The 138,158-nt window shown below is 53.0% G+C and overlaps 6 protein-coding genes and 1 long non-coding RNA gene across 13 annotated transcripts; 3 read left to right on the plus strand and 4 right to left on the minus strand.

Moving 5' to 3' along the window:
- Positions 1-820: 820 nt before the first annotated feature.
- On the minus strand, positions 821-8,513 carry FKBP10 (FKBP prolyl isomerase 10). The gene is made up of 10 exons (XM_059998100.1): positions 8,229-8,513; positions 5,503-5,648; positions 4,986-5,175; positions 4,726-4,871; positions 4,080-4,269; positions 3,823-3,968; positions 3,032-3,224; positions 2,572-2,714; positions 2,180-2,343; positions 821-1,808 (listed from the first exon to the last, which is right to left on the minus strand). Exons 1-10 carry the CDS (start codon positions 8,474-8,476, stop codon positions 1,623-1,625), a joined length of 1,752 nt encoding a protein of 583 aa, XP_059854083.1. The 5' UTR covers positions 8,477-8,513; the 3' UTR covers positions 821-1,622.
- Positions 8,514-9,205: 692 nt separating this feature from the next.
- Positions 9,206-16,560, plus strand: P3H4 (prolyl 3-hydroxylase family member 4 (inactive)). Its single transcript, XM_059998527.1, has 9 exons — positions 9,206-10,110; positions 10,225-10,377; positions 10,495-10,666; positions 11,395-11,523; positions 12,411-12,556; positions 13,220-13,303; positions 14,773-14,917; positions 15,243-15,931; positions 16,376-16,560. The coding sequence occupies exons 1-8, from the start codon at positions 9,628-9,630 to the stop codon at positions 15,263-15,265; spliced, it is 1,335 nt and encodes a 444-aa protein (XP_059854510.1). The 5' UTR covers positions 9,206-9,627; the 3' UTR covers positions 15,266-15,931; positions 16,376-16,560.
- Positions 14,058-22,698, minus strand: LOC132415265 (uncharacterized). Its single transcript, XR_009517116.1, has 3 exons — positions 22,564-22,698; positions 18,087-18,185; positions 14,058-14,381 (listed from the first exon to the last, which is right to left on the minus strand). It is a non-coding gene; the product is annotated as an uncharacterized lncRNA (long non-coding RNA).
- A 4,082-nt stretch (positions 22,699-26,780) lies between these two features.
- On the plus strand, positions 26,781-53,213 carry JUP (junction plakoglobin). Of its 7 annotated transcripts, none has more exons than XM_059998575.1 (15): positions 26,781-26,923; positions 37,586-37,801; positions 40,865-41,121; positions 41,359-41,597; positions 42,702-42,903; positions 43,691-43,835; positions 43,940-44,043; positions 45,757-46,095; positions 47,728-47,883; positions 48,094-48,213; positions 50,700-50,850; positions 50,959-51,080; positions 51,628-51,667; positions 51,933-52,098; positions 52,427-53,213. In XM_059998575.1, exons 2-14 carry the CDS (start codon positions 37,594-37,596, stop codon positions 52,082-52,084), a joined length of 2,235 nt encoding a protein of 744 aa, XP_059854558.1. In that variant the 5' UTR covers positions 26,781-26,923; positions 37,586-37,593; the 3' UTR covers positions 52,085-52,098; positions 52,427-53,213. The 7 variants fall into 7 exon arrangements, with proteins under 7 accessions (XP_059854558.1, XP_059854560.1, XP_059854559.1 ...); XM_059998577.1 differs by having other exon boundaries at positions 26,804-26,923; positions 37,589-37,801; XM_059998576.1 differs by having other exon boundaries at positions 26,820-27,007.
- A 17,915-nt stretch (positions 53,214-71,128) lies between these two features.
- Positions 71,129-80,356, plus strand: HAP1 (huntingtin associated protein 1). Its single transcript, XM_059996478.1, has 12 exons — positions 71,129-71,600; positions 72,396-72,475; positions 72,866-72,982; positions 73,102-73,241; positions 73,599-73,701; positions 73,780-73,846; positions 75,182-75,312; positions 75,672-75,746; positions 76,069-76,203; positions 76,337-76,428; positions 76,745-76,783; positions 77,892-80,356. Exons 1-12 carry the CDS (start codon positions 71,129-71,131, stop codon positions 78,319-78,321), a joined length of 1,881 nt encoding a protein of 626 aa, XP_059852461.1. The 3' UTR covers positions 78,322-80,356.
- A 9,674-nt stretch (positions 80,357-90,030) lies between these two features.
- Positions 90,031-90,487, minus strand: GAST (gastrin). Its single transcript, XM_059998030.1, has 2 exons — positions 90,277-90,487; positions 90,031-90,134 (listed from the first exon to the last, which is right to left on the minus strand). The coding sequence occupies exons 1-2, from the start codon at positions 90,485-90,487 to the stop codon at positions 90,031-90,033; spliced, it is 315 nt and encodes a 104-aa protein (XP_059854013.1).
- A 17,990-nt stretch (positions 90,488-108,477) lies between these two features.
- Positions 108,478-111,106, minus strand: EIF1 (eukaryotic translation initiation factor 1). Its single transcript, XM_059998677.1, has 4 exons — positions 110,924-111,106; positions 110,052-110,215; positions 109,807-109,908; positions 108,478-109,355 (listed from the first exon to the last, which is right to left on the minus strand). Exons 1-4 carry the CDS (start codon positions 110,952-110,954, stop codon positions 109,311-109,313), a joined length of 342 nt encoding a protein of 113 aa, XP_059854660.1. The 5' UTR covers positions 110,955-111,106; the 3' UTR covers positions 108,478-109,310.
- Positions 111,107-138,158: the final 27,052 nt, after the last annotated feature.

Below are 138,158 nucleotides of genomic sequence, written 5' to 3' on the forward strand. Positions count from 1 at the left end.
CTTTCTGTGCTTTGGGACCAGGGAGTATCAGTCGCTGGCGACCGTGGGGAGCAGCTCCGTCTCTCGGGGGATCTTGGGCAAGAGCTCGGTGCTTGTGGGGGCAGTTTAGGGTGTGAATCCAGTCATTTTCTCTCCCAAGCATCCCCCCCACCCCACCCCCTTGGATGGCTTGGGTCACCTCTGTCGCACTGGCCAGAGTCCAGCCAGGCAGGTGAGGGCAGATGGCCTGATGAGTGGCTGAAGCAACTCCTTCCTCAGGACACCAGAGGTTTGAACTCCATTACCTTTCTCTCTGGCAGGAGGGAGAAGCACCAGGCAGGTGGTAACAGCTGGCGGCCAGGAGCAGGGAGAGGTGGGAACGTCGCCATATTAGAAACGGTCTGTGTGAAAGGGGAATCTGACCTGTGTGGTTTAATTTAACCCCTGAGCTTTGCATGTTGTGTTTGAGTTCAGGGAACTTGTTTTTCCATTCAGCTGGGACCCTTAGGAGATCAGGATCATGTCTCCAGGCCTCCCCTGCAGGCCCCTCTCTGTGGACACGTACCCCCCAGCCTCCCTCCATGGTGAGGGCCCCAGCTGGGCCTCAGGGAGGCAGGAGGCTGAGACCTAGGGACACAGGGTCTTGAGCTGAAGGGCCATGGAGATGGCCTGCCTTGCTCCCCTTCCTCCCAACACTTGGGTCTAAGCTTCCCGCCACCAATCAAGAAAGACTGCATCCCGAGGACTTTGGTTTCGGACGTGTTTTATTTGGCACAAAGGAGAAGGGGGTCTGACACCAGTTTAGCCTTTTGAGTGTGCAGAGTTCTGCCCACCCCCCCCCACCCCTCAATAATGAGCCCCTTTTCCACATTTATCTCAGCCCCGAACCAAGGATTTCATAGCCCTAAGATCCATCCAAGTAGGTTTCCTCATACCACCCCCCTTCATTTTTCTCTTGTTCTTTGGTCCCTAGAGAAGGCAGCCGCCTTTAGGGATAAAAGGAGACACAAAGCCCAGCCCTGAAGTGCAGCACCCCAGGGGCTCTTCAGCCACCACTGGTCGGCGGCGAGGGGGCGTGGGACAGGTGAAGGGAACCGGACAGGTAAGGTAGGGCTGCCCCCCCGGAACCGTCCCCTTCCCTAGGAACCAGCCAGAGCCAAGGGAGGAAAGCTGGGGGTTCATGTTCCTGGGGAGCTGCCAGGACAGAGGAATGGGGACCGTGGGCGGGGGCGGGGGTGTGCGGGTTGAGGATGGTGAGGAAAAGTACAGGTAAAGGGGAAGTTTGGGGAGAGAAGGAAATGATGAGCTTGGCCTTCCTCAGTGTCTGGTGACACAGAGGGGAGGTCTGAGCAAGGGGCCAGCAATGACCCCAGCCAACCCCCAAACTCCACCAATCCCCAGATTGGCTTTGTAATTCCAAAACTTTTAAGGAAGGGGTTTGGGGCTGGGAGAGAAAAACCAAATAGAGATCTGTGCTGTGGATTTTACTCTCGGGCAGTGGGAAAACCAGAGTTGTCCCCTCTGACCACTTTCTAGAAACTTCCAGACCTCATGCCAGCAGGGAGGGTGACTGTTGGGAAGTCGGCCCCACTGCCCGCTGTCCCCCTAGACGACCTTTGCAGTTGGGCCCAGGCCCCGGCCCTTCAGAGCTCCTCGTGGACCCGCTCCTGGTCTTCGTCCGACTTCAGCTTGAGCTCCTCAGCGGTGATGTTCCCATCCTGGTTGCGATCCTGGTTCTGGAACATGTCTCCTATGGTTTTCTCAGGGTCCTGGCCAGGCAGGAGGCGTCCCTTGCCCTCACTGACTTGAGCCTTGATGAAGGTGGAGAACTGCAGCGAGGAGAGCCAAGGGGAGGGGAGAGAGCGTCCTGCCTGAGCAGCTGTGCTCATCTTGGGACGGGTCCCCAGGTGGAGGCCTTCCAGCGAGGACTGAGGAGAGGAGCTGGTTGGTGCTGCGTCCTGAGGGGGGCGGGGGCGGAGGGCGTGCCCAGGGCCGGGCAGCCACGGGGCGATGGGCTGCATGTGCCAGAGGTGAAGGCGGGAGGAGGGGCTTAAGGCACACTGACCCGCAGAAGGGCAGCAAGACGGGTGCAGACAGGATGGTGGACACACATCGTGTTCTCGTTAGATGCCACCGTGCAAGGTGGCTCCTGCCAGGTGACAGCGTGGGCGGGATTACTAGGGGTGAACTCCTCACCCACCTCCTCCGGGGGCACCTCGCCATCCTTGTTGAGGTCCATGTCTTCAAACAGGTTGGCAGGAGGGTCTTCGTGCCACACAAACAGGTAGCCTGTGGGCAGCCCATCCTCCCGGGACATCAGCTCCACCTCAAACAGGAGCACAGCACTTCCAGGAACCCCCCGGGCTGGAGGGAGGGGAGGAGTAGAGAGAGGGAAGGGTCTGGGCCCGGCTTCACTGCCTGCCCAGTGCGCTCCCAGCCTACAGGCCTCAGCTCCTGCCTTGGCGGCTGGCGAGTGGGGCATGGAATGGGAAGCATTGGGAAGGCCTCACTCACTCCTGCCCGCAGCCATCCAGGCTCCAGGGGGCGGGGGCAGAGGGGAGGAGGAAAGCCATCAGGCCGGTCTCTGCTCACCTCCGCTCTCTCCATGGGCCAGGTGCGGAGGGACCACCAGCTGCCGCCTCTCTCCCACACACATGCCCTGCAGGCCTGTGTCCAGACCTTCGATCACCTTGTGGGCGCCCAGAGTCGCCTCCTGAGGGGCCCCGTAGTCGTGGCTGGGGGGAGAGCAGATTCCCAGGTCAGTGCTCATCCTGGTCCCTGGCAGGCCCAGGGCAGGGTGCGGGGACCCAGCAGTGCAGAGATAGGATCAATCCCCTTATCTCGTAACTGCCCTGCAGTGTGGCCGGGGGCTCATCTCTCCCTGCTCATTTCCCTCCACTGAGTGGAACTAGCAGCTCCCCTACTGCTTACTTCACCCTCCCTCTGCCTGTGGACTTAAGAATTTCAGCTTAGATGGGAACTTAGGGAGGAAGGGTCAGGGGTGCTGCTAGGCCCACCCGCCTGCCCAGCCCTGGCCCTGCCCCGGACCCACGAGGAGAAGAGCTTGGTGCCGTCCAGCAGAGAGCAGTTGTAGTGGTAGCGAACGAAGTCCCCAAGCCTGGCCGTCTCGTTACAGGCCTCCAGGGGCCGGGACAGTGTCTTGATTTCCACTGGATCTGCAGGGTTGTGGAAGTCGATGATGTGGACGTCGAAGATCAGCACAGCAGAGCCAGGGATCTTGTCTCCTGGGGCCAGAATGGGGGCGTGGATCAGCTGGAGTCTAGGAGGGGCTGCTCTAGGTCTCCATGGAGGCCCCAGACCTTCCCCATCCTGGGGTTTTAAACAAGGATGGGATGGGATGTTTGTCTACATAGTCAACTCTTGTAATGTACTCTGTGGTGGTGAGGAGGCAGGGGAGGGGAGGGGCACGCCAGCTGGAAAGCCTTTTCCATATGTATCTTGCAACCTCCCAATAACTCAGCCTGCTGATCGATGTGATTAGGTCCATTTTACAGGTGAGCAAACAAAGGCTTCCAGCAAAGCTGGGACTCAAATCCAGGTCTCTTTGCTTCCCAGGGCTATGGTGTTTCTGTTCTTCCATAACCACCCTCCCTCCCCAAGCTCAGGAGTCTGCTGCCTTTCTCCAGTGTGGAAGGGGAGAAGTGGGGGACTGCCCCCTGGAGAAAAGGATGGAGTCCTTGTGGCAGGAGTTGGGTGGGGGACCAGTTTTTTCGATGAGAGGGGCAGAGCAATGGCTGGAATCCGCCCCCTTTGCCCCTGCCCATCAGGGGGAAGGTCAGGAGGAACTGCGGTGTTGGCTTGGGGAACAGGGAGCATGCCTACCAGTCCCGTTCTCCCCGTAGGCAAGGTGGGGGGGGATGGTGATTCTCCGGCGCTCCCCCATGCACGAGCCCTGCAGCCCCCGGTCCATCCCTGGGATGACATAGCCCTGCCCCACATAGGTATTGTAGGTGCGGTTTCGGGAGTAGCTGCAATACATACAAGGCGGGGAGGCGGGCAAGAGAGTCACAGCGGCCCCGCCCTTCCTGCAGCACAGAGCCGCCCCCAGCCCCCACCGTCGTCCTCAGGACCCCCCGGACCTGGAGTCAAAGAGGGTACCGTCCATCAGGGAGCCGTTGTAGTGGTAACGCATGAAGTCCCCAGCCACGGCTCTCCGGACGCAGCCAGGTGGCAGCTCCAGTGTCTCCAGCTGAACCGCGTCCTTTGGGTTGTGGACGTCAATCAGTAGGACTTGGAAGACCAGGGAGGCCTGCGGGGGGATCACAGTCCCTGGGGAAGGGATAGGCTTGAACCATACACGTGGAGAGCAAAGCAGGGCTCTTCCACTCAGGAAGGCCTATGTGAGCACCGTGCAAAGGTGCTAACCCTGCTTTCCAGAGCCTTTGACGCCCATCAGCAGCCCCGGTTCTGCCCCTGTGAGGCCTGAGCTGAGCTCTCCCCAGGGCCACCACCAGCCCGTATGAGGCTTTGTGTGAATCGGAATAAAGCACCTTTTGTTTTTTGGCTGTGCTTCGAGGCTTCCGGAATCCCAGTTCCCCAACCAGGGATTGAACCCGGACCCCAGCAGTGATAGTGCCGAGTCCTAACCACCCAAGCACCCCTTCTTAGTGAGGTGACCACCAAGGGCTAGATTGCATCACTACTTGCCTCCCTGGCTGGGTGTCCTTGTGCAGTACTCAACCTGAACAACTATATGTGGCAGCCCAAGTCCCTGCTTGCCCTCACCATAGCCTTTCTCGCCATAGGCCAGGAATGGAGGGATGACGATCTTCCTTCTCTCTCCAGGACACATGCCCAGCAGCCCCTGGTCCATGCCCTTGATCAGCCAGCCAGAGCCCACGTAGGTGTCGTAAGTGCCACCTCTACTGTAACTGCAGAGGATGAGGTAGGGGTGAGGCTGCTGTTGGTGGGAGAGGCAGGAAGGCCCCCGACTCTCCGCTGCGTGCCACAGTCCCTGGCGCCCCAGGGCTCCTTCCAGCCCTTACCTGGTGTCGAAGGCAGTGCCATCCAGCAGCGTGCCGTTGTAGTGGTAGCGGACAAAGTCGCTGTCCTGGACCATGCGGGGGCAGTGGGGCGGGCGCAGCAAGGTGCTCACCTGCACAGTGTCCGCCTTGTTCCACACATCCAGCAGGACCACATCAAAGTAGAGGGTGGCATCCGGGGGAATAAGCCCCGCTGCGTTCGGTGCAGCCCCCAGAGTGGGGGGTGGAGTGGAGGTCTGAGCATCCTGCTTGGCCTCCCACTCCACCATCCTTAGTTCCCCTTCTCCCAGGTCAAGCTAGGATCCTACCCAGGGCCCTATTATTGCCCTTCCTCCCGCCCCAGGGGCAAGAGACGGAAAAGTCTAGTCCCAGACCTGCCGCGCTATTCATTCTGCGGCGCATGCGGCGTGACCTTGGAAAGCCGCTCTCCCTCTCTGAGCTTCAGTTTTCCGGCCCTGAGCCCTTGCTTCTGCCTCCTGGTCTCCTCCCCGCCCCATGCCTGGGCCCCGGCTCTCCTCACCCACGCCGATGCTGCCATAGCCGAGGTGCGGAGGCACGATGAGGCGTCGCCGCTCATTGACGCACATGCCCATGAGGCCTCGGTCCATGCCGGTGATGAGGCGTCCCACGCCCACCACGATGGCCACCAGGGCGTGGCGGTCATAGCTGGGGAGGGAGGGGACAGGTGGGATACAGTGGCCTCTGCCCATGGTCACATACATGCACAGGTGCACAAGTGCGCGCGCACACACACACACACACACACACACACACACACCCCATCCCCCTCCCTACACAAAGGTGCAGGTCCACAGGCTCCTCAACTCTTCAAGCCTCCCTCCTAGATGCGCGTGACTCCCGCCTTAATAGGATGGGCTGTTATGAAAGGAAGTCCTCCAGGAGGCCAGGGGCTTTTATCTACCCTGGGGTGGGGGGATGGTGCCAGCAGTCCCATCTGCTGCTGCTATCTGCTGACAGAAAAGGAGTGGGAAGTGCAGACCCAGGGCGGGGTGGGGGTGTGTGTGTGGGGGGAGACCAGTTATCCAGCACTTAAATGATAAGGCCGAAGAAATGCTTGGCATTTTGCATTCATTATCTTTTTAAAAATATTTATTTATTTGGCTGTGCCGCATCTTTAGCTGTGGCACTTGGGATCTTCGTTGCGGCATGCGGGATCTTTTAGTTGCGGCATGTGGGCTCTTAGTTGTGGCATGCGGAATCTAGTTCCCTGACCAGGGATCGAACCCGGGCCCCCTGAGCACGGAGCCTTAACCGTTGGACCACCAGGGAAGTCCCTGCATGCATTATCTTATTTAATTCTCTCCCTGTGAGGTGGGCATTATTATTATTATTATTATTTGCCGCACCATGCAGCTTGTGAGATCTTAGTTCCCCCACCAGGGATCAAAGCCGGGCCAAGCCGGGCCACAGCAGTGAAAGCGCCGAGTCCTAACCACTGGACCACCAGGGAATTCCCGAAACGGGCATTATTGATTTCATTTTTCTTACGAGAAAAATTGAGACTTGAGAGACCAAATGATTTGCCCAAGGTCACACAGCTAATGTTTGGTCTGTTGAACTCCAAAGCCCACGTTTGGGCCACTGCACCATCAATTCACAGAAGAAAGGAAGGGAAAAGCAGAGCTGGCTGGGGATAGGGATTGGTTTTCAATTTTGAAAAAGGCTACTCTAAAATCGCCATGGCTTTTACTTGATTTAGTTAGGTTTAAGTTTTAAGAAGTTAAGGAAAGATGGGAGATTATTATTTTGATGGAAGGTGTCATGGGTTGTGAAAGTTTTCCAAGCTCAGCACTGCTTGGATGCAACCTGGGTCCAAGAGTCCCTATCAGAATCCCCGATAGGGAGGCCATTCTCCAACTCCCAACCCCCCCTCCACTCCTGGGTGGCCACAGGCTCACAGCTGTACTCCTGTCTACTGCCTATGCCTCATTTTGCCCACCGAGCTGGTTGTACGGCCTGCTTCCTCCACAGTGCCGTTGTGAGAGCCCAAGCATGGCAAGAAGCTTCTACCAGTTAAACACTACCAAAGTTCTCCCCAGAGTCAAGGCTAATCAATGGGTACTGAACCCGCTTGCAGACCGTAAGGTACTGTGTGAAGTTCACGTTCATTCATCGTCTTGAGTCCTAACATCAGGCTTAGGAAGGAGGGATGCAGTTTTCCAGACTGTTTTTTAATCTCCTTGTTTTCAGATGAGGAAAGTAAAGCTTAAAGAGGCAAAACTCCTCGTCCATGATCGCAGCCTGGGTTTGAGTCCAGGGTCTTGGTCTCAGGAGTTCGTGTTCTTACCCAATAAACTGCTCGCCTCCAAAGCCACTAATCTCTATAGGCCGAGTTGTGCGTGCGACCTGGACCCAAGGTTTAACTGAGGCTGGCCTGGCGTACGGCCCTGCCCCCACCGAGAAAAATGGACTTGCCAGAGCAGACGGAAAGCCTGGACACAGACCAGAAACCCATCTCTCAAACCCCAAGGCTGGCAAGATGGGCGACAGCACTGACCTGGTCGAGCTAAGATGGAGGGAGATGAGGGTGCGGGATCACGGGGAGAGGGAGGCATGAAAACCCTCGGAGGAGCCCAGGGTGGCATGTGTGACCGTGTGACATGTAGGCAGACAGGGTCCTTACACCAAGCTATGCCCTGCACTCCCTGATCCATCCTGCTGTCTTAGAGTGCCCACCTGCTTTACCCCACTGGCTGCTAAACCCCCTCCCCCTCCCCCCAAAACTCTACTTACTTCTTCTTCTCTAAACACAAAGGCACTGAAACCTGTGGCTGGAACCAGAAAGGGAGTCAGGGTGGATGGAAAGGTAGAGGGTGCTGTGCTGAGACCACCGGAGGATTCACATGCAGCAGGGACCATGCCCTTCCCCCCAACTCTGTGGACCAGAAAACCCCCTCTATGTCTTTAAATAGAGCACTGGTAAGTAAATAGGGCAGTTCACCGTGATTCTCAAGCACTCTGAGAGACAGAGAGAGTTTGTGTGAAAGAAACAGGGGTCTTCTGAGAGGCGAAGGTTTGAAATTGAGGGCAGGGATGTCTGGGGAGATGGACGTCTAGGAGTCCCCCCACCCAGGGTGCTGTGTTTGAGGTTAGGGGATCACGGTGTGAGTGGGGAGCATGCAGACACAGCTTAAAAGCAGCAACGGGGGAACCCCAGGACTGAGAGAGCTTGGTCCCGGGCTCCGGGAAGGGAAATGGTGAGTCTGGGGGCACCCAAGCCGTTACCTCGAGTCAAACTTCTTGCCGTCCTCGAAAGTACCGTTGTAGTGGTAGCGCACAAAGTCCCCCATCTGCACTTCCCGGGGACAGGCCCTGGGGATGTGGTACCTCTCGATAACCACATCTTCAAGGGGGCTCCCGGCCGGGCTGGCGCGGCCCAGCCCCCTCCCCACGGCCTGCAGCAGTAGCAGCAGCAGCGACTGCAGCAGGGGGAGCCGGAGGACGGTGTGGCTGGGGCGCCCCGCACGGAACATGGTGCCTGGAGCTGGGACGGCCGGCAGTGAGGGCGAGCGAGAGAGCCGCCGCCGCCGCCAGACTCCTTCGCCCCCCTCCTCCCAGAGCTGGCTCCCCCTCTTCCTGTCCTCCATCCTCACCCCCGCCCTGGCTGGTCCACGTGGAATGGGGGCTGGGGAGGCTGAGCTGGCGGGGTGGGAGTGGGGGGAAGGGGTGTGGAATTGGAGGAGGAGGGCCAGGCTGATAGCTTTAGAGTACGAGGAAAGCACCACAAAGCCCTCCAGATTTCCCCCCACCCGTACCCTGGGGCTGAGAGACCTGGGAGGGGTAGGGAAGTTCCGGAAAGTTGGGAAAGTCGGAGCCGACTTAAAAAAAAAAGTTCAGTCTTTTTTCTGGAGCCCCCCGGGTCCTAAAGCCGGACTGAAGCATCCCTTGTTTCTTTGGCTGGCAACCCCAAATCTAGGTCTCTCCAGGTGGCTGGTGAGGCTCCGGAATCGGAGGGGTATCTCAGTGCTCCCTCCCACCCCTTCTGCCCCAGGGACGGCCTCTCCAGGGACGGGCTGCTTTGTCCTGCAAAAGCTGGACTGCCAGAGGACTTTCTGACGTGGGGATGGAGATCGAGTGGGAGGTGGTGAGAGTGGAGGACGTGCAGGGTAAAACCGGGGGTGTGCCTCCCCGTCGCGGGCTGGAGGGACACTTGGAGGAACGTCTTCGGGGCTGGGAGTGGGGAGTGAGCAGAAGGACCGCTCTGATGGAAGAGCAGATTCCAGGGCTTGGGTAAAGTAGAGTGAGGTGGCACTTCCCTCAGTTTCTCTATATTAAGGTCTGGGGGTGGAGGGACTGTCTTTGTGTGGGAGGGGCTTTCTGGGCTCCGCATCCCTGCGGGAATTGTTCCTCCACCCTCTCACCATCTGCCAAGGGGAGGACCCCCAAGGGCAGGAGATCGGAGACGCAGGATAGTGTTGGCTTTCTTAAAAGAGTGGAGACACAGCCCTCGGGCCCTCGGGGGATCTGACTCAAGCCACGACCCCGCCTCGCTGCCCCCGGTACCAGGCGCTAAGACCCAGCGGGCGCGCCGGCCAGTCCCGGGCCCCTGAGCCCGCCAGCCTGCCCGGCAGCTGGGCCGGGACGCCAGCTCGCGGAGGGAAGAGACAGCGGCGCGGAGGGGGCTATGGGTCGGGCGGCGTGGGGGCTGCTGTGGCTGCTGCTGGGCAGCGCCGGGGCGCAGTACGAGAAGTACAGCTTCCGGGGCTTCCCGCCCGAGGACCTGATGCCCCTGGCCGCGGCCTACGGGCACGCGCTGGAGCAGTACGAGGGCGAGAGCTGGCGCGAGAGCGCTCGCTACCTCGAGGCCGCGCTGCGGCTGCACCGGCTGCTGCGGGACAGCGAGGCCTTCTGCCACGCCAACTGCAGCGGCCCCGCGCCGCCCGCCGCCGCGCCCCCCGGGCCTGCGACCTCCGGCCCCGACGGCGGCCGCGGCGACGAGTGGGCCCGCGAGCTGCGGCTCTTCGGCCACGTCCTGGAGCGCGCCGCCTGCTTGCGGCGCTGCAAGCGTTCGCTGCCCGCCTTCCAGGTGCCCTACCCGCCGCGCCAGCTGCTGCGCGACTTCCAGAGCCGCCTGCCCTACCAGTACCTGCACTACGCGCAGTTCAAGGTGTGCGTCCAGCCGGCGGCGCCTCCTAGTCGGGTCGGGGGGAGCGCGGCTCCTCGCGTGTGCTTGGGGCTGCGGGCTCTGGCCCTGCTGACCGGCCCTGTCCCCACGCCGCAGGCGAACCGGCTGGAGAAAGCGGTGGCCGCGGCCTACACCTTCCTTCAGAGGAACCCGAAGCACGAGCTCACCGCCAAGTATCTCAACTACTATCGCGGGCTGCTGGACGCCGCCGACGAGCCCCTCACGGACTTGGAGGCCCAGCCCTATGAGGTGGGGTGCCAGGGTAGGGCCAGCCCTGACGCAATTCCCTGAGTCCCCCATAGGGCCCGTGGGGGAGGGGAGGTGTGGGGGTCCCCTTGACCCCTGTGCCGCGTCCCCTCCCCCTAGGCCGTGTTCCTCCGGGCTGTGAAGCTCTACAACAGCGGAGATTTCCGTAGCAGCACCGAGGACATGGAGCGGGCCCTGGCCGAGTACATGGCCGTCTTTGCCCGGTGTCTGGCTGGCTGCGAGGGGGCCCACGAGCAGGTGGACTTCAAGGACTTCTATCCAGCCATAGCAGGTATCCACCCCGGTGGGCATCCCTTTCATCGCAGGGCCCTGCTCCCCAGAACTTCTAGGCACCTTAACACAAATGTTCCTTTCATACACATTTATCGAGCGCCTACTAAGTGCCTGGGAGGCGGACAGGCATAAGGCGTTATCCCTACCCTCAGACCCTTCAGTCGGCATTGGCTGAGAGGGACCAACAACACCTGCCACTGGGTGCAGAGGGCTGCAGTAGGGAGTGTCCAAGGTGCTGGGCATCGGTGCAGAGAGGAGGTGACATCCCAAAAGGGTCTGGGGAGGTTGGGTTCATGGGCCTTCCAGGCAGAGGGCAACGCAGGTGCAAGGTTGCTGAGGTGGGAAACGACCCAGCAGGTGTGTGCAGAAAGCAGTTTGTGGCCAGAAATCACACCTAGTCTGGGGATCCCTAAGGGCAGAGTCCCTCAGCAGGGGCAGAAGGGACTGTCCTGAGCTTCTCTCTTTGGGCTTCAGTCCCACCTGCAGGCCTCACCTGCCAACCTCCCAGTGTGCCCTGGCTTCCTCTGGCTTTGGGGCGGTGGGTGAGCTGTGGGGGTGATAAGTCAGCCCAGGCCACTGTAGGCTTCCGCCGCATCCCTTGTCCCTCGACTGTCTCGTGGGATCAGCAGGCAGAGCTGGGACTGGAAGCCATTGGCCGTCCTCCCCATCAGCGGGATGGAGCGCTTCAGTACACCAGCTCCTCACCGCTGCCACCCCCACCCCCAGATCTCTTTGCAGAATCCCTGCAGTGCAAGGTGGACTGTGAGGCCAACTTGACCCCCAACGTGGGCGGCTTCTTCGTGGAGAAGTTCGTGGCCACCATGTATCACTACCTGCAGTTTGCCTACTACAAGTGTGAGCCTCCTGGGGGGCTTGGGGTGGGGGAGAGCACTGCGCTGGGAATGAAGCCGAGCCAGAATTGAGGACCCTTGGTGACGGGAGGGAAGGCTGGCGGTGGTGAGGCAGGTGAGAAGCTTGTGGCGGGGAACAGAGAGCAGCCTCAGGGGAGAATGCCAGGGCCTCTTGGGTAAATGACTAGATAGTCAACAACTGCACAGCACTTGATAGTTTACAAAGCCCTGCCACATCTGTTTATCTCACTTGATCCTCTCACAAGCAACCGGTAGCTGGCGTTACTGGACCCATTTTTCAGATGAGGAAGCCGAGGCTCACAGAGGGTCAGGGGCCATTAGTTAACATGGCTAATAAAAAGTAGCACCAGCACTTAAGGCCGTCCTCACTTACGGGGGATTCTGGCATCAGCCGGGGCTAAGATGGTCAATCTCCAGGGTTTCTGCAATGCAGAGATGCCAAGATTCAGACGGGCTGGAGCTGGAGAGGAGGAGCTGAAGACCAAGGGCCAGGAGACCCTTTGTGTTCTAGTTGGCAAACAGGTCGAGGGCTGGGCCACCGGCTTCTGATTCCCCAGTGCCATCATTCTCCAGCTGTGTGAGCTCAAGCAGTTTACCTGACCTCTCTGTGCCTCAGATTTCTTATCTGTAAAATGGGGATGACAGTAACAGTGAGGTTTAAATGAGTTACATGGGGCATAAGGTAAGTGCCCAATACATTCTAGCTTGTATTATTACTGGGTGGGATGAGGCGCCCAACAGGTATTCTGGGAGGCAGCTGGGGAGCCAGGGGCACTGGACTAGATTGGGAGATAGGGGTGGGTTAGTTGAGGGTTATCCCTGAAGGTGGGGAAGTGCCAGGGCCACTACTCACTCCTGTCCTGCCTGCAGTGAACGACGTGCGCCAGGCCGCCCGCAGTGCCGCCAGCTACATGCTCTTTGACCCCGAAGACAATGTCATGCAGCAAAACCTGGTGTATTATCGCTTCCACAGGGCCCGCTGGGGCCTGGAGGAGGAGGACTTCCAGCCCAGGGAGGTGGGCATCGCCGAGGCATTCTCAGGATATACGATTTGATTAAAAAAACAAAAACAAAAAACAAAAAAACATGGCTTCTTCCAAAGGCAGGGTGAGAAATAAAAAGAAAGAATTTGGGTTGTAGTTGGAGTCCTAGGTTCAAACCCACCAGCTGTGTGGTCCTGGGAACACTACTGGCCTTTTCTGAATCTGTTGCCTCACCTGCAAAATGGGGGTGGAACAGCCTACGTCTCCAGCACAGTGCCTGGCATGTGGGAGGTAAAAAATATCTGTCCCTGCCTGCTCCCTTCCCCACTCTCACCATGCTCACTGCTGGCCTTTGCCCTCCTTCCCCAGGGACCCCATAACCTGGACCAACTGAGGAACCCCTTGGAATTCTAGGGCAAGACTGGCAAATATGGGGCACGTGGTGCCACTCCCCGCTTCCTTGTCAGTGGCAGACTTTGCGAATCGATTTAGGCACTCTTTCTCACTGAGCCCTCAGAATCCTTCTTAACCCGGCGCTTCAAGCAGCTGTGATTTTTCGACCAGCATGTGAACTGATACCTGTTCCCTGCTCCTCGAGCTGTGAAAGGGCCAGAGGGCCCAGATCCTAGGAGCTCTGGCCCCTCCACCATCTGGCAGCAGGGCCTGGCTCACCTCACTTTTCTTCCCTCCTCCCAGGAGGCCATGCTCTACCACAACCAGACAGCTGAGCTTCGGGAGCTGCTGGAGTTTGCGCACATGTACCTGCAGTCAGATGACGAGGTAAGTGGCCCCTTGCCCTCCTGGCTTGGGTGGTGACGGACACCCCTTGATCCTCTTCCTGGGGCCGCTGTGCCGAATCTCAGCCTCAGCTCGTGGCAGTCAGCCATTGTGAAGCAGAGGGATTTCACCTGTCCCTTGTTTACACCTGCCCTCCCCTCCCCACTCCGTGTCCTCACACCCCCGTTCTCTACATGTCTGAATCTCGCTTCTCCTGGGCCCAGCTCTGGTGGCGCCTCTTCCAGAAGCCCTTGCTGTACGTCCTGGCTCTGTCTTCTGGGCTTGCAGTGCCTACTCTGACCGTCTGTGCCTCCCTGGACCGGAGTTACTTACAGCCCTGTCTGTCTCACCCCGCCCTTTTCTCCAGTCAGTCTCCTAGAGGACTGGGCTCCAGGACAGGGACCAGGTTATTCCCAGCTCTCCCATAGCACCTGGCACAGAGCTGGCCCTCAGAAACTGGGCTTGAATGAACCAGTGAGTGAATGAATGAACACAGGATGCCAGGAAGGAAGGACCACGGTGTGTTATTACGTTGATTCTAAATGAGGGTTTGAGAGCCTGAATTCTCTGAGGTGTGGCCGCCCAGTGCTTATTTATCTATCCCCTCCATTGTTCATGCACCCATGCCCCCCCTCATCAAACAGGGGGCCAGGTCTGCACAGTGAGCCCCCAGGCTTTGGTGCTTACCAGACTTGGCTCCACCATTTCCCAGTTGGATAGCCTCCAGGCAAGTGTTAGGTAACCCTCTAACTTCCAGTTCTTCATCCATGGAATGGAGAGAATAATGGCCATCTTATACTGCTGTGGTGGGAATTCAATGAGATCTAGGATGTGAATCACTTAGTGTAGAGCTGGCGCATAGTAGGTTCTCAGGGGGTGGTAGCCATTTTGATCACTGTTATTTGTCGCTTGCTGTTTGCCAGACACCGTGCTTGGGGCTGTGGTAAATTGATGAAAGGCACAGTCCCTCGCCCAATCAGATCACCGTTCAGTGCAGTGGGAGAAGTCAGCACGGGGTGCTGGACGAGGCCTCCAGACCCAGCCAGGGTCATCAGCAAGGGCCGCATCCTGGAGCTGATGCCTGGTGTTGGAGGGATAAACAAAAGCTATCTAAGCACAGGGGAGTAAAGGTGTTCCTGGCCGGGAAGCAGCATGAGCAGACAGTATTCGTGGACTAGCAGTGTTGCCTGGGTATTTACGCTTAAAAGGTGGGCTGTGGAGAGGAAGAAGGTTACACCAACCCTGAAGCTCTGCTGGTGGAGCCCCATGCATCAGTTCATTGAGGGGGCAGTTTGGGAAGAGGACTTAGGGAGAAACCCTCTAGTTATTCCTGTGTGAGGTCTTGAGTGTGACTGGGAAGGAGGGGTTTGGGACCAAGATGGGATGGGAGGGCCCCTTGGCCAGGAAGGGAGCCGATCCGGGTTTGTGCCTGCTATGACCTGGTTTATCCTCCCATCCTGGCGCTGCTCTAGATGGAGCTGAAGGAGACAGAACCGCCCGTGGAGCCTGAGGAGCCCCCGTCTGATGCCGAGTTTGAAGGGGAGGGCGACTACGAGGAAAGCATCTATGCCGACTGGTGGCAGGAGCCAGATGCCAAGGGCGACGAGGCTGAGGCCGGTCAGCGACTTGTGTCCCGGTGGAGGGGCGGGGATGCAGCCTGGGCTAGACGTTAGGGACAGGAGGATCCAAGCACTGGCCTGCAGAGGCTGTGGGGTAGCTGTGCTGGGTGCTGGCACCCCTCTTCTGGGGGCTTCCGGCCTGTTAGCAGCCCCTGTCCCACCTGGTAGAGGGGTGGGGGTGACATCCTTCCTGGAGGAGGGACCAGCTGAGACCTGTTCCTGGGGACCCTCACTCCTGCCTGCACCACCTCCCCGAGGACAGCACCCAGAAACCTGTTGGGGATGGGAAGCTAACCCCAATGCTCTCTCCTTTCATTTTTCAGAGCCGGAGCCTGAACTAGCATAAGAAGAGGGCCCCCGGCACCCCTCAAGAGCTTTGGGAATCCCGGGCCCAGTGGTACCACCCCCACCAGCCTGGGCAGCAACAACAACTATTTATTAAACATGTAAATGGACATAGCTGACCAGGCCCCATCCTGTCCCAACTGTGAGCACTGCTCCCCAGACCCCTCTTGCCTCCTCTCTGGGTCTCTGGACCACCGTATGATGGTGCTGCAGCGGCTGCCGGCCTGTCCTCCTCCCAGTGTCCTCCCCACCCGGTGGGGCAGTCTCCTGGAGGAGAAGATGCTAGCTCTTCCTAGTCGGGGTCTCAAGCTGAATTGCAGACACAGCAGAGGGGCAGCTGGCATCCCGAAGAGCACTGGACCAGGAGTCCAGCGGTTCCTGGCACATTGGCCGTCAGTGCTCAATAAACATTTCTTGTTGAATGAATCACAGCATTGGGGCCCAGACTCCCCTGGGCAAGTCCTTCCCTCCTTCCCTCTGCACCCATCTCCCCTCATCAGTAAATGTGGAGACAGGTGAGGGGCCACAGTTTGGCCTCTGTGGATGGACCCTGGGTGTTTGCAACCACGAGGAGCATCAGCCTGCCATTGCAATCTGCCACTAGGGGGCGTGAGGATGCAGTTCTGCCTGAGTCCTGGCAAGATGGTGGTTTCAGATTTCTAAGGTGGTATGTCCTGTATTTTCCTAGTTCAGCATCGCTTCCCGCAGGGAATGTGGGGGGGGGGGGCAAGGACACTTACTTCCGGTTTTTGCTTTCCAAGCGTTTACTGAGAGCAAGCATGCCCTGCGCTGCCCTCTCTGCCCACTCTCCCATTCATTCCACGGCAGGGAACAGACCCTCTTAGTGGCCAGAGGAACCCTAGGGATACGGCTTGATAACATGAGACTTTGTGGTGGCAGTGGGACTGCCAGACCATCTTGCCCAATCTTGCATTGGCTCTGGGGGGGCAGAGAATTTGGAGGTGGTTACCACCCACCCTGTGATTTCCCCCCCACTTCATGATCCCGAGCAGGGAAGTAGGGGCAAAAGGGGTCTCTCTGCGGAGGGACACCGGGCTAGGGCCAGCCAGGTGACAGTTCTGGCCCACTGCCCACATTTCTGTTCTCCCAGCGGTAGGGTGGTGGAGGACCTTTCTCCTCTTACTGGAAGGTGGAGCGGAAGCTGGTAAGCCCAGTTCTCACCGTCCACACCCCTGCCCAGATGTGCCAGCTGACGTGGCCTGAGCCCTGCCCATCACTGTGTCCAGGAGGACTCCCTGCCTCACCCCATGCCCTTCTCCTGGGCCTTTGGCGAAGATGAAGAAAGGAAGGACAGAGGCGGAGTGTGGAGCACGGTTGGGGTCAAAGCTGGGGGCGCCGGTGACCTCACTGCTCCCTCCCTCCCGTAGGTGGGTCTGCAGTGGCAGCGTCTCCAAAGAGCTCCCAGGTACCAGGGCGGCCCTGCCCCACCCCACCCCTCTCAAGCTGCTGTGTTGTCAGCTTCCACCGAGGCCCCGCCCCCTGTTTCTGGGAGGGGCTGCCCTCCGGGGCTGGCCCTCCGGAGGGTGGGGAGTGGGGACGCGCTCCAGCATGCCTGCGTGAGTAGGAGCTCTGGAATCTGGACCGCTGGGTTTGAGTCTGAAAGCGCCTGTGTGCGGGAGCGAGAAGGCCTGTGTGCTTGTGTGTTGGTGTGGATGTGAGCGAGTGCCTGCGTGCACGTGTCTGAGAATGTCCGTGGCAGCGTCGTGGGCGACAGTGCGGGTTTGCGCATGCGTCCCTGAGGGTGCGCGCATTCGTGACCCTAACCCTAGAATATGTGATTGTACTCAACGCTTATGTATTGGGCACCTACGAGCCGGGTACGTCGCAGGTGCTGGGCATACAATAGTGGGCAAAGCAAGCCAAGCACCCCCTGCCTTCCTGGAGCTTGCATTCCAGCGGGGAGACAGGCAATAAACAATAAATGTTACAATGAATGAGTTATCTGGCTATGTTAACATAAGTGCGTTGGAAAAATAGAGCAGGGTGAGAGGATCGGGAGAACAGGGCGGGAATGGGGGTACGGTTTAAGAAGTGTGTTAGGGCTTCCCTGGTGGCGCAGTGGTTGAGAGTCCGCCTGCCGATGCAAGGGACACGGGTTCGTGCCCCAGTCCGGGAAGATCCCACATGCCGCGGAGCGGCTGGGCCCCCGGGGCCTGTGCTCCGCAACGGGAGAGGCCACAATAGTGAGAGGCCCGCGTACCAAAAAAATTTTTAAGAAGTGTGTTGATGTGTATGTCCAAGTGTGCATCTGAGGGTGAGGGTGTGTGTGTGTATGTGTGCGCGTGCGGGCGTGTGTCCTGGGAACAGAAGGCCGCCCCTCTCTAGGTACTCACCCCGGCGTTACCTCCCCTTCCAGTGGGCCTTACTCAGCTTCTCCATCCCTGGCAGCCACCAGCCACCAGCCACTCCCACCTCTCTCTGATGTCAGTGTCTCCCCATTGCCCGGCCAGCTCCCCAGACCGGTGAGATCGAGTTCTAGCAAGTCCCAGCGAGTCCCAGCGTGGGCCCTCTGGGGCCCTCCAGCCCATTCTCCCAAGCCCACCCAGCCCAGACGCCTTCACCTCCTCCACGTCTCTGTCTCACTCGGTCCTCTCCTTACCCCGCTCCCAACTACCCACCCAGCATCTCAGCAGCCCTAGCATCTGTAGCAAAATGGCTAGAAGGTTAGAGACAGCCAAAAGGGCACTGGGGATGATGACCTCACACAATAGAGCCAGACTCAGATGTCTCAGAGGTGTCCTGGATCCAGAAAGGCCCCGTCCCAAGCAAAGCATCGCTGCTACAATGTATTGAATACCTACTGTGTGCCGGGCACTTGGCAGGTTCTTTACAGCCTTCAAAACAGTCTTCCGGTTCCTGGACTTCCCTGGCGGTCCAGTGGTTAACACTCCTTGCTTCCACTGCAGGGGGCAAGGGTTCGATCCCTGGTCCGGGAACTAAGGTCCCGCATGCCACGCGGCCAAAACAAACAAAAAACAGTCTTGCAACATAGATATCAATTCCCTTCTGCCACAGGTGAGGCTGAGGAATGAGAGCAACCTGTCCAAGGTTCCTCAAGGTGGGGGGTGCCTGAGCTGGGTTTGAAACATTTCTCCCTAAATCCATGATACTCAGAGAAGGGAGAGAGCGGAGAACACCGTGGTCTCCTCTCTCTGGTCCCCGGAGCTGGCTTTGTCCCTTTAGGCTGTCAGCTGGGGCTGAGGAGAGGAAGGTGAGGACCAGATGTGGAGACAAAGCCCACATATTGCCACAGCTCACCGAGGGAGGCAGAGAGTTCCAGAAGGGAGAGAGGGAAGGAGGAAGGGTAGAGAGGAAGGGAGGAAAGCAGGAAGGGGAGGAAGGGCAGGCAGTCAAGCCTCACTCTCAGGCCTGATTCCATAGCCCAGTCCCACTTCCCGCTGTTGGCTCCCTGGGATTGGACCAGATGTTAGAGGGCCTGGGGACAGACTCGCTGGGGTCATTTAGACCAGCCTTGTCTTGAATCCTGAGAGGTGATGGCCAATGGAGGCAGGGGAGGGAGGGTCCTATGGGATTCCCCCAAATTCTTGTAAATTCCAGAGGAAGAAATTCCCTGCTTAGGTTTGAGAACTAGTTCTTGAAGTCTCACCCTAGTGTTCTCCTCCTCAGGGAGAGTACGGTCCCCCTGACCCGCTCCTGTGTCAGAAAGCTGTGTCCAGTTGGCACTGGGGCCAACCTCATAAGCTTACTGGGGGAGTCCTGGCAGCCGCAGGGCCCAAGCCCTCTGCAGCTTCCCCACTCAGGGGCCTTCATCCAGCCCTCCTCTTGCAGCTTCTCTCCAAGGATGGCTCCAGCAGATGGCCCCAAATTCATGGATGGGGAAACTGAGGCCCAGAGAGACTAGATTGGGCTCCCAGGGCTGCATGATAAAACTCCAAGATGACTTGGGGATTATATGGGAGTATGCTGAGTGCTGGGGCTGCCCACTGGAGCCAGCCCCAGCCCACACTGGGGACACATCACCCCATAATCACCACCTGCCTGGGTGCCAGCTGGCGCCGGGGTGCCTGAATAGCATCTCTTCTGACCCCCAAAAAGCCCTTGCGGTGGGAGCACCTTTCATGCCCATAACTCAGGTGGAGAAACTGAGGTAAAAGGAGGACATGGCTGCTTGTTTACCCCCCTCCCCCGCCCCATATACTTGATCCTCTGAATCTGTGGAAGAACGCACTAAGGTATGTCCCTTGGTAAAGAAGAGGCCAAAAAAAAAAAAAAAAAGAAGAGGCCAAGAGAACTTGACATTTTCTATTTGGGGTCATCTTTTCAGCTTTCCTTTAACGAGAAGAGTGCTGTGTTATGTTCCTGGAGCAAAGTGAGTGGTGGCCATTTGAGATTCTTTTCTTTTGAGCATTTCGCTAAATCCTGGTGGCTTTCCTGGAGGAGGAGGCTAGAAAGGAGTGAGGTTCAGACAGTCTAACTGGGGAGTCTGGCCTCTTTCCCTGGCCCTGGGTGGGTGTGGGAAGCAGGGGGTCTTTCTGGAGGTTTCACAGCCATGAAGGAGATAACATAAATTTTTTGTTATCTCCAAGTGAGGTTATGCACGCAGTTACAGAGACACAGGAATGAAGTCAGAAAATGCTTGTCATGTAACTTTAGCCTTTAGCATAATTATTTTGATAACCGTTTTTTTTTTGGTAATACCTTGATATCCTCAAAAATGGAAATGTCCCTGGCCTTGGAGCTCCTCCCCGGCCCCCAGCACATACTTCGGATGGAGCTGGCTTCACAGCCGGGTCCAGGCTTCACCCGCCCCCACTCTCCCTGCCCCTCCCCCTCACTACTTCCAGGTTCTCTGCTGGGGCCATAAATTATCCGTGAGCTGTAAGTTGGCTGCTTCTTCAACTGCAGGCTGAAGTGCTGATGAAATATTCAAGGATCTCAACTCTCAAATTCCCTGGTGGCCGCAGGATGGGACTAGGGAAGCTGGGATTAATGTACAAGGCTAGGGGCCTCCAAACCTTGGCCCTAGTTCCCACCGAGGTGGAGTCCAGGTCAGGGAGACCGGGAAGGCCAGTGCGCGGGAGGAGGTGGGGGAAGGGTCTCTTTGCATAATCGATGGCAGTGGGTCTGTGTAGGGCCCTCGCCGGCTTAGAGGGTTTAGAGGAAGTGAGGGAAGGCACTTATTTAGTCCCTGAGGAGGGCCTGCCGGCCCCTGGCTGCCCCACCCCTCCCCCAGCCTTGGCTCTCTAATCCGGAGGTTTGCCTGAAGTCACACCTCCAGATGACTTCTCCCAAGGCTGGTTCTCATCTGCCCCCCTCCCCCCAACTGCCAGGAGTTTGCTTGTGTGACCTTGGGGAAGTTCCTCTCCTAGCTCCAAATTCAGTGTCCCCAAATATACAAGGAAGGGGCCTCTTATTAATGAGTACTCCTCCCTCTTCCCAAGGATTCTCAACAGGTGGGAGAGAAACTCCTGCCGTGTGTGCGTGTGCGCGCGCGCGCTGACACGCACGCACGCACGCATGCGGGCCGGGGAGGGGTGGCCTCTCGGTGGGAAGGGTGCCTGTCGGGGCAGGCGTCGCCCCTGGCTTGTTGGGGGAGGGAGGGGCAGGCAGGCAGGCTGGCAAGGCGGGTGGGGCCCCAGCTGTGTCAGCCTGTGAGTGGAGTCGCCCAGGCCAGGAACTGGAAGCGGGGTGACTCAAGCGGCAAGGCCTCGTCCCTTCCCTTCCCCCAACCCACTCAGGACGGGGAGAGACCCAGGGAGACCCAGCTCCAGAATAGAATCCTGATGCTTGGGGCCCTGCCTTTTGGGCTCCTGAAATCGTACTTTGGGACGGTTGAGGTGGGTGAGGGGGGAGGAGGGGGCCGCTCGGAGGTGGACATTCTCTGGACAGGTCCTGACCCTCCTCCAGCCTTTCCGTCCACCACCACTGGCCCCTGGTATCTCGCCCTGGCCCGTGCTATTTCTGGCCCATCCTATCTCTGTTTTCTTGTCTCCCTGTTTTCCCTTTGACATTCCATCCCCGCCCACACACCTCGCCTCGCTGGGAAGTGTGGCTGGAGCTACCTCTGCTATTGAGAGCCCTCCCCAGGCCGGCTGGGCACACACCCACCGGGCCAGGCCGTGGGCAGCCTCTGGCCTCGAGGTTCCTCCCCTTGGACAAACGGGAGCAAAAATGGCAGGAGCACACCCACGCTCACCTCTGGGGCCTTGCACCGTCCTGCCCTGTTCCCACTCCTGGCGATGCTTGGGCCCACTCCAGCCAGAGCATTTGGGAGACCCTTCTGTAGCCAGTGTCCTCTCCCCAGGCCTGAAGGGGTCACCCTGAGCAAGTCCCCTCACCCAAACGCCAGGGGCAGTGGACAGGGGCAGCAGTGCAAACAGAGTTGCACAGACATAGATCTACCTACATAAGTTACAAGTCAAGCTAACTGTTCAAAGGTACACCTTATTACTAACAAGGACCTACCGTATAGCACAGGGAACTCTACTAATTTTGTGATAACCTAGATGAGAAAAGAATCTGAAGAAGAATGAATATATGTATATGTATAACTGAATCACATTACTATACGCCTGAACCTAACACAACATTGTGAATCGACTATAATCCAAAAAAAAGAAAAAATGGATACGTGAAAATGCTTAGAGAAAATGCTGGAAATATACACAACAAAGTATGAACAGCGATTATTTAACTATGATGGGAATATAGCTGATTCTTTTTCATTTTCTATACTTAACATGTTTTGTAATAAGGAAGAGAAGAATAAATGCTCTTTTGTTCAAAAAAAAAAAAAAATACACCTTGCCAAGTATACCTCCACCGTGACCTGAAAGCCAGGCTGCAATTCAGACTTCTGACTCCTTCTCAGAACATGGAAGCCTGCAGAAAACTTCTCCCTGACCCCCAGCCCCGGGCCATCTCCCCTCCCCTTCGCAGCCCTGGCTTCCCCCACACCACAAACGGCCTCCAGCATGTGGGTGCAGGGAACGCAGCTTGCATGTCCCCGCTGTGTGCATCCCTTTCCCGTAACTGCCCCTTGTAGCCCCTTGGCCTACTGTGCTCACACCATGCACGGTGCTGCTATCTGAACAGGAGAAAGAGCCTGAGTAAGAGACCCACAGGCCCTAGAAGCAGGGTCAGAGCTGGGCACGTGCCCGTAGTGTGATCTCCAAGGGCCAAGGCATCAATCTGTGTACGTTCATCCCCTTGGCTCTGTGTGGAGGGACGCGACCGCAGAAGGACCAGAGCAGGGGCCTAGGTGCACGGATGGCTCTGCCCCTTTGCCTGGGACTTTGCCACTCGGGAATGACTTACACTTATCCGTGCTCCTTTCCCGCTGCTGTAACGCCAGGGGAGAGCTGCTGGGTGGTGGCAAGGGACCGTCATCAGCCTGAAGTTTAGCATCCCGTCTGTTTACCTGGTCTTCCTTTATGGAGGCGGCCATCCCTGAGGCCAGGCAGAAGAGGAGGGAAGAAGGCCGTGTGTATTTGAGTGTACTGGGGAGAGAGTGCTGACTCAGCTGGGGTTTGTGTGTATGAATCTGTGCCTGTGAGTGTATATCCCTGAGGTGTGAGCATGGAAGGGTGTGTGTGCGTGTGTAACGTGTGCAGATCTAAATGTCTACTTGCTTCTGTCTGGGGAAGGGGCCTCCACAGAGAAAGGACTGATTGTGAACAGATAACAGAGACTCATGCCCCTCCTTATATGGCCCAGAGGCCTCGTGGAGGTTGAGAAGAAGGGAGAGGAGCTGAGGAGGGTGGCCGGGCTGCCTCGGTCGCCTTTCTCCAGGGAAACGCCTCCCATCCTCCACCGGCTCCCCTCATCAGACGGGCCCCTCTTTGCCAGTAACTCCTGTCTCTGGGGGGACTTGGGAGGGGCCACTTGATGCCCTTTCCTCCTCTCCTCTGAGGCCCCACAAATCTGCAAGGTTGAATTAACTATATGTGTTCTTGGTGGCCCAAAGACTCCGCTTCCACTGAGCTCTGGGCAAGAGAAATTAGTTTAAACTGCAGGGATATGAATCAGGGCTAGACACCAGAAGGAATTTACCAGTGTTAGAATAAGGAGACAAGGGTATTCATATAAGGGAGGCTGGAGAATCTCCTTTCCTGGAGGTTTGTCAAACAGAGAAGTCCCTGCCTTTAAAGGCTTGGAGGCAGGGGACTGGGTAAGATGGTCTTGTGGCCTTTCCTTCAAGTTCAAGCTACAGAGGAGACTGTGGCCACAGGGACTCTCATCCCTATCCCTAGGCACCTCCTTGCCCCATGAGACCAAATCCCCTATACAGACAGCTGATTCTAGTAAACCTCATTTTCTGATTCTTTTCTGTATCCTACAGATGAATCCTCAGTGCCTAGGAGGCAACAGTAGGTGCTTAATAAACGTGCAGAAACTCCCTTGATGTGGGAGATGCAGCTCTTAGTCCAGTCTTTCCTGCTGCTGTGGTGATGCCTCCACCCAGTCTCAGGCTGAGTTTTGGGGCCAGCTTGTTGCAGCATGTTCTAGGCTGACATGCAGGGAGAATTCTGGGGACACACGCACAAACACACAGGCTTTATTCTGAAGCCTTATTTCTGTCTCTCCACCCCACCCAGGCTTCTCCACCCCTTTGCAGTCAAACAACCTACTGAAGTCAGGAGAAAGGAAGGGGTTAAGCCAGGCTTAGGTCTGGACGTGTGTGTGTCTGTGTGTCGCCTTGTGTGGGTGCGTGAAGTGGGCAGGGGAAGATGGGAGGTGGGAGAGGAATGAAGAGAAACGCTGGAGGGGGCAGCAGCCTAGGATTGGGAGCTCTTTTCCTCCCAAGCTGGGGGCTGGCTGCTGCATGGCGCGGCAGGGTGGCAAGCAGGTGGATGGGGCACAGGGAAGGTAGGGAGAAAGAAGTTGGGGAGTAGGGGAAACAAAGTGCAGGGCAGTGGCCAGGGCATGTGGATGGTAACTGGCTGGGGATGTTGATGTCTCCCTGGCCCCTTCCAGGAAGACTTGGATGGCGCAAGCCTCAGAAGTGAGACTGTTTTGCCATCATTCCTTTCTCTGGTGGAGAAAGTGGTCAAGGATGGACATGCCTCCATCCAGCCCCATCCTGAGGGCTAGCTTTGGGGATGTAAAGGTTTTTTGAGCGGGGTACCCTTTCCTGAACAATCACCCCTCCAACACCGACACACATGGAGTGGCTAAGATGACCTGTTTACACTTGGTCCTCTGGAAGCCCTTTGAGGGTTGGGGTCATTTTGATTTTCCCTGTCACCAGGGTCTAACCCAGTGTCTAGTATACAGTTGGTGCTCAATACTTGTGTGTTTTTTTAAAAAATAAATTTATTTATTTATTTTTGGCTGTGTTGGGTCTTCGTTGCTGCTCACGGGCTTTCTCTAGTTGCGGCGAGCGGGGTCTACGCTTCATTGTGGTGCGCAGGCTACTCATTTCGGTGGCTTCTTTTGTTGTGGAGCACGGGCTCTAGGAGTGAGGGCTTCAGTAGTTGCAGCACGCAGGCTCAGCAGCTGTGGCTCATGGGCTCTAGAGCGCAGGCTCAGTAGTTGTGGTTCATGGGCTTAGTTGCTCCGCAGCATGTGGGTTCCTCCAGACCAGGGCTCGAACCTGTGTCCCCTGCATTGGCAGGCGGATTCTTAACCACTGCGCCACCAGGGAAGCCCAATACTTGTGTTAATAAATGAATGTCTGTAAGACCCTTGGCACACTGTACAGCAGGCTTTCACTTCATCAACCACAGAAAGACCCTTGTCTTCTCAACCCGCTTACTGGGAAGTTCTTTTTTTTTTTTTTTTTTTTTGCGGTACGCGGGCGTCTCACTGTTGTGGCCTCTCCCGCTGCGGAGCACAGGCTCCGGACGCGCAGGCTCAGCGGCCATGGCTCACGGGCCCAGCCGCTCTGCGGCATGTGGGATTTTCCCGGACCGGGGCAGGAACCCTTGTCCCCTGCATCGGCAGGCGGACTCTCAACCACTGCGCCACCAGGGAAGCCCTCTTTTTTTAAAAAAATTTATTTATTTTACTTATTTATTTTTGGCTGTGTTGGGTCTTCGTTGCCGCACGTGGGCTTTCTCTAGTTGTGGCGAGTGGGAGCTACTCTTCGTTGTGGTGCGCGGGCTTCTCATTGCGGTGGCTTCCCTTGTTGCGGAGCATGGACTCTAGGCATGTGGGCTTCATTTGTGGCTCGCGGGCTCTAGAGCGCAGGCTCAGTAGTTGTGGTGCACGGGCTTAGTTGCTCCGTGGCACGTGGGATCCTCCAGACCAGGGCTCGAACCCGTGTCCCCTGCATTGGCAGGCGGATTCTTAACCACTGCGCCACCAGAGAAGCCCTGGGAAGTTCTTTCTGATAACTAACCCAGACTTCCACTACTGAGGGGCCTGCTGCCCCATTTCTTTTATGCCAGTGTTGATGTCCTTTAGATCTGCTGCCTGACTTTTTCCAAACCCACCAATACTTTCTCTTTGACACACATCGTGGCTCTTCTGCCTCTCCCCAGAATATTCATTTTTGCCTTTTCCCCAGCCCCTCCCCACTGCTTTGACATTTTATGTCTATGCTATTATTCCACCAGGAGAGCATGTGGTTTGGTGGACCTTGAAGTTAGAAAAGGGGTCTAGTTTAGGATGTGCCATTTTCTAGTTTTGTCATCTCTCTGAAGCAGTTTCCTCATCTTTGAAATGAGGACCATTTTGTTGCCCTAACAATTTTTCAGAATTGTCATGAGAATTTTTTTTTAAAAACCCATCATTAAAAAAAAAAAAAAACCCATCATTAATTTAACTTTAAGTTTTAGCAGTTGTCCAAGTGACTTCACAAAACTTCCTTCACCCCCATGAGAGAGATGTAGCTCATAAACCCATTTTACAGGTGTGGAGAAACAGGGTGAAAGACAAGTAATTTGCCTAAGATCACACAGCTACTAAGTAGCAGAACCCGAATCCAGGACTTCTAATTGTAAAGCTCATGAGCACTCCATCTTTTGGGAAAAAAAATCCCAGCCCAGAAAAAAAAGCCTATGAAATGCTATACTAATACGTTATTACCACTTTGAGGCAAGGGTGAATAAGCCCAAAGAAGCATCATGCCTGACGCTGAGTTGGCTGGCCAGTGAAGTCATCTGTCCTTTCCCATGGCCCCTCCGGACTCACCTGTTGGACAGGTAGGGGTAAGGGGAGAGTAATCTTTCTTACCTGCTCGGGGGTAGGGTGGGACAAGACACACCCCATCCCTTCCATTGGTTCTTTCCTTAGTCTTACTGACAGTTCCTTGCCCAATCAGGAGGAAGTAACCCTCAATCTGCCAATAGGTGAGGAGTTAGGATGGAACCTCAAGTTGGAAAACGTCTCTAGGGCCGAGTGGCAGTCCCTGGGGCCAATGGCCAGCGGATAAACAGAGGCGGCGGTGAAAGGGGACTGGGCGCGAGGCTCCGCCTCTCCATAGGACAGTCAGGCCAGGCAGCCAGTAAGCCCACATCAGCGGGTGGGCGTCTCCCTCAGGGGCGGAGCTTCGAAGGGGCGAGAGGCGTGGCTTGGCTGTCAGGTCCTTTCGCCTTTTGTTCGGTTACTGAGTTGCTGCCTTGGCCAGAGTCCGGAGCAGCCACCGCCCGAGTGCGCTAAGCTCAGTTCGCAGCCCGCGCCGGCTCCCATCCCGGCCCGACCCCTACCCAGCCCGGCCAGGCTCCAAACGCAGGTGCGGACGATCGGGGCAGGTATCGCTGAGGCGAGGGAAGCGGGGCGAGCAGACGAGAGGCCGATCCCCGCCGTCCCCGGGCAGGTGAGGGCGGGAGCCAGGGAGAGCCACCCTGCACGGGCGGCAGGGGGCGCGCTGGGGTCCTGGGCGCGGTGACTAAGTGGGCGCGAGGTTCGCGCGGAGCGCGACTGGGGGCTCCGAGAGCCGGTGTCTGAGAAAGGTGGGGAGGGATCAGGGCAGGTGCCTCCGGGTCGCGCCTCCCCCGGGACCCGCGGAGCTCGCTGGGCGCCGCGTCCCTGACTCTGGCCCTGCTTCTTGCGGGGGAGACTTTAACCTGCTCGGCCTGCGTCCCAGCGCTCACTCTGTAATCAGGAATTTACTGTTTGCGAAACTTGCTGCCGCTGGTCTCTTTGGGGCCACCGTCACCCCACCCCACGCGTTATCCTCGCTTTCCCTCCCTCTCTACTCCCCCAGGCCTGGGTGGGGCCCTATTGTCTACGCCCGGCTTGCCCAACTGTGAGGGCTGAGCGCACATTTTCCTAGAGACGCGGGCCCCACCTGCCGAGCAGGTGAGCACACGGAGTCCGGAGGCCCTGCCCTCCAGCTCTGCGAGCCTGGTCGGGACTGTACCTGCGGCGCCTCTCTCCGCTCTGTTCGGGTGGGTGCCGGGCTCTGGCTCCGCCAGCGGAGGCGGGATGGGATGGCAGGGGGATTGGTGCTGGGCCCGGCTCCGCGCCCAGCCGGTGTCTGGCACCCGAGGCTCCAGATAGGGGTCTGGGCGGAGGGGTCGTGCACGGGTGGAGAATTCACCGGCCCAGTTTCCAGTAGCTGCGGCTTCCAGAGTGTTGATATGGGAACAGGACTACCCTTCCTTTCTATCCTCTTCTTGGCGGAAAAATCACGCCGAACAAACTTTCCAGGAAGGAGTATTCACGGCGGCTTTCTCTGGGGGTTTTCCTGCCTCCTTGCCCGGGGCTTCCCGCAGGCTTTAGGGGTCCTTCTCGGAGCAAAGCCCCCTCCCCCAGCCGGCCAGGCTGAACCTGGGCAGTGCCTGCGCTGTGACCCCGTCCTCCCAGCCCCCACCTCCATCCTGTTTGCTGGGCCCCTTGGGGCCTGAGGGGGGGCCGGGGTGGGGGGCCGGGCCAAAGGGGAAGCAGCTTCTTCCTTGTCTTCCTGTCTCCGGGGACCACCACACCCCCTCGCAGGAGGTCTGCCCTACAGGCTCTCCCGAGCTCTGCCCCCCTCCCCAGGAATGGGGGTGGGGCCGGGCCGGGCCAAACTGACTGAGGGTGGGGGGAGCGATTGTTCTGGTGTTTTTTTCCCCTCTATCCCATCCCCCACGTTATTTAGCTGGCTGGGGATTGAGTCCGAAGAGCGCGGAGCAATGGGGCTGGATTTCCATTTGATTTCTGGGTTTTGAAGGTGCATTCCTTCTGGAGGCTTTTGAAGTCCTTTTCCCACCCACCCCCTTTCCGGAGAGACTTCGATGGGGAAGGTGGGACTGGAGGAAGGCTTCAGTGGGGAAGGTTTCAGGCAGAGCTGCGTTAGCTGCTGCCCTCCCTACTCCCCCCCAGCAATTTCCTGAGAGTCCCTTCCCTGGCCTCCTTGGGGAACAGAAAGGGGGGATGTAACAGCCAGGTTCTCCATTCCTGAGATGAAGGGAAGACTGGGGGAATCAGGGTTGCTTGCCCTGACTCACTTGGGAAGACCCTTACCACCCTACAACTCCACCGTGGGGGGTAGATGGGAGAGTGAGGGCGGAGGTCAGACCCACCCCATGGAGTGCCCTGGGTCAGGGGGAACCTGGGTCAGGGGGAGTCCCATACCTCTTCTGCTCCAGTGGGTGTCACAAGGGCAAGGAGTTTGGGCAAAATAACCTGTTTTCCCTCTTCTCTGTGCCAAAGTGGAGGAGGGGAAGGCATTGTTAATTACACTGGTTAAATGATTAGGTTAGCTAATCTGTTTCCTGGCTTCGATGAAAAGATAATACTGAGGAAGTATTGTTAGGAGGTGCAAACTGGCTACTTACTGGACTGGAGGGAGAGGGGAAAAAAAGGTAGGATCCAAGTGGTCATTTCTTGCTAGATCAAGCCTCAGGTTGGGTGACATGAGCCCTCTCCATGCCTCCACCCGGTCCCACCCCACCCCAGTTACAACCCCATTTCCTCTGGAATCTCTATTTGGGCTGCCAGAGATGAGGCTTTGTGAGTGCATTGCATGGGAAGGAAGGGGTACTGACTGGGCAGGTACAGGTGACGGGGGTCTCTCCCTGGCCTGGGAGGGCTTGTGGAAAAGAGCCACCTTAGAATGAGATGGGGCAGTTGACTTCTCTACAGAAGGGCTATTATTTGGACAGATGTTATAGTGGGGCAGTTCTGAGCATAGGGATTTAGGCTTGGACTGAGCTAGGTTTGATTCCCAGCTCTGTCGCTCGTTACCTGCGTGGCCTTGTCAAGTCACTTCACCTCTCTGAGCTTCAGTGACCTCCTGGGCAAAATGGAAATAATAGTACCAACTACCGAATAAGTACTTGATAAATGGTCACTTAAAAGGTAAGGGGCTACTTATAGATTCCAAGCACTGTCATTAACTGTTCTCACTTAATCTTTATGACCATCCCTCTAGGCAAGTATCATTACCCCATTCTACAGGTGAGAAAGGGGAGTTAAGTAACTTGCCCAAGGTTGCACAGTGAGACCCAAGCAGGGCCAAGGCTGGCATTTGGGTCCTTTGGTGCCAAGCCCAGGGCCCATCTTGCTGTATCACCCCACCATGGCTCTGGGAAGAATTTTTCTGCCATCCCTTTTTTGAGAGTCTCTGCTTAGGAGTTTGGGGAGAAGAGAATTCCAAAGGCTCCAGGGTGGTGTGTGTGGTTGGTGAAGGCGGGGGCAGGTTTGCCAGGTAGGGGTGACTCACGTCCCAGCCTCCTGCCCTCTGAAACCCCTGACCCTCCCGTGGGTTGGTTTTTGGTTCCTGGTGGAGGGGGCTGTCTCCCCAAGGCCAGGGGCTGTGGCGGATATGTGGAGGAGGTTTCGGCAGGGAGAGGAGGGCAGGGGTCAAAGCTGCTGCCGCCTCCTGGCTTGAGCTGGGCCGAGCCATGGACTGTTCTGGACTTCTCCCTGTATAGGAAGTGGGAGTTGTATGCTTTGCTGGGGGCTGGAGCTGGGCCAGGATAAAGGGGGGCCTGTCCCCTGGGGAGTGGAGAGAAACGAGAGTCAGATTTAGGACCGGACCAGTGTCCTGCTGGACTCTACCAGTCAGCACTGCCAGGCTGGTCTAGGGCGGGGAGCTGGCTGTCCTCTGGAGCTGGGAGCCCTGGGGGCTGGGAGTAGGTTTTCTGCTGCTGAGGAGGCCTTTCTGGTGATTGGGGTGGGGTCAGCAGGGCCTGGGTCCTGGAGGGAGGGGCTGGTGTCACTGTCCTCAGACCTGCTGGCACGTCTGCCTACTGGGCACCTGACACCGGAACGGGCCTGGGAAATGGGGCCTCTATCTGTGTCAGTACAGCCTGGGTACTGAGCCTATCGACACGGGGCTTCCAGATCCCTTGAGGTCAGGAGGGGACCCTAGGCATGGGGAGTTACTGATCCTGGAGAAGAGAAGGCTGAGGGGACTTGATGTGACAAAGAAAGAAAGAGAATGAACTTAGTCCCGGGTGATTGCTGTGAAAAGGGTGACAGGCTTGCAGTTTTCCAACAGCCCTGAGGACACAAGAGCGATTGGGACTCTTATGGAAGGAATGGAGGCTAGACAGGAGGAAGGACTTCCTGCCTGTTAGAGATGAGATCTTGAGTTGATGAGTAAGAGGGAGATCCTGGTGGAGGCTCAGGGTTGACTCTTCTCGGAAGAGGAGGAAGCAGGGTCCCATCCGTGTGAGCTGGGGGAGAGCCAGGCTGCCCCAGGAGAGAGGGCAGGTAGGAATCACTACCCTTTGGGGCGAGTCTGAGGTCTGTTGGGGTCCCTGGGGAAACTCTTAGTCTTGTGTCTTTTGGGAGGAGAGACCTGGCCATGTGAGAGGCAGGTGGCCATGAGCCGCTGGCCCAGTGACCCCTATGAAGAGAAGCAGCAGTGTGACTGGGGCAGGTCATCAGGGTTTGTGTCTCTGCAAGCGACACCTTGAGGCCTGCCTCCTGGGACGTGGTTGAATCTGGGGGAGGTCTGGGGGGCGTGGACTGTCCTGATTTCCAGCAGCTTCCTTGGCTAGGCTGAAGAGAAAGCTCACCGACCACTCCCCCTTTGCTCAGCCTCCTGGCCCCTCAGGCTTTGGGGGCCTTCAGGGCAGGAAGCTCAGCTTTCTAAGACCTGCAGAGTGTGGGTTACAGGTCGACTGTCTTTCCTCCCTGTGGGGACAGAGGATTCTTGTCTCTGGTGAGTGGCAGGGACAGGGGAGAATTGGGACGGGGCTGGGCAATCAATACACTGCTTATTTTGGGGTGAGCGGAGGTTGCACTCACTACACAACTCCCGCTCCCACTTGATTGAAAAAGTAATATCTGATCATTTTATAAAACAGTTGGAAAGTTTAGGAAAGTTTCCAAGAGAAGAAAAAAAGTCACCCGTAATCCTGTTGAGGCATCTAACCATGAACATTTCCTTCCCTTCTCTTTTCTTAGCATCCTCCTATTATCTCAGCCTCGCTCTCGGATGATCTTATGCTCTGTAGACAATAACAAATTTTAACCAAATCTTTATTCGAACCCTAGTTTTCTCCAGCAAATGCTGAACAGGGAAGTAAGAGTTGGGTCTTCCCTGCTTTTCCAGGAGAGGGCCAGGCAGCGATCCTTGCAGAATGAAACCCTGGGGAATCACACCCTGAGGAGTGGACATGAGCTGGGGACGGGCTCCCCAAGCCCCCCGGGTGGCGGTGGTCAGGTGGGGACAGCAGGCACTTGGGTATTGAGATACGTCACCGACCCAAGTGAGTCCTTAGCTGTTGTTTCCTGAGGCTGGTAAAGTGTTTTTCCATTCCCAGGAGTCCCGGTTTAGGGTCATCTGCCGGTTTGGGATTTTTGCCCACCCAGGGTCCCCAGCAGGGAATGGCGCTCCAGCTGGAGCCCTCTCCAGGGGGGCCCAGAGGTTCCCAGGGTCCAGCCACCTGGCTAGGCATTTCCCTCTCCTCCAAGTCCCCTTCATTTTCCCACCCTGGTTTGTTTGCTTTGGGCAGGAGCCCAGAAGGAAGAAAATAAACAGCAGCTGGGTCGGCCTGACCTGAACCTCCACCCGCAGCCAGTGCTGGGCCACAGCTCAGGCTGTCCTCCAGCCTGGAAGTGAGGGGTTTCCTCCGGAAGCTCAGGATGGGCTTCTGTATCTTCTCCCGTCCCCAGGACCCTGGCCACACATGGTACCCGCTTCAGTCCCTGCCCGTTTGGAATGACCAGTCTGATGGCGGAGACCACAGTCTCTGCCAGGGAACATCTAGTGTGCGGGTGGTGGACATTTCTCCTGGAGCCACCCGTCTGAGGGGAGAGGCCTAGATGGGAAGCCCCAGCCTGATGGGGGAGACAGGGCTCTCAAGGGATGCAGTCCTGTCTGTCTCTGTACTTTTGTAGAGTCTGTTTCCGTCTGTGCTTGGGACCGCTCGCCAGATCTCTTCTGGAGCCAGAGACAGAGTGGGGAAGGGTGGTGGCTGGCGACACTGTGGAGCCCAGCCTCTCCCCTGGGGCTGCTATGTGGGGAATGTCCAGGCCTGACTGGCCTGCAGGCCCCCAGCTGCAGAAGGCGGCACGTGTGACCGGGGAGAGGGGCAGCGCCATGTCTCCACCTGGCCTCCCCTCCCAGGACCTGGACATAACTCATCCTCCCTGGCCACACCTCCCCCGACCCCAGGGGCTCTGGCCCAGGGCCGGGAGGCAGCTCCCCTCCTAGCCTTCATCTGAGGGGTCAGGGAAAGGAAGCCTGGGTCTTGCCCTGAGTACTGGGTCCCACAAAGCAGGCTGGCTACCGGCTACCTTGCCAGGCCCATCTCTGCTGTCTTCCTCCTCTGCCATGTCTGTGCTTCCCTAGTAGAAGGACGCTTGCCTGGGCCTTTCCTACCAACAGAGGCCTTGCACAGTCATGTGCAAGGCTTCGGGAAGTTGCGTGATTTGCCCAAGGGCATGCGGCCAGTGAGCGCGGGGGGGGGGGGGGGGGGGGGGGCTGGATGGAGCCTTCCCCTGACCCCCATGCCCTCCCGCCCTGCCCATGGCCCCCTTCGTCTGTCATTTTCTGAGCCCGTGATCCGTGTCTGCACAGGGTGCTGGCCTCTGGCCCAAGGAACTTCTGGGGGGCCCTGACTGCTCTGATGCAGTGTTTCTGAGCCGGGTCCCAGCTCACCTCTCAGGCAGCCCATTTCCTGTCCTGATCTCCCCGTGTCTTATTGACACTTGGCGTCCTGCAGCCCGGCCCAGCCCGTCACTGCGGCAGGTACTGGCAGGGCGAAGAAGCCTGATGCAGCTCTGGTGGGGGTTCTTTTTATTTCTCTTTAATTTTTTTTTGGCCGTGACGCATGGCATGCAGGACCTTCGTTCCCCGACCAGGGATCGAACCCGTGCCCCCTGCAGTGGAAGCACGGAGTCCTAACCACTGGACTGCCTGGGAATTCCTGGGAGTTCTTTTTAATGTCAGAGCTGGGCCACACTCTGCCAGGACAGTCTTCGATTTAGGGTGCTTGCTGCCAGCCCCCTGGGTCGGCCACGCGGAGGAGGAAGCAGGAGCGACAGGCAGGGCAGGCCCCAAAGCAGTCCCCTTGCTTGCAGACTCCTGGCCAGTGTGGACCAGTGGGGGAAGGGTCCTTCGCACACCCTCTTCAGGGCCCCTGTCTTCTCTCTTCCTGTCCCTTGCCAGGTCCCCCACCCCACCCAGTGATCTCTGAGCTGGCTTCTTCCTCCTGCAATAGAGACTGCTTGCTAAACAAAGTGCGCCCATTCAACTCAGGGCCCCGCCCTGTGTCTGGCTCTGCCCGGCTCCCGCCAGGGTGCAGGGGCAGGGCCCGCGTCTGTCTCGCCTCCTTCCACCCTGGCTCTGTCCAGGGGCATTGTGGCGGGTGTCACTCCAGGTCCAGGGCGGAGAGGGACAAGACCAAACCGGGTGCGGCCTCCTCCACCCTGGGAGCTGCAAAAACAGCACTTTTGTTTCTTGTGAAAGAATTCCCCTGGGGCTTCCCTGGTGGCGCAGTGGTTAAGAATCTGCCTGCTAGTGCAGGGGACACAGGTTCGAGCCCTGGTCCGGGAAGATCCCACACGCCACGGAGCAACTAAGCCTATGTGCCACAACTACTGAAGCCTGTGTGCCTAGAGCCCGTGCTCTGCAACAAAGAGTAGCCCCTGCTGGCCGCAACTAGAGAAAGCCCGTGTGCGTCAACGAAGACCCAACACAGCCAAAAATAAATAAATAAATATATTAAAAAAGAAAAAAAGAATTCCCCTGGTTCTCCTGGGGAGTAGGTGGGGAGAAAGGTGGGGCTGCTTGACAGCCCTGCCTGAGGTCTGACTTATATCTTTCCTGTGGCGGGAGTGGCTTCCCACCAGCATCCTTTCTTCAAGAAGAGTTCTGGTGCATGTCCTTTCTGGACTGCTTTCCACCTCTGACCCTGCCCACCCTCAGCCTTTTCTGGTCTGTCATGGGAATTCTGACTCTTTATTCCTAGAATCTTAGATATCAACTTTCCTCTGAGATCACCTGGGCTACCCTTTCTGAAGATGAAGCACAGAGAGGGAAAGCTGTTGCCCAAGGACACACAGCAAGTTTGCAGCAGAGGTGGGACTAGAACCTGGGACTCCTGATTGCCAAGCAGCAGGTGCTCGGCTCCACCTGTGCCCCTCCTGCCCCCTGCCCCTCACTCTCTTCTGCAGCAGGGTGTCTGGCATTCTCTCCTTGGTGGGCTGGAGGCTGGTTGGCAGTGAGGCAGATCTGGATTTGAGCAGAGCGCCACTGTTTTTCAGCCTGGAGCTTGTTTCCTCACCTAGAAACTGGGAATAATAAAATGCCGGCCAGGGTTGCTTCTAGGGAAGCATGAGATTCATTTGCTAGTTAAGGCTTTCCCCCCACCCCCGCCTCCCCTCCGCCATGGATCCTGTGGCCTCTGAGGGCTCTGTCTCGCCCTGGGCAGCTGTCCAGCCCTCAACTTCTTTTGGCTCCAGGCCTGGGCTGGCGGGGGTTGGTGAGGGGCCTGCTGAGGAAATGCCCCTCCTATGGCCAGCCTTGACCTCGGTGGTCCCTTTGGATATGGGGCTGGTGAGGGGATTGTCCCTGAGGTTCCGGCCAAGGCCTGTATCCCTCTTACTTGGCTCAGAAGCATCAGGGTAGGCGGCGGTCTCTACTGGGGAGCAGCTTTTTCTGGCTCGGGTTGCGTGTTTTTACTGATAGGGCTGGAGATGTCCAGTTTGTCCTAAGCGAATCTGACTGAGGCTCGGCGTCCAGATGTCGGCTCAGCCCTCTGCCCGGCAAAGTGGCCTTTTACAGGGTTAATGCAACTGTATTTACTGATGCAGTTTCATCTTCCTTCTCCAGTGCTTGGATGTCCAAGGCCTCCTGCCTGAATTTTCTCCCTGGGGCTTCTGCGACAGGCTTTCTCCTCCCAAACTCTCCTGTATTCTCTGTGTCCAGGGAAGGCAGGAGTGCCGGGCAGTGTGTGGTTAGGGTGGGGGCGGGGGGGAAGGGCTTCCCCTGAAATAGCCACACTTGGCCGGTGCCTGGAAAGCAGCTGGGCACGTCTGGAGGCACCGAGCCCGCTTCTGTTTATCAGCCTGAAACTCTTGAGTCACTCGGGGTGATGGGAGGAGAGGAAGGAGTCCGCGGGGAGCTGGTCTGGCTCCTGCCTCTGCCGGTTCCAGGTGTGCTCACAAGCAGACGGGGAGCTGGGGTCGCCATAAAAGGCAGGGTGACATGAAGGATCTTTGTCATCCTCCTGGAGGGTGGCACTGGGGCCATCCCAGAAGACATATCCTTGGTGATCTTTGTTCCTGGGGTGGGACCAGGCTCACCAGCCACTCCAGCCTCGTCCTTAACTGGTCTCCCAACACAATGGGACAGTGGGTTTGAGGTGCTGGGTACTGCTGCCCAGCCTCACGGGTGGACCAGCCTGGGGTCTACTTGCCATCTGAGGCCACACTGGGTGTGCACAGGCCACAGACTCGGGTGTCACTCACACCTGGGCCTGGGCCTGGCTCTGTCATTTCTCTGCTATGCCTCCTTACTGGGTGGAGCCTCAGTTTCCCCATCTGTAAATGCGGGAGCAGAGCATGTGCTTCGAAACCCACTTGTGAGGATGGTGACCTTTTAAAATTTATTTATTTTATTTGTTTTTTAAATTTTTGGCTATGTTGGGTCTTCGTTGCTGTGCGCAGGCTTTCTCTAGTTACGGTGAGGGGGGGCTACTCTTTGTTGTGGTGCGCGGGCTTCTCATTGCAGTGGCTTCTCTTGTTGCGGAGCACGGGCCCTAGGTGCGCGGGCTTCAGTAGTTGAGGCACGCGGGCTCAGTAGCTGTGGCTTGGGGGCTCTAGAGCGCAGGCTCAGTAGTTGTGGCGCATGGCCCTTGTTGCTCCGCGGCATGTGGGATCTTCCTGGACCAGGGCTCGAACCCGTGGTCCCTGCATGGGCAGGCGGATTCTTAACCACTGCGCCACCAGGGAAGCCTTCTTGAAGGACACCAGGAAGGCCCTCACTGGGGCACAGCCTCCCTTGCCCGTCCTCCCAGCTGCTGGACTCTGGAGGTCAGCACCGAGACGGGAGCTGGACAGACCAAGTGGGAGTCACCACCTCCCTGGTAGAGTCAGGCCCAGCTATTCATGAGCCTCAAGTGGCCCCAAGTCTCTGAATAGTAGTCTGCCCCACCCTGAGGGAGAAGCAATACTGATATCTGGCCATGGTCACCAACATTGAACACCTACTGTGTGCCAGGCACCAGGCTGGGTCCTTTACGAATCTGGTCCTCACAACAGCCTACGAGGGAGGTGGTGCTACCCCATTTTACAAATGAGGACTGAGGTTCAGCAGAGCAGTGAGTTGCCCAGTAGTATGTGGCTGAGATTTGAACTGGTTGGTGGGATTCAGAATTCTGGGAAAGGCTTCTAGAAGCTGGAGTGCTGGAGAGATGGGGTCCTTAGGGCCTGAGCCTCTGGGGTCACTCGTGATCCTGCCCCATCTGCAGGAAAGTGAGATCTTGGAGTCTGAGGCTTCCCAGAGAAACCTGTCTGGCTGCTTCCCTGCCCCACCCGGTTTCCTGCCCAGTGCCTGGGGTGTAGCTGCCTCACCTCTACAGTGCTTCCCAGGGGGCCCCAGTGGATGGGGGTGGGTCTGCGGGACCCTAGAAGCTGTTGAAGGTCCTGAATGCCTTCTCCTGTTCTGGGGGTTTGGGGCTGGGACAGCAAGGTGAGTGAGCTGAGGGCTGGGTTGGGGCATCTGGCCCTTTATACCCCTCCCGCCATTGGGTTCACCCCACCCTGGGCTGGAGGTCAGAGATGCAAGCCCAGGACTCACAGACAGGTGTCCCATCCTGGCAGTCCCCCCCTGGGCTTGGTCTCTCCTGTCTCCCACCCTCCTCCACAGCCTGCTGACGGCCTTGCAGCTGTGGTGCGGGTTAGGGGTGATGGGCAGGGCCTGGGGAGAGGCTGAAGGTGGGGACTGGGCCTGTTGATGGGATGCCTCACTGCGGCCAGCTAATTTCCTGCCCCTCCTTTGTGTCCCCAGCAGCCACCATGGACGTGATGAACCTGATCGAACAACCCATCAAGGTGACGGAGTGGCAACAGACGTACACCTACGACTCGGGCATCCACTCGGGGGTCAATACCTGCGTGCCCTCGGTCAGCAGCAAAGGCGTCACGGAGGATGACGAGGCCTGTGAGCGCCAGTACATGCTGAAGAAGACCACCACCTACACCCAGGCGGTGCCCCAGAGCCAAGGTCAGGATCCCTGGGGACTCTTCCATGGGAATATTCCAGCCGAAAGCCAGGCTGGGCACTGGAGGGAGGTCAGGGTCAGAGGAGGCAGACTTCAGGGGGCTCCCGGTCTGAGGAGGGAGGCACAGCTACGGTTGTTTGTTTTTTTTTTTTAAATATATAAATTTATTTATCTATTTATTTTTGGCTGCTTGGGTCTTCGTTGCTGTGCACGGGCTTTCTCTAGTTGTGGTACATGGGCTTCTCATTGTGGTGGCTTCTCTTGTTGCGGAGCACGGGCTCTAGGCATGCAGGCTTCAGTTGTTGTAGCACGTGGGCTCAGTAGTTGTGGCACACGGGCTTAGTTGCTCCGACGCATGTGGGATCTTCCCAGACTAAGGCTTGAACCCATGTTCCCTGCACTGGCTGGTGGATTCTCAACCACTGCGCCACCAGGGAAGCCCCACAGCTCCTGTTCTTAGACTTACCAGTCTGAGGGAGGAGGCACAGCGACTTCAGAGCGCCCCCATCTGGGAGGGAGGCAGATTCCTCTTCCATGAACCTCTGGTACGGAGCGGAAGCGTAGACCCTGCCCACCAGTCTGAAGGAAGAGGCACAGTCTTTGCCTTCCGTGAACTTACAGTGTGATGAGGAGGCATCACTGCTGCCTTCAGGGAATTCAGGGACTGTGGGGAAGACACAGTCCTCTTGCTCCAGGAGCCTCAAATATGCCGGGAAGGCAGAGCCTTCCCCACCAGCCCAGGGTGCCCTGCCTCTCTGGGGGAGAGGAGTATCCAGTCCTGTCTGTAGTCCACAGATACCTCCAGGGCCCTGAGTGTTGCAGCCCGGAGAGCTATGGGAGCTGGGGAGGGTGCTGGGTAGGCTTTGGCAGCCTGGGCCACGGCAGAGCTCAGCCTCTGCACCCTGGGGAGCTCCTCCCACACGGCAGGCAGAGGCCTCTCAGCCTGGCAGGGCCAGGCATTGTGTTGGTAGCTGAGGTACAGCATCCGGACGGGAAAGTCACGTGGATGGTCTCTCCTTCCCGACTGGTTGGAGGGTGGAACCTCTGCCTCCCTCTCTTCGGGGCTTTGGGACACTTGCCAGGGCAGGGCTGCCTGCCAGGGCAGGGCTGCCTGGGAAGCCGGGGCACCTGTTTGTGGGACTCCCAGACCCGCCAGGGGGTGGAGCCTGGACTCTGAGCTGAGAGCCCCCCTCTTGCTTGCTGAAACCCACAGTCTGGACTTTCCCTCTGATCTGCTGTATTCTACTGGGTGGCCCTCTGGGCCTCTATTTGCCTGCCCGTATAGTGGGAGAGTTGTCTCCTTTGGGGAGGATGAGGGTATAATTAGAACCGTGAAATTTCAGGGTTGAAAATAGACCGAGGTTGTCTCATCCTACCCCTACCTGGTGGTTAAGGGAGGGGCATAGAGTCGGGGTTGGATTCTGGAGTCAGGCTGTCTGAGTTCAGATCCCAGCTTGGGTTCTTATAACCTCTCTGTGTCTCAGTTTTCCCATCTATAAAGCGGAGATAATAATAGTCCTTACGTTCTAGGATTGTTGTAAGATTAGATGAGAAAAGTATAAGGAAAGCACTTAATTCACTGCTAAGCACATAATAAGTACAGGCACACCTCGTTTTATTGCACTTCACTTTATTACACTTCGCAGATACTGCGTTTTTTACAAATTGAAGTTTTGTGGTAACTCTGCATGGAGCAAGTCAGTCGGTGTCATTTCTGCAACAGCGTTTGCTCACTTCATGTCTCTGTGTCACATTTTAGTAATTCTTGCAATATTTCAAACATTTTCATGACTATTTTGTTTGTCATAGTGATGTATGATCAGTGATCTTTGATATTACTATGACTTGCTGAAGACGCAGATGACGGTTAGCATTTTTGGGCAGTATTTTAAAATTGAGATATGTACATTTTTTAGACATAATGCTATTGCACACTTAATACACTACATACAGTGTAAACATAACTTTTATATGCACTGGGAAACCAAAAAATTCATGACTCACTTTATTGCAATATTCACTTCATTGCAGTGGTCTGGAAATGAAACCGCAGTATCTCCAAGGTGTGCCTGTACTCAAAAGATGTTAGCTATTCCTTTTAATAATAATAATCTCTGAACTTTTTTTTAGCAATATGTGCCAGGCACATGCATCCTTTCTTTTTTTTAATTAATTAATTTATTTATTTTTGGCTGTGTTGGGTCTTCGTTTCTGTGCGAGGACTTCCTCTAGTTGCAGCGAGCGGGGGCCACTCTTCATCACGGTTCACGGACCTCTCACTGTTGCGGAGCACAAGCTCCAGACACGCAGGGTCAGTAGTTGTGGCCCACAGGCCCAGCCGCTCCGTGGCATGTGGGATCCTCCCGGACCGGGGCACGAACCCGTGTCCCCTGTATCGGCAGGCGGACTCTCAACCACTGTGCCACCAGGGAAGCACCTCGTCATCCTTTCTTTTAAGAGCAATTCACAACTTTTTTTTTAAAGATTTATTTATTATTTATTTTATTTGTTTTTAGCTGCGTCGGGTCTTAGCTGCGGCGCGTGGGCTCTCCATTGTGGTGCACAGCCTTCCCTCTAGTTGTGGCACGTGGATTTTCTGTTTTCTAGTTGTGGTGCGCAGGCTCCAGGACGTGTGGGCATTGTAGTGGCACGTGGGTTCCAGAGCGCGAGGGCTCTGTGGTTTGTGGCACGTGGGCTCTAGTTGTGGCACGTGAGCTTCGTTGCCCCGCGGCATGTGAGATCTTAGTTCCCTGACCAGGGATCAAACCCGCATCCCCTGCATTGTAAGGAGGATTCTTTACCACTGGACCACCAGGGAGGTCCCAATTCACAACTATTATCTCATTTAATTCTTGTAAGAATTCCCTGCGACGGACAGGACAGGTGGTGCCCCATTTTACAGATGATGTAACTGAGGCGATGATGCCCTCCTCAAGGTCACTGGTTAAAGGTAGAACTATGAGTGGTGGTCTGGGAGGCGGTCCAGAGGACGCAGATGGGATGCCTGCTCCCCAGTGTCCCCCTGCCCGCATCCTGCAGCTCAGTCCCTGCCTGTTGGCCCCCAGGTGACCTGGATTACCAGATGTCCACGACAGGCAGAGCCCAGCGGGTGCGGGAGGCCATATGTCCTGGTGTGACAAGAGAGGACAGCTGCCTGCTGGCCACCCAGGTGGAGGGACAGACCACCAACCTGCAGCGGCTGGCCGAGCCATCCCAGCTCCTGAAGTCGGCCATCGTGCATCTCATCAACTACCAGGACGACGCTGAGCTGGCCACCCGGGCCCTTCCTGAGCTCACCAAGCTGCTCAACGATGAGGACCCGGTCTGTGAGGGGTCTGGCCGGGGTGGAGGCGGGGCAGGGAAGGGAGAGGTCAGGTGTCTGCAGGAGAGGGCCCTACCTGGGGTGGAGGGAGGTCATTGACCCAAAGCCCCATCAGTGGGAAGAGTCTGACCCGGGTCTGTCTGAGCTTTGTGGAGGGGTCTCCTGGCCCTTCCTTCTCACAGTGGCAACCAGCCTGGCCCATCTGCTCAGATCCTCCTATCCTCCCCCTCCCCCCAGGTGGTGGTGACCAAGGCGGCCATGATCGTGAACCAGCTGTCCAAGAAGGAGGCATCTCGGCGGGCGCTGATGGGCTCGCCCCAGCTGGTAGCAGCCGTCGTGCGCGCCATGCAGAACACCAGCGACCTGGACACAGCCCGCTGTACCACCAGCATCCTTCACAACCTCTCCCACCACCGCGAGGGGCTGCTTGCCATCTTCAAGTCGGGTGGCATCCCTGCCCTGGTCCGCATGCTCAGGTACCGACCCCTACCCACCGCGGGAGCCTGGGGCTTCCCCTCCCTTGGACTCCCCAACCTGCCCACGTCCCTGGGCTTCCATACATTTACTGAGCACCTACTATGTGCCAGGTGCAGAATCACACCCAGTCTTGGTGCTCAGCTGCTCACAGCATAGCAGGGGAGACAGGCATGTAACTCGCAGGTTAGTTATCAGGATACAGTATAGATGAGAGCAAAGGTGTGTCCAAGATTGGTCAGCGGAGCTCCAAGAAGCTGTTCACTCTAATGGCAGGGGGTTGACGGATGAGTGGAGTTTGGCTGGTGTAGATGAAGGGAAGAGTATTACAGGCAGAGGGAACAGCATGTGCGAAGTCCTTTGCCACCTTTACCTTTCCCAGCCTTGCAGTGTTGATTGGCCTTTTTCCTTACATCATATTAGGCTGCGAGTTACCTAACGGTGGAGATACTGATCTTATTCCCCTGAGTCCCTTGCAGGGCCTCTCTAGTATGAGGCCTTCCACATGGCAGTTACTCAGTAGGGACAGGTGTCAAGGGGACCAACCGTACGTTTAGCACCCAGCCGGGAGCACAAAGCAGGAGGAGTCCTGGTCCCAGTGGAGAGAGGAGAGGTGCTGTGTGCTTTGTGCATAAAAATGGGGCTGGGGGGGGGGGGGGGCTTCCCTGGTGGCGCAGTGGTTGAGAGTCCGCCTGCCAATGCAGGGCACATGGGTTCGTGCCCCAGTCCGGGAAGACCCCACATGCCGCGGAGCGGCTGGGCCCGTGAGCCATGGCCGCTGAGCCTGCGCGTCCGGAGCCTGTGCTCCGCAGCGGGAGAGGCCACAACAGTGAGAGGCCCGCGTACCGCAAAAAAAAAAAAAAAAAAAAAAAAAAGGGGGCTGGGGGACTCCCCTGGCGGTCCAGTGGTTAAGACTCCGCGCTTCCACTGCAGGGGGCGTGGGTTTGATCCCTGGTCAGGGAACTAAGATCCTGCATGCCGCACGGTGTGGCCCAAAAAAAAAAAGTGGGGCTGGACTCAAGGGACACCATTGGGGTGTCAGTACTGAGAGGTGGCCCACATTCACCTGGGACCTGACTCACGTGACCCCCCTGCCCCTCTCCCAGCTCCCCCGTGGAGTCGGTCCTTTTCTACGCCATCACCACGCTGCACAACCTGCTGCTGTACCAGGAGGGCGCCAAGATGGCGGTGCGCCTGGCAGACGGGCTGCAGAAGATGGTGCCTCTGCTCAACAAGAACAACCCCAAGTTCCTGGCCATCACCACCGACTGCCTGCAGCTCCTGGCCTACGGCAACCAGGAGAGCAAGGTGGGCCGCACCCCACCCCCAACCAAGACCTGCAGCCCCCGTGGCATCACCCTCCGTCCAACGGCAGCTTCAGGACACTGCCTTCTTACCCTATTTAGGTTAAATATATATGTATATACAGATGTACATGTTTCACCATATTACTGGATATTTTGAGGACAAGGGAAAGAAAAAATTCATTATCCTCATACAACCATGTGCTTCTCCAGTGCTTTCCTGTGGGCATATTTGTACACAGTTGTACTTACAGCAATTTACGACTTTGCATCTGTTTTCTGCATGATATTAAATTTTTTTTTTTTGGCTAGACTGTCCGCAAAACCACCCTCTATAACAGCAAATAGCATTTCACTTAAGTGGAGGCCCCAGACTTTATTCTGAGGGAGGGCATCTAGGTTGCTCCCGATTTTCCACCTTGATGAACGAACGATGCTGTAATGAACATATTCAAGTACACAGCCTTTCCCAGAGAGTAGGAAAAGTTTTTCATCAGTGGGGCTGAGGATTTTTAATATCTCTAAGCTTTTACGCAGGGTTCCAGGTACTTTCCAAAAGGATTGCATTATTGCAATGCCATCAGTGGCAATGTACGTTAGTAATTTCACCTCATCCTTTCCAGCATTGTGTATTACCTTTTTTTGTAACTTTTTGGCTTATTTAATAGTCACAAAAGCTGTTCAGGTTTTAGATGAAGCACAGTAGTAACAGCTCTGTCACCCCCCTTCCTTCTTTGTTCCCTGTCCTAGTCCCTATCTGTCTCACACGCATTTCCCCCCTCCCTCCACAGCTCATCATCCTGGCCAATGGAGGGCCCCAGGCTCTCGTGCACATCATGCGGAACTACAGTTACGAGAAGCTGCTCTGGACCACCAGCCGTGTGCTCAAGGTGCTGTCCGTGTGTCCCAGCAATAAGCCCGCTATCGTGGAGGCTGGTGAGTACTGTGGCCGGGCAGGCGGGGGTAGGGGCTCTGACCAGTGACCAGGCTCAGTCAGCGGTGTTCCCCTGTGGCTGAGGTGCCCCTGTCTCCCACCCCAGGTGGGATGCAGGCCCTGGGCAAACACCTGACGAGCAACAGCCCCCGCCTCGTGCAGAACTGCCTCTGGACCCTGCGCAACCTCTCGGACGTGGCCACCAAGCAGGTGAGGGAGGTCGTGGAGCCTGGGTCTGCCTCTTCAGCCACCTCGTCCTTCCATCTTACCATGTCCAACCTCCTGTCTGGGAGTCTGACCTTAGGAGCTGGGGAAGGGCTGAGACCTCTGTATCTTGCTCCACCGTGGCTGGGGATGGAAGTGCCCTGTAACCCCTCATCCCTTTAGGCTCAAGGCTCTAATCCCTGTTAGGGATTCAGAAAGGGGACTAGATGAAGGAGGCTGATGTTTCTTGGCTGGGGTTCAGGTGGTGTCAGAGGAACAGTTCTGACCGAGACCCTGGGCGGGGGGGAGCAGTAGTGTGCAGGAGACGGCTTGGGGGTCGCCGGTGCCTAAAAACAGCTTAAGGAAAAATGCAGTTTCAGGACAAGTCTTCTGGTCCCTCTTCCAACCTGACTGTCACTGCTAAGAATTGCATCGATCGGCTGCTTGTTGAGCACCTGCCACGTGCTGGGCTCCACTAGGCACCGGGGACATTGGCTCCTTTACCCCTTTCAGTACTGGGAGGTAGAGTGTGGGGCCTAGATGAAGAAACAGAGGCTCAGGTGGTCCAGATACACAGTGGAATATTACTTAGCCATTAAAAAGAATGAAATAATGCCATTGGCAGCAACACAAATGGACCTGGAGATTATCATACCAAGTGAAGTAAGTCATTCAGAGAAAGACAAATATCACACGATGTCGCTTATATGCGGAAGCTAAAAAAAAAATGATACAAATGAACTTACTTATAAAACAGAAGCAGACTCACAGACATAAAGAACAAATTTATGGTTACCAGGGGGAAGGGACAAACTGGGAATTTGGTATTAACATGTACACACTGCTATATTTAAAATAGATAATCAACAGGGCCTACTGTATAGCACAGGGAACTCTACTCAGTATTCTGTAATAACCTAAATGGGAAAAGAATCTGAAAAAGAATAGATACATGTATATGTATAACTGACTTTGCTGTACACCTGAAACTAACACAACACTGTAAATCAACTATACTCCAATATAAAATAAAAAATTTAAAGAAAAAGAAAGTTTTCACAGAAAAATAGAAAAAAAAAAAAGAAACAGAGGCTCAGGGAGTTAAGGAACGGCCCTTGGTCACAGCTAGCAGACAGCAGAGCTGGGATTTGAACTCAGGACTGTCTGTCCCCAGATCCTGGGCTCTTCCTGTTCCATCACAGGGCCCACATGGCTCCCCTTGGGAGAATGAGGCTCCTGGGTTAGGGGTGTTTCCTGAAAGCAGATTTGGCCTGGGGACCACAGAATGGGCAGCAGCTAAGGCCCAGAGAGGGGAGAAGCGTGTAAAAGTGGGTCAGCTGGGCCATGGAAGCATGGACCTCCTCAACAATTTCTTTCTGGCCTAGGGGCCTCCCTCGGCCTGAGTAGAGCTCTGTTGGGTCTGAGGACAGGAGCGGGTGGAAGGAAAGAGCGTGGAGCTTACAGACAGGCCTGAGTTCAGATCCGGCTCACTAGCTGTGGGTCTGTGGGCAAGGCCCTCAACCTCTCTGGACCTCAGCTGCCCCGTGACTACCTTCTCACGGGTTTTGGCAGAATCACGGGGATGAACACACACAGGCAGGGCCCATCGAGTATGAGCTGAGTGGGCTGGAGACCTCCGTAGGCCATCTGTTCTCCCGGGTACACTTGGGAAGACCCTGTGTTTGGGAATCTCCCTCACTCTGCCTCCCCCGACCCCAGGAGGGCCTGGAGAGTGTGCTGAAGATTCTGGTGAACCAGCTGAGCGTGGACGACGTCAATGTCCTCACCTGTGCCACGGGTACTCTGTCCAACCTGACCTGCAACAACAGCAAGAACAAGACGCTGGTGACGCAGAACAGCGGCGTGGAGGCGCTCATCCACGCCATCCTGTGTGCCGGTGACAAGGATGACATCACAGAGCCCGCCATCTGTGCCCTGCGCCACCTCACCAGCCGCCACCCCGAGGCCGAGATGGCTCAGAACTCCGTGCGCCTCAACTACGGCATCCCGGCCATCGTCAAGCTGCTCAACCAGCCCAACCAGTGGCCGCTGGTCAAGGTACCGCCCCCTGCACGGTGGGGTCCAGCGAGGGGAGGAGCTCTGAAGACCAGATTAGGCGCTGTATGGGTTCAGGCAAAGCTGCGGTAACAAAGAAGCCTGAAATACAGTGGCTCCGATAAGACAAAAGTTTACTCCTCTCTCATGTTCCGGTTTAGACCTCCACAGTGGCTCTGCTCCTGAGACCCAGACTCCTTCTATCTCGTAGCTCAACCATCTCCTAGAATAGAGCTTCAAAGTTTAATATGCACAGGAACGCCCTGGGCAGTCTCATTCAACTGCAGGCTCTGATTCGGTGGGCCTGGGGTGGGCCTGAGAGTCTGCATTTCTAACAAGCCCCCAGGTGATATTGGTGGTCCATGGAGCACATTCCTCATGCCAGAGGGTCTGGTCATGAGGGTGGGCTGTCCTCACACGAACAGTTGGACTATATCATCCCCATAGGTGCCTTTTAGCCCTGGAGAAGTAGGGAGGGCTAGCAGCGACCAGAAAGCGGGACACATCACTTCAGCCCATACTCTGCAACTTGGTCATTTGGCCACATCTGGATGCAAGGATGTTAGCACTGTGTTATGTGTCCTGCTCAAACTCAGGAGGGTTGCGAAAAAGATAAAGGGTAGAGAGGATTCTGGGGACACTGGGTGTCTGCTACTGGGAGCCAGGGTGGAGCCCTCTTCTCGGGGGGCCGCCTGGGTAGAGGAGAGATGTGTATCTGTTCCCTGTCACAGGCAGGGGAGGTGAGGGTGAGCCAGGGCAGAGCTACCGGTGTGTGTGACATCTGGTGCCAGAGAGGAGGGAAGCCGCCGTAGACTGGGGTCTTGTCAAAGGGCGCAGCAGCCAGCTGGCAGGGGCTCCTGTTGCCTACATTTTCAACAATAGAACAGTCCAGATAAGAATGACTCTTAAGTGATTATATATATCGTATTTTAAAGAAAGGGCAGCACGCGGTCCCTCCCCTCCTCGGTCTTGGTCTGCAGCACAAGCTCGAGGTGGGTGGAGGGTTTGCACCCTGACCCAGCAGCTAAGTTGACAAGTGACCTTGGCAGGTCATCCACCCTGTCCTCATCTCCCCCGTGATTTTCATCCCTGCCCTCCTGGTTTCTTGTTTTGAGGATCAAATAAGATGATAAATTGCTCCCCAAGGAGCCCTGGGAGGCCAGAATGGCTCCTGGGAGTTGGAGGACCCTGGGGCAGAGACCTCTTCCCAGAGCCGCCTGCTGGGGGTTGATTACAGTGTGAGCGTCACCAAAGCAGGAGGCTTCGGGGTCACCCCTAGTGAGAACCCCCTCTCCCTGATAATCAGGGTTTGGGAACTATCAGAAAAGCAAGACTATGTTGTCTGTGAGTGGGAGGTAAGAGAGAGGGGACAGGGGGCAGTGTCAGGGCCTGGGGGCTGATGGAATATTCTGGAATGGGGTATCATTTTAGCAGGGGCTCTAAGAGTTAGACATGAGGACCCACAGATTGTATGGAATAAGGGGCATGGGCTGGGGGTGATCTCATTCTCTGGAGATCTTCCAGCATGTCTGTGGCTGGCCTGGGGGACAGAAGAGATGAGAGGGGAAGGAGGAGATGATGCTGGAGAAGTGATGCCCAGGAAATGCCCTTGGTGAGTGTCCCTTTTCTTGCCAGGCAACCATCGGCCTGATCAGGAATCTGGCCCTGTGCCCAGCCAACCATGCCCCACTGCAGGAGGCAGCGGTCATCCCCCGCCTCGTCCAGCTGCTGGTCAAGGCCCACCAGGATGCCCAGCGCCACATGGCTGCAGGCACACAGCAGCCCTACACGGTAAGTGAGCTGCAGGGGCCTGTGACCCTCCACCCGGGGAGTCAGAGTGTCCTCTGTATGAACGTGTGCGCACGCGAGTGTGTAAATAGGGAGGCGAGTTGCAGTTGATGCCAACTCCAAGGACCAGTGAGGTTTGCCAGCGTCCTGGGGGTGTGTGACCACTCCCAAGGGCTACCTGTGGCTATGCCCCAACGGCTCTCTCTTGTACAGGACGGCGTGAGGATGGAGGAGATCGTGGAAGGCTGCACCGGAGCCCTGCACATCCTCGCCCGGGATCCCATGAACCGCATGGAGATCTTCCGACTCAACACCATCCCCCTGTTTGTGCAGGTGAGTCTGGGGCAGGTGGGCAGGAGAGGTTCCCCCAACCCCTGCTTCTGCCCACTGCTGAAAGGGGAAGGTTGCCAGCCATGGGTTTGAGGGGGTCTGGGCCAGGCATCAAGAGGCCTTTGGAGGAGTTTGGAGAGAAGTGGTCGTACCAGGAGTGACCACTTAGCAAACGCCAGCAAATGAAAATAAAAACTATGTTTTAATGTCCGACAAAACCTAAAAGCATTGAAAAGTAAACAGCAAACTGAGAACATATTTGCAAGCATTACAACAGGCAAGAGTTTAATATCTTTCATATAAAAAGAGCTCGTTAATACTAGACCCCAGTGCTAGACCCCAGTAGTTATATAAGAAGAGGCACATGCAGTTCCCAGGTGGCTCATAAACAAACAATGCTCGGGACTTCCCTAGTGGTCCAATGGCTAAGACTCCGCACTCCAAATGCAGGGGACCCGGATTCAATCCCACACCTAAGAGTTCACATGCCACAACTAAAGACCCCGCGTACCGCAACTAAGACCCAGCGCACCAAATAAATAAAGAAATATTAAAAAAACCAAAAAACAAAAAGCAATGCTCAACCCCAGGAGTTTAAAGAAATGAAGATTACCCTGCAGTGAGAGCCCATTTTCCACGATCAAATTGGCAAAGAAAAAAATGAGTGCTTGGGCTTCCCTGGTGGCGCAGTGGTTGAGAGTCCGCCTGCCGATGCAGGGGACATGGGTTCGTGCCCCGGTCCGGGAAGATCCCACATGCCGCAGAGCGGCTGGGCCCGTGAGCCATGGCCACTGAGCCTGCGCGTCTGGAGCCTGTGCTCTGCAACGGGAGAGGCCGCAGCAGTGAGAGGCCCGCGTACCGCAAAAAAAAAAAAAAAAAAAAAAATGGAGTGCTTTGTGCTGATGAAGATGTGATCAAATGGGCAGTCTTAGACCCTGCTGGTGGGAAGATAAGGTGGTAGAACCTTTCCAGAAAGCAGTTTTGAAATATGTATAGACAGCCAAGTAGTACAGGTCTGGGACTCTGTCTTTATGAAATAGCATAATGTAATTGAAAACATGGCATAGGTGTATGCACAGAGCTGACAATTGCAGTGTTACTACTAATAATTGAAAATTAACCGACTGTCCAATGATAAGAGAATGGTTAAAAAAAGAATGGTCCATTATATCATGTGGTCATAGACAATGGTGTCGAAGAAGAACTTTTAGTTTTTGAAATTTCTTTCCTTTAATTATTAACGTTCAGAGTAAGGAATTGGTGCCGGTAGCTACCTCCACTTGGATTGATGAGGTTTTTTTACTTTTTGTTGTTGTTTTGCTTTGTAGCATTCTCTTTCTCTCTCTCTCTCTTTTTTTTAAAATTTAATTTAATTTTTTATACAGCAGGTTCTTTTTTAAAAAATTAATTTATGTATTATTTTTGGCTGAGTTGGGTCTTTGTTGCCGCGCGCGGGCTTTCTCTGGTTGCGACGAGCAGGGGCTGCTCTTCGTTGCGGTGCGCCTGCTTCTCATTGCAGTGGCTTTTCTTGTTGTGGAGCACGGGCTCTAGGTGCTTGGGCTTCAGTAGTTGTGGCTCACGGGCTCTAGAGCGCAGGCTCAGTAGTTTCGGCACACGGGCTTAGTTGCTCCGCGGCATGTAGGATCTTCCTGGCCTAGGACTCGAACCCGTGTCCCCTGCATTGACAGGAGGATTCTTAACTACTGGCACCGCCAGGGAAACCCCTATACAGCAGGTTCTTGTTAGTTATCTACTTTATACACATCAGTGTATACATGTCAATCCCAATCTCCCAGTTCATCCCACCACCACCACCCCCACTCCCCCTGCTTTCCCCCCTTGGTGTCCTTACTTTTGTTCTCTATATCTGTGTCTCTATTTCTGCCTTGCAAACTGATTCATCTGTACCATTTTTTGAGATTCCACAAATATTAATAGTTAATATACGATATTTGTTTTTCTCTTTCTGACTTACTTCACTCCGTATGACAGTCTCTAGGTCCATCCAAGTCTCTGTCTCTTTCTCTCTTGAGTAACAATACGTGCGCGTAGATTTTTTTTTTTTTTTTTTTTGGCTGCTCTGTGCTGCTTCTGATTTGTTCTCTGACCAGGGATTGAACTCACGCCCTCGGTAGTGAAAGTGCAGAGTCCTAACCACTGGACCGCCAGGGAATTCCCGTGAACTCATAGATTTTTAAAGAAAAGTTATTGAATAATGTGGGAAAATGCTTTATGCTACAATGTTTGATAAAAAAACAGGAATCAAATATATGTATATGACTATGATAAAAATCCAATGCAAAGAAGCTGTGTCTGGGTGGGGGATTGTGTCCAGCGTGCTTTTCCATTTCTTTTTACTTTTCTTACACTTTTCATGCTTTCTACTATGGACTTGGGTTAAATCCAAAAAACGGAGGCAGAGATGGTCAGGGCGGTGAGGTGCCTCATGCCCGCCTGCCTCACGCCCACCCCACGCCCCCTCTCCCCAGCTCCTGTACTCCTCAGTGGAGAACATCCAACGTGTGGCCACTGGGGTGCTGTGCGAGCTGGCCCAGGACAAGGAGGCGGCCGACGTCATTGATGCTGAGGGGGCCTCAGCCCCACTCATGGAGCTACTGCACTCCCACAATGAGGGCACCGGTGAGGGGCTGGGCTGGGGGCGAGGGGACGAGGGGGGAAGCTGGGCCTTGTTCCTCCGGCCTGGGTGGAGGCAGGCACCTGACGTGGCCCGTCCTTTTCTCTGCTCAGCCACCTACGCTGCTGCTGTCTTGTTCCGCATCTCCGAGGACAAGAACCCAGATTACCGAAAGCGTGTGTCTGTGGAGCTCACCAACTCCCTCTTCAAGCACGACCCTGCAGCCTGGGAGGCTGTGAGTATCCCGGGTTGGGCTGCAGTGTCTGGTTGTGCAAGTTGTGCACTGCACAAGGATTGCACTTAGGGAGGCCTCTACCATCCTGTCAACTTCATAGATTTTTATTTTATAATTGGATCATTTATGACAATCCCCAGCAGATGGAAGTAGTGGGTTGAACCATCTACTGTTTTTGACCTACAAAATGGCACTTTTATTTTGTCCAAACTAATCTGAAGTGTTGGGGCAGGGGTGCCTTTCTCTAACTTGCACAAAGGTGCCGTATAGGCTGGAGGCTGCCCTGATCCTGGGTGGGGCAGCTCCTGGCACCCATTCTCTAGTCCTCTCCCCTCTACTCCCCTCCCTGCTCTAGTTCTGAGGGTGCCTCCTAGCATGAATGGTGGGACCCTCCACCCTGGGGAGGTGCCTGAGGAGAGGAGTTCATCAGAGCTCTGTGTAACCCTATCTCATCCTCTGTTCCTTCAAGGGGTCTTTGCCCCCAGCCTGGAGCCTACATTTTCCACCCTTCCCCTCCCACAATGTTTCTCTTTCTCTCCATCCTCAGGCCCAGAGCATGATCCCCATTAATGAACCCTACGCAGATGGTAAGTGTGTGCAGAGCCCAGGGCAGAGGGGGTGCGTGTGTGGGTGTGAGCAAGGGGGCAACTTTGTGACCCCAGGGCCAAAGGACCAGTGACAGCCACTGTCGTGTCCACATGCACTTCTGTCCGGGTCCCTGATGTGAGAGTCTGGGGAAGGGGGCGGACCCACTGGGGGCGGGCAGAGGTAGAAAGTGTGTGGCTGAGGGCTGTCCAGACCCCCCCGCAGGGTAACCTGAGACCCTGGACGGAGCTCCCTTCTCCTCCCCAGACATGGATGCCACCTACCGCCCCATGTACTCGAGTGACGTGCCCCTGGACCCCCTGGAGATGCACATGGACATGGATGGGGACTATCCCATTGACACCTACAGCGACGGCCTCAGGCCCCCCTACCCCACTGCGGACCACATGCTGGCCTAGCTGCCTGGACCCTAGTATGGCGACCCCTCCCCGCCCTGCTTTGCGGCTCTCCCTTCCCGCTATGGGCTGCTGAGGCTCGGGCTTTCCCTTCCCTTCAGAACCTCCTTCTCATGGAGGCCCTCTCAGGTTTCCCCTGACACCGTGGCTCCTTTCTGGGGGGAACAAGTGTGGGGTCTCTCGGGGCTGAGCTCCCCCAGGGAAGGTGTGCCTCGCCTGCCTCATTCTGTTATCTTTGCTTGAGGCGAGGAGTCCTGCCCCTTCTACCATGGTGGCCGGGTTATGCACGAACTCCTACGGGCCACAGGGCTGGCCTGACCCCTCTGTGTCTGCCCCTCCCTCCAGGTGCGGTTCCCCATCTGAGAGGCTCTCCTCGCGGGCGTTGGGGCGAGATAGCCAAGTGCCTGAGCCTGGGCAGGAGGGCTGCAACTTCCTGCTGAACCCTGCGCCTTCAGAGGTCCTCTGTAGGGTCTTTCTCGGGATGGCGATCTGCTCTTGCTTTCCTGTTCTGGGCTGTGGGTCCAGGGCCCGACACCCCCTCCCACCCCCGAGGCCCTGGCACTAAAGCTTTAGACTTGAGGCCCCCACTCTGTCCCCCCTCCTCCTGGGCTTCCCGTCTCCATAGGGCCGTGGTTCCTTCTCCGGCTGGCTCCGATTTGGTCACTGAACTCCACCAACTGTACTGAGCCCCTGGGGTCTCCAGGCCCCAGGTTCAAGGCCCAAAGGCCCAGAATCCAAAGCTTATCTTGAAAAGTTCAGGGATCCTCTGACCAGGGGGATGGGGCGGAGATGCGGAGAGTGCCTCCCCTGCGCCAGGACATGGCCTGCTCCCTCCCCAGGATGCGCAGTTGGCTTTGGCCCCTCCCAGGGTTAGCAGCTCCCTTGCACCTGTCCCGCCCACACAACTGCCCTAGCTGACCCCCTGAAAAGTGCTCTTGGCTGACCCCTCTGGTGTGCGGTGAGGGGCTTTCTCTTCCCCTTCCTGTTTCAGACTCCCCCCACCACCTCCTGCACACGGGTGTGGGGGGCTGGGGAAGGTCCCAGTAGAAAATTTTATTATTATCGCTTTATGTTTTTGGTTATTGGTTTTTTTGTATAGACCAAAGCAAAGAAAATAAAACTAAGGCACAGATCTGGTGGAGGCTGTTTGGGGGAGAGGGGTGGGGGGGGCGGGGCTCCGTTAGCAGCCTGATGCCTCCTCGGCTGGATCCCGAGCGTCCAGGCTGCCTTGTGTGTGGAGAAGGCAAGGTGCGGGGGAGCGGGGAGAAAGGAGCCGTCCAGGAGCTGGAGTTGATTTAATTTAATACACACAACTTGGAACCTTGGGAGGCTAGGAGGGGTGAAGAGATGACTGGGGGTGAGTCCCCCCTTTGGGGCACACCAGGCCGTATTTATCTCTTCAGCGGTCAGCCTCCTTGCCGACCTCTCAACTTCCAGCCTGCTCTGCCCCCGTCCAGCCTTGATGAACATTGGCCCATCTCTCCAGGGCAGAACACTACCCCACCCCCACCCCACCCCCCGCCCCGCCGTGGCCTGTAGCTTGGAGTCCAGGCCCCTTATTGGTCGGTGTGTGGTGGGCCCGCCCCCGCCCCTGCACCCCTCCCCTCCGTCCCTTCAGCCAACGTCCTCCGCGCTGTTTCTTGCCTCCTGATCATCGTCCATGCTGTTCCCTCTGCTCTCATTTCACCCATCACGGTGCCACTGTCAGCTTATGTCACGGTCCCCCACCCACGTCCCCAAATTCTCCTTCCTGGGGAGGGCTGAGTATAACACACATGCCAAGCCTGGAACATGTGGCCCCTGTGGGCCTGCTCTCACCAGATCCGTTGCCTCATCTCTATACCTGCCTGGAGCTCGGGCCGTGGAGGGAGGTCATGGCCTTGTTCTTGGAGGAGCAGTGGCACAGGTCTGGTGTTGGGGGCAGGGCAGGGAGCCCAGTTAGGCGGCAGCTGAAAGGTGCAGGGGAGAGGTGATGAGATGCTGAGGAGAGCTCTGCTGAGAGGGGCCGTGGGATGGGAGGGGAGAACAGAATTTTCAGAGATCATGAGAAGGTCTTTTTTTTTTTTTGGCCAGTTCTCGTGGCTTGTGGGACCTTAGTTCCCTGACCAGGGATTGAACCCGGGCCCTTGGCAGTGAAAGTGCACAGTCTTAACCACTGCACTGCCAGGGAATTCCCACGAGAAGGTCTCTTAACAATGCACTTTCTGTACTCTGTGTTCAGGGCCTGCCTTAGTCTGCTCGGGTTGCTATAACAAAATACCATAGACTGGTGGCTTAAACCCCATTTACTTCTCACAGTTCTGGAGGCAGGAAGTCCAAGATCAAGGTGCCAGTAGATTCCATGTCTGGTGAGAGCCTACTTCTTGGCTTGCAGACAACACCTCCTTGCTGTGTGCTCACATGACCTTTCCTTGGTGCTGGCTTAGAGAGAGATTTCTCTCCCTCTTCTTATAAGGGCACGAATCCCATCATGAGAGTCCCACCCTTGTGACCTCATCTAAACCAAATTATCTCCCAAAGGCCCTATCTCCAAATACCATCACACTGGGGGCTAGAACTTCAACATATGAATTCAGAGGGACACAGACATTCAGCCCATAAGAGAGTCCAGATAGGAAACGATCAATTTGGGTAATTTGAGAATTCGCTAAAGGGACAGTTTTACAAAGGTGTGGGCAGGTATAGGAAGCAGGAAGGGAGAGGGTAGTACTCTGGACTAATTATGGGGGCCTCGCCTTCTCTACCCTCAGGCAGGAAGGGAAGGAGTGCTTCTTGGGGACAGAGCCCTGTGGATGAGGTTCCTGACAAGGGAAGGCTGTGACCTCACTCCCTACTGGTGCTCCCTGTTGGCCAAACCCAAGCAGAAACCAGAGAGCCCATCAATGTGGTCTATCCATGTTGTATCCTGCTGCCCAGAGCAGAGTGGGGAGTAGATCTGGGGAAGCCAGTGGAATATAACTCTCTCCCACCCACCATCTTTCCAAAAGAGAATTGGAGATGGCTTATAAGAAAGGATTGCTCTTTCAAGTCTCAAAACAGGCAATGAGGACAAGGGAAAGCAAGGGGCAGCAAAGCACCCATGTTAAGGGTTCATACTAGCCATGATTGAGCTTCCTCATTGACGCTGAGCTTCCTGGCAGCCTGGTCAAAAGGGGAAACAATGCAAGTTAAACTCAATGGAGTGAGTTGACTGCTGCTTCAGTTTTCACGCAGGAGCTGTCTGAGCCCCACAACCTTGAGAAAGTCAGTTCACTTCTCTGAACTTCAATATCCTCATCTGTAAAAAGGGGGTAATGCCTGCTCCGCCTACCGAGCATGAGGATGAAATGAGAAAGCACAGCGACTCCAGCAAGAAGAAGGAAAGGGCGAGAGGCTTTTTTCTAGAGAGACACCTAGGTGAGGGGGGCAGACCTGATTGATCCACATCCAAGGAATAGGACCCTGGCCCTGTCCGTCTAGAGGGTCTGGAGGAAGGTCTCTGCCACCCACATGATCAACATCTCTACCTTGGTATCAACAGTACCAATGCAGACAGACACCCACCTATGACAAGGGAGGGTCACTTGCTAGATGGCCGAACCAAGCCCCCACCCGCCCAGAAATGGCAATGGGCCGGAATGAGGGGCAGAATCCAACAAGGTGGGATTAATATCAAGTTATTAAAATACGTCTTTAAAGGACTTCCCTGGCGGTCTGGTTAAGCTTCCGCGCTTCCAGTGCAGGGGCCATGGGTTTGATCCCTGCTCGGGGAACTAAGATCCCACATGCTGCATGGCGTGACCAAAAAAAAAAAAAAAAAAAATCTTAAAAATAAGTTCTCATCTGTGGACCTAAAATGGCTCTTAAAATAACGTCTGTCAATTAAAAAAATAAGTTACTAAAAATAAGTTATTAAAGGGAGTCTTACACTAAACATTTAAAAAACATTTCTGCATGACCTCATCTCCAAAGCATATAAGTTGGCTTAAAAGGTACAATCGATAAGATAAAATAACTAGGTAGGAAATAATTTGATGGAATCCTAAATCCTATACTTTAAAAACATCTATGCACATATAGGAAATATGGGGAAATTCAGCTACACCCAGAACGTGTGGGAAAGATTAGTTGCCCCGCGGCATGTGGGATCTTTGTTCCCCAAGGAAAGAACTGTCTCTGGAGGAACGCAGTAGCACTGCGTTGGCTAGATTTGTGGATCATACATTCATTCATTCATTCATTCATTCATCAACTGCTTCCTAAGGGCCTGCTGTTTGCCAGGCTTTGTTCAAGGCACTGTGGGTAGAGACGCCCATGTTCTTGTCTTCCAGGGGGAAGGTGGATGGACAGTAAACCAAGACCAGCAGGACGGCATGGATGGGAGCATGTGCTTAGGAGTCTGGGTGGGTCCAGGAAGTCCGAGAGGGAGTGGGGGGCAACTGAGCCTCATTGTGAATAGGGAGGAGGTATTTGCTGGCCGTCACTGGGAGGCACCGGCATTCCTGGCAGTGGGAACAGCAAAGACATGGACATGGGGATCTGGGTGGGGAGTTCAAGAAATAACAGTGGGTTGGTGTGCCCGGCCCTTAAAGAGGAGGGGGGCGGTACAGTGAGAAACAGGCTGGAAAATGGGGCAAAAGTCAGAGGGCGGAAGGCCTTGTGCATCTGGCCAAAGCGTGTGAACTTGATCCTGGATAAGCTGGGGTGTGTGTGTGGGGAAACCACTGAGGTTTTAACCAGAAGGCAGCAGTGACCCCACGTGGAGGGTGAGGTTCTGTCTTGAGGTCATTCTTGGAGGGCCGGTCGTAGTAACAGTCAGTGATCATACCCATCATCACTCATTTACCTTTTTCTTAGTACCAGACCCTATGCTAAGTGATTTCCTCACAACTTTGAGGGTGAGGACTACTTCCTCTCATTTCACTTTTGAGGCTAACGACGTTCCAGTGACCTGCCTATAACTCTATAGTTTTAACTCATACTAACAACAGCAGTTATGAGCCCTCAGGTGCAAAGTACTTTACTGAATAATCTCAGTCCCCACATCCCTGTGAGGTGTATAAAATGAAGGTAAATTATACGAGGTGCAGCCCCCGAGGCTCAGAGAGGTTAGAAAACGTGCCGAAGGCAGAACAGCTGTGTGAGCACCTGGGCTGAGATCTGAATCCAGGACACCTGACTCTTTCTTTAATTTTGTTCTATTTCTTTCCCTTTTCTTAAATATATATTTATTTATTTTTTGGCTGCGTCGGGTCTTCGTTGCGTCATACAGGATCTTTCTTTGTGGTGCGCGGTTCTTCGCTGCGGTGCGGGGGTTCTCTCTAGTTGTGGTGCGCAGGCTTAGTTGCCCCGCGGCATGTGGGATCTTAGTTCCCCAAGGAAGGAACTGGCATCCCCTGCATTGCAAGATGGATCCTCAACCACTGGACCACCAGGGAAGTCCCCAGGACACCTGACTCTTAATCCCAAGGCGCTTTACCCACACCCCGTCCCCAAGGTTGGGACCCTGAGCCTAGGTCTGCGTTGATGCCATGGCCCCACTGGCAACCCCTCGCTGGTCTGGGGCGCCCCGATGAGATCAGGAGGGATGGGGTTCATGCCCGACCAAAGGATGCGGGGCCTGGAGAAGAGCACATTGGCAAAAGACCTGTCAGATGTGCCAGAGCACTGGGGGGTGCAGCCTCATTCTGGGGGTCCCCAGAGGGCCTAACTGGAACAAGAAGTGGGATTGCGTGTGGGAGTGGGATTACAAAGATCTTTGCTCTAAGCAGAAGTCTTGAGGAAGACTTTTCGAGAATGAGGGCTGTCTGGAAGTGCACAGACTACTTTACTGAGCTCCGCATTACTGGAGATATCCAGGCAGAGGCTGGAGGATGACCTGGTGGGGCGGTGATGGGAGGGGTTCTGCAGCAACTGACAAAGGTCTCCACGGAGGGGCGGGAGTGGCAATGGGGTTGCCTGATAAGGGGACCTCAGGGCATGTTCCTCCACCGGGAATCCTCACTCCTTGGTCAGAGGTGCTAAGCCCCCCTCCTCTGGGGCCAGAACACTGCCCTCTCTCTCCTCCCCACCCCAGCAGCACTGCCCCTCCCCTCTCCCTCCTTCCCTGCCCTCCAGCCCCACAAATTCCCCTGGAAGGGCACAGAGCCTGGACACAGACCCAAGGATCAGAGGGGGACAAGTCAAGGAGCAAAGGGCTCTTTGGTATCCTCCCTGGGGCTGGGGGGAGCTCAGAGAGGCCCGAGAGCAGCAGAACATCCTCCCAGGCTCGCCAGCGCTACCTGCCCGGCAGGCTAGACCCGGCTGAGGGCACTGCCCTCCTCACAGTGGGTGCTGTGGCTTCCCTCACCCCTCTCCCAGCTGTTCCCCACAGAGCCTCCCAGGGCAGGGCCAGCCCTGTGACCTGCCAGCTCCTTATCCCACTTAGGCCCACAGCTCTGGTCCCTGGAGGAAGTGAGTGGGGGCCAGGCTGAGGGGCTCTAAGTGAGAGTTCGGGGGAGGTGACTGAGCTGGGGGTCCTCCACGGAGGGTCTGTGGCTCCCATCCTCGAATCCCCTTGCTCCCAACAGGCGCTGCCTGGAAGCTTTCCCAGTGGGGCTCACCTCTGCTGGGGATTGGGGAGCACTGGTCTGGGAGTCCAGAGCCCTGGGCTCTCACCTTGCCTGGGCAAGTCAGCCCTCTCTGAAGCCTTTGGGGGTCACTCCCCCCCACCCCCGCAACAGACAGACTCACCCAGAGAATCCATCGTGTGTTCATTCAACAAATACAGAGTGCCTGCTCTAATTAGAGTCCTGAGGCTACAGAAGTGAGCAAAGCAGACACTGCCTCATTGTTTCTATTTTAATTAATTAATTAATTAATTAAGGCTGCTCCACGCGGCATGCAGGATCTTAGTTCCCTGACCAGGGATCGAAGCTGTGCCCCCTGCATTGGAAGCGAGAAGTCCTAACCACTGGGCCACCAGGGACATCCCTCATTGTTTTTATTTTATTATTGTTTTTCAATAGACAGCAAACATGGTCTCCTGTACCCTGAGCTGTATTCTCCTCTTCACTCATTCTTTTTTTTGCGGTACGCGGGCCTCTCACTGTTGTGGCCTCTCCCGTTGTGGAGCACAGGCTCCGGACGCGCAGGCTCAGTGGCCATGGCTCACGGGCCCAGCCGCTCCACGGCATGTGGGATCTTCCCAGACCAGGGCACGAACCTGTGTCCCCTGCATCGGCAGGCGGACTCTCAACCACTGCGCCACCAGGGAAGCCCTTTTTTTTTTTTTTTAAACATCTTTATTGGAGTATAACTGCTTTACAATGGTGTGTTAGTTTCTGCTTTATAACAAAGTGAATCAGTTCCTCATTGTTTTTAAAATAATCAGCTCATGGGTAACAATCTTACCGGGTGAACAGTGAGGCAGGCGAGGATGCCAGGAGAGGGCAAATCAAGGAGACACCCTGGTCTCGGAGCAGGGAGGGCTTCTCAGAGGAGGAGGGCAACCTCAGAAGGACAGATGAGCAGGAGTGAGCCTGCAGGCTGTATGGGTGGCAGGGGTTCTACAGAACAAGAGCCCTGTGGGAGAGAGCTTGGTGGGGCTTGGAGAGGAGGAAATGGCACTCTGCCCAAGGTCCTGGCCATCCTCCCTGCAGCCCCTGCGTCCCACCCTGACCATCGCCTCAGGTACTTCCCCTCTGTCCTCTCTCCTTGCTTCTCTCTCTTCACTGTCCTGGCCAACAGCAGGGCCTAGAAACCAGAAGACAGTGGGCTGAGGTGCTCAGGACCCCAGTGCATCCCCACGTCCTCACCCCGGCTCAGGGGAGGGCTTGGAAGGCTCAGTGTCCCAGGAGTCTGGCTGGGATCCTGGGAAGCGGAGTAAGGGAAAGGGAGCGCTGAGGGGTGGAGGGACCCGGGGGATCGGGGGTTACACTGTCGTGGCCATTGCCTGGTTCTGCTGGGGAAGTGGGACCAGGAGAGGGAGGAGGGCTCCCCGGAGGCCTGCGGGAGACGAGCAGGAGTGGGGGTGGGGGTGAGAGGTCTGTGCTGTCCCACGTCCAGGTCACCCCTCCGTCCTGCCCCCCAGTCTGATGCAGAAGGTAGGCCTGGTGCCTGGCCCTGCCCGGGTCCCTGCATTCAACCTCAGGGGCTCTTTCCACGGGGAGCCCTGTCCCAGGTGGCTTTTTCCAGGTTCAGGCCAGGGGAGGTGGCCTGAGCTGGGTGTGTGTCGCCCAAGGCTGGGGATCAGAGTGTCTGTGCCCCAAGTTCATGGCTGTGGTGAGGAGTATGCCTGGCAGACCTGGGCAGAAAGCGGCAGAAACCCAACAGCCAGACCGAAATGCTTATTGCGGACGGACTGGGGGTCTGAGCCCTGGTTTTTCCATCTGAAAAATGGAGTCACCATCCCTGCACTGCCTCTTCTGTGGGGTGATGACCCTGCAGGGGAGGGAGCTGGGGTGGGGGCATGTGGACTGGCACTGCCCTCTGGTGGCTACAGTGAGAGTTGCCAGGCACTAGTGCCTGGTCCTAGAGGGTGTTGTTACCTGGGAGCCTCATGGGTCCCCTTCAACTCTGTCTTCTCCATCCCACTTCCTTCTTCTTTACCCCACACTTCCCAGGGGTCTCAGGGCTACTTTCTCAAGGACTGGGATAATTCAGTTCAGCAAACATCTATTCAGCAAAAATTAAATGGGCCCCTACTCTATGTCCTGTTCTGTGCTTGGTGTTGGAGCTACAGAGATGTCTCTAGTAAGACTGTCCAGGAAACTAGTGGCTAGTGGGGGAACCACTCGACAGAGCTGCAGCCTCATGTAGTCCGGGCTGTGCTGATGCCAGGTCATGGCCACCTCCTGGTATTCTCCACCCTCCCTGTCCACAGCAAGCCCTTGGGGTCGGGTTGTGTCTTCTTAAAACTTCTTGTTGACAGACAGAGAAAGACAGATATCAAATGATATCACTTATATGTACAGTCTTATATGTAAATAAGTCCACGAATGGACTTATTTACAAAACAAACAGACTCGCTGACATAAAAAACAAACTTATGGTTACCAAAGGAGGGGCGGAAGGATAAATTAGGAGTTTGGGATTAGCAGACACCAACTACTATACATAAAACAGATAAACAACAAGGTCCTACTGTATAGCACAGGGAAATATATTCAATATCTTGTAATAACATAATGAAAAAGAATATATATATGTATAACTGAACCACTTTGCTGTACACCAGAATCTAACGCAACATTGTAAATCAACTATACTTCAATAAAAAAATAATAAAAAACTTTTTGCTGACAAATAAACTGTAGGAAAGACGTGCACACTTTATGCACCTCTATGTTCACAGCAGCGTTATTTACAAGAGCCAAGATATGGAAGCAAAGTGTCCACCAACAGATGAATGTATAAAGAAGATGTGATATACACACACACACGTATATATACATATGTATAAAATGAAATATTACTCAGCCATAAAAGAGAACGAAATCTTGCCATTTTCAACAACATGGATGGACCTAGAGGGTATTATGCTAAGTGAAATAAGTCGGACAGAAAGGCAAATACCTATGATTTCACCCATATGTGGAATCTAAAAAAAAAAATAAAATGAACAAACATAACAAAACAGAAACAAGGTTATAGATAAGAGATACAAACAGGTGGTTGTCAGAGGGGAGGAAACAAAAAGTTGAGGGAGATTAAGAGGTACAAATTTTCAGTTGCAAAATAAATGAGTCATGGGTATGAAATGCACAGTGAGGGATCTAGTCAATAACTATGTAATATCTTTGTATGGTGACAGATGGTGACTAGACTTATCATGGTGAGATATATATATATTTTGGGGGGGGTGCCGCATTGCGGGACTTGCGGGATCTCAGTTCCCCGACGAGGGACTGAACCTGGGCCACGGCAGTGAAAACCTGGAATCCTAACCACTATGCCACCAGGGAACTCCCATGGTGATCATTTTGAAATGCATAGAAATATTGAATCACTGTATTGTGCAACAGGAATTAACACAGTGTCGTAGGTCGATTATACTTTAAAAACAAACACAGAAAAAGAAATCAGATTTGTGGTTAACAGAGATAGGGGGTAGGGGAAGGGGGAAGTAGGGGAAGTCAGTCAAAAGGTACCGACTTCCAGTTACAAGATAAAGAAGTTCCTGGGATGTGATGTCTAACATGATAAATAGAAGTAACACTGTTTTATGCTATCTGTGAAAGTCGTTAAGCGAGTAAAGCCTAAGAGTTCTCATCACAAGAAAGAAATTTTTTTTGTTTTTTTAAAAAAGATCAGTGGGGGACTTCCCTGGTGATGCAGTAGTTGAGACTCCGCCTGCCAATGCAGAGGACACGGGTTCGAGCCCTGGTCTGGGAAGATCCCACGTGCCACAGGGCAACTAAACCCGTGCACCACAACTACTGGGCCTGGGCTCTAGAGCCCACGAGCCACAACTAATGAGCCTGTGTGCTGCAACTACTGAAGCCCGTGCGCCTAGAGCTCGTGCTCCGCAACAAGAGAAGCTACCGCGATGAGAAGCCCGTGCACCTCAACGAAGACCCAACGCATTCAAATATAATAAAAAAATAAAATAAATAAATGTATTAAAAATAATAAAATAAAATGCAGCTGCTATAAAAAAATACAGCTGCTAGAACATTTAAAATCACATGTGTGGCAAAACAAAAACAGATGGACATAGAGAACAGACTTGTGGTTGCCAAGGAGAAGGGGGTGGGGGAGGGATGGATTGGGAGTTTGGGATTAGCAAATGCAGACTATTACATATAGAATGGATAAACAACAAGGTCCTACTGTATAGCACTGTGTTCAATATCCTGTGATAAACCACAGTGGAAAAGAATATGAAAAAAATTACATCTGTGACTTGTGTTTGTGACTCCCATTCTATTCTTATTGGACAGCGTTGCTCCAGAATTCATTCTTTACCCAGGAGCCAAAGTGATCTTCTCATAAATGTAGGTTAGACCATGTTGTTCTCCTGCTGGAAAATCCTCGAGGGTGTCCCATCCCACGAGCATCCAAGCAGGCACGGGTCTCCAGGTCTTTGTACTTGCTTTTCCTCTGCCTGAACAGCTCTTCCCTCATACAGGCAGGGATCACTTGCTTAATTCACTTTGGTCTGTGCCCAAATGTCACCTCCTCAGGGAAGCCTTCCCAGAACACGCTTTCTGAAACAGTAACATCTGTTCCTCCTCCTCCTTACTTGGCTCTCTTTCTCTCCCACAGTGCTTATCACCATAAGATATTATACATGGTGTCACTATGTGACATTATAGGTGGTGTTACCGTGTCTACTTCCCTAGAGTGGAAGCTCCCGACGGTAGGGACTTGTCTTGTTCATTGCTGTATCCCCAGTTCCTAGAAGAGTACCAGGCTCTTGGAGGGGCTCAATGAAGACTTGTTGAGTGAATGAATGAAAGTGTGAGAAGTTCCAAGGGTTGGGAGAAGTCCTGCATGGCTGGAGCGGGGGGATGTCAGTGGATGGCAGAGGTGCAGGTGGGTGAGATGGGAGCCCCAAACAGGAAGGAATGTGCTGCCCAAAAGTTGGACTCTTGTTGGCCTTGATGACAATAAAACTATGTAAGATTGGAATGTTCTGGGCGACAAAGCAGGAGAGATGCTTACAACTGATTTTCAGCCCTCTTTGTAGAGGATAGGGAGTTATCAGGGGTAATGTGTGTCTGTGTGTTACTACTTTAAAAGTAAGATTTTATTTATTTATTTATTTATTGGCTGTGCCGCGAGGCTTGTGGGATATCAGTTCCCTGACCTGGGATTGAACCCCGGCCCTGGCAGTGAAGGTGCCGAGTCCTAACCACTGGACCACAAGGGAATTTCCTAAAAGTAAGATTTTATTAAGACACACCCCCCCAATGTTCATAGCAGCGCTATTTACAATAGCCAAGACATGGAAAGAGCCTAAATGTTCATTGACGGATGAATGGATGAAGAAGATGTGGTCCATACATACAGAAAGGAATACTACTCAGCCATAAAAAAGTATGAAACAATGCCATTTGGAGCAACATGGATGGACCTAGAGATTATCATACTAAATGAAGTAAGTCAGAAAGAGAAAGACAAATACCATATGATATCACTTATATGTGGAATCTAAAAAAATGATAGAAATGAACTTATTTACAAAACAGAAATAGACTCACAGACATAGAAAACAAATTTATATTTACCAAAGGGGGGAGGGATAAATTAGTTTGGGATTAGCAGATACAAACTACTATATATGAAATAGATAAACAACAATGTCCTACTGTATAGCACAGGGAACTATATTCACTATCCTGGGATAAACCATGATGGAAAAGAATATGAAGAAGAATATGTATATATATGTATAACTGAATCAATTTTCTGTACACCAGAAACTAACACATCGTATATCAACTATACTTCAATTAAAATGTAAGATTTTATTATGGAAAACAAAAAACACACGAGAGAGAGAGAGAACAGTATTATGATCCGCCTGTGTTTATCCCATGATGACGACACTAGTTACCAACTCATGGCCGACCTTGTTTCATCTAGGTCCCCATCGGCTTCCCCCTCCTGTGTTATTTTGAAGCAAATCCTAGACATTGTTTCATATACAAAAAGTTCGGTATCTATCTTTAAAAAATAAAGGCTCAGCCTTCCCTGGTGGCGCAGTGGTTGAGAGTCCGCCTGCCGATTCAGGGGACACGGGTTCGTGCCCCGGTCCGGGAAGGTCCCACATGCCGCGGAGCGGCTGGGCCCGTGAGCCATGGCCGCTGAGCCTGCGATTCCGGAGACTGTGCTCCGCAACGGGAGAGACCACAACAGTGAGAGGCCCGCGTACCGCAAAAAAAAAAAAAAAAAAAGGCTCTTTTCAAAAACATAAGGGGACTTCCCTTGTGGTCAGGTGGGTAAGACTCCGCGCTCCCAATGCAGGGGACCCGGGTTTGATCCCTGGTTGTGAAACTAGATCCTGCATGCATTCCTGCAACTAAGAAGCCCACATGCCCCAACTAAGAAGTCCACATGCCTCAACTAAATATACTGCATGCCGCAACGAAGATCCTGTGTGCTGCAACTAAGATCTGACGCGGCCAAAATACATAAATAATAAATAAAACAAAAATGAAAGGACATCAGTAGGTGAATAGATTAATAAACCATGGTACATCCAGATGATAAAATATTATTCAGTGCAAAAAAAGAATGAGATATCAAGACATGGAAGAACCTTAAATACATATTAGTAAGTGAAAGAAGCCAATCCCAAAAGGCTAGATATTGTGTGATTCCAACTATATGACATTCTGGAAAAGGCCAAACTATGAGATTGTGAAAATATCTATGGTTGCCAGGGTTGAGGTAGAGGAAGGGATTTTTTTTAAATTGAAGCATAGTTGATTTATAATGTGTTAATTATTGCTGTACAGCAAAGTGATTCAGTTATACGTATATGTATACATTCTTTTTTATATTCTTTTCCATTATGGTTTATCACAGGATTTGAATGTAATTCCCTGTGCTATACAGTAGGATCTTGTTAAACAACAAGGTTATCCAAGGTTGTTATCCATTTTATATATAATAGTTTGCGCCATCTAATCCCAAACTCCTAGTCCATCCCTCCCCCATCCTTCCTCCCCCTCGTCAGCCACAAATCTGTTCTCTACGTCTGTGAGTCTACTTCTGTTTCGTAAATAAGTTCATGCGTGTCGTATTTTAGATTCCACATATAAGTGATATCCTATGGTATTTGTCTTTTTCTGTCTGACTTACTTCACTCAGTATGATAATCTCTGAGCCTATCCATGTTGCAGAGGATTCTTAGGGCAATGAAAATGTTCTGTATGATACCATAATGATGGCTACGTGTCATACATTTGTCCAGATCCATAGAATGTAAAACACCAAGAGTGACCCCTAATGTAAACTATGGACTTTGGGTGATGATGATGTGTCAGTTTAGGCTCATCAGTTGTAACAAATGTCCCACTCTGGGGGGAGATGCTGATAATGAGGAAAGCTATGCGTGTGTTGTGGGAGGGGATATATAGGGAACTCTTTGTACTTTCTAAGCTCAATTTTGCTGTGAACCTAAAACTGCTCTAAAATATAAACTTTATTTTTTTTGAAAGATAAAATATGGAGTGATGGATATGTTCGTTATCTTGATTGTGAGGATGGCTTCATGAGTATTATAAGTCTATCAAAACTTACCCTATTTAAGTATGTTCCACTTTAAGTATGTTCAGTTAGAATTGTCAATTATACCTCAATAAGTCTGGTTACAAAAAAAGGAATGAAGTATTGATATATTCTACACCTTAGATGAACCTTAAAAACATGATGCTAAGTGAAAAAAGCCAGACACAGAGGCCACATATTATATGATTCCATTAATATGAAGTGTCCGGAATAGGCAATCCATAGAGCTGGGGCTTGTGGGGGAGGGGAATGGGGAATGACTACCAATGGGTATGGGGTTTCATTCTGGTTTGATGAAAATGTTCTGAAATTAGGTAGTGGTGTTGGTTGTACAATTCTGTGAATATACTAAAACCAGAGATTAAACATTTTTTCTTTTTTTTGTTTTATCTTTTAATTTTTAAAATTATTTATTTTTAATTTATTTTTATTTATTTATTTAAAAATTTTATTTATTTACTTTGGCTGTGTTGGGTCTTCATTGTTGCGTGCGGGCTTTCTCTAGTTGTGTCGAGCGGGGGCTGCTCTTCGGTCTGGTGTGCAGGCTTCTCACTGCGGTGGCTTCTCTTGTTGCGGAGCACGGGCTCCAGGCGTGCAGGCTTCAGTAGTTGTGGCTCGTGGGCTCCAGGCGTGCAGGCTCAGTAGTTGTGGCGCACAGGCTTAGTTGCTCCGCGGCATGTGGTATCTTCCCGGACCAGGGCTTGAACCTGTGTCCCCTGCACTGGCAGCAGATTCTTAACCACTGTGCCACCAGGGAAGTCCAGATTGGACACTTTTTTTTTTGTTTTTGCGGTACGCGGGCCTCTCACTATTGTGGCCTCTCCCGTTGCGGAGCACAGGCTCCGGACGCGCAGGCTCAGCGGCCATGGCTCACGGGCCCAGCCGCTCCGCGGCATGTGGGACCTTCCCGGACCGGGGCACGAATCCGTGTCCCCTGCATCGGCAGGCGGCCTCTCAACCATTGCGCCACCAGGGAAGCCCCTGGACCCTTTTAAATGGTGAATTTTATGGCACGTGAGTTATATCTCAAAAAAGCTTTTATTTTTTTTTTAAAAGAGCGATAGGGTTGTTACAGACTGTTTTGTCCTCCACCTCCCTCTGCAATTCGTAGGCTGAAACTTCAGCCCCAATGTGATAGTATTAAGAGGAGGAGGCTTTGAGGAAGTGATTATGCCATGAGGGTGGAGCCCTCCTGAATGGGAACTGCAGCCTTATGAAAGAGACCCCAGAGAGCTCCCTTACCAGGTGAGGACACAGTGAGAAGGGAAGAGCGCTGTCTATGAACAAGAAATTGGACCTCTCACCAGACACGGAACATGCCGGCATCTGGATCTTGGACTTCCAGCCTCCAGAACTCTGAGGAGTAAATTTCTGTTGTTTGTAAGTCATCCAGTCTATGGTATTTTGTTAGAGCAATCTGAACGGACTAAGACACCCCCTGCTGGCTGTCTATTCTCAGCCAAACAGCCAGCGCCTTCCTGTTAAAGCTTAAGCCAGGTGACATCACTCCTCTGATGTAAAGTTCTCCACTGACTCAACTTAGGTCTAGCCCATCGGGCCCTGCTGTTACCTCTCCACCTCCCTCATCTATAGTCCCCTTTGTTCATGTCATTTTAGCAACTGTGGCTCCTTCTCTGGCCTCGAGTCTTTGCATTTGCTGTTGCTGCTTCGAACCCTCTGTTGGTGAATATTCTCCCCAGCTCCCTCCCTCCTTCAGCTTTGGACTTAAGTGACTCTTCAGTGAGAGCTTCCCTGACCACCCAAATATTTAAACTTGCAACCCGCAGCCCACCCACCCCTCCCAGGTCCTCCTCCTGCTTTCTTTTCTTCTCCCAGCACTTTTCACATCATTTATGCTATGTGCTCTACTTCTTTGTTTATTATTTGTAGCTCTGCATTGCATGTGGGCCCTAGGAGGGCAAAGATCTTTGTTTTGTCTCACTGATGTGTCCCCAACACCTGTCACAATGCCTGGCACCAGGTGCTTGATAAATGTTTGTTGAATTCACACCTATGTTCACAGCAGCACTATTCACAATAGCCAAGACATGGAAACAACCTAAATGTCCATCAACAGATGAATGGATAAAGAAGATGTGGTACATATATACAGTGGAATATTACTCAGCCATAAAAAAGAACAAAACAATGCCATTTGCAGCAACATGGATGCAACTAGAGATTATCATACTAAGTGAAGTAAGTCAGAAAGAGAAAGACAAATACCATATGATTTCACTTATATGTGGAATCTAAAATATGGCACAAATTAATCTATCCACAAAACAGAAACAGACTCACAGACAGAGAACAGACTGGTAGTTGCCAAGGGGGAGGGGGAATGGGGGAGGGATGGAGTGGGAGTTTGGGGTTAGTAGGTGCAAACTATTTCATATAGAATGGATAAACAGCAAGGTCCCACTGTACAGCACAGGGAACTACATCCAATATCTTGGGATAAATCATAATGGAAAAGAATGTAAAAAAGAATGTATATATGTGTAAACTGAGTTACTTTGCTGTACAGCAGAAATTAACACAACATTGTCAATCAAATATACTTTAATAAATAAATAAATACATACATATTTGTTGAATGAATAAGGAGTAGAAGGTAAGTTAGGGGGACGAGAAGAGCTGAGATGAAAGAAGAAATGAAGCCAACAAATATTAAGGTTGTTAAAGATTATGACCATAAAAAATGGCCGTGGAGCTTAGATGCCCCATCTTTTTATCCAAAGCCTCTGGCCTGAGCCACCTTTAACAACTTGGCAGAAGTGCCCTGGAGTCTGGATGGGAGGAGAGGAGAGGAAGAGGGAGCAGGGGCCAGGTGGGCAAGGGTTGGGAGGGGTCTGGTTCCACAGGGGAACCACTTCTTACTTCCCAGCCAATGAGGGGACTGCATTTGAGCCACTGTTTCAGAAACAACGTAACTAGTGCAGACTGCTCCTTTGATAAACTGGCAGATGAATCCCCATGTGGGTATGCAGGATTTGGGGAAGGGGAGGTGAACTGGCTCCAGGGTTCACTCACCAATCAGGAATAAGAAACACAGGCTTCTGGGGAGAGAGGCTGCCACTGGAGGGGGGTGGGTATGAATGGGCTGTGAAGGTGGAGGTGTGGGTTGAGACGCAAAATACTACGCAGTTAATGATTTCTCCTCTGCCACGGCCCAGACCACCCGGTCAGTAGCACTTTCCATTTTTCTCAGTCATAGCTCCGTTTGTTTCTTTCAGAGAACTCCCCACACTCTGTAACTACCTTACTTGTTCTCTTGTTTATCTGCCTCCCCTTCTAGACTGTAAACTCCAGGAGAGCAGGGATCTAGTTTCCCTTGTTCCCTGGTCTAGCCTGAGAGTCTAGCATGGTGCCTAGTATATATAGTAGGTGCTCAAGAAATATTTGTCAAAGGAATGAATGAACCCAGACAGAAGGAAATACTCTAATCACACTGCTTCTCCACTGGACGGCTGGGGATGGGGCACTCTGATCCTCCTTCCTGGGTTATGCTTCTTGTTCCAGGCTGTGTCATGGACACCTGGCCCCCAAAGCACGCTGTCAGCACGAAGAGCCTCTGTCCCAGGGGCACACCTTGGGCACAGCCTCTGTCCTGGGCTCCGGCTTTGAGTGGTGGCGGTAGGAAAAGGGCTCCTGGAATTCCTTAGCTAGGATAGGGGTATGAGTGAGAGAGATGGGTTAGAGATGGAGTCATGTGGATGGGGGTCGGGTGGGTGGGAGGATAGACTCACAACAATCTAGAAGAGAGAATGAGGCCTCAAGAGCAGAAGGGCTGAAAAGGAGGTGGCACATGTGAGAACTATTTAGGAGGTAAATTAAGCAGGATTTGGTGACTGACGGTATTGAAGAGAAGGGAATTGGGGCACCAAGAATAATCCCAAGGCTTTAAAAGAATCAGTGCCGCAGCCATTTCTTTTTGGCCTGTAGGTTCCTTCGGTCCAAAGGCACAGAAATGCCCACTGGACTCCTCTGCCGCTCCACAGTTCATTCAGGACTTACGGCGACCCTCACAGGTATCCCGTCACGTGCTGCGCTCTGAGGAACACGCTCCCTGTGTTGAAGGGGCGCACGTCGGGTCTCGGAGACAGACACAGTGTGACCACTGCGGCCATCGCATAAAGGATGCTCTGGGGCCGAGAAGGACGGGGTCGGATGAGTCTTTACGCGGAGACATCTAAGTGGGGTCTCCCGGAAGAACAGGTGTTTGCTACCGTGGTATGAGGTGGGCAAAGTGAATAAGGGCGGAGGTAAAGCACTAGGAAAGGCAATAAAACGACTTAAGAAATAAGAAAGAGGTCTGTCAAGCGGCTGGAACACCGTGGGTGTGAGCGCCGGGATCATGATGTCCCAGACTGGGCAGCGCGTGGAGGCCGTACTGGAGTTTGGATTTATCTCCCAGCCCACGCGGGAGAGACACAATACGGCCCCAACTTACAGGTCAGATCCAGGGAAGGCAGCCGAAAAGCCTCTGGCTGGAGCGGAGCGAGGGGGTTCCCCCAGCTAGGGACTTCCAAGTCCCGGTAACCGAAACCCCGGGAAGCGGCGGCTTTGGGCAAAACCATTCTCCGGAGGTGGAGAGAGGAGAGAAGGCCAGCACTCGGAGCCCAAGTCCGCTGAACCAGCTGGAACTCCACTCGCCTCTTCTCCTCGCTCTTCTCTTACTTTTGCGCTCTGTTTCGCCTCATTGGCTCGCCTCCTGAGCGCCCGCCAGTGCCGGGCACCACCAGTTGCTCCTCGGCCGCCCCCTCCCGCGCGTGGTACGGCCCGGCGGGCGCGCGTCCAGGCACAGGTTATAAAGGCCCTGCTGCGGCAGCCGACTGCGGACTCAACATGCGCCCGCAAGAGTTGGGGCAGGGTTCAGCCGGCGACTGGCCGGGACCCGGCGATCCGGCAGCAGTCACCCCAGCTCCTCTGCCCGCAGCCAATCCCGCTCCAGAGCCCTCCGGCGAGCCTGAGCCCGCCCCTGTGCAGGTACCGGCGGCAGGACAGGCAGCAGGATCCGGATCCGCAACCGTCTCAGGACCCTCAGCGGGAGCTCGCCCGGCCTCCAAGGCTGGATCGGAGGCAGGAGTCCAGCGCGCGTCCGCATTCTCGGCAGTCCAGGGGAATGCCCAGTCCGTGCCCGACAACTCGGACGCGCCGCGGATTCGCTTCATATTCCAAGGTCCATTTGGCCCCCGGGCCGCTGGCTTGGGGACTGGAAAGGCAGCGGGCATCTGGAAGACGCCGGCTGCCTACATCGGCCGGCGGCCTGGGGTGTCGGGCCCCGAGCGCGCCTCCTTTATTCGGGAGCTGGAGGAAGGTAAACTGGGTCCCCGGACCCCCGGAGCAGGTGGGACTAGGGCAGCAGCGGGGAGGAGGGGGCCCCGTCGGGTCCGGGCGCCCGGTACCCTCTGGCCCTCAGTCCCACCCCTCCGCCCACCCTTGCGAAGTCATGGTCTGCGGCGCCTCTCCGGTCCCCTTTTCCCCACCTCCTTCTCCCCTTCTCTCGTTCCCTATTTCCGTCGGTGGGTAAGATCCCCGGGGCTCGCGCTCCCCTGCCCCCCTCTTCACGCCTGTTGCTGCAGCAGATCTGCGCACTCTCAGTGCCCCCCTCCCGAGGCTACCGCAGTGCCAGGAGAGGGCCGGGGGGCTGCGGGAGGGCTCTGCCCGGTGCGCTCTGAGCCTGCGCTGGCCCGCCGCGCCAGCGACGGGGAGGTGGGTGGGCAGAGAGGAGGTTTTGCCAACCTCCTGGCTGCTGGGGTCAAGATCGGGCTTCCCCCCCTACCCCCAAACAATCTTGGGGGTGGGCGGAGCCTCAGACAGAAGCTGCCTCTCCTCTTCCCTCCGAGCTGTAGGACTGGGATCTCCTTACCCCTCCCAGGCCCCTCCAGAAAAAACAAACAATCAATCAATCAAACAAACAGGAGTCCAGCTGGCCCTGGGAGCAGGGAAGGGAGTGCTGATTACTGGGGGTATGGAGAGGATATTGGGGGCAGAAAGGGAACTCAGTCTTCTCCCTTGTTGCTGATCCTTGCTGTTGAGGGCAGGAAACAGTAAGGTGGCAGGTAGCATGGGCCCCCTTTTCCCTGATGTGGCTTCCCGCTTTCTCTTGCAGCGCTGTGTCCTGACCTACACCCACCAGTCAAGAAAATCACCCAAGAAGATGTCAAAGTGATGTTGAGTTTGCTAGAGGAGGTGTGTGCTGCCTTCCCCGCCCGGGACAGCCCCAGCTTTAGCCAGGCTCCCGTTTTAATTATGTCTGTAGGGGTAGGAGTGTTCCTGCCTGGCTACCTCTCTGGGGGCCAAGCTGGAGGTCCCTCTTACGGAAGACAGGTAGATGTGGGATGTCCAGGCTGCAAGAGCTCTTAGCACCTTCCGGTCTGATCTCTTTTTCCATAGGGGGAAACTGAGTCAGGTCCCACAGTGGGTTCATGGCAGGCTCTTGTCTAGTACCTTGGAGAACTAGGGGATGGAGAGGGTCTCCAGCTGTGGCCTAGCTTTCCTCTGGACGCTAGCTCCTCCCATCTGTCTGGGAGATCCCAGAAACCAGGAACATATTCCCCATGGATGGGGGTCCCTCTGCAGAGAGAGCGGGACTTGAACACGGCAGCTCGCATTGGCCAGTCCCTGGTGAAACAGAACAGTGTTCTGACGGAGGAGAACAGCAAGCTGGAAGCCATGCTGGGCTCGGCCAGGGAGGAGGTACCTGGGTGGGGAGGGCAGCGGGAGGCGTATCTCAGGCTGGCCTCCATCCCACTGTGCTGGGCTGTGTGCCTGCCCCTGCCCATACCCCGCCCCAGGGCTTCTCTTCCTCCTGCCAGATTTTACATCTCAGACACCAGGTGAGCCTGTGGGATGACCTCCTTCAGCTTTACTCAGACTCTGATGATGAAGAGGAGGAGGACGAGGAGGATGAAGAAGAAGAGCGGGGGCATGGTCATCCCTACGAAGCCTCAGATCCGTCAGTGTCCTGCTTTTTTTTTTTTTTTTTTTTTTAATTTTTCACTGCGCCACGCGGCTTGCGAGATCTCAGTTCCCCAACCAGGGATTGAACCTGGGCCACGGCAGTGAAAGTGCCAATCCTAACCACTGGACCACCAGGGAACTCCCCGCAAGTGTCCTGCCTTTGCACCTGGGCGGCCCCTTCTCCGAGTCTCAGTTTCCTTGTTCGCAAACAGGGACACCATGTACCTGCCACTGGGGTTGCTGGAGCTAACTGAGACCACCGCAGTCAGCCTGGGGTGGGGGAGCCCTGGGTGGGCTGGGAACTGGGTCCCCCGAGCCCCTGCACCCCGACTCCCATCACTCCCTCCCCTAGGACTCCTCTGACAGAGTCAGAGGCACACCACTGGCCACAGCTGGAGGCCCTGCAGGAGCGGGTGCGGCTGCTGGAGGAGGAGAACGAGCAGCTGCGAGAGGAGGTGAGGATGGGGGAGGAGGGCGTGCCCGTGGGCAGGGGGTGTTGACGCCCCTGCCCCTTCCTCTCTCCCGCTCTCCAGGTCTCTCAACTCGATGACCTTGAGGAGGAGGGACAGATGTTCATCCTGGGTTGTGTGGAGCAGTTTTGTACGTGAACTTGTAACTGGGGGTAGGGGACGCTGTCCAGAGGAGCAGAGACAAGAACCTGGGATTTAGAGTTTGGAGACGTGAGTTCATGTCACAGCTCTGACACCTCCTAGCTGTGTTACCTTGGACAAGTTCCTTAACCTCTCTGAAACTTCATCTTTAGAATGGGGGTTCATAAAATTGGCCCTGCTGACCTCTCCAGGGGTTACAGCTGAGGAAGTGCTTTGTGCAAACTGTAAAGAGCTGTGCGGATGCTATGGGGCTCCTCTAAGCTTGTCTCCTTTTGTTATTTGAGAAGGGGGAGGGAGGGGGCTGGGAGCGAGGAATGGAGGGAGCCATGAACCACCAGAGACCAGGGCCCCCCTCCCTCCTCAGGCACTGCATTATCAGGCAGAGGCTGTGCCTGGCGCTGTGTGGTCCTGAAGATGAGTGAGGCACAGCGTTTGTCCCTGAGGAGCTCAGGCCTAGCTGGGGAGATGCATACTCAAGGTGGCAACAGATGAACTCGTGCTGTTCCGCTCACCCCAAATCTGGCCTTCCTTCCCCCTGGGTTCCCTGAATGGCGCCCCCCCTGGTCCCAGGCCCCCCGAGTAGGAGCCAGTCCCCACATTCTGTTGCTTCTACAACAGGAAAGGCTAGGAAAGGCTCACGTCTCTTTCCTTTTCCCACCCCAGCTGCCTCTAGCCCAGGCCAACTCTTAACTGGTCTCTCTGCCTCCACTCCTACCCTTCCAGGCCCTTCTGCACACAGCGCAAAGGAGTTTTCTAAAACCAGATCTATGTCACTCCCCTGCCTAAAACACCCAAATAACTCCCCATTGGTCAAAGGATAAACCCCACCCTCCCTACCCCAGCCCTAGTGATCTGGCCCTGCCCACCGCCCCAGCCACTCCCTCCTGGTGTCCTCTGGGCCTCTCCACACCCTGCCTGGGCCCTGTCTTCCCTTCTGCTGGGCGAGCCCCATTTCCCCCGGGAGGTCCTAGCATCTCAGGCCTTGCCAGGCTGGCCTGGGTGCGGCAGCTGTGACCCCGATGCACCCTTTACGCTTGCCGCATCCTAGTCCATAACGTGCACTATTGCGATTTCTTTTTCCCTCAGTCTCCACACTAGTCTTGAGCTCAGTGTGGGCTGGGGCCAGGTCTTGCTGACTGCTTGTCCAACACCCTGCTCTGTGTCAGTCAGTAAATGTTTATTGAAAAGAAGACCCAAGTGAGGGATGCTAAGCCCTGTGGAACCTCGGGTACTTGGCGCGAGCTGAGGGGTGCAGGTGGACGGAGGCATCTGGGAGACTGAGGACCCAGGGAGCCAGAGCTGACCTCTCCTCACTCCTCCCCAGCGGAGGCCAGCCAGCAGATGGCCGAGCTGTCGGAGGTGCTGGCGCACAGGATGCAGAACTCTGAACAGCAGCAGAGGGAGGCTGCCCAGCTGCGGGCCCAGGTCATGAAGCTGCAGCAGTGCTGCCAGGCGGTGCGTCGGGGTGTGTGCGGGGCTCCTTGCTCCTGTCGTGGCCCCATGGGACCCCCAACCCATGGAGCTCAGAGGCCCAAGGCCCCTCTCTGTGTCAGAGTCAGTGTTGGAGGAGACATCAGAGAGCGCCTCATCCTGTCCCCTCGTCCCAAGTTGGGGACCGAGCCCAAAGAGAGACACAGGGTGTTCCAGGAAACAGGTCACGTGACTCCCCACGTTCTTTGGCCTTATTCCACGTGACTTCTTTTTGGAAGAGCTGCCAGAGACTCACTGATGAGCCTGGGAAGACTTGCCAGAGCAGGGTGTGCGCGGGAGCGGGGAGGTCTGGGGTGAACTTCACTGGTCTTGGGTCCTTCCAGTCTGGAGCTGAGGCTGAGAAGTTGCAGCAGCAGCTGGCTTCGGAGAAAGAAATCCAGATGCAGCTCCAGGACGAGGTGAGGCTACCCTGGGCTCCTGGGGGACCTGGGACCCTTGGGCAGCTGCCTGACTCTCCTGAGAGGACAAGCTCCTCGCAGCAGGGACTGGGTCTGTCCTTTCCATACCCTCAGCCTCTGGCACAGGGCCTGGCAGGTGGCAGTTCATTTGGGGTCTGAGTGGAGTGGAGTCCGGGGATCACCCTGCATATCATTATGGGGGTCTAGAGTCTGGGCCTCTTGCCTCTTTGCCCAGGCTTCCCCGCCCCCTGGGGAGAGAGTGGGCAAGGCGTCTGGGCTGGGTGTGCCTGCGTCCCAGCAGAGCCTGTGGGCGGGTTCCCAGCTGCAGGACCTACGGGAGAAGTACTCTGAGCGTGGGAGCATGCTGACTGAGGCCCAGGAGGAGGTGAAGCGCCTCCGCCAGCAAGCCCCGGCGTCCACTGGCTCTGTCACCCACTACACGGAGACTGTACCTCTGGTGAGGCCCCCTGGCTGCCTGCCTTTTTACCTCTGTGCGATCTGTGTCTATCCGCAGTCCTTTCCTGTGCCTGGGGGTATGGGTGGGGGGTTCTGTGGGGATCTTCTGGTGATGTCCCCCCTCTCCACCGTAGGAAGCACTTCCTGATTTCCAGGAGACCCTGGCTGAGGAGCTCAGAACGTCTATAAGGAGGATTATCTCAGACCCTGTGTTTTTTATGGAAAGGTGCACTCTGGGCCCCAGACCTTTGCCTGCCCTGCACTCACGTTTGCCTACCTGGTAGGCAGCAGCCTTTCTGGTAGTGGGAGGGGGTTCACCTCACACCCCGCTCTGACCTCCCTCCCCCGCTCCTCCCCCCCCGGGTGCCCCTCCTCCTGCCTCATTGGTCCTTGGCCCCTTCCACTCAACACCTTTCCTCTGTGCACACGTTCTGGGTGTATCATTTCTCCCTGGGATTTTTCTGCATGATGGGGTCCCAGGGATTTCACACTTACAGCTTCCCGTTGCCTCGGGACAGTGAAGGCCCTTTTCTATGTTGAAGGAATTATAAAGTGACTCCAGAGGAGACCTCAGATCTGGGGTACGCCGACCAGGGGCTCCCCCTTCACCTGCCCTCACCTTTTTTTAGAGAATATTATTATGTTTTTGGCTGCGTTGGGTCTTTGTTGCTGCACAGGCTTTCTCTCCTTGCGGCGAGTGGGGGCTACTCTTCGTTGTGGTGCGTGGGCTTCTCGTTGCGGTAGCTTCTCTTGTTGAGGAGCACGGGCTCTAGGTGCATGGGCTTCAGTAGTTGTGGTGCACGGGCTCAGTAGTTGTGGCTCGTGGGCTCTAGAGTGCAGGCTCAGTAGTTGTGGCACATGGCCTTAGTTGCTCTGCGGCATGTGGGATCTTAGTTCCCCGACCAGGGCTTGAACCCACGTCCCGTGAATTGGCAAGCGGATTCTTAACCACCGCGCCACCAGGGAAGTCCCCACCTGCCCTCACCTTTCAGCAGCCAGACAACCCCCTGCAGCTGGTTCTGTGGCCCTACAACCCTGGAGAAGCCCCTGCTCTCGGGCCGGCTGGGCTAAGAGTTGTTCTGGGAAGGAACTGCCCGCTTTGCCTTCAAATTTTGCCCCATGGGTGGCCATCTGATTTGAGGCTTCTCCAAGTGGGAGCTGAAGCCTTCCCTTCACCTGACCAGGGACTGAGAGGCGAATGGGCACTGGCCTAGGAGCTGGAAACAACTGGGACTGAGTCCCAGCTTGATCCCTTTAGTGGCTGTGTGTCCTTGGGCAAGTCACTTGACCTGTCTGGGCCTTACTAAAATGGATTTGTTACTATGGCAACTAGAAGTGGGATGGGTTGTGAATGTTAAATAATGAAGGAGGGGGGCAGAGGGGATGTTATTCCTGCTGGTCTGTTCCGTGCAGCAGGGTGGGGTTACTGGGGGAAGGCGGGGCCTAGGCAGTGTTGGTGACCATTCTTCTTTCTACCAGGGTCATGGGCTGGGTGTTTGAAGCCTTGAGGCTGGTACCTAGCTGCCCTCACCCCTGGCTGGGACAGAACTGGGGAGTAACCATCAGGGTCTGTGTGCAGGCCGGGGCGGAGAGCAGGAGCCCCAGTGGCTGGAGGTGCCCTGGGGCAGTGAAGAGGGGTGGCTCTGGCTTTCAGGGGTTAGGGAAGGACTCTCCTGTCTCCCTGCCCAGCTATGAGCTGCACTACAGTGAAGATCGAGAGCGGGAGCAGGGGCTCGAGGCAGAGGAGGGGCTGATGTCGGCCGAGGATTTTGCGCCTGCGGAGGAGCTGGTGCCTGAGGAGGAGCTGGGGGCCACCGGAGAGGTGCTGCCAGCTGACGAGGGGGTGACGGAAGAGGCAGAGCTGGTGTCTGAGGAGGCGGAGGCCTGGGAAGAGGCGGAACCCGAGCTGGATGAGGCAACGCGGATGAACGTGGTCACGTCAGCCCTGGATGCCAGCGGCTTGGGCCCCTCATGCCTGGACATGAAGTATGTCCTCCAGCAACTGGCCAACTGGCAGGACGCCCATTACAGGCAGCAGCTGCGGCAGAAGATGCTCCAGAAAGGTGAGTGCTCCCGTGGGGGCCTCCCTCCTGCCAGCCGGACAAGCTGCAGATCGTGAAGCCGATGAAAGGTGAGGGTAGGTGAGCCCCCCAGACGCTCACTTACCCCAGCCCGGCCCCACCCAGCGTGCTGATTTGCATGGACTTTGCATATCATTTACATAGGCACCTCAGGTCCCCCTCAGTGGGAACTGTGGCCCCAATGCTTATTTACGTGGAGTGTGCATAGGATTCCAGATCTTCACCCTTTTTGCTCCTGGGGCTGGGCTGGGGGTCAGGGCGCGGACTGTAGCCCCTCACTGCGTCTCAGCTTCCTGTCTCGGCCCGCCCCCTTCCCACGTCCCCCCCACCCCCACCTCCCCCATCCCCAAGGCTCCTCAACCCTGCAGCAGGGGCAGCAGCCAAAACAAACATGGGGGGCGGGGTCGTGGAGCAGCAGCTGGGGGGCCGACCCAGGACTTTCGGAGGCTGGAGGAGGAAAGGGCCAATCACCCTCCCAGGGCCTGGAAGGACATTCCCAGGCCATTAGGACAAAAGCCTCTGCCAGCAAGGGCCACAGTCGGACCAGTCCCCTGGGTGAGTCTGAAGGTGGGCTAGGGGCTCCTACAGGGTGATGGGGGGCGGTTAAGGTCTCCTCTCCCCAGCTGGAAGCCCCAAAGGTTGGGGAGTAACACCTGCTGAGTACAGGCCTTGTGCTAGGCCGTGAGAGCCCTGCCTTGAGGAGTTCATGGAGATATCAAAGATGATTTAGTGATGCGAATTATCTTCTCTAATCCTCACAGCCCTGTAGGTATGTATTATCCCCATTTGGAGAGGAAACGGAGGTTCAGGGAGCAAAATAATTTGTTCAAGGCCACTGAACCCGTTTTTGTCACTGCTATGCCGTAACGACTTCCCTGACCCCTCCCTCCCCTCTAACCCTGTCCTGGTGCCTTCTTGGCCTCCTGGGTGAGCTGTGATGTTTATAACCTGTTGGCAGCCTCACCATTATATCTGATCTGCCCTGACTCTGATGGCCGTTTGGTCACTGCTGGGTGGCCTCATCGGGGTCGCCATGTAAGGTTGTGCAGGTTGTAAACTGAATGGTGACCTCTATGGCTAGACAACCTGCATAACTCAATGGTGGCTGTCTCTTTCTGATACAGCTGACGAGGCGTAGCCCCTGCCTGCTGCCCAGGCCAGACCTGTGGTCCTCAGGCCCCCAGTTCACGTCCACCCACTTCTTTTCCAGGCTTTGCTGTTTCCCAGCAGCCTGCTGAGGCCCCATAGACAGCCTGAGGCCCCTCCTTCCGCTGCCTGGCCAAGCCCCACCCTCCCCAGACCTCCCTTCCCTTGCTCAGAAACCGGACCCCCGATCTGTCACCAGCCCACCCGCTGTCCTGATGAACCTGGGCCGGAACTTGAGAGCCCAAGCCTTGACCCTCTTCTGGGACAGGCTGAAGGAACCCCGGCCCTCGTTCTGCAGCTGGTGCAAAAGCTGTGGCTGCTGGGCCTGGATCATTTGGTGGCCCCAGGGGCGTAAGAAGCTCAGGGGGCGTAAGAAGCCCAGGGGGAGGCCCACCAGCTACCAGACTCGGCTCTGAGCTGGGGCAGGGCTCAGGCCCGGGGTGTAGGAAGTTGTTTTGAGCACCTTGGTCACTACATGCCCCTCACCCCTTGACCCCCAATCAAAGGTGGCTTCCCAGTCCTTGGTGACTTTTAGGGACCTGGTCATCTTTCCCGGTTCTTAGCTCTTTCTTCTCAGTCCCTAATTGCTGTGTGTAACCAGAAGCATCTGTCTGTGTGGGCGAGGACTCCCTCTGCCCGGGATGGGGGTGCAGGGCTCCCTCCCCTCCCCTGCCCTCCCCACCTCCCCACCTGTGGCCTGTGAGTGTCCAGGCTCCCTCCCAAGGCCCTGTCACTCCCCACCACGTCCTCTCCTCAGTGCCCCTTGTTTCCTTGTTCTAGATGTTTCGCCCTTTCCCACCCTTTACTCATAAACACCTGGAGTCGGGGGCTCAGGCCCCCGTCGGTATCTGCCCACCTCCCCACAGTGCTTCTCATGCTTCTGTTGCTTGTCAGACCGTGTACATGCCGGTGAAGGAAATAAAGGACCTGTGCGCTACCTGGCCCAGCCTCTGCTGTCTTTCTCAGGGAGTGCACGTGTGTGTGTGTGTGTGTGTGTGTGCAATGTGTGCGTGTGCATGTGCACTTTGGTGCGGCAAAGCTGTGGCGAGAGGATGGGCTCCAGTAGTGAATTACGTGCCAGGGGCTTTGATTAAACACATAATCATTTCAGCAACCCCTGGGGGGTGGTGGGTGCTCTGATAAATGGTCGTCAGGTGATGAAACTGACACCTAGGCAGGTGAAGTGACCCTCCCAAGAGTGGAACAGCTGGTTGTAGAGCTGGGATTTGAACCCAAGCCCTCAGGCCTCCAGAGCCCATGCTTGGGCAGGCCCCCTTCCCCGATCCTTTCTGTTCCTGGGATCCTGACTCGGTGCCTAGCTGCAAAGGGTAAAGCAGGAATGAAGTCACCACTGTCTTAGGCAGAGGTCCCCCAGAACAACATGTGAAAACACGTCGTTTATTCCGTTAAATGAGGCTGTTGGACTGACTCTTGCCAAGGGAGGGTTCTCAAACATGCAGGCAGAGAGGGACAGAAAACAGTATGAGATCAGAGGGTCCCAGAACTTTTGTTGAGTCTGGCTTGATATGTTCAATTTCCAGTTTAGAGTTTATCATTTTGGAAAATAAGAGCTCAATTCTCAGAGCGGTTTAGTCACCTTCTAATTCTTGGTGTTTCCAGAGCATTGCTAATAAAGATTTCAATCATGAAAAAAAAAAAAAAACCCAAGTAGTTTATTTAGAAGATGATCCCAGGAAGCCCTCCTGGTGGGGGAGTGGGGAATTGAGGACAGAAGGAAGCTAACGAAAGGGAGTTTTAGGCAACAGAGGCTCAGTCCTACCGGGGAACCCTGGGAGGGGGTGTAGCCCGTTGCAACTCAAAGTGTAGTCGGTGGACCAGCATCATTAACATCTCCTGGGAGTTTATCAGAAATGCAGAATCTCAGGTCTCACCCAACACCTATATTGTCGGAATCTGCATGTTGACAAGGTCCCCAAGACCTTGACCTTCAATGCATATTGAAGTCGGAGATGCACCAATCTAGAACCCATTTCAGTTACCCCATCCAAGGGGCGAGGAAGCTGGGGCAGGCATCCTCCAAGTTTCGTTTGTCATTGGCTGAGGTCTGCTCCCGGGTTATTAACTCACTGGTGCTCTGGCCTCTCCACACATACGCTGGGGAAAAGCCCCCTGGCAGAGACTAACTGCTTGTCATGGACCATGGTCAGCGTGTGCTAGCATGGTGAGTGCCGAGGAGGTGGGCAGGTCACTGACAGTCTGCTACAGTCCACCCTTTGTGCCACTCAGATGCACTCAAGCCCCATGTGGAGTTCACTCTGGCCTGGCATTGCTTCTTTAAGATGGCGGCTGGTCACAGTGTCTTAGGAAGAAGAATTACACCTGGAGGATGAATGGTATAAGCTGTGGTCCTCAGCTGCAATTGCTCCTGAATCCCTAGATGGTACTTCTCATCTCCTTCCTCTACCACCCATCCTATATTCCCCTCTTCCTTGGTCAGCACTTCAGCTGGTCCAGGTTGCTTTCCTGGTGAAGTAACCTAGATCGTAATTCCTGAGAGGTCTGAACACTTGGTCATCGGCCCTGGTCAGGCTATTGTTACTGCAACTGCCTGTTTATGGTTATTGCCAGGCAGGAAGTCCCAAGACGCACCTCAGTGAATCCCCCTGAGTTCCAGACCCTGAATACTCCTTCCTGTCCCCACTATGAGGCAGTGATCCTAACCCCTCATGTTAATCAGAATCAGTAACCCCTGCTAATAATTGACTTTTCTTTGCCTGATGGTCTAATGACATGAACCAAAAATGTCCAGGCAGCCCCTATAACTTTATTTTTTTCTTTTTCTTTCTTTTTTTGTTTTTTTGTTTTTGGCCGCACTGTGTGGCTTGCAAGATCTTGGTTCCCTGACTAGGGATCGAAACTGGGCCCCCTGTAGTGGGAGCACAGGGTGCTAACCACTGGACCACCAGGGAATTCGCAAGCCCCTATAACTTCAGATTCAGGAGAACTTTTACTGTTCTCCCTGGTGGAAGCATCTTTCCCCGGGAACCAGGATTTCTAGTCCAGGAGTGTCTAGAAGCGTGGGGACGGGAAGTACAAATTTCTGAGGTGGGCCACTGGCAATGGTGGTCATAGGGACCACTTCCACTCTCCCCCTAGGTTCCCTATCCCATGTGTTCTGGCTGTCAGGGACAAAGCATTGTTTGAGAACCTCTGGCTCAAAGTATATCCTGCACCCCACCCTCCAGGGTGCATCCCCAAGTTAGTGCCTTAGCTGCGCCTTTAATTCCGACATTCTTTTAGGCCTGCGGTCTCTGGGTCACATGGTGTCTGGTAGGACAAGTGGATCCCATGGTCATGTGCTCATTGCCGCACCTCCTTCACTATAAAGCAGGTCCCTTGTCTGAGATCCTGTTTTTTAATTTTTAAATTTTTTTTAACTTAACATCTTTATTGGAGTATAATTGCTTTATAATGTTGTGTTAGTTTCTGCTGTGTAACAGTGAATCAGCTATATATATGCATATATCCCCATATCCCCTCCATCTTGCATCTCCCTCCCACCCTCCCTATCTCACCCCTCTAGGTGGACACAAAGCACCGGGCTGATCTCCCTGTGCTGTGCGGCTGCTTCCCACTAGCTATCTATTTTACACTTGGTAGTGTATATATGTCAATGCTACTCTCTCACTTCGTCCCAGCTTACCCTTCCCCCTCCCCGTGTCCTCAAGTCCATTCTCTACATCTGCGTCTTTATTCCTGTCCTGCCCCTAGGTTCATCAGAACCTTTTTTTTTTTTTAGATTCCATATATATGTGTTAGCATATGGTATTTGTTTTTCTCTTTCTGACTTACTTCGCTCTGTATGACAGACTCTAGGTCCATCCACCTCACTACAAATAACTCAGTTTCATTTCTTTTTATGGCTGAGTAATAGTCCATTGTATATATGTGCCACATCTTCTTTATCCATTCCTCTGTCGATGGACACTTAGGTTGCTTCCATGACCTGGCTATTGTAAATAGTGCTGCAATGAACATTGTGGTACATGACTCTTTTTGAATTATGGTTTTCACAGGGTATATGCCCAGTAGTGGGATTGCTGGGTCGTATGGTAGTTCTATTTTTAGTTTTTTAAGGTATCTCCATACTGTTCTCCATAGTGGCTGTACCAATTTACATTCCCACCAACAGTGCAAGAGGGTTCCCTCTTCTCCACACCCTCTCCAGCATTTCTTGTTTGTAGAGTTTTGGATGACGGCCATTCTGACCCGTGTGAGGTGATATGAGGTCATGTTTTAGGGGATCCTGTGATGGCATGTCACCCACTGTACGTCCTTAGATGCTCTGTCGTCCTGTAGTGCTGGGAGAGGCACTGCGGGCAGAAGGGAAAGCCTACATTCAGAACGTGAACCACTCCCCACCAGGATGGTTCAATGCCCCTTCTAGGGTGGAAGGTGTCTGATGGAATCAATTTACCAAGTGGCTTGTTGGTCCCCTAAGGGCGTGGTCCCACAGCCAGGGCTCAGAAATGGCCTCTGCTGCTCACAAGTCAGATGTGCAGCAGAGGTAGTAGCTGGATTGACGATCGGTTCCATGCCTGACCTCTGTCTCTGGCACCATGGTCACTTTATTCATGGGCCCATAGTGCAAGTAGGGAGTGGCCAAAGACTGCACCTAGCTGACCTCCATTGGGTGAGACATCCTGAGCACCTGGTCGTTTCAGTGGATGCTCTTGGGTGGGCACTGGTGTGAGACACGGAAGTCCACAGGCCCTGTGCCGCCCTCCATGGATCTATCTACTTGCTTCTTTCCCAGATGGCTTCGTCTCGGAATTTCTAGTCTTCCTCTTTCATGTCCCCTGACCGATCTGCTGCTGCCCGGAGGTCTGTGTGTGTTCTTCCCCCAAACCGCTTCTCCCTCCGCGCCAAGTGGATGCCCAGGTCCAGAACGTGAAGCTCTACCCACCTGAAAGACTGCCCTTCACCACCGTCTTCCAGGGCCACCCAGAGTGAGCCGTGGTTCAGCAGCAGTTCATTTTCAGTTTTTACCGGCTTATCAAGTCAACCCCCTCGTGAACCAGGCCTGAATTTTTCCTCCTGTATGAGCTGGCCATAGGGAAACTCCAGTGAGGCTATAGGGGTAAGCCGAGGAAGAGGCACTGGTGCAGTAGACGTAGGTGGCCTGGGGGTGTGGGTGACTGACTAACTTGTTTGTGCCCTCTGGCCTTCCTCAGGCCCAATCTCAAGTGTACCATTTCATCCTAAACTGAATCACTGCTTGGCCCATCCAACCTTGTGACGTGGTGAGTCTGAAAACACCCAGCTCATGGTGGGCAACTCTGATTGCATAGTAACTTAATGTCCAGTGGTCAAGTGCTCATTCCCTACTAGGGCCCAGTAGCATGCTGGGAGTGGCTTTTTTAACAGTAAATAATTCTCTTCTGTAGATAGCATGCCCTTGACTCTAGAACAGGGGTCAGCAAACTATGACCCATGGGCCAAATCTGGCCCGTCACCTGTTTTTGTTTGGCCTGCAAGCTAAGAATGTTTTTTATAGTTTAAATGGGTACACTTTGAATGGTTATTTGAGTACCTATGCAATGTCCTTGACTTTGCCTCTTGACCTGCAAAGCCTAAAATATTTTCCATCTGGCCCTTTAAAAGAAGTTCGCCAGCCCTAGGGGTCTGCACTGCAGTTCTCTTATTGGGACTTCCCAGAGACTTCACATGAAATTCTTGTCCAACACAGATATTTCTAGCACTGTGGGATCTGTAGCAACATAATTACTGAGATTCCTTTAAAAAAATTTTTATTTTATATTGGAGTATATTTGATTAACAATGTTGTGTTAGTTTTAGGTGTACAGCAAAGTAATTCAGTTGTACATGTATCTATTGTTTTTCAAATTCTTTTCCCATTTATTGCAGAGTATTGAGCAGAGTTCCTTGTGCTATACAGTAGGTCCTTCACAATTACTGAGATTCTTATCTGTAGTGAATTAGGATGGGATCCCGGTGGATGAGGGTCCATTGGCTTATCAATTGCTTCAGCACTTGAGAGATGAGAGCAATGATTATTATGACTGTGGAGTGGCTTGGCTATTGTTAATCACCAGAGAATCTCTAAAGGAGGAAAATGTTAGGCTCAGGTCAGCCAACCATTCACTCAGGATATGGTATGAAAGTCAAATGGCCTCCATTGCAACAAAGGGAAGACTGCATTGGAAATCAGGACCAAGACCTGATGGTAAGAGTGCAGAGTAACAAAGGAGGCTGAAAGCAGCACCCCAAAAGTCTCCTCTGCTGAAGTCCTAGAATGAAAGGAATGGGACCATGACACCCATGGGTGGAACATTTGAGGAGATGCCCTTAAAAATCTTTTTATTTTTTTTTGGCAGTACCCCGTTATGGAGCACAGGCTCCAGACGTGCAGGCTCAGCGGCCATGGCTCACAGGCCCAGCCGCTCCGCGGCATGTGGGATCTTCCCGGACCAGGGCACGAACCCGTGTCCCCTGCATCGGCAGGCGGACTCTCAACCACTGCGCCACCAGGGAAGCCCTACCCTTAAGCATCTTGAACTCCCAACCCTCCTACACTGTTGGTGGGAATGTAAATTGGTACAGCCACTATGGAAAGCAGTATGGAGGTTCCTTAAAAAGCTAAAAATAGAGTTGCCGTATGACCCAGCAATCCCACTCCTGGGCATATATGTGGGCAAAACTCTAATTTGAAAAGATATATGCACCCCTATGTTCATACCAGAACTATTTACAATAGCCAAGACATGGGAGCAACCTAAATGTCCATCGACAGATGAATGGATAAAGAAGATGTGGTATATATATACAATGGAATACTACCCAACCATAGAAAGAATGAAATAATGCCATTTGTAGCAACATGGATGGACCTAGAGATTATCATACTAAGTGAAGGATGTCAGAGAAAGACAAGTACCAAAAGATATCACTTACATGTGGAATCTAAAATATGACACAGGGACTTCCCTGGTGGTGCAGTGGTTAAGAATCTGCCTGCCAATGTAGGAGACATGGGTTCGAGCCCTGGTCCAGGAAGATCCCACATGCCACGGAGCAACTAAGCCTGTGAGCCACAACTACTGAGCCTGCACTCTAGAGCCCGCAAGCCACAACTACTGAAGCCTGTGCGCCTAGAGCCCGTGCTCCGCAACAAGAGAAGCCACCGCAATGAGAAGCCCACCCACCGCAACGAAGAGTAGCCCCCGGTCACTGCAACTAGAGAAAGCCTGCGCGCAGCAATGAAGACCCAACGCAGCCAAAAATAAATTAATTAATTAAGAAAAAAATGACAGGAACCTGTCTACAAAACAGAAACAGACTCACAGACATAGAAAACAAATTTATGGGGAATTCCCAATGGTTAAGACTCGGCACTTTCACTGCCGTGACCCGGGTTTGATCTCTGGCCGGGGAATTAGGATCCTGCAAGCCTTGCGTCCCAAGGCCAAAACAAACAAACAAACAAACAAATAAATCCCCTCCCCCATTTAAAAAAGAAAAGAAGGGCTTCCCTGGTGGCGCAGTGGTTGAGAGTCCGCCTGCCGAGGCAGGGGACACGGGTTCGTGCCCCGGTCCGGGAAGATCCCACATGAGAGGCCCGCGTACCGCAAAAAACAAAACAAAACAAAAAACAAAAAACAAAACTTATGGTTATCAAAGGGGAAAGGGGGTGGGATAAATTAGGAGTTTGGGATTAGCAGATACACACTATTACATATAAAATAGATAAACAACAAGGACCTACTGTAAAGAACAGGGAACTCTATTCAATATCCTGTAATAAACCATAATGGAAAAGAATATGAAAAAGAATATGTATACATATGTATAACTGAATCACTTTGCTATACACCAGAAGCTAACACAACGTTGGCAATCAACTATACTTCAATTAAAAAAAAAAAAAGTAAAAGAATCTTGAACTCCCGGTTTCCGGGAATCCTCTGGGGTGGAAGAAGGACCTCTACTTTGCCAGAGGGAAGCAGCTTCCCTTTACCTGGAGGCTGCAAAGACCTCCTTGAGGCAGATGCCTCCTGAAATGATGCTTCTCAAGATTTGCCCCTGCCACCCTTAGGCGTTTCTAAACCACAAACTGTGGAGAAGTACTGTTCCAGATAAGAGAATAGAGGGATTACTCTCTGCCAAATGCTGCAGGAGCTGAATGACCTGATAATATGTACCAGCAGGGACCAGGACAGCAAATATAGGAGTGGATTTTTGAGGTTGGTAGACCCAGGAGGGTGAGCTGGAGAATGACTGGCTAGGGGAGAGTTTATTTTATTTTATTTTATTTTGGCCACACCGCCCGGCTTGCGGGATCTTAGCTCCCCGACCAGGGATTGAACCCAGGCTCTCGGCAGTGAAAATGTGGAGTCCTAACCACTGGACGGCCAGGGAATTCCCAGGGGAGAGTTTATTTATATAGGAGACAAGGATGCCTACTCTCCTATGACTCAGGATCTAACTTCCTGGCAAAGACACCTGAAGCCAGATGACTCGCTGGTAATGACTCCTTGACAGACAAAACAACAGCATACAGCAACTGAATGGAAGATGTCTGAATTGCCTCAGCAGAGTATTGAGGAAGGAGACAACAGGCTCAGAGAGGCAGCAATGAAGACCCATTCCATTGCTAGAATGGAATTGTGATGTAAGATGAGAGAATCCACAGGGGACTGTGATGCTGCAGGTGTTATCAACACCCCTCTTAGCATAGCAATGGGGTCTGGCCGGTGCAGGACCAAATCTCGGAATCCCATCATGGGGGTCTTACTTCCTATAACTGCTTCTAGTACCCACTGTCTTAGGATGCGTTCCCCCAGGTGCAGACTTGGAGATAGGGATTTGAATGCAAGTAGTTTATCTGGGCGGTGATCACAAGAAATATCTGTAGCAGCCTAAGGATGTGAGACAGGGAAGGGAAGGGAGCCAATAAAGGAGATCGTTGAGCAGGTTACTGTTGTGGGTAACTAGGGCTCAGTGCTACTGGGGACCTCTGGGAGACAGAGTAGCATATACCTCAGTGTTACCCCGCCCCAGGTGAGGGAGCTGGGGTAATTGTTCTCCAACTCTAATCTGTCATTGACTGACAGATGCTTCTGGAGGCACTAACTCCCCAGAATTTCTAGCCTGCCTTGCGTTCTGAAAGCCCTCAGGTGGCGAGTAGCAGGTGCCTGGGGTAGGATGCTGTGACAGGCACAGGAACAGTAAAGGAATACGAGCAAAACGCCAAGTGTGTGTGCCGGCCACGCGCCTATCCATTTGATAAAGATTTTTTAAATTATTTATTTATTTAATTCATTTTTGGCTGCGTTGGGTCTTAGTTGCAGCACACGGGACCCCTCGTTGCGGCACTCGGGCCTCTCTCTAGTTGTGGCGTGTGGATTTTCTCTTCTCTAGTTGTGGTGCGTGGATTTTCTCTTCTCTAGTTGTGGCGCGGGTTCCAGAGCGCGTAGGCTCTGTAGTTTGTGACATGCAGGCTCTCTCGTTGAGACACACGAGCTCAGTAGTTGAGGCATGCGGGCTTAGTTGCCCCGCGGCGTGTGGGATTCTAGTTTCCTGACCAGGGATCAAACCTGCATCCCCTGCATTATAAGGCAGATTCTTTACCACTGGACCACCAGGGAAGTCCCCTATTTGATAAATATGTATGGGGTATCTCCTGTTCTTGGCACTAGGGATACAGCAGGGAAGAAGGACGCGTAGTCCCCACCCATAGAGTTTCCCTTCTACCTGGGGCGGCAGACAATAAACTGGCAAACAAAACAACTACAGGTGAAATGCGCTCTGCAGACGGTGCTGTGCTGTGATGAAAGACTATTGGGGGCTGCGTGCGAGGAGCAGAAAGGGCAGGTCTCTCAGGAAGAGGCCTTTCAACCAAGACCCAAGAGAAAAAGAGGAGCCGGCCACGTTTGTGCCCAGGAAATGCATTCCACGCACAGGGAACAGAGAGGACAAAGGTTCAGGGCAGGAAAGAGCACGGTGCGCTTGAGTAGCAGGAAGGAAGAGGAAGGAGGAAGGAATTTGGCACCCATGAGGTGGAAGAGGACAGCAGGGCTAGGTCTTAGGGCTATGGCAAGGAGCCCACGTTGGTTTTTTTGTTTGTTTTTGTTTTGTTTTTCTGTCTGGGCCATGCGGCATGCGGGGATCTTAGTTCCCCAATCAGTGATCCAACCCGTGCTCCCTGCAGTGGAAGAGTGGAGTCTTAACCACTGGACCACCAGGGAAGTCCCCAGGAGCTTAGGTTTTATTCTAAGTGCAACGGAGAGCACTGGGGGGTTCACTCTGGAGTGGCATGATCGATTTCTCTTTTAGAAGGCTCACTCCGGTTGCGATAACACCGTCTATTCTCCCATCCACACTATAGAGTCTTGTTCAATGTTAAGCTCTGGGGACGCCCAGGAGACTTAGCCAGTATCCCTGCCCCTAGGGGCACGCTCAACCCTCCTCCCTGTCTCACCTCTGCCGCAGCCACCCCCATTCCCTGCCCCGTGACACTTGACACAATGTGATCCATTGGAAGCTAGTTTATTTCGATTTATGTTTCATGGGGCTGGGCTAGGCTGGGCTGGGAGGTGGCTGGGCTCTCAAGCTTGGCTCTAGGGACCTAGGTCCCCTTCCTCGGCACTGCGGCGGCCGAAGTCCATCCAGCCATATGCTTCTTCTTCTTCTTCCACCCATGGTCCTTGCTTCTTGGACAGGTCTGAGGGTCAGAGGTGGGAGAGGAGGTGAGGATGGGGGAAGGATGCCTAGCCTCTGGAGACTGAGGCCAGGGCCAGCCTGGGGGGACCTTGGCTAAACCAGGTTGGGCGAGGCAAGTAGGGACTGTTGTCAGCAGCTCCTACCTGCTACCAAGTGTGAGGGATCCTGGAGCCCCAGCTGCCTTCGGTGGTGAGAAGCTGGGCCCAACTGGTCCAGCCCATGTGGCTCCTGGCCCCTACTGGCCCCGGGACCCAAGGGTGCATCCTGCAGGTGGGAGCGGGGCTTCCAAGAAGCTTCAGAGAAGGTGGCCAGAGCCAGCACCAAGATCAGCACATACGCACACAGTCGCTGCATCTTGTCTGCAAAGGAGAGAGGGGTTGAGCTTAAAGGTGGGGCTGTCCAGGCACCCAGAGGCAGGGCCAGGACCCTCCCTGCTGACGGATCTGCAATTCTGCGTGGGGTTGTGGTCTGTTCCTCCAGGTCCTGCCATATCCTCCCCTAACTCCCAACCTCAAGCCTTGCCCCTTTGCTCCTTACCTACCCTAGTTACAGTGACTGTTTCGGAGGAATTTAAAACCCAGAACAATGGTTTCTAAACTGTTCTGAAGAATTTGAGGCCACGTGAGCGGTTCTGTAATGCTTAAGTCTTGCATCTGAAAGTGAACTTTTAAATAGTAATAGGAATGGGATACACACACTCAGCTGCTTAAGTCTTCGAACTGAAAGTGAACTTTTTTTTTTTTTGCGGTATGCGGGCCTCTCACTGTTGTGGCCCCTCCCGTTGTGGAGCACAGGCTCCGGACGCGCAGGCTCAGCGGCCATGGCCCACGGGCCCAGCCGCTCCGAGGCATGTGGGATCCTCCCGGACCGGGGCATGAACCTGTGTCCCCTGCATCGGCAGGCGGACTCTCAACCACTGCGCCACCAGGGAAGCCCTGAAAGTGAACTTTTAAATAGTAATAGGAATGGGATACGCACACTCAGCTGCTCACGCCTCTCTATGCAGCCAACCAGCACATTCACTGTGTAGTGGGGTCACCCTGTTTTTGTGCAGCCTTCGGAGGAAAGGTTCTCCTGCCATTTTCACTTACCTGAGGACTATCCTCTGATGATAATCTAGCAATTAAAAAACAAACAAACAAACTGAAACTGTCACCATTTGCAGCTGTGTGTCAAGGTGAACCAAGTTTGGGGAAACCAGAATACAGAAATAAACCGGACCCTCAAACAAATCTAAAATTTATCGGAAGTAAATAATAAACATGTTGCCTTCGAAGAACACATTTGTATTAATAAATTACTGGTTTCTGTTTTCTCTGTTAGATTTCTTTTGGAAGAGAAAGGGTTCTGCTGCTAAAGAAACAAACCTGAAAAACCAGTGATCTAGAGCGATGCTGTCCAATATGGTGGCCACCAGCCACATGTGGCTGTTTACATTTAAATTAATAAAAGTTAAGGGCTTCCCTGGTGGCGCAGTGGTTGAGAGTCCGCCTGCCAGTGCAGGGGACGCGGGTTCGTGCCTCGGTCCGGGAAGATCCCACGTGCCGCGGAGCGGCTGGGCCCGTGAGCCATGGCCACTGAGCCTGTGTGTCCGGAGCCTGTGCTCCACAGCAGGAGAGGCCACAGCAGTGAGAGGCCCTCGTACCAAAAAAAAATAAATAAATAAAATAAATAAATAAATAAATAAATAAAAGTTAAAAATTCCTGGGACTTCCCTGGCGGTCCAGTGGTTAAGACTCCGTGCTTCCTCTGCAGGGGGCATGGGTTCAATCCCTGGTCAGGGAGCAAAGATCCCACATGCTGGGTGGCCACACACACACAGACACACACACACACACACACAAATTCCTCTCTTGCACAAGCCACATTTTTAGTGCACATGTGGCTGGTGGATACCGTATTGGACAGTGAGGCTGTGGAATGTTACCACCAACATGGAAAGTTCCATGAGACAGTGCTGGTCTAGGAAAGAGCTTGAGATGGGTCTAGGAGCTGTAGGTTCCAGTTCCAACCCTGCCCAATTTGTGTGACTTTGGGCAAGTCGCATCTCTCTCTGGGCCTCAGTTTTCTCCCCCGAGAGATGGGAGAATAGTCTTCATCCTCACCTCGCAGGGCTGGGGTGAGCATGGAGTCAGGGGGTCAGGGAAGGGCCCTGGTTGAGGCAGCAGGGCAGCTCGAAGGCAAGGGCTGGGATGCCAGGGTGGGTCCTAGAGCTGAGACCTAACCCAGCTAAGGGCTAAGGGAAGGCTCCCAGCCCTGGAGACACTGAAGTGTGAGGCTGCTAACTGGATGAGGGCAGGGGTCCCATTAACCCTCCTCCCAGCTTCTCCCCTCCCTTCCTGGGTGCTCTCACCTGCAGAGTTGGGAGATGAGTGTCGCTGCTGTTGGCCTGGCGCCTCAGTTCTCTGCTCTGCTGGGCGCTCCAGCCTGACTTATAAACCCTCAAGGGCCCTCCCAAGCCCTCCTCCCCCAGGAGGCCAGGCTCCCCACTGCAGAGGAATAAGGATGGGCACAGGTACCTCAGCCCCGCCCCGTCCTGTCATTTAGTCAGCTGTCCAGATGTGGGGGAAGGGAAGGCGAGTTGAACTTCACAGAGAGGGGCAGGAGCAGAGTGGGGGCAATTCTTCAGCTGGGCATATCAGGCGGGAGACAGGCTCCCTGGGCTCAGGACAGAGCCCCCTGCCATGTCCTTGGGGTCAGCAGCCTGGTGGTCATTCCTTGGACCACATCCCAGTTGGATGGACCGAGTGACCTTAGATTCAGGGGAAGCATATTTCCCGACACGTTCATGTTTGAAGAGCAGGGAGTGTGTGAATGTGGAGTGATGTATTGATCCCCTGTCCCCTCTGTTGGGCTCTGCAAACAGGACGTGTCATAGCTATCAGGAGCAATGGGCCGTGGGCTGATGGCCCTGCTCTCTCTGCCTAGTGGCTGCATCCTGGTTGCCTCTGAAGCCCCTTCACCTCCCTTACCTGGAAAAACCTGAGCGTCCCCCTTCTGATGCCTTTGACGCCCTCTGTGCTGGGCTGGGTTTAGCTTGGTGTTCCCCATCATCTCTTGGGTCTGTCCCTCCTCCCCCACCCCTTGCATCCCCCATCAAAGCCAGCTCCCTGAGGTTCCTGGACTTCCAGGCTCCCTCATTTTGTTTGCAAAGCAAGACAGTAATCTGCACTTTTCAATATTGAAATACATCTTTAAATGGTTAGCAAAGAGACTAAAGCGTTTGCCCAAATGTACCAGAAAACCAAAGGGTGCGTTTGGTCAACTTATTTGATAAACTGCTGCATCGACCTGGTTTGGGTGGATATAACTAGCTCTAGGCTGTGTTTGATTTTTCCACGGTTGGGGCTAGAGATTTAGCTCTTGTTCATGTGTCATCAGGGCGCCTCCTTGTCTGGGGGAGTTTTGATGCCTCTGGGTATCATAAGGGGCCGTGGTACCCACGCTCACAGCCAGACTTGCTGAAAATGAACAGGTGATGAAAGAAGCAGGCTGTGAAGTGTCCATGGCAACCAGTGGCCAAACGTTCTGGTAAATAACCACTCACAACCGGAGCAGGACTCAGCGACTCAGCAGATGAAATAAATGAAAATGACAAAAACGGGGCAGGCATTGTTGATAATTAATCGAATCACAGAATCTTAGAGATGGAAGGGACTTTGAGGGGGCTTGGGAGAAAAGGTGGGGTGGGGAGCAGCTCTGCTCACGTGCTAGGGGAATAGAGGCGTTTGCGTTGCTGTGGTAACAGGAAATTATAAGCTTACAGCAGAGCCCTGGTTGTATAGGGCCCAGGACTTGATTTCTGCTGAGGAGGGGGTTATGCTCCTCTGGCTGTTCTTCTGCAGGCTGGTTGCTGGAGGGGCGGCCACTCCACAAAACAGAAGCAGGTACTCCCATGCAATAGGTGATGGCGGAAGACGGCTGCTGCTGGTGGGCGTTGGCGGGCCTGCGGGTGGTGGTGGTGGGGCTCACAGTCACAGAAACTGCATGTTCTCCTCACAAGAGGAGCTAGTCCGATGGCAAAGGGAAGGGTTTCCTGGCTCTGTCCTTTTCCAGTTTGGGGCAGATGGTTGTTTTATCCCCCCAGGGAATGAAGGAAGTAACTTGGAGAGGAGTCTTGAAGATGACGTACATAAAGCAAGCTGCCCAGAATATCGTGGGCACCTAATTTGTTTGCATCTTCTCCCCTTAGCCTCTCTGGGTCTCAGTTAGCCTCATCTGCGAAATGGGAATCACTCATTCCTACCTCACAGGCCTGTGGTGAAGGGGGAATGTGACAAGATCTATGCACACGTTTTGCATACACGGTCCTGAGTTGACATGACTGACCAAGGAGAGCTGGGCCGGAAACTCTGGGACCTGTGAAGATATGACAGTGCATGGCAAAAGAGATGTTGCACATGCGATTAAGGTTACAAACTTCAAAATAGGAAGTTTACTCTGGATGGTCGGAGTGAGCCCAATTTAATCAGATGAGTCCTTAAAAACAGAGAGCGCTCCTCGGCCAGAGGCAGAAGTGATGTGGCTGAAGGATGAAACAGAGATTTGAAGAATGAGAAGGACCAGCCCTTGCTGGTCTGAAGGTGGGTGAGGGGCAGCGAGATGAGGGATGCAGGTGACCTTAAGGAATGAAGTGGTTCCCCCTGACCACCAGCAAGGAACAGGGATTTCAGCCCCATGACCGCAAAGAACTGAATTTAGCCAACAACCTGGATGAACTTGAACTTGGATTTGTCCCTGGCACCTCCAGAAAGGAATGCAGCCCTGGCAGCACCTTGATTTCGGCCCAGTGGGCCACGCTATACCTGACTCCTGACCTACAGAACTGTGAGGGAATGAATTTGCGTTGTTTTAAGCTTCTAAGTTTGTGGTAATTTATTATGGCAACACTAGAAAATGAATCCAAGGAGTTCCAGCCTTTTGAAGGCTTCTGTCAGTGAGAACGGACCCTGAGTGAGTTCGCGGGTGATTTTTCCAGTGCAATTAAGGGAGATGTTTGTCAGGGCATCTGACTGTCCATCTAGTCCATTTTTGTTCCAGTTATCGAGCATGTGCTGTAAACCATGGTCTGGATGAGGCCCTGGGGATAAGAGGTGACTGTGACCAGCCCTCTCGTTGCTTTGGTGGAGTTTAGATTCTTGAGGAGGGGGGACACATAAAATAGACAAAAGCGATGGTTCCCTGTCAAGGGGAAAAGCTTCCCTGGACTCCGCTGCCACCACGTCCCCCGCCCCTCGCCCCAGCTACACTCCCTGCTGTCAGGACTGGCCTTGGGAAACCTCTGATGAGCTGCTGTCAGGAAGGCAGTGCCTTGGCTTCCTAATCAGTTATTGATATGGAAAAAGGGAGAGGTTGACGGTGACTCAGTCACCCCGCCCCAGGCAACGGGGCCTTGGAGGGTGTGAAGGTGCTGGGACAAACAGTGACACCTGGGTGCTGTTCATATCCACATGGGCATCCACGGTTCCTCCCAGGGCTGGGGCTGGGGAGAGGGAGGTGGGTTCACGACTTCTAGCCTCACCTGCTGTCCGAAGGTCATAAGGTAGCAGGACCAAGAGGACAGCCCCTATGATGCCCTCAGGCTGAACTGGAGAGGCCACCCGCCAACCTCAAGGGCAGGTGACAGGCCCAGCGGAGAGGAGAGAGAGCAGAGGTGCTCCCATCCCAGCCTTCTCTCCCTGGCCCTGCCTCTCACCTTCTTTCTCTCTCTCTCTTTTTTTTTTTTTGGCTGTGCTGAGCGGCTTACGGGATCTTAGTTCCCCAACCAGGGATCGAACCCGGGCCCCCTGCATCAGGAGTGTGGAGTCTTAACCACTGGACCACCAGGGAAGTCCCACCGATAGTGTTTTTAAATGGGAAAATAATTCTAAAAGTACTAATGTGAGAGGACTCTTTCCTCAGGTACATTTTAGGGGTGGTCGGCCAGGTTGAGTCGCTTACCCCAGACCCCACGGGTAGGAGGCGAGGCGGCTGAGCTGTGAACCTGGTCCATCTTCTTGGTCTCCGGCTACTGCAGCCTCTCCTCACCCACAGCCTCCTGTTCTACCCTTTCTTCTGAAGCCCAGCGCCTGCTGAATCTACCTTTGCTGGGACCTCCGGTTCCCCAACCCCGTCTGGGTCCTCACAACCCACGTAGCCTTCCCGGTCTCACTTTCCTCCCCAGCCTGGGTCACAGGGTTTGTCATTTCAGTCGTGTGTGGTGCCTCTGGATTACTGCCCTTGTCCTGTTTCAGAACCTGCCAGGCTGGTCCCCAGTTCCTGCCAGAGGACGCCACTACCCCTTAGTTTCTGTCCTCCTCTCCCTGCAAACAGGAAAGTTCCTGAAAGTGGCCAGTTGATTCGATTACAGATTAATACTCTGCAGCTGGGCTGTTGCCTGGCAACCTTGTGACTCATCTCTCCCTTCGCTCTCAAAGTCATCTGACATCGGCCCCCATCTCTCCACCATGAACAAGGTTGTCCAAGTCTGCCTTCCATCCTTTTTTTAAATTTGTTTTAGGCCCCTTGGTATCTTAGTTCCCCAACCAGGGATTGAACCTGTGCCCCTGCAGTGGAAGTGTGGAGTCTTAACCACTGGACCACCAGGGAAATCCCTGCCTTCCATCCTTTTCTCCTTTCTGCCGTTACTAGAGGGGCCATAGCCCCGTTCAAGATCAACCCCCCTCCCAGGGTCCTTCATCCCAGACCCTCCTGCCTGGTTAGAGACCTTGTGCCTTCACTTTTTCATTCATTCATTCATTCATTCATGCATTCATCTGTTTCTTCAACAAAAATTCTCTAAGTTCTCACCGAGGGCCAGGCACTGTGCTGACCCTGGGGACACAGTGTTGATCGAGAGGGTCTTCATGCCTTTTCTCTTGACGGAGAGACAGTATGATGGGAACTTAAGGTACCACAGGTGGTTGGGGGTGATGTAAGCAGGGGAACCTTGTCTATTTCCCTGGATCTTGAAGCTCTCCTCCATGAAAGCCTCCTGACATCTATAACACGTTTCCCCTCCCTCTTCCCAGAATGACGGTGATTAAAATTTAGGGAGCATTTCTATGGCCAGACCTCCATGGTAAGCACTTTACATGCATTATGTCTTCTAATCCCTACCACAACCCCACAAGGAGGGTAACACTCTTGTCCCTAGTTTATAGATGAAGAAACGAACGCACAGAAAGAGCTGGTGATTGTTGGGAGAAGCAATGAAGCCATGAAGGTCCACTATGGACCTTGAGCACCCCTGAATGTTCTTGCTGAGGAGGCCAAGAATGCAAGGTTATGACCACTCTTCACCTGGGCCATGTCTCGGAGATGTCTTTGGAGTGAGTAACCTTGAAGGATGAAGTTCTTGATCTCCCGATGGGAGTAGGGAGATTCCCCAAGCTCAGCGTTCCTCAGCTGCAACTACTGCCCACAAAGCATCCATCTGGGTCCATATTGTGTCACCAACTGTGGAGCTTGAGGGGCGAGGGGAATTGATGCAAATCATGCTGTTAGCTGGGTTGTAAGTAATAAGGTTATTTGTCTCTGACCCAGGAGTCTTTTGTCTTCTGTCGGCATTGATCAAAGAATAACTTATCAGCTCCTAAGTAGGATAAAATCAAATCAATCAAATCAATCCCAGAGTCACACAGTGATTTGCCCGGGACACAGGGCTCATCCACTGAGATCTGAACTTAGGCAGTTTGATTTCACAAGCATTAAATAAAAGTCTTTCCTTGCTGCTTTCCTGCTCCCTGTACGGCAGTCTTTGAGTGGGGTTGGTTGGAGGGACAGTGGGGCTAAGGAGAAATGGGAGGAGGTTTTGATGGCTGGTTTTACCTGCGACCTCACTTGGCTATTGTGAAAAGCTATTTCAGGGAAGGGAGAGGGGGCAGTGTATTTCTCCAGGCTTTACTGAAGTTCTCCTGCATTTATAAACCCACCTCATTCTACACTACCCCTGGCAGAGGGTAGAGGACATTTGTGTTCACCAGCCAAAGGGGTACCATGTGGCAAGAGCAAAAATTCCTGCTCATAATTTGCTCACCCAGCCAGCTTCGAAAGGATGCAATTAAAAAAATACATAAACCTATTTCTTGAGATATATTTCACATATCACACCATTCACTCTTTTAAAGTATACAGTCCAGGGGCTTTCAGGATATTCACAAAGTTACCCAAATATTACCATTATTTAATACCATTTTCATCACCCCAAGAGGAAACCCTGTTCCCCTTTGCTGTCCCTCCTCATTCCTCCTTTCCCCTGGCAACCACTCATCAACTTTCTGTCTCTGGATATGTCTGGACATCTCACATAAATGGAATCATACAAACCGTGGCCTTCTGCGTCTGGCTTCTTTCCCTTAGCATTGTTTTCAAGATTTACTCATTTACAGCATGTATCAGTACTTCGTTCCTTTTTTTGCCAAATTATATCGCATTGCATGGATACACCACATTTTATTTATTCATTCATCAATTAACGTGATCAGATGGACATTTGGGTTGTTTCCACTTTTTGGCTATTATGAACAATGCTTGCTAGGAACATTTATGTACAAGGTATTATGTGAACATATGTCTTCAGCTCTCTTGGGTATATACCTAGGAGTGGAAGGGCTGGATCACAGAGTAAGTCTATGTTCAACTTTTTGAGGAACTGACAGACTGTTTTCTTCAGAGGCTGTACCATTTTACATTCCCACCAACAATGTACGAGGGTTCCCATTTCTCCACATCCTCCACCAAAAATGGTTATTTTTTGTCTTTTGACTATAGCCATCCTACTGAGTAAAGTGTCATCTCACTGGGTTTTTGGTTTTGTTTTTGCGGTACGCGGTCCTCTCACTGCTGTGGCCTCTCCCGTTGTGGACCACAGGTTCCGGACGCGCAGGCTCAGCGGCCATGGCTCACGGGCCTCACCGCTCCGCGGCATGTGGGATCTTCCCGGACCGGGGCACGAACCCGTGTCCCCTGCATTGGCAGGCGGACTCTCAACCACTGCGCCACCAGGGAAGCCCAATAATGGTGTTTTTGAAGAACAGTTAAGGACACAGGGAAATTTTCACATAGTAGATTACATAGATTTCTGTTTTCTTTTTTCCTACTTTTTGCTGTTTTCCAATTTTTCAGTGAATGCATATCGTTTTCACAGTCAAATAAAATATATGTTTTTAAGGAAGAGTAGTGTGTATCCAATGCACTCACCTCTTCACCACCCTCCTACACTGCTCCTTGAAAAGGGGCTTCTGACCCTTCTCAAGGTCACCAACTCATTGGCCTTGGGTGTCTCCTAGTTGCCTACAGTTGTTTCCTGCAGCATTTGGCATTGTAGTCCAGCCCTCTGGGCCTCTTTAAGGTCTCCTGCTAGGCACCATTCAACCTCTCTACCTACCTGAACCTTCCTTTCCTTCCAAATATAGGAGTTCCACAAGGATCGTATGGACGCTTCTTCTCTCTCCCTCGATGGTCTCACCCTGTCATGACTTCAGCGTTCATGATCTTAAAGCTGTTTCCAGACACACCTTCTCTTCCATGTCCAGACCCCATTGCCAACTCTTGGCTGTGTTCGTTCATTCATTCGCTCATTCATTCACATTTACGGAGTACTTACTTGGTGCAGGTGCTCTACCATGCGGGGGTTCAGCAACGAACAAGTCAAACCACACCTTTTTCTCATGAAGTTTCTATTCTAGTTAGGGAGTCAGACGCTAAGCCAACCACTGTACAAATAGCTAAATTATTTCCTCTGTGTTTAGGCAAGGGGTCGCATTCAGTGTGTGACAGGGAGAGGCACTGTTTTCCTGCTCTCTTTTTCTCCATAGCACTTATCACCTTCTGGACAAGGATCTAATTCATTTGTTTGATTCTGTTCATCTTCCCCCACTGGAGTGTAAACTCCACATGGGCAGGGATCTTTGTTTAGTGCTATATCCCCAGTGCCTCAAAGACTATCTGGCACATATTAGGTGCTGAATAAACGCTTATTGAATGCATGAATGGCTCATGCTACGAGAAGCTTAAAATGAGCAGGGTTAGCCTATCTGGTAGAGCAGGAGGGAAAGGATGGGAGAAATCAGTGGGTCTCAAAAGGGAGGTATGATTTTGCCCCCAGGGGCATTTGGCAATGTCTAGAGACAGTTCTGGTTGCCTGGGGAGGTGGGGAGGGGAAGGAGTGCTATTGGCATCTAATTCGTAGAGGTCAGAGATACTGCTAAACGTTCTATGATACGCGGGACAGACCACCTCCTCTCCCTCCCCGCAATAACTACCGGGCGCTAAATATCAATAGTGCTGAGGCTGAGAAACCCTGGGTTACATGAGCCCACTGGGCACTGTCATAAACCTGGGAAGGCTTTTCAGAGTCACCCACACCGTGTCTTCTGGCCCGCCTCCAGCAGCAAAGCATCTGAGATCTCTCTCAGTGAGTCTCAATTTTTTGTATCGATGATCCTTCTTACTCTCATACGAAAAATCTAGAGGGACTTTCCTGGTGGTCCAGTGGTAAAGAATCTGCCTTACAATGCAGGGGATGTGCGTTTGATCCCTGGTCGGGGAACTAAGATCCCACATGCTGTGGGGCAACTAAGCCCACGTGCCACAACTACTGAGCTCCCATGCCTCAACTAGAGAGAGAAAACCCACAGGACACAACTAGAGAGAAGCCCTCGCGCCACAATAAAAGATCCCACATGCCTCGACTAAGACCCAATGCAGCCAAAAATAAATAAATAATAAATTAATTTAAAAAAGAAGAATCTAGAGAGGAATTCCCTGGCGGTCCACTGGTTAGGACTCCCCACTTCCACTGCTGAATGTGTGGGGAACTAAGATTCCATAAGCCACCACAAGCCACCACAAGAACCTAGAGAACCAGCTTGGGAATTTTAGATCATTTTCATCATATGCCAGGTATACGCCAGGCATTTTAAGTAAAAGATAATTTATTTGAGGTTGGTAATGACAGGTTCTTCTTTAAAGCTTAATTTAAAATATAATCTGTAACTCACAGACATAGAGAACAGATTGTGGTTGCCAAGGGGGATGGGGGATGGGGGAGGGATGGAGTGGGAGTTGGGAGTTATCAGTTGCAAAGTATTACTTATAGAATAGATAAACAACAAGGTCCTACTGTATAGCACAGGGAACTATATTCAATATCCTGTGATAAACCATAATGGAAAAGAATATAAAGAAGAATGTATTTATATATGTAAAACTGAATCACTTTGCCGTACAGCAGAAATTTACACAACGATGAAGATCAACTATACTTCAATAAAAAATAAAAATAAAAATGAAATAAAATATCTGTAATAATCATACCATTTAAAGATAAAATTTGACTTTCCCATTTAAAAGTGACAAAACATTGTTTATATTTAATTAGAAGAAAAAGCACGATTTTAGACAAATTAAAAAGTGATATTGCATCACGCTTGGTTATGAGAACAAATATATGTTAAAATGCAGATTTAAAGTTCATTATGTATTTTTTTTAAAGCTGTAGTCCATACGGATCACCTGATATTTTTTAATAAACTTTGTATTATTTTTCCTGGAGGGTGATATAAGAGAGTTTCAGGCTACTTACACAAGCACATTACAGATAGCACATGAGAGATGGGCGCTGTCTTTGGTCCCAGTAAATGAAAAGCCACATTTGATATAGCCATCCTTGTATTTTCTCCTCCAACATTGTTTTTGACATCCTTGATCCGATGAACAGGACCTGCAGATCTGGTAGGGTTCGGTAGTGGTGAATGGAGAGATCACTCATGGGCCACTCCAGGGGTTCTGGCCTGAGGATCTGAGGGCTGAGCTCAGGCTTGGTACCAGTAAAAAGCACCCCAGCTGACTGCTGTGACAGCCAGGTTTCTGCACCTCTCAGCCGCTGCCATGTTATTTATTTTTTGCATTTCAATAGAATCAGCTTCATTATTATTATTTTTAAACAAAAGAAATGGTCTAAAAGCAAATAGAGATATGTACCAAGGGATGGATGTGACCTGGTACTTACAAAGGAGCTGCTGTGTCATAAATGAAAACAGCATGTTAGGAGAAAAATAATTTTCAGGTGCTGTCTGCTTGAATAACCTGGAGATGCATGGTACTAATCAGTGTACCATGGTACTAACCAGTTCATATTTAGCTCATAACTGTTGCTTTCCATTCTTCAACGGTCTGTTTTTGTGCATTTCAATGCATATCTGAAACTGTAATGGGAAATGCATTTATAAAAAATTTAAACTCATAACGTTACCGTCTTTCTTTAACCAGCTTGCAGATCACTCTATGAGGTCTGCTAATTTTATGGTCCAAGCTGGTGCTTCTTAAACTTTGTTAATGAAGATTGTTAAAGTGAAGATTGAGGGACTTTCCTGGTGGCGCAGTGGTTAAGAATCCGCCTGCCAATGCTAGGGGACACGGGTTCGATCCCTGGTCCAGCAAGACCCCACATGTCCTGGAACAACTAAGCCCGTGCGCCACAACTACTGAGCCTGTGCTCTAGAGCCCACGAGCCACAACTACTGAGCCCACGCGTCGCAACTACTGAAGCCTGCACGCCTAGAGCCGGGGCTCTGCAACAAGAGAAGCGGCTGCACTGAGAAGCCCGTGCACTGAAACAAAGAGTAGCCCCCACTTGCCGCAACTAGAGAAAGCCTGCGCGCAGCAATGAAAGCCCAGTGCGGCCAAAAAAAAAAAAAAAAAAAAAAGATTGATTTACTAAGTCTACTGTGGGGCTTGAAATTCTGCACATCTAACAAGCTCCCAGGTGCTGCTGAGCAGCAGGTCTTTAGCTCTGTTTCCATGATGGGACAATGGAACCTAAGTCGCAATCTCCCTGCACCTGATTTGGTCCTGTGTTTGTTTTCTACTGTTTCATAGAAATGGAGTGAGAATCAATGACCTGACACACGCACAGAATGACTGTCATGTTTACGCTTCCACATTAACATTTTCCAACCTCTGCGTTCCCTATGCTTCCTGTTTTCAACCAGTTGTCCATTCTGGGTATAAATTAACCATCAAGGTCTAAGATTAAAGATAATTTGAACCTCGCAACGATCTGGATGGCTGCAGCTGGATGACGGCTGGAGATAGTGGCTGTGCAGCGAGTGAGTCGTGTGCGGGCTTCTGAGCGCCTTGGAGTCTGGCCGCTGTGTGCGTCTTCTGCTCAACACACTCGTTTCAGAGTTATTTTTAAATATTTTAAATAGTTATTAATTTAAAAAATCGACATTGAAATAGGCACTTTTACTGCTTGTAGTGATGTGCCTGGAAAACCTTTGATAATCCCTGGGGCTTCGCAAGTCTTGGGAGGAAATCATGGGCCACAGATTCTTAACTGTTTTGGGTAGTGGCTTCCTTTAAGAATCTGATTAAAGCTATGGAAGGTCTGGAAGAAGACGCACACACATACGTTATACATGAACTCTCACAGTCTCAGGGGTTGGTTTCTCAGATGCTGGTAACTCTCGGTTACCCCTTTTTCTACCATCTTAAATAAATAAAATACTCTTTTTTAAAAGTTTTTTTTGATGTGGACCATTTTTAAAGTCTTTACTGAACTTGTTACAATATTGCTTCTGTTTTTTGTTTTTCGGCTGCAAGGAATGTGGGACCTTAGGTCCCCGACCAGGGATTGAACCCGCACCCCCTAACTTGGGAGGCAAAGTCTTAACCACTGGACCACCAGGGAAGTCCCTTAGATAAAATACTCTTGATTACCTGCCCTGAAGTTTAGCTCTGCTGATGCTTCTCTCCTGCTCAAGTTTCTTCAATATCTCCCCATTAGCCACAGCAGTGTTTTCCCACATGGGGTTTGTGGCCCTCCCATAGGAACTGGCTGATGCTGGTTAAAGGGCAGGTTCCTGGGCCCCATTTCAGAGCTTCTGGATCAGAATCTCTGGCCCTAAAGGCAGGGCCATTTCCTGGAGTTTGTAGGCCTCTGTAATATCCTCCGAGGCTACGTCACACCTCACACCAAATGAATAAAATGTACTCACAGGCCATATAGACATACATTTTCTGTAACTTTTTTTTTTTGAGGAGGGAGGAAGCAATTCTGTAACATTTTTGAAAACATATTGATAAATTTTACAAATCTGAGTTTTGTTAAAAATAATATTCTTTCTCTAGAACCTTTATTACGTTTACATATAGTTATATAAGAATTATATTGCAGCTACGGACAATGTTAGCTTTTGTAGTGTTGAACAATTATGCTGATTTTGCAGTGTTTGAGTCAGATTTTGGAAATGATGCATTTTTCTTCAGTCCTTAGACATTTTTGTAGGCCCTTGAAAAGTAGCTGGGACCCGGGCACTGGTTAGCTAATACCCAGTACAGCCAAACTGTCCTGGGGGAGGCCTAGAATCTGAATTTTTAACAGGTTCCCCCAAGAACAGTGCATTTTATGAATATTTTAATTGGAGTTGAGTGCAAGAGAAGAAATTACCAAAGCCTCAGATTAGGAGCTAATTTTGAAATAATGTCTTATCTCCTTAAAAGTTAAAAATCAGTCAAGGAGCTCTTAATTTCAAAGTAATTGTGACAGTGAATAGTTTTTTGTTTTGTTTTGTTTTTTTAATTCTTTTTAAAAAATTTTATTGGAGTAGAGTTGATTTACAATGTTGTGTTAGTTTCAGGTGTACAGCATAGTGATTCAGTTATACATATACATATATTCAACCTTTTTTAGATTCTTTTCCCATATACATTTTATTTTTTATTAAAAAAAATATTTATTCATTTGTTTTGGCTGCTCCGGGTGTTAGTTGTGGCATGTGGGCTCTTAGTTGCGGCAGGTGAACTCTTAGTTGTGGCATGCATGTGAGATCTAGTTCCCTGACCAGGGATCGAACCCAGGCCCTCTGCACTGGGAGCGCAGAGTCTTACCCACCGGACTACCAGGGAAGTCCCTCCCATATAGATTTTAAAATTTAATTCTCTTTTAAAAAACTTTATTGGAGTATAGTTGATTTACAATGTTGTGTTAAGTTTCTAGTGTACAGCATAGTGATTCAGTTATACATACATATATTCATTCTTTTTCAGATTAATAGTAAAGTGTTTTGACACTGATGCCACATACCACCCAGGCTGGTAAACGAGGAAGGGAGTCAATTCTAGAGCCTCCTGGTACAATGCTTGTTCACGAATATACTGGGTTTCTTTGACCTATTTATAGATTAAAAATTGAGTATCGGTTTTAAAGTAGTTTTAGCTCACCAGTCTGCATTTTGCCTTCATTTTGTCTTTGGTCCTGCTTGTCCCCGTTGCCGAGGGTGAGCATTGGGCTGGGTAGGGAGACTGAAGGAAGAGAGGGGAAGGATAAGGCAGAGAGAACAAACTGGGGGTGGGAGAAAGGAACTAAGGAGCAGAGAGCTGGGAGACTTTTTTTTATTAATCATCTTCCTAATCAGTCTTTATTTTTTTGGCCGAGCTGCACGGCATGCAGGATCTTAGTTCCCCAACCAGGGATCGAATCTGTGCCCCCTGGAGTGGGAACGGGGACCCTTAACCACTGGACCACCAGGGAAGTCCCTGGGAGACATTCTTTACTGTGACTCTTTTGCATATTAACATCAAAACGTCTTAGCTCATGGCTCAGCCCACTGACCTCACACCAATCTTCCCCCAGCCCTTATTCTCCTCCACCCCCTCTTCCCCACCTACTTGCTGGTTAAGTTATATTCCCTCTGAATCTGTCTACCATGGGACCGAGTCCGTACTGTGAAATGAGTCGTTTAGCACCGGGCTGGCATATAGTGAGAGGCAGTACTGAATTATTTCTGCTCCATGCAGAGCCTTTGTTCCAGCCATGGCTTCCTCACACACACTAGGTGCTTCCACCCCTGGGTCTTGATTCCTTCTCTTTGCCTGGAATGCCCTGCTTCTGACGGCACCTCCTTTATGAAGCCTTCCCTGGTCCTATGGGAGGTCCTATGGAAGTGGGGAACATTTCCTAATCCTCAGAGATCCTGCAGCTCTTTGGTAAAGCCACTGGTGGCCTTGACCCCTCTCTGCCTTGTGTCACGGCTGTGTGCCAGTCTCACACCCCTATCTGGGGTCAGCATCCCAAGCACAGGGTGTCTGACTAGCCTTTTTGAGGCCCACGATTCCTTGCATACTGCACTGCATATACCAAGCATGCAACCTCTGTAAAATAAACTATTTAGGTCATCTGGTGGGACGAGCAATGGAGAGTCCTGGGTTCTAGAAAATGTGCAACCACCTATTATCCTTGGGAATTTCCACATTTCATATTTTTTAACTATCAAATGGAGACAATTAGGCTTTTTTGGGGGGGGCACGCCCATTTGTGTATTTATTTATTTGGTATGTGGGCCTCTCCCTGTTGTGGCCTCTCCCGTTGCAGAGCACAGGCTCCGGATGTGCAGGCTCAGCGGCCATGGCTCATGGGTCCAGCCACTCCGCGGCACTTGGGATCTTCCCGGACTGGGGCACGAACCCGTGTCCCCTGCATTGGCAGGTGGACTCTCAACCACTGTGCCACCAGGGAAGCCCTGTGCATTTATTTTTTGTCTATACCACGTGGCATGTGGGATTTTAGTTCCCTGACCAGGAATTGAGCCTGTGCCCTCCGCAGTGGAAGCATGGATTTTTAACCACTGGACCGCCAGGGAAGTCCCTAGCCTTTCTTAATTATTTCATTCCCTGAGATACACCCAAGTCACATCAATTTGATTAGAATGTTCACAAACCAGGACTTCCCTGGTGGTCCAGTGGTTAAGACTCCGAGCTTCCACTAGGGGGGCACAGGTTTGCTCCCTGGTCGGGGGGAACTAAGATCTCTCATGCCATTTGGTGAGGCCAAAATAAATAAATAATGTTCACAAACCTCTTGCCATTATGTTCAGATACTTGTTTTGGTTTCAGACAGCTGATTGAATACTGATGTTGCCAGTTTTCCAAGTCCCATTCTGGAGAACTGGAGGTCTTTAATAGACACAAGAGATGTTAACAACCTAGCACAGGAACAGCACATCAACGGCACAGGATTTTCTTACTGTTTCATCCCATCTTTTTTTTTTTTGAACAGATTAAAAAAAAATTTACGTATTTATTTTTGGCTACATTGGATCTTTGCTGCTACACGAGGGCTCTTCTAGTTGCAGCGAGCAACTCTTCATTGTGGTGCGTGGGCTTCTCATTGCAGTGGCTTCTCTTGTTGAGGAGCATGGGCTCTAGGCACGCAGGCTCAGTAGTTGTGGTACACGGGCTTACTTACTCCGAGGCACGTGGGATCTTCCCGGACCAGGGCTCAAACCTGTGTCCCCTGCACTGGCAGGTGGATTCGTAACCACTGTGCCACCAGGGAAGCCCCTCATCCCATATTCTGACTGTGGTCTTCTGTGGGTTTGGCCTCTAGGTTGTTCTATAATAGAAGCCCCTATAAGCCCTTTTGGTTAGGTCAGATCTTTCTGATTTTTAAAAGTATCATCCAAATAATTTGAACAATGCCACTACATTTGGAGCCAAGTGGTAAGTTGTTTATTAAACACAATCAGTTTTGTAGGATCTTGGGTTACAAGCCTCTGCCTCTGGGGCTAGAATCTTGTTTTCAGGGCAATCACCACTGGCTCAGCCCTGCAACTCATTGGTCCTCCTCTTCCACAAACACCTCCCTGGCTCCAGGCTGGCCTCTATGTGGGAGGCTAACCTTTATTTACAAAATGGGCCGGCAACCAAGAGGGGAAGGGTTGACTCCTAACGACCATTCGAGTTTGAAGTCTGACCAGTTCATAATCCACAAACGGAAGATTTTGTGTTTAATAGAAAGGCCCTAAGAGCAGACTTTGATACACTTCACTACTCATTGCCTTTGTCAAGGGATGGCCTCCCAACATTAAGTATCAGCTTCTCCAACATTTTAGTTACATTTTTAATACTACAAACCTATTCTCTAGAAAAATTACTTTCGTTATGCCTTTTCTAGGGTTTGTGGATTACATCAAGTCGCACACCATATTTATCATTTTGTCACAGTCCTTAAGACCTGTTAACAAGGGAAGTCAAGGATTTCCAAACCAACCCTGCTCTGTCGTCTCACAAGGCAAGTCCCTCCACAACCACTACACCACTCAGGCAGCTGACCAAGTGTCCGTCAGCCAAGCAGCACCTTCCTTCAGGACAGATTAATGGGACAGCACAGCTCTGGCTGAATGCTTACAGGGCAGCTGACATGGGGGGCACTTGGAGGGACAAGCTCACTAGTTTTTCATTAAGAGGCTGAGGCCCCACTGGAGGAGCTGCAGGTGCAGATGTAACCTCTACTGCCATTTCTGTGGTTCCTCCACACATACACGATTGACTATATATTAAACAGAAATCTGCAAGTCAGATGTTTCTGAAAACAAGTTTTATTTAAATAAGGGTTTAAATACATTACATAACATTAAAACTGAAGGGGAAAAAAACCCCCAAAAAACCAAAAACCAGTTTGTTACTTCACGTGGCATCGGGCAGCTGTTGCTAGTAAGTTGCGAGCTCTACAGCTACATGACTGATACATCGGTTTGAAATTTGTTCCCTTGTCAAAAGTTTAACTCTGATAGAAGGTTGGCCTCACATTCTAGTTTGGACATCGATCAGCTAGGATATGTCTGGTCAAAAAGACCTTGGTGGCAAGCCAGATGTCCTGTCACCTCAATAGAAGGAAGGTGGCTGCTCTAAGCTCTGCCCACCTGGTCACGTTGGAGATACCACGGGATCTTTCCCCTGATGATCAGAGACTCCCTCTAGCAGTACAGCTGCCGTCGCTGCCTCACCCCATCCTCCACTCTCAGCTTCACCGAGGGCTGTTCAGGTGGCGACATTCTCTTAGGGCAGGGAACTCTGTAGAGGGATTGCTGAGGAGCTTCTGGCCAGACATAGCCGCCTGTGATCTTGGGGCTCTGGACTTGGCTGAAACATCACCGTTATTGCTTTGTTTCAGGCCGGACACTGCCAGGTGCCTACTGCTTGACCTCTGTTTAAATGAGGGACTTCAAGACTAGACAGCATGGCTCTTTTCAGTTTATTGCATGAAGGAGTTACACTAGTCCAAGTTAAAAGCAGACCCCAAATGGTTACATTACACAAGCTGTGAGGTTTTTAAACTTGTGACAAGGGACAGGAGGAAAATTCTACTCATTGCAAGGAAATCCTCACTTAAGCTTCAGTGAGCCAGGAGCACTTAAAACCCATGAACCTTCAGCTGATCGTCCTTAGCCAGTCCAATCTGCAAAGGAAAAAAGGGCAGTTTTAAAGAGGAAATAGAGTTAAAGCCTCCATTTCTGATGACAACAATCCTGTCTTCCTACTTCTACACTGGTCAAGAGAAGTCCCAGAGCCCAGATGCTCTCAACTCAGGGTACACTCAGTTAACCACCAATGGTGCAATAGGATTTCAGCACTTAGGAACAGCCAACCAGACATCCTGCTTGTTTTAGTATCTGTCTGCATGCAATTGCACCCTTAAAGCAGACCCATGTAAACAGTAAACTTAAGGCAGACAAATCCCTTGTTTTCAGAAATACATTTTGTCGATGAACTTCAAAAACTCAACTGTTTGGCTTAGCCTTAGAAAACAAACTTCTACGTCCCCAGCAGAGACCGACTAGACTAGGCAGATCTCAGATGAGTTAGCCAGGGCACAGGCACAAATGTACTAACAGGAAGTGACCACTCACCTCTACGAGGAACTGGCATATGTTCTTGCGCTGGTCACCCTGTAGCTGAATTACTTCTCCATATTCTGGATGCTCAATTACAGTTCCATTGCAGGCAAATTTCTGCAAGGACAATGCAAGCAAACAAGTTAGGCAGCGCAACAACCTGAATGCCACTAATAACCCTTTTCAAAAAGTAATACAGGACAGCAGCCCCATGTAGGCAAGGTGAACACGATTTCCCTACAATCTCATTGAAAACCTACCTTCTTAAACGCCTTCACTAGTTTCTTTTTATCGTAATCATCAGCGATCCCTTGGACAGTAGTAAGGGTCTTCCTGCCGTTTCTCTGTTGAATTCTTATATGGATATAATCCTCAGTGCCAGCAGGAAGCAGATCATCACCCTTACTTGCATCAGCAAAGGGGTCTGGGAAGAAAAGTCAAGCTCGTTTAGTGCTATTGTGCTCAGATCCCACTGCGACCCTCCCACTGGATCTCTTCCGTGTGCAGAAACTGATACTGAAATCGTCAGGGCCTGGTCAGATCAGATATGTTCTTTGTTGGCTCTCCTCGAACAGGTCAGTCCGGGACGGCCGGCTTCCCCAGTCCGGGAGAAAGTCTGGGCTTCCTGCCCCAGGCCCGCCCTCGAAAGCCGATCACATGTCGGGGGAGCCAGGGTTGGCCGGCGGCGCCCCACCCAGCTGATGCAACCGGCCGGAACCCAAGCTCCGAGGCGGGGCCACGCTTCCCGCCCCATTGGCGCGCGCAGCTGTCACTTATGGCTGGCACCGCCTCTCCCTCCCGGCTCTGTGACAACGGCGGTGACGTATGGGATGTGACGGAAGGCTGGCGGGAGGGGCGGGTGTGGCCCGAAAAGGCCAGGGAGCCATTAGTAAATGCGCCACCCGAGACGCCGGATCCGCCCAAGGGCTGACCTCCCGCCCGCTCCTTCCGGTCGCGCTCAGGGGCCAACCCCAGGGCCCAGGCCGCGGCCCCACTGCCTGCGAGCCCCGACATCTCTCCTCTACCCAAGTTCACTAAGGTACGGAACGCTTAGCAGCTTTCCGAGCCCTGGCTGCGGAGCCGGAGCGCCCCGCCCGGGCCTTCCTCCTCTTGGGACCTTTCCGGGACTTACCGAAAGAGTGGAGGTTCTGGATAGCGGACATACGATACGATTCCTTTTCCTCGGTGGAAACGGCCTGCGGAAGGCGGCGGCTGGAGAAGGCGGGCGGGGGGGACGGAGCGTCGGGAAGCTAGGGGGCTCGAGGGGGAGACTGCTGAGTCCTCGGCGGCGGCTCAGTGACTGGGACGGAGGGGCGGTGCCTGTATTCACTTATGTAGCCGCCCTGTGACGCCAGCGCGCTGCCCTCACGTCCAGGCCCCACCCACGACGTTTTGCCCCCTGCGCCCGGGCGCCGCCGCTTCCAATTGGTCCGGAGGCGGGGACGCGGGACGGCGCTTGCGCAGGAACTGTGTGCTGCGGGAGGGCGTCCTCTCGACTAGGGGAGAGATGGAAGGGGGAGGGAAGGGTTGGTTCGTCTAGGCGCCTGCGCAGTGCTGGAGGAAGGTGGCTGGTGCAGACAACTGGCGGAGGTTTCTGCGCCTGCACCCTATGTTCTCTGGCTTGTTCCGCCTTCTTGATCCTGTTGCAGGGAAGGGTTTTTTCCTGGGGTAGATTGACACTCCTTAGAGGGGATTTAGATGCTGACCCTCCCAAACACGACAAATTCCCACTATCTCATACCCACCCAACTACCCACTTACTCCCTACTTTACAGATTTGCTCCGTAACAGATTTAGGGCGGCACTTTTTCAACGTACAATAGTATAACCAAAACCTTAACTTTATCATTTAGATTAATTTATCATTTAGATGAATCTAATTTAAAAATGAATTAATCTACTTTAAACGTATCGTTTAGATCGTCTAAGGAAAGAATTCCCAGATCATTAGCACAAGTTCAAGGGAGAGTAACGCTGGTTCTGGGGGTCAAGAAGAATTCATGCACTTTTGTCATACAAATTGTGTGAGGTTGAGCCTTCCCAGAGCTTGAACTATTTCCTTAAAAACAGTCAACCTTTCTTGCACTTTCAATTTATTAATTGAAATGCTCATAGTTGCAGGGGTACCTAGTGTGGTTTTAGACTCCAAAGGCTTCTAGGGACCAGAGAGGTAAGTTAAAGGAGTGCAGACAGCCAAGGGTGGTGTAACGGGGTGTGGTGAGCGCCGGGGTGAAAATCAGAGGCTGCAGCGGCTCCAGCCCATTGTGCTGGATCTTCTTTTTCAAGAGAACCCTGAAATTCAGATGTTTCTATAAAATCTTTTGATTTCTAATCATTGCCAATAAATTTAATTTTGGAAAAACACTGTGCAAGGCAAACAGAAACATGTATGCTGGCCCCAAGGACTGTGGGTTTATGTATCTTGATGGTCAGGGTCACTGGCACCAGTGGAGTCTAATGGGAGGGAGAGACAATAAATAAGATGACAGATTGTGACAGGTGCCAAGAAAGAAGTAAATAAGGTGACATGAGAGAGTGACAAATGTCATGGTCTGAGCACGGGTTGGAAAAGAATTTCCAGACACAAGGCAGAATGTAAAGAAGAGTTTATTAAAGAGAAGGGTCGCTGCAAGAACAGTGGGCCGACTTCCTGGTAGCCAGGGAAAGTCGACGATGAGCATGGGTTGCTTTTCCGTTTTTATAGCCAGGGACTTGTGAGTCACCTGCCAATTGGGTAGGGTCCACATGTTTCCAGTGGGATGAATACCTTCCTTTATATGGGATGGGAAAGGAGCAAGGCATGCTGCTTGGGAAAGCTCAGAGATGTTGCAATGGTCTCATTGTGACAGAGTGATAAGGGTCTGGTAACTCTCTGTTCCGGTGATGTTGGCCCTTTGAGTTTATCTTGTTCTTTGTCCGTGGAGCGCATCACAACAAGGGCTTCAGGAGGCCTCTGAGGAGGTGACTTCCCAGTTGATGCTTAAAGAGAAAGAGCCCATAACATGGAAAACCCCAAAGGAGGAAAAGCTGGGTGTACTTGATAGTTTTTTTTTAAAATTAATTTTTATTGGAGTATAGTTGCTTTACAATGTTGTGTTTGTTTCTACTGTACAGCAAAGTGAATCAGCTATATATATACATATATCCCCTCTTTTTTGGATTTCCTTCCCATTTAGGTCACCACAGAGCACTGAGTAGAGTTCCCTGAGCTATACAGTAGGTTCCCATTAGTTATCAGTTTTTTTTTTTTTTTTTTTTTTTTGCGGTACGCGGGCCTCTCACTGTTGTGGCCTCTCCCGTTGCGGACCACTGCCTCCGGACGCGCAGGCTCAGCGGCCATGGCTCACGGGCCCAGCCACTCCGCGGCATGTGGGATCTTCCAGGACCGGGGCAGGAACCCATGTCCCCTGCATTGGCAGGCGGACTCTCAACCACTGCGCCACCAGGGAAGCCCAGTTATCAGTTTTATACATAGTATCAATAGTGTATATATGTCAATCCCAGTCTCCCAATTCATCCCCCCACCCCCCCTGCTCCCCTTGGTTTCCCTACGTTTGTTCTCTATGTCTGTGTCTCTCTATTTCTGTTTTGCAAGTAAGATCATCTATACCGTTCTTCTTGATAGTTTTTTTGATTCCGTATTTACTAAGTAGTCTTTTGAATAATCATTTGGCTTCCTTGATATCAGGAATTGGGGAACCATGGCTAGAAGGCATGGGCGTCCCAGTCTCACACCCATCCCAGAAGAAGCTAAGGACACAACCTTCCTCCACCTGGAAACCTCTACACTCACAGACGTGGCTGTGCTTGAAAGGGGTTTGGGGGGAGAGAGTGAATGAGTCAGAGCTGGCTCCCCCAGTGTGCACACGTATTTTCTTATAAGAAAATTTAAAATCGCAGTGTGGTCCAGCTTATCTTTTCCTTTTAGGAAAAGATCCTTTCTATGTCATATTGAAGAAATCTTTTCTCTGCCTCCAGTTTATAAAGATACCCTGTTTTTTTCCCGAAAGTTTTAAAGCTTTGCTTTTTCACATTTAGATCTTTTTAAAAAAATTGGGGTATAGTTGTTTTACAATGTTGTGTTAGTTTCTACTGTACAGCGAAGTGGAGTTCCCTGTGCTATACAGCGGGTTCTCATTAGTTGTCTATTTTGTACATATTAGTGTATATATGTCGATCGCAATCTCCCAATCACATTTAGGTCTTTAAACCACCTGGAAGGAAGTGTGTGTGTGTGTGTGTGTGTGTGTGTGTGTGTGTGTGAGATGTGAGAGAGGGGTCTAATTCTTTTTCCTATGTGGATAGCCAATTGTCCCAGCACCATTTATTGACTAGTACCTGATTTGTCCTGCCTTCTCTATCATAATCGTATTTCCATTTATGCGTGGGTTCGTTTTCAGACTCTCTGTTCTGTTCCACTGCTCTATTTATTCCAGAGCCATAATCTGTCAATTATCGGAGTTTTATAAAAAGTCTCTGTGCCCAATAGCGTGAGCTCCTCTGTTTTGTTCTTCAGGATTATCTTGGCTTTTCTTGGTCCTAGTTCCCCTTCACCTCATGGTGTATCACCGCTCCCCACGTTCTACAACGTTCTATGAAGCACCCGATCTCTCACATTGCAGGGTCCGTACGTGCTGTCCCTTTTCTTCCCCTCCTCTTCCCTGTTCGATATCTCCCACTCATCCTCCAGGACTCAGCTGGGAGTCATCTCTGTGCCCCCGCTTCCTCTCTTTGGCATTAATCACACTGCATTTTGCTTGCCTGTTCCTTGAACCGGCTACATAAATTGCTGGGCCTGGTACAAGATGACAGCGTGAGGCTCTTTGTTCAAAAACGATTCAGAATTTGAAGACAGCGACAGCAGAACATTAAGCCAGGCGCAGGGCCCTCCTAAGCGTGGGGCCCTGTGTGATGGCGCAGGTGGCATGCCCGTGGTCTGGCTCTGCCAGTTCCCTTATTTATCTCCCTGTTAGACCGTGAGCTCAGAAGAATAGGGTGCGTGCCTCTCTCCTCTGCTGTGCATGTGCGGTAAGTGCCTGCACACAGTGGGTGCGCAATACTTGTCGAATGAACAGGCATTGTAGGTGCTACCGGTTAGGGTTCTTGGCCTTCCTTAATCGATAGAAATTGCTAAGAGGCCAGACAAGAAATTCAGGCAAGGCTTCACTGGGGGCCCTGCTGCAGCAGGGGGGAGCAAAAACAAGCAACCGGTTCCCCTGATTGCTCCTGAGGGGGGGCGAGCTGGTTCCCTATATGGGGTGAGGTAGGGGTGTGTCCAGGGGTCGGGCCAGAGGGGTGGCTCAGGAGGTCTGCCCACCCCTTTGGTGGAATTGAGTGCAGGGGGCATGCGCAGTACCCCGCTTTTGCTCCTGGGTCTTCAGAAGTGGCAGTTGGGTTTTTGGTCTTTTTGTATCTTGTTATGCATAATTTGCCCCAACTGTGCATGCATGCAGTTATTTTTAGTCCCTCATAGTTTCTTTGCATTTTGTTGCTCTAGGAGATGTTTGTTCAGGTGCAAACACTGCAGCAAAGAGTGCCAGGTCCCAACTTGTCTCATAGTTGCTCAGTTACTAGGAATGGCCAACCCCTGGCTCCAGGCTGCAACCTCTGCCGCCCTCTTAGAGAGTCCTGGGGTGAAGCACTGAGAAAAGGTCCTTTTCAGAGGTCCGACTCTGGGCTCTAAAGGGAGCTCCTGGACCTGGCTTCCTGGTGCAGGGCAGGGAGGGTGGCCCTAGATAAGCATGTTCCCCAGCTCCTCTTACAGGGACCTGGTGTCCGGTGCCAGACCTGACCTCAGTGCACTGTAAACAGTTATTGCCACAAACACACACAGGCTTTGCTTTGGCCAGCCTACTGTTCAGAGGCCAGGCCGGGGGCAGGTGGCTAGGAAAGTGGGACACCCAGTTCTTGGTTACCACCAGCTTCCTGGGCGAACCCTGTTCGCCTCTCAGGGCTTCCATTTTATCCCCTAGAAGGAGGACTCAGTGATTCCTAAGGCCTTTTCCAGGTCTAAAGTCTGTAGCTCTGTGTTCCCGTTGGGGACATTTCCAAGGAGGGTCTATAAGAGTCCACTATCCAGGGACTTCCCTAGCGGCCCAGTGGTTAAGATTTCGCCTTCCAATGCAGAGGGAGCGAGTTTGATCCCTGGTAGGGGAGCTAAGATCCCACATGCCTTGGGGCCAAAAAACCAAAGCAGAGAACAGAAGCAGTGTTGTCACAAATTCAATAAAGACTAAAAATGATCCACATCAAAAAAAAAAAATCTTATTTAAAAAAAATAAAAGAGTCCACCACCTAGTGCAGAGGTTGTCCCAGCCCGGGGAACTTGTATAGTAATGATGGAGCCAGGACAAATTTGTCTGAAAGTGACATCTGTTCCTGCTGATAATACTGTCCTGTTTGTTACCTCACTCTACTTCCGAGTCCTGACCCCGGAGCACGGGCTCTGGAGTACCTGAATCTGAGTATCACCTCCACCTCTTCCTGCCTGGGTGACTTAGTCTCCCAGCCTCCATATTTTTCATCTGCACAAAGGGATATGAATACTTTCTCTCTTAAGCTTTTGAGGAGATTTAAAGAGAAAAATAAGTGTGACAGGATAAAAATGTAATGTTATTAAATCACTAAGTAGATAATGCCAGATTCTCAGAGGAGAAGGGAAAGAGAGAGAGCTCAGAGCCGCAGGCGACAGGAGCAAGTCCCTGAGAATAGGGGGACAGAGGTGGGCACCTCTCCAGGGTGAGCTTGGGACATGGCAAGGGCATGGCTGTGTGGGACTCCTGGGGACCTTCAGCCTTGATTAAGATTCCCCAGGGCTCTGAACCTGGCATGGAAGCAGCAGAATCTCTCACCAGGAAAAGATCACATCCTCTGGGGAAATAGGCATCTCCATGGTAACCAAGGCAGATGGCTGATCTGGTCCAAGCAGCCTCCCTGTAGCTCTGGTGCTACAGAGAACCCCGTGACCTAGAGGGAATCCTGGGGATCAGGCCCTGTCACATCCAAGGTCAGATTTCTGGGCAGCTGGTGGGATAACTGGCACAGGATTTAACTTGATTGAAAGAAAGTCAAATATACGCGATCTTTCTTGTGTTCCTTATTTGGGAGCTACCAGTATGTATGTACATGATGGGAATCATGTCCCCCCCACTGCTCCTCAGGGAATGAAGTCTGCTATTCTTACCACTTGGAAACGGAGGCAGACCTGGGCTTGCTGCAGCACTGACCCAGATTGCACGGGGCTGTTGTGAGATGTGCTTTAGCCCTCAGCCGGGGTTCCGCTCATGATACATCACCCCTTCAGCCTCCCCCCACCCAGGGTGTGTAGTGGGAAGCGATGCGAGGGACCCTTATGGGGTGCTGGAAACGATCTCCATCTTGATCCTGGTGGTAAAAATTCACGGAGCTGGACCCTTAAGCCCAGCGTGCTTTGCTCCCCTCCAGCCATCCCCCTGCCCCTGCCGCTGCGCCCCAGGCTTTCTTCTTGTTCTCTCTTTTCCTCCGCTTGCCAGGGACTCCTGCTCGGCCCCCCTTTGCTGGTGGAGCATCTGCCTTCCCCATCCTGCTTTCTGCTCCTTCCCCTCTGCTTCCTCCTCCTTCTGGGAGTCCTGCAGGACCCTCTGTGGATGGGATCAGGGGAGGCAGCTTTGCTTAGGGAGGGAGGTACAGGCCAGAGACCCTGGTTCCCCTCCCCTGGGCAGGCAAACTGCAGACTCGGTTGCGGGGAGGATAAAGTGTAGCCTGGGCTTGCGGAGGAAGCCTGGAAGGGCCAGACCTGGCACCTACCCTCAGGGAGTCCACAGCTTGGCAGGGTTCAGAAGATGCCCCCAGCGAGCCAGGGGCGCAGGTGGAAGGGGCACAGGTGCACAGAGGGTGCTGCGTTCTGAGCGTGGCAGTTGGAGTCCCCTGGGGCGGGGTGGGGGTGGGGGTAGACATTCCAGATGGAGTAAAGAGCATCAGATGTCGTTGTGGGGAAGTCAGTTCACACCAGGTCCCTCTCTGGGAGAAGCTCACAGGTGTGTTTGGCAGTCTTCCTTGGACAGAGACCATACCTCCTCAGGTTTATTTTTATTTTTATTTTATTTTTTAAAAAGCTAATGTAGGGCTTCCCTGGTGGCACAGTGGTTAAGAATCCGCCTGCCAATGCAGGGGACACGGGTTCAAGCCCTGGTCCGGGAAGATTCCCACATGCTGCGGAGCAACTAAGCCCATGCACCACAACTACTGAGCCTGCACTCTAGAGCCCGCGAGCCACAACTACTGAGCCTACGTGCTGCATCTACTAAAGCCCGTGCGCCTAGAGCCCGTGATCTGCAACAAGAGAAGCCACGGCAATGAGAAGCCCGCGCACCGCAAGGAAGAGTAGCCCCTGCTCGCCACAACTAGAGAAAGCCTGCACGCAGCAACGGAGACCCAATGCAGCCAAAAATAAAAAATAATATCTCAATAACTTTTATATGATTGCTTATTGAAATAATAATATTTTGGATATATGGGTTAAATAAAATAGATTATTAAAATTAATTTCACCTGCTTCTTTTTACTTTTTTAAAAACGTGTCTACCAGGAAATTTAAAGTTACATGGGTGGCATGCATTATGTTTCTACTGGAAAGCACTGCTCTAGATGATTCCAGACTGAAGAGAGGGTTCGTTGACACAGCACGTGGCAAATCCACACTCATACGCTTGACTGTCCCCCCAGCCTCCTCCTCACCAACATCAGACGTGTTTCCTGGTCTCCTACTCCAGCCTCAAGCACCTCTGATGAGCTTGTGAATTGCTTCCTGCTCCCAGTTGAGAAAACAGCTCAGGGATGGTCATGTGAAGAGAGTTACATGATCTTTTCCTTTCCCAAGTGGCTTATCTTCACCCACCCAAACTGGGTCTCTTCCTGGGCAGGGCTGAGAGTTCTACCACCAAGAAGGTGAAGGTCTTTCCTTTTGTTTCACTCGCCCAAGCTGACGCCTCCACCAGCTAGTGACCAAATATGGCCACCTGACCATGCCCCAGGGGCTGGGGCACCGACCTTGTCCTTTGCCCCAAACAGCTTAGATGCTGTCCTCTCTACCCCTAGATAAGACTCTTCCTAAGAGGAATTCTAGGAAATAATTACAAAAAAATAGACTTTATTCTTCAGAGCAGTTTCAGGTTTACAGCAAAATCGAGAGGAAAGTACAGAGTTCCCATATACCTTCTGCCCCCACCCGGGCATAGCTGCCTCTTCCACCGTCAACATTCCCACCAGAGTGGTACATTTGTTGCAACTGATGAACCTACAGTGACACATTCCAGTCACCCAAACCCCATGGTTTACGTTAGCGTTCACTCTTGGGCAATACATTTTTCATTTTGTGAAACGAACAATTATTGAGTACCCGCTACTCACTACATGCTGTGCTGAGTGTTTCCCACTCCCGTCCCACGAGATTCTGACAAAGCAGGTGGCATTAGCTCTTCTGTCCAAGCCTGGGCTTGGACAAGGACACTGGCCAGGGTGGTGGTGGCCCTCTTCCTGGTGGGCAGCGTGGCCACCTGGAGTGGCTGGGTTTCCAGGGGAAGCCTTGGGGTGATTCTGCCTTTGTGAGGGGGTTGGTCATTTCCTTGGTGGGGCTAGTGCCTGGGAGTGCATCCCAATTCTTGGGGTGAGGAGGGGATGTTACTACACTCTCGAGAACTGAGTCTGGGTGGTCACTGCTGCTGTGGACAGGGCAGCTATCACAGCACATAGACTAGGATTTAAAAAACATTTTTGGGGGCTTCCCTGGTGGCGCAGTGGTTGAGAGTCCGCCTGCCGATGCAGGGGATACAGGTTCGTGTCCCGGTCCGGGAAGATACCACGTGCCGCAGAGCGGTTGGGCCCGTGAGCCATGGCCGCTGAGCCTGCGCGTCCGGAGCCTGTGCTCCGCAACGGGAGAGGCCCGCGTACCGCAAAACAAACAAACATTTTTTAGGGCTTCCCTGGTGGCGCAGTGGTTGAGAGTCCGCCTGCCACTGCAGGGGACGCGGGTTCGTGCTCCGGTCCAGGAAGATCCCACATGCCGCGGAGTAGCTGGGCCCGTGAGCCGTGGCCGCTGAGCCTGCGCGTCCGGAGCCTGTGCTCCGCAACGGGAGAGGCCAGAACAGTGAGAGGCCCACGTACCGCAAAAAACAAAAACAAAACAAACAAACAAACAAACATTTTTTTGGATCCCTAATTCCTTTCTTTAAACAAACAGTGCCTCAACCCACACTTTGACAGAAGGGTCAGGGGGGCTGCCAGAGTTCAGTTGTGCTTCAGAGATGAGCGGGACAACGTGTGTGTGTGTGTGTGTGTGTGTGTATGTGTGGGTGTGTGTGAATACGTGCAGGTGAGAGTGTATGTGCAAGCTATAGGCATGTGAGTGTCAGTGTGCGTGTGGATGCATATCTGAGTAAGTGTGAGCATGTATTCGTGGGTGTTTTCCTTTCTCTCTTCCCAGATGCTCCCGAGGATCTGGGAGCTTCCTGCGTTGCAGCCCAAACCCAGGGGAATCATCTCGGTCCCTACAGGAGGCCCTGCTACCAAATTGGGGTTTTAAGTCAAGGGACCATTTGAGATGCTGTCCTGCTACTTGTGTGTTCTGTGTCCTCAGGCTGTAACCAACTCCAAGCTCGTACTTCTCACCGCAGGACAGGCCAATAAATCAAGAGACCAGTTGTTGGGGCAAAGGATAGCGACTTTACTCAGAAAGCCAGCAGACAGAGAAGGTGGTGGACTAGTGTCCCAAAGAACCGTCTTCCCTGAGTCAGAATTCAGGCTTCTTTTATACTAAAAGGGGAGGGGGTGTGGTTGGTTGCTGCAAACTTCTTGGTGCCAGAATCCTTTTTTTTTTTTTAATTAAAACAATTTTTTAAATTGGAGTATAATTGCTTTACAATGTTATGTTAGTTTCTACTATACCATGAAGTGAACCAGCTATGCGTATACCTATATTCTCTCCCTCTTAGACCTCCCTTCCACCCCCCCATCCCACCCATCTGGGTTGTCACAGAGCACTGAGCTGAGCTTCCTGTTCTTTATAGCATGTTCCCACTAGCTAGCTATTTTATGCTTGGTAGGGTATATATGCCAATCCTAATCTCCCAATTCGTCCCACCCTCCCCTTGTAGCTGTCTGCGTAGATCAGGTTTCGATGTTCCTGTAAACCTTCAACAAGAAAAAGGTTATTCTCTGTTCTGCAACTTTTTATTTCTATATGGTTAGAAAAGTGTTATACCTTTAAAGGTCAGAGCCTTAAGAATGGGCTATCCTGTAAATTGCAGGCTATAAGCAACATTCTTAACTTGTAAGAAGAGCAGTAGAATGGAAAGGTTAAAGTAAAAGAAACAGATCCAGTATGGAGGGAGTCACGTTTGTTCTTCCCTATTACAAGACAGCTTGCATAATCTCTCTGAACCTCAGCGTCCTTTCCTGTATGTATCAGGAAAAAATCCACTGGTTTATCTATAACCTGCAGCTCACCTTCTAAAGAGAGCAGCTCCAGTGCCCTGAGGGGCCTTAGTTGGCAGGTGGAGGAGACTGGTGGAGCTAAGATGCTGGGCGAAGGACGAGACCCCCGGGGAGACGCCAAGGGAGGGGTAGGCGTGGCCAGTGAGGCTGGGGGCCATGCAGTCTGTGGGGCCAGGTGGAGAGGGAGGGTCTGGGAGAACCTGGATTTGGTGTCCCACCTGGTGTCCCACCTGGTGTCCCACCTGACCCATCCTCACTGCTCCTGCTGAATCCTTCGTAAAATACCAGTTGCTCACTGGTGCTTTTGAGGAGAGGATTTTCTTTTGGGGACAGAGTGAGGTTTGGGCTTTTGCTTCAAGACTGGCCTGGGCTTCTGCATGGGGGAAACTGTGACACTTTGGTTACCTTATAGGGAGGCCATGGCCTGTTGTAGAAATATTATTTACTATCTGCTTCCAAGTGATGGGCTTGGCATTAAGCAGTTTATATTTACTGTCTTGTTCAATCCTCCCTAAGCCCCACCAAGTGGGAATGGCTCTTCTCTTACAGACGAGGACACTGAATTTACAGAGCTGGGATTATTTTCGCAAGATCATAGCTAGTAAGCGGCAGGGCTGCGTTCAAGCCCTGAGCCTGTGCCCTTAACTGTGAGGGTACCCCCGCCCTGGAGGACTGTCTGTGCCTGGCCGTGCCCCCCAACAGATACCCCCAAATCACTGCTGGCTTCTCTTCCCAGGGCGGGGGAGGCACGGAAGCCCCGCCCAGGGCAGGGCGGCCTGGCATGGCCCTTGAGTGAACCCACTTCCTTCAGTTCTTTCAGCATCTCTATGCTTTATTTTCAAAATAATGATGATATCTCCCCAAGTTGTAAAATAATACATTCTTATTGCATAAAAATTTAAAAACTAGAAAAGTGACCCCCCCAAAAACACCTGTTAAGTCAGTTACCACCTAGGGATGACCAGGACCCATTTTGGCGTGTTTCTGTCTGTTTATGAATCTGCCCACTGCTTTCAGCGTCCTCCTGCCTTGTGCCTTGCTATGCCGTACACAGCCTTCGGCATGGCTTCAGATCTTCCCCAAAGAATCCATTCTTACTTAAAACGTGAGCGAACGATGTAAGTTTTACCCAGTGACCCTCAACAGAGGGCATTTACACCACCTCCCCTAACTTAGCTCAAAAGTCTTAGCTGCGCAGACCCCTCCGGGTCTTTTTTTTTTTTTTTTGCCGTACGCGGGCCTCTCACTGTTGTGGCCTCTCCCGTTGCGGAGCACAGGCTCCGGACGCGCAGGCTCAGCAGCCATGGCTCACGGGCCCAGCCGCTCCGCGGCATGTGGGATCTTCCCGGACCGGGGCACGAACCCGTGTCCCCCGCATCGGCAGGCGGACTCTCAACCACTGCGCCACCAGGGAAGCCCTACAACCACATTTTTAACGGCTATGAAGTTTTTATTTATCTGAATGTAGCATAAATAATGTAACCAGTTTGCTTTTCTTGGACATCTAAATCATCTCCAATCCTTTGTTCTCATCAACAGCACTGCATGAACATCCTTGTGGGTAATTCAACTTGCACGCCTTTCAGGATAATTCCTCTAAGTGGATTTTCTGGGTCAACGGAAAAGCATATCTTTAAGGTGTTTGCTAAACTGCCCTCCAGAGACAAACTGGTTCACATTCCCTCCAGCAGCCCATGTGAAGGAGGGCCTTTCCGTTCTCTCCCAGCCACTTCTCTGACTCTTTCCTCCCTGGACTCTGTGACGCTCAGCTCTCTGCCAAGGGCTTTACAAATCCTAGTTCATCGTGTTTAGTTGTCACGTCAACCCGATGAGGCAAGGACTTTTTAAAAAAAATTAATTAATTAATTTTTGGCCACATTGGGTCTTCATTGTTGCGTGCGGGCTTTCTCTAGTTGAGGCGAGCAGGGGCTACTCTTCGTTGTGGTGCGTGGTCTTCTCATTGCGGTGGCTTCTCGTTTCAGATCATGGGCTCTAGGCACGCGGGCTTCAGTATTTGTGGCATGGGGGCTCAGTAGTTGTGGCTCACGGGCTCTAGAGTGCAGGCTCAGTAGTTGTGGCACACAGTCTTAGTTGCTCCGCGGCATGTGGGATCTTCCCGGACTAGAGCTTGAACCCGTGTCCGCTGCATTGGCAGGCAGACTCTTAACCACTGAGCCACCAGGGAAGTCCTGAGGCAAGAATTTTTATCATCACCATTTTATAGATGGGGAGACAGAGACTCAGAAAGGGTAAGTAGGGACTTACCTACTTATAAATAAATAAATAAATAAAAAAGAAAGGGTAAGTAACCAGCCCAAGGTCACACAGCTGCTAGCAAGCTGTGATTGCATGGCCTGGACTGTATTGGACTGTATGGACTGTATTGACAGGCAGCTCTCCCTTTGCTTTCTCTGCTAGCTCCCCTTCCTTCTCTGGACTCCTGCCAGGTCCCAAACTCCTGCTTCCTGCTGTCTTGGGTCTCACATTCCTCTCTTCTGCAGCAAACTGGCAAACTCGTTCCCCACCAGCTCTATGAAGATGGCTCCTAAGTTTGCACCTCGGTTCAATTCAGCTCCCACAGGTTTCTATTTCCAGGTCTGTCTCTAGCAGGGGTTTCCGAATCACAGTGGCCAAGAGAACCAGAAACATCTCTGGGGCAAGCATCCTTGGCTCAGGGCTCTGCTACCTCCTGTAAGTTCCTTTCCCTGTCTGATTCTCAAGCCCTCCTGGGTAAAAGTGGGGAAAAAACACACAGGGTTGGAAACCGCATAGCAACTCCTCAGAAAAACTAAACATGGAATTGACATATGATTCACAATTCCACTTCTGTGTATAAACCCAGAAGAATTGAAAGGAGAGACATGAGCAGATGTACACCCATGTTCATAGCAGCACTATTCACAGTAGCCAAAAGGTGAAAAACCCTCAAATGTTCACTGATGGATGAACGGATAAACAAGACGAATTCCTATACAATGGAATATTATTCAGCCTTAATAAGGAATGAAATTTTGACACATGCTACGACACGGATGAACCTGGAAAACACTATGCTAAATGAAGAAAGCCAGATACAAAAGGACAAATATTGGATGATTCCACCTAGAGGAAGTACCAGAATAGGCAAATTTATAGAAATAGAATGATGGTTGCCAGGGCTTGGGGGAAGGGAGAATGGGGAGTTATTGTTTAATGGGTACAGAGTTTCAGTCTGGGATGATGAGAAGTTTCTGGAGGTGGACTGTGATGAGGAAGGTGATGTTGGATGATGGTTGTACAACAATGTGAATCGACTTCATGCCACTGAATGATATACTTAAAAATGATTAAAATGGTAAATTTTATGTTACGTGTACTTTCCACAATAAAACACACACACACACAAACGCACACACACACGGTTACCAAGTGGGCTGAATGAAGTTAATTCACTTGATATCCGCCTTATGATGCTTAATAAACACCCCAAACTTACCAAGCCCTAGTCTGAGCTCCTAATCTCCCCTCCCCGCCCAAGCTGCTCCTTCCCCATGGAGACAGCATCCTGACTCTTCTCTCCCACCCCACATCCAATGGTTAGGCAAACTTGAGCTCTCTCTGCACAATATATCAGAGCCTGATCAATGCTCAACACTCCTTGGTTCCTGCCCCAGACTGAACCACCATCATCTATGCCTTGGATTGTTGCAATAGCCCCCCAACTTTCACCCCAGCTCCCTGGAGCTGGTCCCCACACGGCAGCCTGAGGAAGCTCCTTAAAATGGAAATCACAACATGACTGCCATCCGCTCAAAAGAAAAAGCCGGTCTTCACATGTTCTACAGGGCGCCTGTATCAGTCCTTATCACCTCTCCCAGCCCATCTCAGCCACTCCACACTCCACCCCCAACTCCAGCCACACCAGCTCCCTTGCTGGGCCTAGAACATGCCGGAAATGCTCCCACTTTGGTATCTGGAAGCTTCTCCCCAGATATTCACGTGGCTTTCTTTCCCAATGTGTTCTAGGGGAAGAAAACATAATTTTCCCTCCACCCTTCTAAGTTCTTGGCTGAGAATCCTGTAATAAAAGACAGATTAACAAGAGAAAAACAAACAGATTTATTAACACGTATACCTCATGCATACGGGAGAGGTACCCAGGAAAAAAAATGAGCAATTCCAAGGTGGCTTAGAATTCAGGCTTTAAATACCATCTTAATAGAAAAAAGGGAAGGCGGGGGGAACATAGGCCTCTTAGGGGAAAGTAAACTAAAAAAAATTTAAAAATTGAAGTATAGCTGATTTATAATATCATGCTAGATTCCGGTGTACAGCACAGTGATTCAGTTATCTATAAATATAAATAAATAAGTAAAGTAAGTAGGTAAATAAATAAATAAATTCTTCTTCAGATTCTCTTCCCTTATAGACTATTACAAAATATTGAGTAGAGTTCCCTGTGCTGTACAGTAGGTCCTTGCTGCTTATCTATTTTATATATAGTGACGTGTACATGTTAATCCTAACCTCCTCATTTATCCCTCCCCCACACCCCCTTCCCCTTTGGTAACCATAAATTTGTTTTCTATGTCTGTGAGTCTCTTTCTGTTTTGGAAAAAAGTTCACTTGTGTTTGTTTTTTTTTTAAGATTCCCTGCTACCCTTCCTCTCGAGGTTTTGCTTAAATGGCTCCTTTCTTGACCACCCTGTTTTATTTATTTATATTTTTTTAAATTAAATTTTACTTTTTAAAATTGGAGTATAATTGCTTTACAATGTTGTGTTAATTTCTGCTGCACAACGAAGGGAATCAGCCATATGCATAAACACATCCCCTCCCTCTTGGACCCCCCTCCCCCCCCACCCCTTGTTTTAAATTGCAGCTCTCCACCCAGTCCTCCCATACTCTTTTCCTTGCATGACGGCTCCTTTTTTCCCATAGCACCTTCTAGAACACCATGTACTTTACGTATTTATTAGGGCTGTTAATGTCTGTCTCCCCTACTGGAATCAACCACCCTTTACTGATGGATCCCAAACCATTTAGCACAGGGCCTGGTGCATAGTAGGGGCTCAATAAATACTAGTCAAAGGCATGCATGAGTTAAAGTGCTTTCTTTACTATGTAGTCTGCACACATGTGAGCGAGTGTTACTGCTTCCACTTTTATTAATTTATTACTTCTAGTTGCGTGAAGGACGTCTTCACCGAGAGCAACTCGAGCTGAAGTCCTCGTCTCTCCTGGTGGCCCTGGCTTGTCAGCACTCTCAGTAGTACCACCATCAGCGCTGCGTGTTCTTCATCTGTTCTCTTTGCCCAGCAGCCTCTCAGCTGCCCCAAACTTTTCTCCTGTCTGCCCTGTTCACTCCCCTCCTCTGCAGCTCCTATGCTTTTATTCCTGGAGAGATCCCTGACAGAGCTGTGCCCCTGCTCAGAGACTTTTGCTGGTTCCTCACTGCATAAGGATTTAAGTACAAACTCAGCTTTGCCCGTTAGGCTCCCAAATGATCTCGCCCTCAATGCCTTACATCTGACCTAGTCTTGGGACAAACTGGATTCCTTAGAACCGATGTTTTCCTGCCTCTGTATCTTTGCTCAGGCTGGTCCCTTCACCTGGAGTGTCTTCTTTCATCTTCTCTTGCCCCCAGTTCTACCTGCCCTTTAACGCCCAGCTTCAACATCACTTTTCTGATGCCTCTCCGTCTTTTGGAACCTTTTGCAGACCTTCTATTTTGGTATCTGGCTCTGAGTTGAGTTTTGGACCATGTCACTTGGAGGCCACCCGGCCAGACTGTAAGCTTTAAATGAACTGTAAAGGAACGGGCTTTTCAAGGCTGTGCCTTGTTCCTTTCTATGTCCCTGCGAGCCGGAGCACACTGTTCAGTTTCGCTCAACCCGTGTTAACTTGGAACATTACAGGACGGACGCAGAGCGGCGGAACAGGCGCACTTCCTGCTAAGGCCACAAGATGGCAGCATAGACCGGGCTTCAGAACAGGTGAGGTTCCCGCCGGTTCCCGCCCCCGCCCCCCTTGTTCCTACTACCTTCCCAGCATCCAAAGCCCTGAAAGGTTACTCGGTTCCCTCGAGGTGTGTGGAAGAGAGTCCTCTCCCTAGGGGTGGGGGCGTTAGGTCTGGGGTGGGCACACCAGTTGGAGGCCTACAGTGAGTGTGTGCGTGTGTTTCCTGTACCGCCCTCTTCCAAGGTCCCTTTTCCAAGAGAGATCCCGGTAGGATGGAAGGAGTACCAGGCAGGGAGGGAGTGGCAGCTTTGGGTCCTGGTTCTGCACTGCGGCCTCGGGCAAGTGTCTTTGTACCAGGAAAGGGCCGATCATAGAGTCCAGCTCGCGGCAAATGCCCACGAAGTCTCCTCCCCCTGCCCCGATTTTCCCGAAGGCGAAATGATGGTTGCACTAATGACCTGACGGTCACCACATTCTCCCCCTTTCTGGGATTCTGTGTGGCCCAGAAGAGGGGCGATGTTGGAGCAGAGAGGGACTTTAATAATTTACTATCATTATTAAAGTCCTTTTCCGCTCCAACATTTGACAATTGAGACCAACTGAGAGAGCGGGGGCGGATAGCGGGGATTTAGGAATGCCTGAAATGTGCTTGCCGAGGGCGCAGGGGAGAGGCGAGAGGAAGGACAAAGATGTCTGCGGAGGGTCAGGTACACTCTGGGGCTTCCCTGGGCGACGGGGTGTGTGAGGAAGGGGCGGGGCTATCCCCAGGGGTTCGCGGGGATAGAGTGGAGGAGGGGGCGGGGCGGGGGTAAGGACTGCGTGTCCCCCACCCCCTCCCGCGGCGCGCAATGATGGGTCTGTCCAACAGAGGGCGCCGCGAGCACGCAGGGCTCAGTCTTGAGTTTCCTCCACTACTTTTTTTTTTTTTTTTTTTGTGGTACGCGGGCCTCTCACTGTTGTGGCCTCTCCTGTTGCGGAGCACAGGCTCCGGACGCGCAGACCCAGCGGCCATGGCTCACGGGCCTAGCTGCTCCGCGGCATGTGGGATCTTCCCGGACCGGGGCACGAACCCGTGTCCCCTGCATCGGCAGGCGGACTCTCAACCACTGTGCCACCAGGGAAGCCCTTCTCCACTTCTTAATTGAGTGGGTTTGTCTTCCGAGCTTTGGGCCTCTGCACCTTCACCAGGGATGTGATAGGGGCGAGGGTACTGCTGGTTCAGCTGGGGAGCTGTGTCACCGTTCGTAATTGTGCTGTCCTGTGTCCCGAGTGGCAATTGTGGGTTTGCATGTAATCAGCACGGTGATCATTCATTTACTCATTTATTCATTCATCCAGCTAAAATTATTGAGCACCCATGAGGTGGCAAGCACTGTACTGGGAGTGAAGTGGCAAACGAGGAGCGCTCACTGATGACCGACACCTAAGACCCACGTCACAGGTCAGCCCAGGGCCCTGGGGGCACACCGAGGGCGGGGAGTACTTCTTACCTCCATCCCTCGCAAGTGCACCCACTCTGAGGTGAGCAGTGTTATGCCTCTTTCACAGAGGAGAGAATCGAGGTTCACAGAGGTTAGGTAAGAGGCCCAGGGTTACACAGCCGTTAAGGGGATGAGCTGGGATTTGCACCTGGAGCCTGGTTCCAGAGCTCCTTCCCGCCTGCCCTGTGAGGCTGCCTTTGTCAGGGAAGAGCCAGTGAGGCTGTGAGGGGGTGAGAGGCTGTCCTGGGGCAGGGAGGCCACTCCACCTGTGCATGTCCTGAGCAGGACAGGAGCCTGTGGGCAGGGGGAGCTTACAGCTGGCTGCTTCACCCCAGAATGAATAACTTTCCAGCAATCAGAACTGCCCAGTCATGGAATGGGTGAGCCTGAGGAACAGAAGTGCCCTGCCTCTTCCCAGACCTTGCAGGGGCTGCCCGTTGACCCTGGTGCATCCGCCCAGCATTGGAGGCTCTGCCTGGCACAGTCCGCTTCTCCCTCCAGCCTCGTCTTGTGTCCTTGCCCGGCTGCTCTCTGTGTTCCTGCCTCTCAGGCCTTCTTTCAGCAACCTGCTGGGCACACTCACCTCTGGGCCTTTGCACATGCACTCACCCATCTTTGGGCCACTTGAAGCCTTCCCCAAAGTCTTGTGTGCTGCCCTGCTGGTTTAGGCTTCTCTGCTTCCCCTCAATATGGCTCCTCATGCCTTACTGAAATTATCGGGTAATAGCCTTTCCCACTGGACTATCAGATGCACGTGGCAAGGACACTGTCTTGCTATCAGGGCATTGCCTCGTTTGGTGCTCAAGAAAGTTTTCTTGGAAGAATGAATGAATAATGAATGAAGGTAAGAAAGAATGAAAGAAGCATGCAAAGCCCAGTGCATGGGTGGGGGACTTGGGTCAGTTCAAGATCTTTCAAGTCCCTTCCAATCATCCTCTGGCCGCAGCTCTTGCTCCCCCCACCCCCGCAGGAAGTGGAGACTGAGAGCCACAGTCAACACCTGACGTTTTTAAGCATCTAGGCATCCCGATAGGCACTGTCACGTGTACTCTCACCCATCAAATAAGCAGGAACGAGGTGAAACGTTTTCAGTGGACACTAGCTTGAAGGCTTCAATCTCTGCCTGAATAGTTTGCTGGTTGGCCTCGGTCATTGCTACATCTATCTGCACGGGCCCCGCCTTCCCTCGGACCCCATCCGCCTGGTCCCCTGGCTGCACGTCCGAAGAACGCCACCAGGTGGCGGCAGACGCCAAGAGTCGGGGCTCGGCTCGCGCCGTCCAACCTCCGACCGCCGGCAGGGGACGCTGCTGCTCTGCCGGGTGCTCGGAGGAGGTGGGTCGGGTTTGCCAGCAGGGCTAGGGAAGCGGGGTCAGCCCTGCCTGGAGTTGGGGGCAGGTCCGAACCTCAGCAACGGAGGAAGGCTGCGTAGCACCCTCGTTCTTCCTCATTCATACAGTGCGGTCTTAACCTCTACTTTGTAGGCTAAAGAGGCAAACTTTTTTGTAAAGGGCCAGATGGTAAATATTTTAGGTTTTGCTGGCATTTGGTCTCTGTCACAACTACTCAACTCTGTCCTTGGAGTGTGAAACAACCCATGGACAAATGGGCGTGGCCGTGTTCCAATACATCTTTACTATTGGACGTCAAAATTTGAATTTTGTACAATTTTCTCGTGTCATGGAATGTTGTTCTTTTACTTTAAAAAAAATGACTTAAATATGTAATAACTATTTTTAGTTCTTGGGAAGGGATCAGGTGAGCCCTGATCTAGGTTAAGTCCCAAACCAGTGCCTGGCGTACAGTAGGTGCTCAATGAGGGGTCACTGATGTCAGCCACCCGGAAACACTCAGCAGGGGCTCCATGGACCCTGGTCTCCAGCAGCCCTTGGAGGGGGTCAGGATGCTCTCCTCCCAGTTTTGGCCTTGGCTCTCCTCCACCCCTCACAGAAGTGCTCAGTGAGGGAGACCTGTCTCCTCCCCTTCTTCATGTGGCTGCATTTTCCCACCTCCATGCCTCCACCTGGGCAGTTCTCTCTTTCTAATGAAACCCCTGTCCTTTTCACCTTGCAAGTCCCAATCTCATTGCTCTCTTTGTAAAAATTCAACTTTAATTGAAGTATTCAATTGAAGTTCAATTGAAGTATTCTATTGAAGTATTTAATTCAACTTTAATTGAAGTATTCACCCATTTTAAGTGCAGAGTCCATGAGTTTATTTATTTATTGGCTGTGTAGGGTCTTAGTTGTGGCACGCGGCACCTTCTTTGCAGTGTGTGGGCTTCTCCCTAGTTGTGGTGTGAGGATTTAGTTGCCCTGTGGCATGTGAGATCTCAGTTCCCGGACCAGGGATCAAACCGGCGTTCCCTGCATTGCAAGAGGGATTCTTAAACACTGGACCACCAGGGAGGTCCCAGAGTTCATGAGTTTTGACAAATGCATGTACCCAAAGGACCACCACCCCAATCAAGATAGAGAACATTTCCTTCACCCCCAAATCTTCCCCATGCCCTTTCCTAGTCAACCTTGGATTTTTTTTTTTTAATGTCTCCCAATTATCAAGCACTTGCAATGTGCCAGGCTTCACGGAGGCCCTTGACAAGTCCTGTTTCACTGAAGCCTCGGGAACCTGGTGAGGTGGGGGTAGTTGTTATCCATGGGCATCTTTCAGCTCAGGACCCCGAGCTCTGGGTTGGGGAGACACGTGGCCACTGCAAATCAGGACAGGGCTGAGATTTGATCCTGGCCTGCTGGTTCCTAACCGCTCTTCTACCTACTTTTCTCCCAGCCCCCTCGTGTTCCCAGGGGCATTGTACACACACCTCTATACTCCTGGGTGCTTGCAGAGTGGCCTGGGACCAGGAACATCAATATCCCCTGGGAGCTGGCCAGAAATGCAGAGTCTCGGGCCACACCCAGAACTACTGAGTTCCCAAGTCCCCAGGTAATTTCAAGGCTGAGAAGCGCTGTCCTGAGCCCGGCTCTTTACTGGGGAGTGGTGGCTGTGTCTGTGTCCACTTCCCAGATAGACTGTGAGCTCCTGGAAGGCAGGGGCTGAGCCCACCTCAAGGCCTCCATCCTGCAGCCCCCCTGTGACTCAAAGTTGAACCAGTAGGTGAAGGGAAGAGCAGGAGACTGGAGCTTCCGGGTGAAGGTTTGGGGGTGAGGGCTATGTATTCTAGGAACTAGTGGGAGGACTGAGACAGTGCTGGGGGTGGTCTATCCCCTTGGAGTTTGAAGGTCTGCTGTCCCCTTGCTCTGGTCACTCACTGTCCAAGCTGACCCAGGGAGTCTAGTTCATTTGCATATTATTTGCATACAATGAGCATATCTGGTGCCTTTCCTCTTCTTGCAGATTACATGGTGGTGGGGGAGGGGAGCAGACTGGATTTGGGAGGCGGTGGACAGGACACAGAGCCGGGAGTTTTGGGGAGGTCTTGGGCTGCAGACTCAGGCCTGGCTCCTGGCTGATGCCCATCCTGGGAGCTGGTCTGGTGTTAAGCAGTGACCCTCTCTGGGTTAGGAGGGGCACCGGCGAGGTCCTCCAAGCTCCAGATACTTGCTGTGGGAGCAAGGTTGGGGGCTGGGCTGTTTCTCACCTCCCTGCCTTCGTCCCCCAAGTTCCCCCTCCTGGAATGTCCTTTCCCACGTCCCTGTCACCATCCTACACATCTGTTCACACAACAGGATTCTCTCCAGCAGTGAGAGAACCTTGCAGATGTAATGTTCAGCAAGAAGACATAAAAGGAGCTTGTGTTATGAGTCCAATTATATAAAGCATGAAAGCAGGTCCTATGAGTCTCTGCTGTTAGATGTAATGGTTCCCCTGGGGGGTGGTTAGTACCTGGAAGGGAGCTTGGGGTGGGGGGGGTGGGGGCTCTGGGAGATGCTCAAGTCACTGTGATCTGGGTGTTGGTTATACGGGTGCTGGTTTCACTTTGTGAAAATTCACCGAGCTGCGCAGGGATTACACATGCATTTTTCTTTTTTTCTTTCTTTCTTCCTTCCTTCCTTCCTTCCTCTTTCTTTCTTTCTTTCTTTCTTTCTTTCTTTCTTTCTTTCTTTCTTTCTTTCTTTCTACCTTCCTTCCTTCCTTCCTTCCTTCCTTCCTTCCTTCCTTCCTTCCTTCCTTCCTTCCTTTCTTTCTTTCTTCCTTCCTTCTGATTTATTCAACATTTATTTTGTATTTACTATGTAAGAAGTACGGCAATAATATGAATTATAAAAATTCACTTTCTGGACCAAGCACCTACACTATGTCTGCCCCTCAGATCATTTATATTCAAAATATGTCTGTATTTTAGGAACTAAATTGTAGCATTCTAAATCCTCCCACTTTGCTTTTCACGTCCTTAAAAAAGGAAAGTTTTTGTTAAGATCCATTTGCATTTTCGTATCTTAACAGGTAATTTTAATGTGTAATGATAGCACATGGAGGGATCACTTGATGAACTACTGCTCCGTTCGTGCATTTTTCTGTATACAGATACAAAGTTGCAAAAAGACCAGACTGAATGCCGAGATGAATCCTGTGCATATGAGCTGCTAGGAGCGCTTCTCTCCCCCTGCCTGCCCTTCACGGCTGATAGGCCCTAGCTGCTCCGTGGGATTTTAGTTTTCTCTTGCCCTCTTCTCCCCCGGGGCTGGGACACCCTGACATCAGGCCGAGGCCTGTTCCTCTGTGTCTCCTGGCCTGGGACCCGGCACCGAGCAGGCGCTGAACATCCCAGCGTGAATGGGGCTCCTCAAGACCCCCGGGCTGGCCCACGAGGCCCTGGGGCACCAGGCAACACGTGTATGGGGGTAGTTCTCCTTACTCCCCCCCACCGCCCCGCAAAGGCCAGCATTAAAACCCCTGGCTGTGGCCCAGGGTTAGAAGTGGGCTAAGGGATGGGATGGCAGAAAGCACCAGAGGAGAGAGGGGCCCCGGTGTGGGAACCACTGACACTCTGGGCCCTCAGCACCCTGCTCTCTCTAGCCGGGGCCGGCGCCTGCTCTGGTGCTGTGCATTCACCCCTGACCCTAAGAGTGCCTGGCCCCTGCTCAGCCCCCACTTCAGTCTCCTGCAGGGGAGGCTGAGGCTGGCGTCTCTGCACCTGGCTCTGTGCTCAGGCTGCTCTGAACCTGCCCGGCCCTGCTTCTGACTCAGCCCTGCTCACCCTGCCCTGCAAGCTGGGGCCTGCCGGCGGTGCCTGAGTTACAGGGACTTACAAGCAGACACAGATCCCCTCCCCACTGGCTGGAACTTGTCATAGAGGAACTTTGGGCCATGATCTGGCCTCGCTGGCCTCGGTTTCCCTTTTCCGTAGAGTGGGAGAGCAATTCTGCAGCTGTGGGGTCTGAGGAGTGTGGGAGACCTTGGGAGCCGGAAGTGTGGGGCCAAAGGCCTGCTGGGGAGGGGGGATGGCTAGTGAGGGGCCACACGGTCCTTGCCCCTCAGCTGGGTGGGTCTGCGCGGCGGGGGCAGGCGAGGGGTAGAGAGGTGGGTGCTGCTTTTCCCAGGGTTCCTCTGGGAGGTGGGTGGAGGTGCCGGCGGAGCATGGGAGAGTCAGGGGCCTTGGCTTTGGCCCGACTTGGTCCTAACTGTCTGCAGGCCTGGTCCTTCTTCTATGGGTCTCAGTTGACCCCTTTGTCGGGGGGCCATTTTGTTCCATAGTCCCTCAGGCCCCCAGAACTCTGAGGCTCTCTCAGGCACACGCTCTGTTTGACCTGCCTGCGGTGTCATTTTGGAATCAGTGTCTACGTTTAAAAGATCAGAGGCCTCGCGATCAAATCCTGAGTTCCAGCTTCCTGAGCAGGCAGAGGTCTGGCCTCTTTGGGATCCTCTCTGCCAGCAGCAAACGGGGACGGCTGCTCCCGGGGGTCTCCATTCCCTGGGGGCCCAGCCCCCTGCACTGTCCACCCCTGGGGGCCCAGCCCCCTGCACTGTCCACCCCTGGGGGCCCAGCCCCCTGCACTGTCCACCCCTGAGGGCCCAGCCCCCTGCACTGTCCACCCCTGGGGGCCCAGCCCCCTGCACTGTCCACCCCTGGGGGCCCAGCCCCGCGGGCATTTGAGTGTAGTCGCTGGCTCCCCTTCCAGCCTGGGGCCGTCCCTGCCCAGGACCCTCTGCTTCCAGCCACGTCAGCCCCGTGGTTGCCCCACCTCCAGCAGCCCAGTGGTCCAGCAGCTGGCGTACTTGCACAAACGAGCCTCTTTTCTCTCTGTTTTGCCAAATTAAGGCTTTGGAGGGCGGGTCTGGGTTAGATGGGCCTTAGCTCATGTGTTTATCCAAAGCAAAGACCTAGGTTTCGGGATTTCCGCGTGGTGTCTAGAGCCTCGGTCAGGGCCCAGAGATGGTGTCTGCTTGTGGGGAGGTGGGTCCCCACCTCCTGGGGCCAGGTCCTTCCCCTCCCCCTGCGATGACCCCCATTCTCAGTGTCTCAGCCTGGTCACAAGGCCCTTGGAGACCAGCTCTCCGACTGCCTGCTGATGTCTTGGCCTCACCTCCACCGTCCCACCCCCAAATGCCTACGCTCATCGTGTTCTTTGCGGCGCGGCTGACTGTCTGCCTCCCTAAGCCCCTTCCCCTCCTTCCTCTGCCTCAGCTCCCCCTCCCCCTCCCCCCAGGCCTGCCCTGCTCTGTCCCCATGGGCTGCTCCGTGGTGCCTGTGGCCTCCTGCACCATGGCTGTGTCCCTGGCGCTGGGATGGGGCCTCGGTCCGGCCTCCCAGCCTTGAGCACAGAGTCAGACACACAGTCAGGCCTCAACGCATGTTCTAACAATTGAAGCTGCCTTTTGTCTGAGGGGCTGGGAGCTGGTGAGGCGTCACTGGAGGTCAGGCCGAGGTTCTTTCAGCTGTTGCCTGGTCATTGCTGGGAGAGGGAGAAAGGGTAGCCCTAGCCGTCGGGCGAGGGACAGGGAGGCCCCCTCCCCTCTGACACCATTTCTGGCCACAGCCCTGGGCTCCTGCCCTCAGCCACCCGTTGGCACTCAGGTGTGCCAGCCCCAGGATGGGCAGCGGCCTGCAGAAATCCAGCCGGCCGCGATCCCCTCCGCCTCCCCGCTCAAGCCGGCCCAGCTCATGGTGGGCAAACAGAACTAGGGAGGCTTCTCAGGGACCGCCCAGGCCAGCTCCTGACACTTTACAGATGGGGAAACTGAGGTCGAAGAGGGGTGGTGACTTGACCTGGAGTCCTGGGATCCTCTCCCAGGTGGCCTGAGTCCTGGGCGGTGCAAAGTCAGTCCTGGGGGTCGGGACATGGCAGTGCCTGCTGTGTGGGGCCCCATGCCCCCATCTGAGCAGCAGGGGAGCCAGCCCTTCCCTCGCCCGGTTCCACCTGGCCTGGTGCCTCCCAGAGCTGGCAGAAAGGTAGGGTGGGAGCAAGTCTGAATCAGCCCAGGTGGCTTAGAATCCCAGGCAGCCCTCCCTGCCCGCAGGCCCTGGGAGCGGGCACTGAGCTCACACCCCAAATCCTCTGCCTTCCCTCCCCACCCATGCATTCAGCCTGGGGCCCAAACATGGCAGGGAGCCAGCCCCAGCCTCTCTCCTTGGTAATGGAGGCACAACACCCAACAATACAGACTCGTTGCCCTGCCAAGGTCACACCCGAACCTGGGCCTTTGTGCCTGGTCAGGGAGAAGCCTGGCTAGGGGAGGGGGGAGGCAGGCAGGGTGGGGGGAGAGGGCAGCAGGGTCTCTGGGCCTAGAGACCCTTCCCTCCCTTCTCAAGCTCAGGGGAGCCAGGGCTGTTGTCCCAGCAGCCTTGGGTGGTGTGGCCCCAACCTCAGCCCTTCAGACTTGGTAGTGTGTGGAAGGCAGAGACGGGCCAGGTACATCACAGGGGGAAGTGTGGGTCTAAGCAAGAGAGTCCTCCTGGGCCAGCTGGGCTGTGGGAAGGGCTCAGGGAGGGAGGGTATGAGAGGGTCCCTCTGTTCTGGCTGGGGGGCAGCAGGGGAGGGATGGGACATTCACCAGCCCCCAGGTTGGGGCAGGGGCACTGGGAGGCCGGTCCAGCCCCACGTTTGGGGCTGCTTGGGTGGGTGAGCAGAGGGGGTCAGGGCCTGGGGAAGCTGGGATGGCGCTGGAGAGGGGAAGGACAGTTTTTCTGACCTTCACTGGCCTTTGGTTTCTGTGGCCCAGGGCTTGGGATTGTGGGGTGATACAGGCAGATGGGGTGTCTGTCCCTGGGGAGCCCCCGTCAGGGAGGAACATGGCCCCAGACCTTGGGAGCTCCGGGTCTCAGTGGGGAGTCCCAGCCTCTGTCCTGGGGAGTTCGGGAACATCCATATGGGCGACAGAGACAGAGGACAGATGGAGTCACCCAGCTGTGGGGCACAGGGCTCACCGGGCCTCCCTGGTGAATGCCTCTGCCACTTAGGGAGTGATGGAACCCGAGGGTCTTTCTGCTTCTCTTCCCTGGGTTGGGGGTACTACCCCAGAGCTGATGGGCCCTTCCCCAAGTTACCAGGCCTGGTCAGAGCTGTGATCAATTGAAACTGCTGGTCCAATGTTTGCAGGTTAAGCAGAAACTTCTCCCACCACCTCTGCCTGGCTCTGTGGGGAGGAACCATCACTGGCCCCCCTTTATGGATGAGGAAACTGAGACTCAGGGATGTGAGAGGCCCGTGCTAGAGGGCTCGGGTCCTAGGGGCCAGACCACTGTGTTTAGAATGCCTTGCTCTCTGATGTTTGGGGGAATCTGATGCAGGCATGCCCTGGGCAGTGCAGGGAAGGGCAAGTCAGATCTGTGTCCCGGCTGTCTCCCAAGTCCTGAGACCCCGTGTGTGCCGTTCCAGTTCTCGGCCCCTCTGTCAGGCCCTGTACCCTGCTTCAGTCCCCGGTGGGCCAGAGGGGAGGGTGGGGCTGGGGAGACTGGGTCCTGCTGAGGCTGCATCTTCCACACCCACGGCCCACCCAGGCTGAGTCAGGGCTGGGCAGGAGCCACGGGGGTGGCAGCTTTCCCAGGGCCAGCCCAGGCGGGGTCCACATTCCTCACAAGCTGGGTGCGTCTGGGCTTGGCCAAGCTATGAGTCCTGGGCCCTGCCCAGGCCCCCGCCTGCCCCAGAGGCAGCTCAGCACCATGACCTTGGCCTTGTAGGGACCCCGCCTGGACCGGGGTGTGTGCTTGCCTTGCACATACCTGCGGGGGGCGGGGGGATCCTGCTGGAGCCCCAGCCCCCCACCATGGCCCGGGCATTGGGGTGCCCACTGCTCAGCCCCTCCTCAGGCCCCCCTTTTGCCTCTGCGCTTGGAGACCTGGACGCTGAGGCTTATGCCGCCCACCTGCGGTTTGGGCCTTGGTCCCGCTCATGGCTCAGCCAGTGCTGGTGGAAGGGCGAAGCGTGTTCCGACAGCTGGGGGGTGACGAGGGCCCCTCCAAGGCCAGGGAGCAGCAGGGGGCTCATCCTGTTTGTAGCGCCCAGTCTCTCAGGGAGGCCTTTGTCCTCAGCAGCTTGGAACCCTGGGTGCCAGGTGCGGTGCTGGGGCGGAGGCTCTG

The sequence above is a fragment of the Delphinus delphis genome, chromosome 19, assembly GCF_949987515.2.
Source record: "Delphinus delphis chromosome 19, mDelDel1.2, whole genome shotgun sequence".
Taxonomy (NCBI): Eukaryota; Metazoa; Chordata; class Mammalia; order Artiodactyla; family Delphinidae; genus Delphinus; species Delphinus delphis.

Coding starts and splice junctions, on each gene's coding strand:
- FKBP10 (XM_059998100.1), bottom strand. CDS start 8,476: ATGTTCCGTGCGGGGCGCCCCAGCCACACCGTCCTCCGGCTCCCCCTG. Junction 5,176..5,502: donor CTATGGCAGCATCGGCGTGG/GTGAGGAGAGCC, acceptor CACCGAACGCAG/CGGGGCTTATTCCCCCGGAT. Junction 1,809..2,179: donor GCGAGGTGCCCCCGGAGGAG/GTGGGTGAGGAG, acceptor TCCTCGCTGCAG/TTCTCCACCTTCATCAAGGC.
- P3H4 (XM_059998527.1), top strand. CDS start 9,628: ATGGGTCGGGCGGCGTGGGGGCTGCTGTGGCTGCTGCTGGGCAGCGCC. Junction 10,378..10,494: donor TGGAGGCCCAGCCCTATGAG/GTGGGGTGCCAG, acceptor CCCTCCCCCTAG/GCCGTGTTCCTCCGGGCTGT. Junction 13,304..14,772: donor ACCTGCAGTCAGATGACGAG/GTAAGTGGCCCC, acceptor GCGCTGCTCTAG/ATGGAGCTGAAGGAGACAGA.
- JUP (XM_059998575.1), top strand. CDS start 37,594: ATGGACGTGATGAACCTGATCGAACAACCCATCAAGGTGACGGAGTGG. Junction 41,122..41,358: donor TGCTCAACGATGAGGACCCG/GTCTGTGAGGGG, acceptor CCCTCCCCCCAG/GTGGTGGTGACCAAGGCGGC. Junction 47,884..48,093: donor GCACACAGCAGCCCTACACG/GTAAGTGAGCTG, acceptor TCTCTTGTACAG/GACGGCGTGAGGATGGAGGA.
- HAP1 (XM_059996478.1), top strand. CDS start 71,129: ATGCGCCCGCAAGAGTTGGGGCAGGGTTCAGCCGGCGACTGGCCGGGA. Junction 73,242..73,598: donor CCCTACGAAGCCTCAGATCC/GTCAGTGTCCTG, acceptor TCCCTCCCCTAG/GACTCCTCTGACAGAGTCAG. Junction 73,847..75,181: donor GGGTTGTGTGGAGCAGTTTT/GTACGTGAACTT, acceptor ACTCCTCCCCAG/CGGAGGCCAGCCAGCAGATG.
- GAST (XM_059998030.1), bottom strand. CDS start 90,487: ATGCAGCGACTGTGTGCGTATGTGCTGATCTTGGTGCTGGCTCTGGCC. Junction 90,135..90,276: donor TCCCTCACACTTGGTAGCAG/GTAGGAGCTGCT, acceptor TCTGACCCTCAG/ACCTGTCCAAGAAGCAAGGA.
- EIF1 (XM_059998677.1), bottom strand. CDS start 110,954: ATGTCCGCTATCCAGAACCTCCACTCTTTCG. Junction 109,909..110,051: donor TAGTGAAGGCGTTTAAGAAG/GTAGGTTTTCAA, acceptor TTGTCCTTGCAG/AAATTTGCCTGCAATGGAAC. Junction 109,356..109,806: donor TATGCCAGTTCCTCGTAGAG/GTGAGTGGTCAC, acceptor TTTCCTTTGCAG/ATTGGACTGGCTAAGGACGA.